At 32.9% G+C, this 120,198-nt stretch overlaps 7 protein-coding genes across 8 annotated transcripts; 6 read left to right on the top strand and 1 right to left on the bottom strand.

The window, feature by feature from the left end:
• The first annotated feature begins 6,122 nt into the window (after nt 1-6,122).
• LOC144856485 (uncharacterized) lies at nt 6,123-6,959 on the top strand. Its single transcript, XM_078714500.1, has 2 exons — nt 6,123-6,249; nt 6,650-6,959. The coding sequence occupies exons 1-2, from the start codon at nt 6,138-6,140 to the stop codon at nt 6,910-6,912; spliced, it is 375 nt and encodes a 124-aa protein (XP_078570626.1). The 5' UTR covers nt 6,123-6,137; the 3' UTR covers nt 6,913-6,959.
• A 10,598-nt stretch (nt 6,960-17,557) lies between these two features.
• Nucleotides 17,558-30,707, top strand: LOC144856478 (uncharacterized). The gene is made up of 3 exons (XM_078714492.1): nt 17,558-17,967; nt 27,873-28,008; nt 29,206-30,707. The coding sequence occupies exons 1-3, from the start codon at nt 17,605-17,607 to the stop codon at nt 29,271-29,273; spliced, it is 567 nt and encodes a 188-aa protein (XP_078570618.1). The 5' UTR covers nt 17,558-17,604; the 3' UTR covers nt 29,274-30,707.
• Nucleotides 30,708-37,519: 6,812 nt separating this feature from the next.
• On the bottom strand, nt 37,520-44,548 carry LOC144856446 (organic cation transporter protein-like). The gene is made up of 10 exons (XM_078714461.1): nt 44,070-44,548; nt 43,454-43,557; nt 42,555-42,709; nt 41,790-41,961; nt 41,442-41,598; nt 41,007-41,095; nt 40,385-40,593; nt 38,784-38,892; nt 38,095-38,301; nt 37,520-37,724 (listed from the first exon to the last, which is right to left on the bottom strand). Exons 1-10 carry the CDS (start codon nt 44,511-44,513, stop codon nt 37,694-37,696), a joined length of 1,677 nt encoding a protein of 558 aa, XP_078570587.1. The 5' UTR covers nt 44,514-44,548; the 3' UTR covers nt 37,520-37,693.
• A 7,607-nt stretch (nt 44,549-52,155) lies between these two features.
• Nucleotides 52,156-65,597, top strand: LOC144856425 (adhesion G-protein coupled receptor G6-like). Its single transcript, XM_078714432.1, has 14 exons — nt 52,156-52,269; nt 52,684-52,856; nt 55,676-55,833; nt 57,030-57,211; nt 57,800-57,847; nt 58,081-58,188; nt 58,315-58,406; nt 60,568-60,714; nt 60,899-61,441; nt 61,528-61,683; nt 62,336-62,448; nt 62,782-63,044; nt 63,806-63,875; nt 64,176-65,597. Exons 1-14 carry the CDS (start codon nt 52,191-52,193, stop codon nt 64,714-64,716), a joined length of 2,673 nt encoding a protein of 890 aa, XP_078570558.1. The 5' UTR covers nt 52,156-52,190; the 3' UTR covers nt 64,717-65,597.
• Nucleotides 65,598-67,620: 2,023 nt separating this feature from the next.
• Nucleotides 67,621-80,510, top strand: LOC144856429 (adhesion G-protein coupled receptor G6-like). Its single transcript, XM_078714438.1, has 14 exons — nt 67,621-67,695; nt 67,847-68,025; nt 70,164-70,321; nt 73,026-73,204; nt 73,821-73,868; nt 74,571-74,678; nt 74,957-75,048; nt 75,978-76,124; nt 76,374-76,913; nt 77,065-77,220; nt 77,896-78,008; nt 78,341-78,603; nt 79,453-79,522; nt 79,823-80,510. The coding sequence occupies exons 1-14, from the start codon at nt 67,674-67,676 to the stop codon at nt 80,325-80,327; spliced, it is 2,580 nt and encodes an 859-aa protein (XP_078570564.1). The 5' UTR covers nt 67,621-67,673; the 3' UTR covers nt 80,328-80,510.
• Nucleotides 80,511-80,657: 147 nt separating this feature from the next.
• On the top strand, nt 80,658-98,953 carry LOC144856421 (adhesion G-protein coupled receptor G6-like). The gene is made up of 15 exons (XM_078714429.1): nt 80,658-81,715; nt 87,068-87,361; nt 88,186-88,364; nt 90,883-91,040; nt 91,969-92,150; nt 92,553-92,600; nt 92,947-93,051; nt 93,173-93,279; nt 93,831-93,977; nt 94,274-94,816; nt 95,023-95,178; nt 95,772-95,896; nt 96,404-96,666; nt 96,991-97,060; nt 97,759-98,953. The coding sequence occupies exons 1-15, from the start codon at nt 81,628-81,630 to the stop codon at nt 98,237-98,239; spliced, it is 2,946 nt and encodes a 981-aa protein (XP_078570555.1). The 5' UTR covers nt 80,658-81,627; the 3' UTR covers nt 98,240-98,953.
• Nucleotides 98,954-100,135: 1,182 nt separating this feature from the next.
• On the top strand, nt 100,136-110,316 carry LOC144856426 (adhesion G-protein coupled receptor G6-like). Of its 2 annotated transcripts, XM_078714433.1 has the most exons (14): nt 100,136-100,396; nt 100,690-100,868; nt 102,119-102,276; nt 102,450-102,628; nt 102,772-102,819; nt 103,131-103,238; nt 103,782-103,891; nt 104,835-104,981; nt 105,071-105,619; nt 105,869-106,024; nt 106,666-106,787; nt 107,326-107,588; nt 107,913-107,982; nt 108,215-110,316. In XM_078714433.1, the coding sequence occupies exons 1-14, from the start codon at nt 100,312-100,314 to the stop codon at nt 108,693-108,695; spliced, it is 2,655 nt and encodes an 884-aa protein (XP_078570559.1). In that variant the 5' UTR covers nt 100,136-100,311; the 3' UTR covers nt 108,696-110,316. The 2 variants fall into 2 exon arrangements, with proteins under 2 accessions (XP_078570559.1, XP_078570560.1); XM_078714434.1 differs by lacking the exon at nt 102,772-102,819.
• The last annotated feature ends 9,882 nt before the right edge of the window (nt 110,317-120,198 follow it).

Here is a 120,198-nt window from a genome sequence, read left to right as displayed (position 1 = left end):
CTCCATCTTACGATGAATGCATCGTCCCCGTGTCTACCAGGATAACGTTAGATGAACGTGTTAATGATACACCTGTGTCACCTCCGTCATACGATGATGTCATGCAACATCTGCATATGTAACGTCATTTAACAATGACGTCATATGAATAAAACTTTTATTATGCCATAATTTAAAAAAATCGTTATTTATTACAGGGATTCGAAAGAATGCACTTTGCTGCAAAAAAGAGTAAAAATATGTATTTTTTATAAGTTAACGATTTCCTTGAGATCTCTCTTTTCTCGTTGATTACGCAAAGAGAGGCCTATACTGATATTGTACAGCAGTCATTCATACCATGCGATCTGCTACTAAATATTTTACAATGTTTGCTGTTTGGTTATTACCATAAACGCACATCATAACCGTAAATGAATTAGCATGCAAAATAAACTAATAAAGATGTTTCATGGCATTACTATTATAGTATATAAATATAACATCGTAGTCATAGCTAGTTACAACTACGTATTTAATTGACTGTAACCATTTAGGCTAGGCCTAGTGTGAAAAGCGTATGTTAAATAAATTAAGCATAAGACATAAGAACTATAATATCACACAGAAGAAGCGTAAGCTCTATTAAATTAATATTAAAAAATATATTATAAAATGAGAATCTTCCAGATTACGAAGTTTTGTAAAATGTGTCAAGTTGCCATTATATTGTTGACTACCATTTATGAGTTATTACAATCCTAAATTTGAAAACATTCTTCCCTGGAGAAACTCTTGTTAGACTGTACTCTTGTTTTAATAGAACACCAGTGGAACCTTGAATTTATAGCTTTTATTCGAACATTTTAGCTCACAGATTTCTAGTACTGCACTTAACATATACCTCCGTACATTATGTTCTCAAGCTCTTTTCGTTGAACTTGACAGAAAGTTACAATTTTTGTATTCGGATACTCAATCAATTTTTCAAGTATTGGTGTTAAATGGAGTTTCTATTTTCTTTTCAGATAGATAAGATTATTTTTATTTTTTTTCTGTGAAGATAGATATGTAGAAAAAAATGTTATAATGTATCAAGTGTTATGCTTTGCATAATAGTATTTTAGGCAAATTCTTAAATACGGTGACACACCCGAAGGATCGAGTATTACTATAATATAAAGTGATGAAGGGCTAGTGTTGCCCGAAAGCTCTGGTAACTTTTCTGGCTGTTTTACTTTATCGTTTTGATTTAGCTTTTCGCTTTTTTTTTGTATCTCCATTGAGATCCAGCCACTGATACCCGCAGCATTGTCATTTTTTCAGTAATTTGCCTTTGGATTTATAATATAAAGTGTATATACCAATAGTGTCATACTTTGGATAATAATATCTTGTTACCACAAAGCTATGCAAAGCTCTGTCTACACTATCAAATTTTATGTGACAAAAAATGTGATGGGCCTATATATGGACATGAAGTCATATTACTACCATATATAGGCATATCACTACCATATTTGGGCACATCAAACATTTTTTTGACAAACTAGTTAGATAGTGTAGACAGAGCTTTAAATAATGAACCATATGTCAGTGAGGCTGACGAAATTATTTTGAACTTGTAAATAAAGAAACATTGTGAAATACTATCATTGTAAATTAAACTAACATTTTGTTTGTGAATTGCCATATTATTCTTTGTATGGCTATTCTTATCTTATAACGGTACTTTTCATTTCTATTGCTGTGTATACGGAAAATCGTGTAGGACGAGTTAAAACAACAATAGGTGCATTATTATAATGACAATAATTGGGTAAAAGGTGGTTAGAAACGTATATATTATTGACAAGTGATAAATTGATTTATTTGTTGACAAACGAAGATAACAAATTGAGCTTTGGACCGTTGTCTTGTTCATGCACACGTTGTTAATTTTACGCTCTCATATAACAAACGGACGGACACAACGAAGAGATACTCTATACATTATTATTGCCGTTTATTGTACCAAATAAAAGCATAAATATTTAATTCTTGTATTTTGACTACAAAGGTGAGTAACGAAATCAAATATTTATGTTATATTGCTCTATATAAATACTATTATATAAACTTATATATGCCTAGGCCTACTTAACTACCATTATACTACAGATAGTAATAATAGTTAAAAAGGTCAATTATGTTAATATAGCTTTCATCTTCAGTATGAAATCAAAATAGTTCTCTGTGCAGTATCACTTAGGTTTACATACCTGTTATTTAATTTTTTTAAACACACTGTAGTTTCATCAACTACTGTGGGACTATTATTGGTTTAGTTTATCCGATATATTTACCGTTCAAATAGGCTTACGTGACTTCATAATTATATAATTGTACATTATAGATAGCCTTTCAGGAATTTTACGAATGAAAACATGTTATTTCTGTTTTAAGGTTACAACCTTTTTTTAATAACATTAACATTCCTTTTTAATTAGTTACTTGAAATGTTGATGCACATGATGTTGTTAATATATCTGTCACATAAAAAAATAGTTTTGTTATTTTGTTGTATGTTTGTATGATACTATTATATTATATTTTATACTTAGAACGTTGGATGACATAGACGTAAAATAAAACAACAATCATGTGAAAAGAAAGTTCTACTGGTATGAACTCTGACCTTGTTGACCTGCTCATTCTAATTGTCTTCTGGGTAATATTTTTGTACGTTTTGAGAGCACTGGACAAGTGTTTATCACACATTGAAGAACGAAATAGACAAAGGCACGAACGCTTAAATACAGGTAAAAATACATTTTACATTTACTTTGAATTATAGTAACTTCAGTGTATTTGTTTATTATAACAATGTATGGGTAAATGACTTTTGTAGTGGCACACTTTAATCTGTGATTTGAATGTGTGTCCAACATCCGCAATAAGTAAACACAACATTTACTAAAACCACGAAACAACAGGTTGAAATATATTATTATTATACATTCTTATTGGGCCCCTAAATAGACAGCAATGAAGCAGAGATATCCTAGTATCCCATGCTTAATTTAGCCCCACAGGCATTATTATTCTTACATTTATCTAAGAAGACTGTTTTTTATATCTTCGAGGAATATTTACTAGTGTTAAATTAATCACACAATCGTCCTATTTATTTTATTTATTTTTTATTAAACCTTATTTAAAGAGAGTAACCATAAACAGCATATGCTGACAACCAATGGGCCCTCAATTTCCATTTATAATTTCAAATTGTTTTATCGTTTCTTTTTTTTTCTAAGTAATGCACAATCTAAAATTAAAGGATATGCTACCTTTATTAAGAACTAGAAAACGGGAATATACTTTAAATCTGTCTTTCTGAAAAATACAGTTGTTGTTGTTGAATATGCCATTTTAATGTCGCAAAATCGTTATTCGTTTTGATAAAAAAATTGGATCGAAAAGCAAATGATTTACCTAAAGAACTATAATATTCAAAGCAAAACATGTTAAATTTCCTGGAAGTCAATGGGTTTTGGTTGAATTTAACCGTCTATGTTGTCTTTCTTTTTTCTAGGACATTATTGAAACTGCGAAATAGCCTATTCAAAGTCTTTTTTTTAAATTTATTAATCTTCATTTTTCATGTTTTCGGGGGACAATTCATCTTTAATAATAAAATTAATAATAAACATTTATTATTTATTTTCTTTGAATTTAGTTCGTGAAGTACATGTAAACTGTGTATTTCTCCAAGAAATCGAAGAAAACAACAGTATACCGCCATCTTACGACGATGCACAAATTATGTCGGATTCGATATCTCTTTACTCGTACTCCACTGTTAGCCAGATGCCAATCCACAACGATGCCCCACCGGAATACGACAGGGTCATCCAAGACTGTTTTAGCAGTGGGGATTTGTCTTGGAATATTGTGACCCAGGTCTGACATTTATACCTAGGCGGCTAGCTAACTCAGATCGTGTAATGACTGTAGGACATCATTAATATCTGAAAACTATTTTCAAAGAAAGTAGCACAAATGTACAATCGAAGTTTGCCTAAAAAGACTGGTATTTCTTTCTCAGGAATAAATAATATGTATATAGTAATTTAGAAACTTTTTATTAGTACAAAAGAACTATATACAATTTGTACTAACTCTATCGTATTTAAACAGATTCCTTAATTAATCGTAAATCATATGGCACTCCAAAAATGACATTTTCGTAGGAATGTTCTCATGAAGAAAATATACACAATGTACAGTTGTGGTTGTAGAACCTCTATTGAAAACATAGCGTCCCATAGTGGTGGAATGTTTTGTATTCTTCCTCGTTCGTTTCACACGAATGTGTCCCAATAATATAGGGTTGTTCCAAACAACGGTCTTTTACTGTAACTTGTAAATTGATGTGCTTATTATATGCAGTTTTTATTTTTTTCTTAATTAATGTTAAATATATATTTAGGTCCTTCAATTACACAATTAATTATACTAATTACTATAAGCATATTTGAAAATAAATAAAACAAATGATACAGAGTTATTATCAATTGTTATTATCAATAAATTATTACTTCATGTATTATATAAAAAAATAACATTTTAAGCCAACGCGTTTTATCCTATATAGTTGGTGTTTTCCGTATAATTTTTCCCGGAGCGTCAGCAGCGTCTCGAAATTCGCCTTTGTGTACGTTTCGATAATACAGGAAGGTCTGTATAATTGATCAAAGACAAACTATTGTGTCAAAACAAACAATAAATGAAGTAACTGTTATTTCAAATAATCATTAAAAATCACATTTTTATTGTTACTATGGAGTGCGACCGCAGCCAGAATTGTTGAGGTATACAGTATTACGAACAACGTTTTGAGGAATTTCTACAAATCGATCGATGTGCATTGTCATCATAGTTTCATAACAACGTTGGTTCGTCGAGTCTGCACATACAAAGTTCAGAAAGCAGACGATTAAACAATCAAAATCTTCTAGTCATACATATCTCTCTACGTTTTCATTTGCACGTTCGACAAATCCAACGTCACATCATGATTAAGCGAATAGGAGGCTCCAAAGTCCGTTTTCTAGTGTTAAACCTATCATTAATGCCTAGGCCTAAGTTGTTTCCTTCTCTTTAGACTCGTTCATCATCAGTTCACTTTCTGAGTAGGCCTAGAGTAAACCATTTGTACATAGTAGGCCTAGGCCTACACCAGAGCGAATGAATCTCCATACTTGAAATGGATTAATTCAAATTCTATACCCTAACAATCTTTCCCCGATATATCTTACACTGAACTGACCTTCGAACATAGATAATATGCTGTGGATAAAATGACGATAAACAAACAAGGTATATCAAGCCACGTTAACAATATAAGTAGTGAGTAAATATTATACAGATATTACCCATCAGATCCGGTATGCTTAGCCTACTCCGGATGTTCTCAGTTATGAGGATACATTTTTATCCGTTATAATCATTAATGTTGGTACACAGTAACATTGTTATCACAGGTGGAAAATGGCATAGACTGACACAGGTTAACAATCAAGGTATGGTACATCTATATTAAAGTAACTCGTATCTTATTTAACACTGGGTTATATTAACTACGGTATATACAAGGTTAGTTAACGTCGGTACCGGTATCAAATGTATTCCGGTCCCACTGAAATCCATAAAAACCTATAGGTTTAGGCATAGAGGCCTAACCCAACTCCAAATAGAATATTTTTTCCGTATATGATACATTATTTTCAACACTCCTTGCTCTTTTAGCTCAGTTAGGCCTAGAGAAAGTGAGGGTTTCTTCCCCTTTCGAAATTCTGACAAGATTCGGTACCCAAATGTATTTTAATTGTTATAATAGTAGGCCTAGTTACCACTCTACTGATATTCTGATACACAAATCAAACCAGAAATGGAATAGTGAATTCCAAGTTCAATATATCAATTTTTTGTTTGTTACCACAAAGAGAAAGTTTTCGATAAAAATAAAATCTTTTTATATACTAGGCCACCACAACATTATCTTATAAAACGATAAACACTATTACTTTTATTATTAAAGTAACAATTAAACTATTGAAGTAATATTATTTTATACATATAACAGTTTAATTCTTCAATACAGAAACACAGTTAGTATGGCGGACTTTGTCATTTACATATTTCCCGCCATTGGAATTATGGCACTGGTGATAAGCTGTTGCTGTTCGTATGCTTCTAAAGGGAGTTCAGACATTGACAGCGAATTAAGTAAGTATACATACAATCATCTCAACTTGGTTCCCACTAGAACGCAACGCAAGGACGTAAGCGCAACGCAAGCGAATTGACCAATGACAAGCAACAGTTCGAATAATTCATCGTTTGTGTTTGGTCAAATTTCCAGCAGTACTAGACTGCTTTGGATAGTTTGAATCTCTTAAGCTTGGTTCCCACTAGAAATCCATCGAAGGACGTAGAAGCAATGCAAGCAATTTGACCAATGACGAACCACCGTTCGAATAATCCATCGTTTGTAATTGGTCAAATCACTTATTGGTCAAATCACGTTGCGTTACCTCTCTAGTAACCACAGCACATAGTGAGTCAGTAGACTATCAGTTTTGTTCCGATTATTTTTTTCTTCATTTTTTTTATCCTCTTCTTGCAGGTGACAATGATTCTGACCTAGAAAACGGATTTACAGATTTTCATTTTCCACCACGAATAGCGTCACCAGACCCGTCTACGTTCATCGTTCCACCGTCTTATGATATTGCCATGACGTTACGACAAGACAGTGAACAATCTAAACCGACGACTCCGTTGTCTCCTCCACCAACCTACGAAATGGTAGTATTTGACCGTCTGATGGTAGGCCTACCAATGCTCACGCCTGAAGATCTAGGAGTAGTGACGTTTCCAGTAACGTAAAGGAACAATGTATTGGATTGAAGTATTTTTTTGTGGTATAGAGAACAAAGATGACTGATACATTATGCAAGATTTCAATTACCTGTATTTGAATGGATATTTCCATTTCTTTGCTAGCGATTCATTATGTATGCTACGATCTTCCGGCAGTGGATTGTACCAGCTTTATTATGCCGTCGACCTGTAAGAGTAACGTGCTAGAGAAAAATAAGTTAGCTTAATTCAGACGTTAATAACAGTGATGACGACACCTGTTACAAGCGTACCGGCGGCATTATTTTTTTACCTATGAGGTTAAGGCAGAAATCATGAATAATTCATTACCTTAATTATTTTCTATTATAAAGAATTGCAAGATAGCTGATCTACTTCCTAAATAATATACTAAGCCTAACCCTCTAAAGAATCTCTCTCAACTATTAAAAAAAAAACCATGTTCTTGAAAGACTTCGAACCGAGAGCTCCAGTGTAATAGGTTAAAGCTAAACCAAACATTTCTGTTCACACAAATTATTTAATCTCTCTGCATGCTTATATAGCGCCCTCTATAATGTCCCATATTATGTCACAATTATTCTAATGAATCATTCATGATTTCTGCCATAACATCATAGGGAAAAAATAATGCGTACCGGCGTACACTGATCCATCCATACCAACAGCGTGAGCACTGTTTACGCGCTTATGTAGTTGTTTATATTACGTAACTATTCTTACAAATTAATCATGTATTTATGTTTTTATCCATTGTGCAATAGTTGTTTACAAATAAAACGGTTAAAATAATTAGTACAAGTTTATCGGGATTCTGTTTTTCTGAGTGTATACTTATAGATTCATATAATAATGACGTCACCAACGCAGAAAACATATTATAAATGCAGCATTAGTTCCAGCTTGGTTATATAATTTCCCATCAGGAAATAAGGTAATAAATGTAGGCTAATTATTTCTAAAAATAATAATTTAAAGATATATTGTCCACCAAAAACATAAACAAATTTTGAATAGGCCATTTTGTAGTTTTGACTTATTATTATGACTTAAAAAAACGAAAAAATAATGTTTTCACTTATAAAAGATAAAACAATCTAAATTCAATTTGACTATTTTTTTCTTTAAATTACAGTTTTTCAGGTAAATATACATTTTTTTGATCAACATTTTTGTCAAAGTGAATAACTATTATGGAATATCAAAATAGTATACTGTATTCAACATCAACAAAAAATAGAAAAATAGATTCAGTTGGACAATATCTTTTATGTTTTTTAAACAATTGTAGGTGTCGAGTGAACCGTTTACCTATCTCATTCACCTGTTTATGTAACGTATTAGTATTGATGTCACGTGTCATTAGGTGGATGATATGGATCATATATTTTAAAACATCACTTGAAATGTCAGTATTACGTTTACTGAGACGCCTAATGAGAGACATCACGTTGCGGGGGTATAATTTCAGTTATAAAACCACTGAATCATATATTTCTAATTCATCATTTTTAGTTAATTTAACTAACAAACATAATAACAGCAAGTGAACGATTGCCTTGTTTCCATAGTTGTTTACGTCAGTGGTTTTACAGCTGGGCTTGTTTTTATATGCAAAAGAATAATGTTACGTTAATGTCTATGGTTTTACAGCTGGTCTTGTTTTTATATGCAAATGAATCATTTTACGTTAACGTAAGTGGTTTTACACCTGGGCTTGTTTTCATATGCAAATGAATACGTTTACGTTAACGTCAGTGGTTTTACACCTGGGCTGTTTTTATATGCAAATGAATAATTTTACGTTAATTTCAATGTTTTTACAGCTGGGCTTGCTTTTATATGCAAATGAATCATTCTAAGTTTGTGTTACAGGTGGGGTAGTTTCATATGCAAATGAGTTATGTTTATTTCGATGGAAAACGAGAGCTGTACTGGATTTTATTTGACAATAACATACTACATTTTTACATTCATTTGTGTATTTGTCGAACTATTGCACCCTAGATGATGTTGATCGATCCAGTCAAAGAGTTCAATTTGTAGTACATGTAAATTGATTTGGTAAGTAAAAAATCCTTTTTTTTGTACTGTATATGTATTATTTTTCGTAAACGAATTTTACAATTCCGTACATCGGGTGTTGGCTACTTGGTAGCAGTCTTCGTCGTTAAAAAAAACATTGCGCATGCGCATTAAGTATCTATCTTTTTTTCATTGCAAAACATCTTGTACTGTTTCTATTTTACTACGCGACGGATTTGTTTAAAATTACATTTTACATCATTATTCTGTTAGTGTTACAACACATTACTAAATATTAAATTTTTTGAAACTTTAATATTTAGACAAATGGGTTTCGCCTTGCCAAGATATGTAGTCGTAATAGTTCTTTGATCTTATGTCTGGCTGCGACAATAGTAAATGTAGCTAAATGCATCTATTTGTGACTACCGTTTTGATTTGTTGGTTTATAGTATATTATACTATAATGCACTGTCTAAAATACCCACAAGTTTTGCAACCGTGAAAGGATTGAAATACTTTCCTTTTTCTAATGTGTTTCCAATACTCGCTGTCAACTACACGGAACATTTTGTTGTATCACCAATTTAAAGTATATATCCGATTTAAAGTGGTTACCATTTGAAAAACATTATAAGTTAAAGAATAGTTGTGTAATTTATAAACAATGTAGGCCTACAACGTTACTTGGGTAGAGTAACACTAACAGTTGTGCAAAGTTGAATATGGACTGCAATTGGCGCCATAATTCAGGTCATGTTTGTTTTCAATGCAGTCATCCACTTATGTATCTCGACATGGCCTATGGTATGTAAATATCTATCATTGGGTCATGAGCCTAACCTTAAAGTTGCACATGTGACACATATGTGACACCGTATTACTGGACACAATGAATACAGTACTGATATACAGTAATAGATGAGGCAAACGAAGAAATGTGTCGTTAGAGTACATATTTTCTGTAAAATTTATCTGTACACATATATTATTGTGTTTTTTTGTAGTTTCCGTTATGCTACGTTTAATTAGCATTAATAGATTTATTGTGTAATTGCGGAATAGTATTATTCGTTCTAAAACTAAACTGAAGGTTTGGTCATCACACAGTTTGCTGATAAATTGGATAAAATAATTACTGCTATATATTTTAAATGGAGTCCTTACATTGATTTTACTGAATTTTTGCTTGTAGTTGTCGCCACATCCTTGATAGGAGAGCTCTCTGCAGATGTTCGTGGTGATAATTCAATTCGCGTATTACCATCAATTTGTTGTTTATATAGACAGATAATTACAACGTTTCTGTTCTTATCTCCACTGAAACGTATCGACAACGTTGAATATACAGTGTTGTGTGACAGTTATGTTCGGAGGCAGGTTGGTGAATCGATTTAAGATCTGCCAGCCTTTTAAGTTTTACAAGATTTACGGATACACCGCGTATCGATCGCAGGAAATTAGGCCGTGTACGCGCACCGGATGCGCAGACGATAATTAAAAGAAATCTTAAATATATACTCTACGCTGAGTTCTAGCCTTAACAGTGTGGTGAAACCAAGTGTAGTTCCGGCGTCTTCGATGAGTGATTTCTCTACATAATTAAAAGAACGAAAAATAAAACAAGAAAGAAATATTTCAATTTAATAAACTTCGTTGTGTTCCAGGTGGCTGTGAAATCATTAAATAGTCATTGAGTTGAAAGCTAAATTCGAAATAATTGATGTTATATTATGATGATTAAGATTTAAAACTTCGAAATGCAGGTCAAATATTATATAATTATTATTATTATAAATCTAAAGGCAAATTATTTAAAAATAGACAATGCTGTGGGTATCAGTAGCTGGATCTCAATGGAGATACAACATTATAATATGGTACGCAAGCTAAATCAAAACGATAAAGTAAAACAGCCAGAAAGTGCTACGCTTTTGGAAATCACTACTACTTCGCCTTATTATAAATGATTTGGATTCGCATTGACACATTTTAAGTTTAAAATAATTTAATTATTTCTTTTTCCATAAGACAGAATATATAAACTAACATATATAGTACAGGAACGTTTCCAACTCTATCAATTGAAACCCTGCGTTTTATAAGTGAATATTGACTCAAAATATGAACAATAATTTATTATAAAGACAGGAAAATTATATTATATTTTACATGTGACACACATGTGTCGCTTTATCTAGGCTTCTGCCTATGATGCTGTACTAGTTAATGAATTAGGCCTAATTAAGATACAGAATAGCCAGTTATTTTATTTTTTCAGTAATATAGAAATAACACAATTGCGTCGTACGAAATCGCGTTCAATTCAAGATAAATTTGTGAGGATCAGTAACAAATGGTAACTTGTCCTTTTTTATTATCCATTACTTTCAATTAAAAGTTACAATTTTTTTTTTTTTTTTAATTTCAGACTTTAATATTCTGATTATCATAACCCTGCCACTATTTCATCAAAAATACATTTTTGAATTTATCCTTTTTTTTATCATTTTCAATCGTCATTCATTTTGATTACTATAGGCATTCGGGCGTTTCCGGTACTCCTGGCATGGCCATTCATAAATGTTTAGATTTAGTTTATTGAGGTCATGTGATTATAGAAATGTCACTAGGTAGATAAAAGAAACATTTTGAAACAAGAAGCGACAAGAATGTCTTCAGTAATGTTTGTTTATAATATACATAAGACATAGATTCATTTTCCGACTGAAAATACTGGTATTCTTCCATAAAACTTAAAAAGATATTCACTTTTTATTCTATTACGTAGTCTAGATAAATTGCATGTTAAAGTCAAGGCCTGTTAACCAAAAATGTTTTATTTTTTGTTTTTACTTTACATTTTTTTTTAATCTAATGTAATTTTATTTTTATTTCATTGAAGTTATACTTTTGATAACAGATTGCAATGTCGAAGAAAGTATTTGCATCATCTTTTGTATTGAATAAACAAAAAATGTCATCAACATAACGACGGTAAAACATGACCAAAGCTTGTGAGAAGTTCTTTAACCATGTTTGTTCATGATGACCCATAAATAAATTGGCTAGAACAGGTGCAAGGGGCGATCCCATTGACACACCATTGAATATGAAATTGAGATTGCAATATGTAATTATTTTGTTTATTAAACATTATTATATTACAGTGGGTTCATATACAATCAGGATTAGAGTTTTAATATTCGTTTCCACATGTTAACAAATTCCCCATGGGTATAATTCGTATAAACGCTCACATTTTGGGACAAATCCAAAATGTTAACCCAGATTTAGTATAATATTAAAGATACGTTTGAATGTTAATTGCTCGAAGGAATAAGATAATTAAAAGAAAAAAGTCTGACCTTATACATATTATTATATTGTGTATGTACAAATTAATGTCTCGTAAAATATTGTTTCGACAGAACACGGACTTATACAAGGTTTTCTTTGAGAGACACTTCCTCATTGCATATTATTATATATTGATTACAAACATAAATAAAAAAAAACAAAAACTGATGTCAATCAATCAATCGTTCCATTTTTAAAGCGCCATTCCAACGATCATTGCTCAAAGCGCTGTAAAAAAAAAAATAAAAAAAGTGAGTTTTTACTACACGTATTTACAGATCAAGTTGAACCCGTTTGTTTCACCGTTTCTATAACCACTTGAACGCGTTTATACCATTACTATAATAAGTTAAACGCGTTTATACCGTTATTACAATAAGTTAAACGTGTTTATACTGTTATTATAATAAGTTAGACGCGTTTATACCGTTATTATAATAAGTTATACGTGTGTATACCATTATTATAATAAGTTAAACGCGTTTATACCGTTACTATAATAAGTTAAACGCGTTTATACGTTATTGTAATAAGTTAAACGCGTTTATACCGTTATAATAAGTTAAACGCGTTTGTACCGTTATTAAAATAACCGTTTTAATAAGTTAAACGCGTTTATACCGTTACTATAATAAGTTACCTATACGTGTTTATACCGTTATTATAATAATTTAAACGTGTTTATACCGTTATTATAATAAGTTAAACGTGGTTATACCGTTATTATAATATGGTAAACGCGTTTAAACGCGTTGGTATGACCACGTATACATACTGAAGATTATTCATTTTTTCTAATGTCTACTCAATTTTATTTTTCCAATTTAATTTAATTAAATCGACGGAAATTAATCCTTCTGTTTTGACTATTGTGTCACAAAATGACGTAGATGGCTAAATACTTGGAACAAACAATTTACCAGTGTTTGTATCAATATTTCAACTTGTTATTTTCTGAGCTTGATTTAATTTATTTTTTATTTCGAATTTGTTCTAAGTATCAAAATTGATGTTTAATAGGAAGTAGAAGAACGTTATCAATGAAAAATAGATCCTAAATTTGTGCAGGTTTATATCAGTATGTATGTCTCCGTTACATATCAGGATTGAACCCTGGAGCTAGATCAGGATATTAAACCCTGGAGCTAGATCAGTATTGAACCTGGAGCTAGATCATGATATTGAACCCTGGAGGAGCTAGATCAGGATTGAACCCTGGAGCTAGATCAGGATTGAACCATGGAGCTAGATTCAGGATTGAACCCTGGAGCTAAATCAGGATTGAACCCTGTGGCTAGATCAGGACTGAACCATTGAGCTAGATCAGGATTGAACACTGGAGCTAGATCAGGATTGAACACTGGAGCTAGATCAGGATTGAACCCTGGAGCTAGATCAGGATTGAACACTGGAGCTAGATCAGGATTGAACCCTGTGGCTAGATCAGGACTGAACCATTGAGCTAGATCAGGATTGAACACTGGAGCTAGATCAGGATTGAACACTGCAGCTAGATCAGGATTGAACCCTGGAGCTAGATCAGGATTGAACACTGGAGCTAGATCAGGATTGAACCCTGGAGCTAGATCAGGATTGAACCCTGGAGCTAGATCAGGATTAAACCCTGCAGCTAGATCAGGATTAAACCCTGGAGCTAGATCAGGATTAAACCCTGGAGCTAGATCAAGATTGAACCCTGGAGCTAAATCAAGATTGAACACTGCAGCTAGATCAGGATTGAACCCTGGAGCTAGATCAGGATTGAACCCTGGTGCTAGATCAGGATTGAACCCTGGAGTCAGATCAGGATTCAACCCTGGAGCTAGATCAGGATTGAACCTTGGAAGTAGATCAGGATTGAACCCAGGAGCTAGATCAGGATTGAACCCTGGAGCTAGATCAGGATTGAACCCTTTGGAGCTAGATCAGGATTGAACCCTGGAGCTAGATCAGGATTGAACCCTTGAGCTAGATCAGGATTGAACACTGGAGCTAGATCAGGATTGAACCCTGGAGCTAGATCAGGATTGAACCCTGGAGCTAGATCAGGATTGAACCCTTGACATTTGGATTGGAAGGCAAACACGTTAAGCAACACGATATACAGCTCTTCTCCATTTATCCACATTTTTTTGTTTACTAATTTCTTTTTAGTTTAATACGATAATTCACCATAGTGATTTATGTCTACTTTGAAAACGTTTCGTTTTTTTTAATATAGGCCTACAAACGAACAACTTTCATTGTAGTAAGCTTTTTGTTTTTAGTTCAGTTATTAATGAACGTTTCATTTTTATTTTAAAATTCATAAATCATAAATTCAAGAACATGTCTTATATGTATTTATGTATACAATGTCATGCAAGTTATTAATAATAATTTGTCTCGGATATAAAACATTTTTTATTCAGGTAATTTCTAACAGTAACATAGCATGAAAACGTAGATACTGTACTGTGGTAACTAATCCCTCGTTTAATAAATGGGGCAGTTACATTTTGATTGATTCTGTGGTTATGTAGGTATAGACCTATATATTTATCGTAATCATGTCTGTTGTTGTTGTGCACTATAGCATATAGTCTGAAGGGAAGAGAACGATAGAAGCTGGTATTTGAAATTGAGCGAGTCAGTTTCAATTACTTTGACAAAAAGTTAATGCATTTGAATAATCATGTCTTATGATAACTTGTGGAACCTTTTTAGCATTGTAATTTACGTCATATTTCGTCGATTTGGTCTGCGGGGGCCAAAGCTGAGAGAAAACGCTAATGATACAATTATACATATAATGCACATATATTTCCACCCATTCTATACATGTGGGTTGATTAACATAGAACAATACAAACATAATAATCGACAACAAAAGCCCACAAGACTAAAGATATGTTAAAAAGTTACCACGTGACGTAATTGTTCAAATGATTAAACTCAAATAATAATTTTCAAATAGCAACTTGTATATTTTCCTCCAGACGTAGGAGTACTGTATAATAATATATTGTAGGAACATTGCCATCAAACATACACGTCACACAAGAAACTTTATTTGTGAATGTTAGGCAAATACTTGAATATCTAATACAGTAGAACCCCTTATAGGAGACACCTTTGGTACCCGACAAAGTGTACCTATTTTAGGGTATCTTGATGTTCCGAAGTGTTAACATTAACGGGTACGTATCCTCTTAGGGTGTCCCCTTATTAGCGTTGACTGTAGTGTTGAAACATAGGCCTACAACTTCGTTTTATGGAAAAGTGCCCCCTTTATAAGATTATCCCATGAATAGGGGTTGGCTGTAGTGTTGAAACATAGGCCTACAACTTCGTTTTATGGAAAAGTTCCCCCCTTTATAAGAGTGTCCAATGAATAAGGGTTGGCAGTAGTGTAAACATGGGACCTACAATTTTGTTTTATGGAAAAGTGTCCCCTTAATAAGAGTGTCACATGAATAGGGGTTGGCAGTAGTGTAAACATAGGCCTACCATTTTGTTGTATGGAAAAGTGTCCCCTTAATACAGGTACCCCATGAATAGTTGGCTGTAGTATAAACATAGGGCCTACAACTTCGTTTCATCGAAAAATGTCCCTGAAGAAGGGGTATCCCAGAAAGGCCTCGTCGTAGAATGTTTACTTCAGTAAAATATAAAAAAAAACATATTAAACAACATAACTACGTTTTCAACAAGCCGATTTGAGGTTTTTCCCTTCATTAGAAACCAAGTGAGCGTACAAGGAGAAGCTAGGAGTGATACATTATCTCTGTTCTGTTTCATTACCGTGGAAAGGGAAATAGGTTAAATAGATAAAGTAGTCCCTAACCATAATGACATTGAAAAAGCAGCGTCTTGGCTAGATACTAAATGAGAAAGACGTTAATTTCTACGAACCATAATGCCATACGAATTTATCGCCAATTTTATTATTTTATACTAACATATCTCTTTTTATAATCAATATCTTATTGATAAATTATAATCACTTTTCACTTTTTTATAGACTTTTTTGGTAATTATGCTTAATTCAAATTATAACATTAAAAATAAGGTTATTCGTGCTGTTAGTTCTCTGGATAACTGATATCCTCTTTCAAACTTTACGGTATCAGTTAAATCCCTAAATACAGTGTCACATGTTGCATTTCTGTCACTAAACAAATTAAAATATACAGGCATATGTCAGAGAATCACAATGACTTTTTCCGTATTATAGCTAAACTTAATAATCTTACCATACCTATATTTTGTAAGTATTATTGCATTATAGTTACTGTAAAGCCCAACATTTTCGCGCGCCCTTTATTTTCGCGACTTTCGCGATTGAACAACGATCGCGAAAATAAAGGGCGCGCGAAAATCCTAACGCTATTGTGTACAGCCAATCAGGCATAGCCTAGGCTTAGTTGGCCAGGCCTAGCCTAAATATGGAAAAAATAAAATAGGCCCTCTAATTGTGTATTCTTTGAAACATTTACGAACCCTGATTATTACTTATATTGTTTGTTCAGGTGAAATTAAAACATTAAAATGAATTGCAACCGACCGACAATGCTAGCTAGGCCCTACTCGGCCTGCGCTGCATTAGACTTATAGATCACACTCTTCCCCGCTAGACCGTAATTCAATCTTCTTACTTATCGGTTAACTTATAATAACTAATTTATAAATATGATGATAATATGTCTATATATATATAGGCCTATATAAATAATACGGGTTAATTACGATGCACAATCCGGTTGACTGAAAAAAGAGAAGATGGAAGTGTTTATAATGACATCCTTACGTCGAGTCGTAGTTTAGGCCTACTCTAACTACCTGTCACCCATCCCACCCTCACTCCCATCTAAATGTACTTTAATATTGAATTCATAGTTTAGGTTGATTTTTATCTATAGATGATTATTCACATTACAGATTATAATCTAATATATAGCAGCCGCGCGGCAAACCTGGCTAAGTGCTCTCATTGTGTCCATATAAACACATTTTTAAATCAATTACCACTAAGGTTATTTTCATTTTTCAAAAATTAATCGTGCTTTTGTTACAGTTGATCCGAACATTCTACAAATGGGCGTGATGACTATGTTTAAGAACGTTTCATTATTGACTAATTTACCACGCCAGTGATTGTGGAAATCGGAAGAATTGTTATACCGTGTACGTACACTGATTGGTCAATCGTATTTGTGACGTGTATTCGGCTCACGTACGCTATCAATTTCCTTGCAAATAGTGTTTATATAGATGGTGCCTGTTAAATTTCAGACACATCTCTACTAGAATACTATTATACCGACCACGAAGATGTTTTTCTTAAACTTAGTTACGTTATTGTGTATCAGTATATCTTTAATGTTCGTTGTACAGTCGACGGATACAGACGACGCAAGGCAAAAATCAAACGCCGACACTCTAGATTATCACGCGCTTTTTCGAAAATTTATCGGTAGTAAGCCATTTCTGATACCAGACGAGCATTTTCAATTTCTGAATAGGCCTGACGGCAGACGACTCAAAGACATGACGTTCTCAGGTTTCTTCGACACCACACCAATGCCTCTAGCAGACTCAGAAGAACCTTTCGTAAAACAAGATAACACGAGGGGATTGGGTTCGTTAAACCAGATAGATTACAATCCATCAGATTGGAACAGTTTTGTTTTTCCGGTAAGGCAATAATCTATTTGTATACTTACTTACGGGTTATTTAGTTACCGTGCGTATTAGGCCTATATAAGCTACTTTGTACTTTTACTAGATTAGGCCTATTGAAAATGTTACTACGGTACGGTATTGTATGCCTACTTTGTGTTTAAATTGCCTAAATTTAGGAGCTAGGCCTACTCAGCCCAAACGCCCCTTTGGCTTAGTTGAGTGTCCACAAAAACAAAACAGATGTAACAAAGTCTATTGTTTTATGTGGAAAAAGAAAATGAATGAAATGAATGCATTTGAATAGGCTTTTTTTGTGATAGTTACAAATCTAAGACCCTGTTTACATTGGAACTCGTTCGCATGGTGTTTTCTTAGTGGAAATTTATTTTTTAGAACTTTTATTTTGTGTTTCTTTGTACTGTGTATTTAAAATGTTACTACGGTAGTCACTCGATGTTCAAATCACTGTTATTGTAGTATCGTAATATATAATATATTTAAGTTGTAACACTTTTATTTTAGATTTATTTGTGTTTCATTGTTATAGATGTTTATGGACACACATTCACAAGTGTAGGCGTGTCTCTGATACAAAAAGTGAATTCCAAATAGATTATACTTATTTTTGTAAAAAAATTGCAAATGTCTAGTTGTATTCATATAGATCTGAAACTACTTGCTTTATGATCATTACAAAATATATCTTAATGTTAATCTTTAAAAGTATTCTTTATTTTCTTCACAAAAAATGTATAAAACATAGGCCTAGGCCTAACTAATACAAACATTGGCAAGGGCTAAAGTTACACTACTAACGAACCAAGTTCATTTCAAGGTGCAATAAGTTTTAAGTTTATCTGTTTCAGTCAGTAGGCCCGAATGTACTAGATAATGTTGGCGCTTAAATTTTAGTAGAAATCGTCACATATACGTACAGTAGGCCTACTCAATATATTTTTTCTGCGATCATAAAGATTTTGAAAATGTTTTTCTTTAGGTAGGCCCTCGTAATTAATCAAATCATAGTCCTACGTTGAACTAAAACAATAATTCAATAACAATTTTACTGTTTTTTTTTATTGAAATAATTGTACATAGCCTAATATGTACAATCTTATATTATAAAATAAAAGTCCTTAAACAATCTTAAATGTACTTGCATAGAGTAGGAAACCTCCAGGTAAATGGCTAAACAGAAAATGTATACGTAAATATAATAACTAGGCCTGTAACATAAATTACGCGATATACTCGTACTGATGATAAGAAAGTGTGCATATAGCAATTAAATCAACAATCAAACTATACGTTTGTCGATAACAAGGTGAGAAAAAAACGATTCACCGGTGAAAAAAAGTAAATTGATTCTTTATGCCATCATACGTTTAATTGCCAATTTAAATTATGCGGTGTCAATCAACAAATCCGTAAAAAATATTTTATCAATATTAAAATTAATTTGAATTACTTATTTAAAAAGGACCTGAGATGTTCAGTTTCTACAAAAATCAAATCGAGAAACAATCTTTTAGTTAGCATTTGATATTCAACTGTAAAATTTACTTTACTTTATTCATTTAGCATCCGTTCAACAATACATTTAAAAGACATAAACAAAAAACAAAATTGGAATTTAAACATGTATAAAACCAACGTGAATGGATGTGAGGACAACCCGTAAAATCGACAAGTCAGTTTATTTCCAATGGGGTCCATGGTCGTCAGTTTAAATAAGGACATTTAATTTCTTGGAATTTGTATTTTACTAACGGTTAAAATACGTTAAAGATGTATTGTCCCCCTGAAAAATAATTTTTAAATTTGTTGTTATTAAATTGTTGTTGAATATGCCAGTTTAATGTCACATCATATAGTTATCCACTTTTACCAAAATTGAATCGAAACAAATTGATTTACCTGTAAAAGCTGTAATTTAAAGCAAGAAATGGTCAAATTGCGCAACATACCCCAACGCGGAATGCTGTGTATGCATGCGCAGATTAGAAAGTATAATTTGGTTTCATATGAAAATATATAATTAGGTCTATTATTAACATAAAGTACGCGCGATACTATATTGCTGATAAGAAAGTATGTGGTATCGCAACTAAATCAACGATCAAAACGTACGTAACGTACCCCAACGCAGAATTATTTGTAGGCATGCGCAGATTAGAAAGTATCATTTGCTTTCATATGTAAATATATGATTAGACCGATTAACATAAAGTACGCGCGATACTCTACTGCTGATGATAAGAAAGTATGTTGTATCGCAACTAAATCAACGATCAAAACGTACGTAACGTACCCCAACGCCGATTTCTTTGTAGGCATGCGCAGATTGATGTTGTTAGACTCTTGGTAATGGTATCGCGTCGATTAATTAGGCAGCAGATGCTATCAAATTTTACACAATTTTACACACCACACAAGTAAGAAAATGTGTTAAAACTCTGTGGGAAGTTTAATCTAGGTTAAGCTATCGCATATAAAATAGTCGTAAATCAATTAATTATGTCGGAACAAAATACACAAGTACACAACAATAACACTAAAAATGCAATAATCATGATTGGAACAATGTTTTTTTTAACATTAAAAAAAATGTATGTGTTTGTGTAATTGTTTACATATTATTATTTAATGTAATGTTGTTCGATTTATATAGCGCTTATACAATCAAAATATTGTCCCAAAGCGCTGAGAGAAAAAACAGAAAGAAATTACAAAGAAAAAAAAAGGGGTTTTAAGAGTGTTTAGAATGTGAATTAACTATATGTTTTAATCAATTTCCATTGAAAGATAGGTAAAATATAAAATAGACATACTCTCATTTACAAACTTAAAGTTAAGACCTGAAAAAGGAAGCGAATTACGTGAATACAGTTACTTGTAATTAATACATTCTAGAAATCATATTTTTTAATAAGCCAATTTCTTTGAAATTAATTTGTTTAAATCTTTGCAAAAGCGCATATGTCCTGCTTAATCGAAAGTTCAACTTTCGGCAAAATGATTTCTAATTCTGTAACTAGCGTAATATTTCGATGTTAATCCCTACAATACAATTACACAGTTCGGGGATTAGTATGGGATTAATTATGTTGTAAAGACAATTTAAATTTATATCATCTCACTTTCAGACGATAGTTTGTTCTAGTTTTATCCGACAGCAATAAAACATATTTAGATTGACTTACAGTAAACACAGAAAATAGTTTTGTATTCGTGATTCCAATTTAATCCAGTTTAATCTGGATTGAGCAAGTTTAATCCAGTTTGATTTAGTTTGATCCGCATATCAATGAGTTTGTATATATTGTAAATCTAGTGAGCGTTCTAACGTAATTCTATTTAATGAGAAACTTTATGAAATCAATTTCTATGAAACTGGTCACAAAAAAAACCAAAATAAAAAAAACAAATTGGAAGTTAAATTTTTACATTTTTAAAGTGTAGGCCCTAGATTAGATGATAGATGGCTACCAACGATGTTTGCCATTCATTTATAATGTTCCTAAATTGGGTTACGGTAGTTTTTAAAATTATTTCTTTTTCTTGTAGTATAGTAAGTAGTATATTGATAGTTCAAACACAAAAACTTAACTTATTCCCTTTTCCGAAAGCAGTACAACGTCATGGCCATTGAATATCAGTTTAATCCACTTTGTTAGCCTGGAAGGGTTACCCTCTTTTGAAAATAAAAAAAACCTCCCAAAAATTGAATCTGATATCACAGCTATACATTTAGATCACATAATATGGGGGCGTTTGGAAAAATTCTTAAAAACAAGTAAGTCGTTGAATATAACCATTAGATATCCGTTTCTGAAGAAAATATTACCAACTTCACGTGTTACGAAACTAGCCATGTTGTCATTAACATTACAATTTTTAAAATAGAAATGTAAGGAAATTATCACTTTTTTAATGTATTCACTTTGTTATAACCTGTCTTATGATAAATAATAATAAATAAATAAATACAGTTTACACTATCAAACTTTATGTGATGTGCCCATATATGGACATGGTGATTTCATATCACTACCATACTTGGGCATACCACTACCATATATGGGCACACGTTGGTGCATATAATGTAAATAACAATCCGGGTTTTGTTGTTATAATATATTCAATTATTGACATTGGGGACGTTGGATGCCTTATCGTATCAACTTCCATATTCATCAGTTTAAATCGTTTTGGAAAAATGATATTACAGACGTGACAAGCCTCAGGGTACCGTGATATTCCATTCGGCTAGGGATTAATTACTCCATATTGACTTTGAGAAAAATCAGGACAACTATAATGTACTTCAAATGAAATATAAAATACAACAATAATTGAAAGATTACGTAATGTTTATAATTAGAAATTATCTATCCAAGGACTCGCTATCACTACAAGTGGCAAAATTGAATAGTATGCGTTATACAACCATTTCCATTTGATTGGTAAATTACGTATGACCTACGTTCGGTATTATTTCTACTAAACGGAAAAGTAATAATTAATGGTGATATTTAATGGCACTATTGCACAATGGCACTATTGCACGTTCAGCTTTTAGTAAATATGTTTTTGAATGACCAGCTTCCCGCATAACATTTCATACACATTAGAAACAGCATATTCATATAACCGTTTACTGTTTTGGATTTTATGAGATTGACGAGCGGAACTCTTAACCATTAATTTTTGTATCATTCCAACTGAAGCCGGTTGATCAGGGAAAAAATGGAAATTTATCGCATTTTTTTTTGTGGAATTATTGGAAACCCAATTGAGAAAACGCAATTCAAATGCAGTCCATAATAGTATTCTGATTTATATTTAAAATGTTCATTAACCTAAAATTTCTCACGTTGATGGAAAAGTAAGAGACTTGAAATCAAATGGCACTTTTATTTGCAGTTCCGTACGTTATTCTGATAGTCTGATACAATTGTTTTGATAGAAATGTAAGAGAATGATTCCCTTTTCAATTAATGCACTAGCTATCATGCCTTCGTTTCAGTTTGTTATGAACTAATTAATAAATATATACGTTTTTAAAGTTATACTTTATCGTCAAATACAATTCCGATTTTTATTTAGTGTAAGGAAATATTTACTATTCCAATGACATAATGCTTTTTAAAAATTTCAGTTTGTTATAAACTGAATTTCAATCAATAAATACGTATCTGAGTTACGTATTTGTTACGTATTTGTTGTCTTAGAACATTACACTTTTTAAATAGAAATTGAAGGAAATTATCACTTTTTCAATTTATTCACTTATTATTATGATATGATAAATAATAATAAATAAATACAGTTACAGTAAGTCTTGTCTACACTATCAAACTGTATGTGGTGTGCCCATATATGGACATGGTGATTTCATATCACTACCATACTTGGGCATACTACTTTCATATATGGGCACATCACATTTTTTGTCATAAGTGTAGACAAAGCTTTAGCCTACGTAATATTGTCTGTAAAGCTTGGTTCCCACTAGGACGCAACGCAAGGACGTACACGCAACGCAAGCGAGTTGACCAATGACAAGCGACTCACAATACGTTGCGTTACGTCCTTATGTTGCGTCTCTAGTGGGAACCAAGCACTACAATTTCCATTTTGTATTTTTACACTTTTTCAATTCAGTTTAGGCCCTTCGTATTATAGATGATCTTGCGATATTCATAGTGTATTTGGTTTCCAATTGTTGGAGAAGAGTTATTTAAATTGTGGAAATACTGTCTTTATGAGAAGCATGCACCTCTCTCTGATCTCTGAAATTAAATCTAGCGTTCGTTGATATTTAATTCTTTAGGTTAAATCTTAGATTACAAAATAGAAAATCTGTTAATAATATGCAAATATCGTATACATTTAGTAGTATAAAAAACTATAATTTCCATTTTTGGGAATAAAAGCATTTTTTATAATACTCTTTCCCATCGGTTTTTTGAAAATAATTCCGTTTGCGAAAAGTTGTGATTCTTCAATTTCACGATCAAGTATATACTGAGAAGATATTACATATAATATTACTTTCTCAATGATCACCCTGTATCTATAGGTATGAGATTATTAGATTATTTATAAACCGACATTTGTGAAGATGAAAGGGGTGATTACATAGGCATTAGTATAATAGTTTAAACCCAATTAGATAAGCATGTCAAATTAAACGTGTGTGTTTAGTAATGACATGTTTAGCCGTTTAGCCCTGTGTAAACAATATCTAGTAAGGACACGTTTAACCGTTTTCTGAGTTAAAACTAACGTCGGTCGTGATAACATGAATGTATCAACGCACTGTATATAAACTCACATTTCCGCCATATAATATGTTCAGTCAGATGCTTGGTTCCCTTCAACGCAACTACCCCGTTTTCGACTCGCAAACATCAATCTACGCATGCGTAGACAGACTGTTTTTCAAGCTAGGTCGTCATGAAAAAAATATGGCTAATTGGCCTATGCAATAATATATTCCATCTGGAGCATACTTCTATGAACTTCTGGTTAATTAATTTAAAATAAAGACAGTTTGATGAACAAGTATTGAAGTCAATTTAGACTCAATTTGTAAATTATTTGTTACGTAAATGATTCCTGACTTAAACACCGGTCCTTTAGGCATTTAGTCCAATTTCTAAATGTTCCTTGCCAAGTTTAACGTCAATTCGACATAGCGTAACTATGTATGTTACTTCTCTTTGAAAACTCGTATGACGTTGACGTGTTTAACCAGGTATCCCAGCGAAAATTACACATAGCCTTTAAAGACTAATTAATTAAAGTTAATGAATATTGACAATTGTAATCGGCAGTCGTTGCTTTTATTACCGTTTGTTGATGTTGATGAATTTTGAATATAAATCATAGAATTAGTTTGAATGCCATAACATTATAAACATACACCTAATATAACATGGTACTATTTTTAGTGTGATACTTGGTGATATCTGTTTTATGCTTACGTACGCTATTTCCACCCTGCTGTATCTCCTTAACATTATGTTATCATTTGCCCAGTATCTGGGAAAGGCAATCTAACAACAGAATGCTGAGCTCCATTTGATCAATGGTTTTATGTTTGGTTGCGACACGATCAGTTTCACGCTCCTAAACAGAAACCGGAGAATAAAGTAGGCCTACTTGGTATACTTTAACCGCAAATAGTATAAATTTGTCGCAGCCAATCTTAAGATGAAAGATTGTTACACGTTCCTATCTTGGTTGTTAGATTGCCTTGATCCGGGCAACTTCTGTAAACTATACAGTGTAACATACAGTATCTATCACATGTGGCGCCAGTATTATGTTACGGTTGAGGTTGATTAAGCATATGACCTAAGACAGAGGTGTGGTAAATTACATAATTCGCTAATTATGATACTCGAAAAATATGTAAGATACAATAATTCTACTGCTATTTCATACAAAATGAAAATATTAAATTTTCCTCAATCATGTTTTGTTTAACAGATGAAGATTTACTGTATAGATACTCTAGTATAAGAAATGAAACGGAATCACTTAATAGTTGTTAGACTTTAATACTCATCATTTAACTAATAAGTTAAGTTAAATTAATGTACCTATTCCGAATGTATCGCCTTCAGGCCAAATCTTGCGATCTCCCACAATACTCACTCCATCTGATTCAATTACACGCTGGGAAGAAATGCCTGTGGTTGTTAGATGTAAGATTATTTGTCTTGCTTGCCACGGTCTTAGGGTCTTTATTACTTAAATCCCATGAGCATAATGGTTACCTGCAACATTGAGTAATCAATGAGGTTGTAACTTAATTTATGTTTAACAATATGACATTAAAACAATATTAACTTTAGCAAAACATTGATTATTCACTGAGTTATCTTAAACTTTAACGATTTGGAGATTAAACTTGCGTAGAACTTCCGAAAGTAACTTTCTTGATTATACATTGAAAACAGTATGAGTAAACACTATTTTTAGGTAGGAATTGAAATAGAGATAACTGAAAGACTAAATGTGAGTGTATGGATCGAACAATTGAATAAGGAATTAATTTTTCTGATCTGAACACAATCGTTTATATATATTATTTATTTTTAAGAATTTGCGCAACTTAAAACTATCATTTCAACATTGTGGTTACATTCTGGCCAACTGAATTAATGAACATATACTTTTACAAGATCTAAATATATATTCTTTCCTTTCATTTATAATTAAAAAAATAAATCGGATCTGCTATATTGATTTTCTAAAAGATATATTTTTCTTGGCAAAAGTTCTGATATGTGTTTTTTTGTTCTGATGATGAGAATAGTTTCTCGAAACATGTCACATTTTAAGGCAGTTTGCCTGTTCATTAAATGCCTCACTATAGTTATTTTAACTCGAAGTTCTATGGAATCATTCATGATTTATAATTTATATTTTATATTCAGTTTTTGTGTATATAACATTTTGCAATGTCCAACCTTTCAATCTATAAAATACTGTTAGTACAAATACAGTGCTGTAATTCATCATACTCTAGGTCTACACGTAATTAATGAAGCTTGAAACATCATCTACTCTTTTTAGAATTAACAACAATTGGTATTTGATTCGCAAATTGCCTGTTACATTAGGCCAACATTTGATTGATGTAATTTGGCGGGAAATTGTTAAATTATACTGTTGAGTATATGAATTATATTCCTAATTGCCGTTACCATATAAACCAATTTGAATTAAAGTTCAAAGTTCAAAATGTTTTAAGCTTTGTCTACACTATCAAACTAGCTTAATATGCCCAAAATATGGTAGTGATATGCCCAAATATGGAAGAAATATGACATTATCGTTGTTCTTATATGAATACTTCACATGATTTTGTCACATAAAGTTTGATAGTATGGACAGAGATTTAGATCATTAAACAGGATAACACATTTAGTCAGGTGACTTAATTATAATTATTTTAAGTTGAAATTATCTGAAAAATTAGGGTTAATATTTTCACATTTCACAATAGCTGATTTCGTCAGCTGACAATGAAGACATGTATATATGATGTTGTTTAGATAAATTAACTATTTAGTTTGCATTATGCTTGTTGAAACCATGGATACCACACGATGTAACCGTGTGGACGCGTTTGTTCGTCAAATAAAATCAGATCAGTTAAACATAACAACACACCAATATAAAGATCTCAGATAATGATTTAATTATGTTTTTCCAAGCGAAATGTCAATTTAAATGCTATATTCATAAGTTGTCTATAAGAATCGTGTACAAGTTAAAATAACAACTTCTAAGATATTCTTTTGACACGATTCTTTCTTTCGTCCTTTCTTTTTTTTATTTCAATAAACAATGGCCTCCGGCCCATTTCACATACAGGTTTTTCTTTTTTCATAAGCTTTATATAAGTAAGTTGCAAAAGACTTAATTCTGTGGGTTACAATCATATTTCTAAACATGTATACATTTAAATCAGACATATATCTTTCCTAATGGTTTTCATAAAAAGGACAGTATCACATGTGACGCTGTATCATAGAATTTGTCTATGATACTGAATAGATTGTAGATAAAATACCGAGAATCGGCTTTAATTTTAAATCATAAATATTAAAATATTACGGTACTAGTATAGTCTAGGTTCTAGACGAAGTGTTTACATAATATTAGTAAAATGATAAACATTTTGTCACATAAGGCGTTTCATACATATTACTTGAGCACGTACAAAAAAACATAAAAAGACAGTAATCTACAGACTTAGGGCTAGTCTAGGTACTAGTACCATACACGGATATGTAGGCTTTCATTGGTTGTTTGGAATATAGGCCTATATAGGGATTAAACAAAATAGATTTGTCAAAATTATAACTTATCACCATCATTGTTGTTTTTTTCAGGACGATATACAGTGTGTGCAGAGAATGCAAGGAACATCGTGTAGAAGTAACACTGATTGTCTTGGTTGCGGTACGCCGTTTGTTTGTTCATGGGTGGGAATTTGTAACGAAGCGTTTCCATTTAGGAAAAGAAGTGGTAAGTTAATAAGCCAGTAATGAAGCTCAGTGTACGCCTCTAAAGCTTGGTCTCCACTAGTGACGCAACGAAACGCAACCTACACAACGTAAGAAAATGCCCTTCCAATCATTGCGTTTGCCCCCGCCTGCGTGAAATCAAACCTACGATGTTTGCATCAGCACTATGTGCCATCGGTTCCCACTTGTAATTACGCAATACACTGCACCTTGCGTCGATACGTCGCTGCGTTGCGTTCTAGTTGGAAGCACGCTTTAACTAGGGCGTACGTGCAAATCACAAGCGACAGTTCGGATGATTCATCGTGTCGTGATTGGTCAAAGGCGTTTACGACCTTGCGTTGCTTTCGATAGGGAATACTGCTTTAACCTTAAGACGACGTAAACAAGACCTAAGATTGTTAATCATCCGAAATCTCGCTTGTGATTTGACAAATTACTTGTGCGTATATAATTGCGTTGCGTCATTGTATAAGCCAATCTTAAGTTTTAGTATAATATATACCTCATCAACACAAGCAATGAAATAATGAAATGAAATAAAGCTTGGTACATACTAGAACGCAACGCAATGACGTAAGAAGCAACACAAGCGAATTGACCAATCACAAGGAACGGTTCAAATAATCCTTTGCCTGGATTGGTCAATTCGCTTGCGAACCAAGCTTAAACTAGACTTTTGGATTAGATTGATTGATTCAATCTTTCGATAATAAATGTTGTTACATTTTAACATTACATGAATAATAATCAAGGCCTTTACTTGTATACATTGTTCATTCCAGACTGAAATATTGGAGAATAATAATTAAAATTATTAATAATAAAACCTATGATTACACACAGAGTTCAATATAATATTCCCCCAAAAAACCCCGCTGGATTTTGTTTATGTATTATGACTGAAGCGTGCTTCCTACTAGCGACGTAACGTAACGCAAACGACGTGACGTAAGAAAATGCCCTTCCAAGATGTTTGCAGCACTGCTGCGTCGTCGTTTCCCACTTGTGATTACGCAATACAGCACTTTGCGTCAATACGTCGTTGCGTTGCGTCCTAGTGGGAACCACGTTTTAGATCTACATCCTTTACGATCCTCGAAACGGTAGTCATGTGATGCCATTTCTACCAAACACGTTCAAGTATTTATAATAAGCTATATAATAGTTTCTTTTGTCTTTTCTCATTTTTCAACAGTTAAACAAACACGAGGAGGAGCGAAAAGTATTTTATGGAGCAGGATGAAGCCACGTAGTGTTAAATAATTTGAAATATAAGTGATGTTTAGGAAGAATATTGTGTCCTCTAAGGTGTTTGGTTTGGCAAATTTTATTTTGAAAACGTGATCACGTCACGTATGGGAAAAATATCGTCGAATTGGAAATTGTCAGTTCGCATTTATTAAATTATGTTTCATAATTGCTTCTATTTTGAGTAAATAATACTTTGCCTAACAAGACACTAATTTTATGACAGCACTTCTTGCTTATTTTTTTATCAACTTACAAGTTTTGTCAAAACGTTGAGACTATCATAATATCTACCGTTCTATCCGAGCGAGATAAAGTGGTCTTTCTTTTGTTTGGAAAGTGAAGAATTTGGGACCAGTGTCTGTGTTCAACAATCAATGAGATATTACAAAAATAAGTACCCAAGTTGTATTTGCGTATGTATATAATTGTGAATACCAATAAATACAGTAGAACCTCTATTAAGGGGACAGTTTTCTGTAAAACAAAGTTTAAATGTATGTTGTATCACAGTACGGCCGATCTCTATTCAGGGGACATCTCCATAAGGGGACACCTTCCCGTGAAGCAAACAAAAATATGTTTAATGTAACACTACGGCCAACCCTACAAAACATATCCATGTTAAGGGGAAACTTTTATTGGGGCCCAAATAGGGGTTCTACTGTATAAGTAAATAAAGTATATATTTGACGTCAGAAAGGCTTTTTATCATAATTTTGTCCGATTTGTTTGACGTAATGATTACAAAATATTATCCTATAATATTATATAGTAAGACCCAAGTCGATGGCTATGTTGAAATCAACAACAGTTCATCACGTGATTTATATGTAAATAAAAACATGCATACGGTGAATGTGTATATTGGTGAGTTTATTTCTTGAAGAAACGATAGAAGTTCAGCAAAGAATATTTTCCATTAGGCGAATTTATTTGCGTGAGTCGAAAGCACCAGCTTATGCGCATGCATATCAATATTTACACCATTTTTGCGTCGAATTCTGTTCTTCGAGTTGTTTTGCTTCAGTTCAATTTGTAGTTCGAGCAGTTTATACTCTTTACGAAGCGAACATTTCGCAACCAATCACAGCTCAGGAAATGAGTTGCCAGGCGACGTTCATGAGCACACACGTGAATCGAACTGCCCACCCAGCAGCAGACACGCGATGTAACAAGCTCTAGACATTCGCTCATTTGTAGGCCTAGTGGAAAAAGTGTGTCGCGATGTTTTCTCTCTGAAAACACTCGATTCGAGCGACTAAATTCGCCTAGTGGAAAACAAATTGAAAGGTCACCAGCTCAGCCTATTCTAAGGCTTATCAAATGTCAACGGTTATATCATTGTTATTAGTACGAATGAAATGTTCAGCGTGACTTGTTCAATTCAGTTTGAAATAATAATGTATTTAAAATGAAAGGTAATGAACGTCTAATGAATAAATTGAATTATAAGAAAATCGAATGGTGTCGAGTTACATGTTGGTAATATTTGCATAGTATGCGGAAAATTTGATTATGATCACTCAAACGCAAAAGTTTCCGCCTCTTTGTGTTTTTATTGTTCTTAATTTGGTTAATACTGACCAAAATTATTTACTTAAACAAGCAATCAATTTTCCCTTTTCGAATCCAACAACTGGTTTTGACCTATAAGAATAACCTTTGACATTAGTTGAACTAGCTGACATTATTCATTAATTTATTTTGTGAAAATCAAAAGAAGATGATGTTATTTTTGTATTAAATGTCAGGTATAGCCGTCACATCTATAAAGCTTGGTTCCCACTAGCGACGCAACGTAACGCAACCTACGCAACGTAAGAACATGCCCTTCCAATAGTTGTGTTTGCCCCCGCCTGCGTGAAATCAAACCTGTTTGTTGCGCGTCAACGTTAGCTGCCGTAGACTTTGACCTGGTTCACCCCGCGTACTATCAAGTACGCGCTGTACTATCAGTCGGAGAGCCGCGTTGGGAAATATGACCGTTATCGCTGAATTTTCGACTTCGCATGACGTCATAAATTTTAGAAGCCCTCTCTCGGCACAGAAGCATCAACGTTTCGCGCGAAAACGTTAGCATAAAGTATACGTCATTTAATAGCTGTTTATTAAACATTAGTAGGCGAAAAATTAACCATATATGGTAAGATCAGTTCCTTATATGTTTAAGATGTCGCAGGTCACTTAATTTTCTGAATAATTTGTTGGATTTGTTGTCAGCGACAATTTCTTTCCAAAGTTCGTGTGCGTCCGTCAAAACTGAAGTTTTCTAACAGGTGTTTGTTTACAAATTTTCCATTAGTGGGATTTGCATCCCATACAGTGAATTACCAAAAAACCGACGTATATGGATAGAGTAAGTATCAATAGTCTGTTTTACGTTAAAATTGGCTTGAAACCCTATTTAAGCTTCCTATAGCGAACATTTTAAAAAAGGTCCTCATGTCATATATTGTTACGTCTCGCGGCACTAGTTCCGTCGTGTGTGGTGCATGGTGTGTTGATTGTGGTTGTTGTAGGTGAGTATATGCACGACCTGGTGGATCGTTGTCGTATTATATCGGCCTAGGCCTAGTAACATGTTCTGTTAATAATTTAAATACTTTAGTTACAATTTAGTATTATTAAAGTATCGTTACAATCCTACTCTATATTGAAGATGCATTGGGAAGTTTTAACAAGGTAATTAAGCAAATCGCAGCCTGATACAGGTATAGGCCTACCTATTCTATAGTTAAATATTTATTTATAGTAAAATTATTGACAACTGAGGGGTACAATTTATTTATAATATTAATAATTATTACAATAAACAGACATAAGGAAATTTTGTATTTGCTGCTTTTTCATGGTAGGCCTATATCTGAAAATGTTTTCAGGTTGTTGAATAATTATACTGTATAACGATGCAATGTTTTGTTCATATCATAGTGACAATTATTTAAATAGTTTCATTCATTACATTTCAGCTATTCATTTTCATTTTAGGTTTTTTGTTGGTATCAAGACTCGACGATTTTCTGTCTCGTTCTTCAATATGAGGTTGGACGGTGGAAGCTGTAATGGTTTTCTCGATTTCAATATCATTGCTGCAGCTGATAGTTTTTCATTTTATTCGCTAATAATAATATAACATATACATTCATACGCATTCAAGTTTTAGAAGCGTTTCAGATCAGTCAATGATAAGATATAAATTAAGTTGCAATTGATTGATGATTGAGTCACACAGATACATACAATATAAACATATAAAACAATCATAAAATCAGTACAACCGTAAGACTCACGTAAGTTAATATGATATAGGCCTAGCTAGTTTGTTATGTTTGATGAACAAGGTGCTATTTAAATAAAAGCAAGTTTTTATATACAGTAGTAGTATTTACTATTTATATCAGTATTGTTTGAAAGATATTTGTATTAAAAACTGCTTTTTCACATTCTGTATACGTAAAAAAAAATTGGTGGCTTGTGTGAAATGCAAGTTGTATCTAATAAAGTAATATTTATATACAAGTGTGACATTTACTGCCAGATACTGAAATACTGAGTACCAACCAATCACTGTAACAATACTCAAGTAAATGATGGACTTATATTTTTATATCTTGGTTTCAGCTGGGCCCATAATTATCTTTTTTAAAAACATGACCATATAAAAATACACGTTTGAGTCTCTGAAACAAACATGCCCGATTTTATAAAACATTCCCCATATATAAATTGAAAATGGGTTATTTTTTTTTGTTTTTCCATTTATTGTTTTTTTAACAGTTTTTTATTTGTTCTGGGCCTAGTTTCTCCTTCAGGCTTCTTCTTGCTTGGTATATGAGCAGAGCTGGGATAGACCTACCACCAGCCTAGACTATAGAATACCCAGCTACTATTATTAACACTCACTAGGGTAAGCCTACCTATCTAATATTAGTATTATATCAGAATTACTCACTCAGCCTAGCTAGGCCTAGAAAATACTATTTTTAGGCCTAGCTAGGCTAGAAATCAAGTAAGTAATTATAGTAGGTAGCCTTTCCTAGCTCAGAAACCAAATAGAACAATAATCGGGGAGCAAATTGAAATCTTAGGCCTATGACGTAATACGCCTGCATGAAAACCGTATTGAACACAGACACGATTCGGTCCGGGACGATTCGTACCAGCTTCGTAAAACGTAAACAAAGTTTCAAAATGGCGATTTTTCGATCGAAACAGAACAGAAATGTAGTAGATTTGGTTTGATTAGTGGGAGTTGCATCCCAAGAAAGCTTAAAATTAGATTTTTATTTTAATAGATAGCTTAATAGTTTATCTTGAAAGGATTTTAAATTCGCTTTGAAACCTTATCTAGAAAATATGAAATTTAATGATTTTTTACCATCATTTAAAAAAAAATTAAATTAAAAAAGTTTATACATAAAATAATGATATTTCTTGAAACAAAAAATCTGTGGAATTTAGATCACAGTTTTTATTATTATTTACGCTTGTAGTTCAACTATTGAAATACGTTTATTGATTTCATTTAATATCAAAATTATACCATTTTCTAAGTGTACTAAAATAGCAAAAATTCCAACATTTTCCACGAAGCGCGCCCTCACAATGAATGAAATCAGTGATGCGTTACCAACGCGGCTTTCCGACTGTATGTTTTCCTGATGTGTTCTTTTGCCTATTGCGTTGTTGCGTGATTTCTAGTATGTTTGCAACACTGTTACGTCGTCGGTTCCCACTTGTGATTACGCAATGCAGCACTTTGCGTCGATACGTCGCTGCGTTACGTTGCGTTGCGTTCTAGTGGGAACGACGCTTAAATAAGTACCACATACCCTTCATGACAGTGAAGCCACATAATGTTACTTTGAAACGCACATTCTCGATGTACTAATTTCCTGTAAGAGAAATCCCTCTTAAATGTCGAATACAAGCTATAATATTTCACTGATACGGTAAACATTAATTCACTATTACCGTAGTTACACGCCATTTTGTTTTAGCTGAGTTACCCGGTAAGTTTCCTAGACCACCAATTATTACTAAATTTGATGGGCTAACCTAACCGGGTAATATAGGCCTACCTAAACCTGAGCGTGTCTAAGCTTAATTTTGAACAGACGAGTAGGCTGAGAGGTAGATAATTTAAGGGACTAGGTATACTGGAAAATTCAAAGAGTATGCCCATCCATTTGATTACATACGCTTACGTATTCTATAATTGATTAACTTAGTAAATGCAAGTTATCTGTGGTATGAAAATATTGTATTGAAACTGTAGCCAAAATAAACACTAATGATGAACAAATCGAAAGGTGGCGCTACAGTTTTCTTAGTTGTATTCTGTTAAACGAGCCGCGACTACAGTGACTTTTTAACCAGATTTTGTGAATTAAATGCTTTGGATTTTATTGTTATTTTCTACCATACTATTATAACATGGATTTATAGACTTAACTGTTTTAAGGATTTATCATACACTAAGGTAATTTGTCTTCGTTGTGTTTGTTTTTAGAATCTATAAGCTAGCCTATGCAAGTCATTGTTGGCGGGACATTCAACGTAAAACATCCACACGCCTGGGTTAGGAGGCCTGAATAGCCTTACAGTAGGCTACCGGATGTAAGCCGACGACTCGAGCGAGCTGTTTGTGTCTGTCACCTAAAGCTAAACTGTTCAATTGTTTACGAATAGGCCTTATTTAAATGTATTATTATCATTTATACTGTATAAGAATACATCTTATAAGGGCTAGTCTTATAACGTTTTTATTGCCTTTTCTATGTTCCTTTTATAAGGGAATACATGAATGAATAATCAATGACAGATAGAAAAGGCATAGCTATTTAGAATACTGTAGTAGAATAGTTTGATTTGACTAGGCCCAGTCTGATTATAGGACAATAATGTACACACAGCCTGATAGGGTTAAGCCCAGCTTAGTTTGGACCTTGGTTCTATAATGAACTACGGTTTCTATAATGACGTAATAGACCTACATGTTTGCGTTAACGATTGGCAATGTGGTACAAAAATACATAAGATTTTGATTTTATAATATAGATAATTTGCCACTATATCCTGGATTTAAAGCGCCTAATGTTGTACAAACTCTAAACGCTGTACACAATTAATACCCCGGTAATTTTTAGATCAAACACGTATGGAAACATACTCCCATAATGCAGCTAGTAATTATCGCAAAGTTGTGTCTTGACCTTACCAGGAACACCTTGGTGGAGAGAGGCAAACGTAAGTAAAGTGTCAAGAACACAAGCAATGCGACGAGCCTTAACGATCAGTAACCCAACGTCCAACACACTGCGCCACACGCCCTCATTAGTTTTCTAGTTTTACTCGAATACAATCTAAAGCACTTGCTACACTATCAAACTAGTTTGACAAAAAAAGTGTGATGTGCCCAAATATGGTAGTGATATGCCCAAAATACGGTAGTGATATGCCCAAATACGGTAGTGATATGACATCATGTCTATATATGGGCACATCACATTTTTTTTGTCACAAAGTTTACAGTTTAAAAACCCTATCAATGCCTGTTACTTGTCTTTTTTGTGGCCAGTATGGACACGCACTTAATTAACTGTTGTCTAATACAAAGATATTATGCTAGTAAGAATGCACTCTTCCCTGGCTATGTCATCTAATACTATTGCATTTTGATTTTCTCATCATTAGGAAACTGTAATATATTCTTACATTGCTACCGTACTAAAAACACCAAAGGGTTATGATATCATCTTAGATTTTCTAAGTACCTACATCATAATTGACAGTGACAAACAAACTGTTTTATCTTTAATATCTTTAATTTATCTTATTATCTGCATCTTGTTTAGTTAAACAGTTTTTAGCCGTCGGCGCATTGGCCTGTCTGTCCTATTATAAAGTGCTACTTATTATATGATATTTAAACATAATAAGGCCTACGCATATCAATAAGAGGTTCCAGGTACTTATTAGTAAGTTCTTCATAACATAACAATTCTACTGTACGTGAACTGTCTCATTAAATTCTTTCAAGATCTGTGATCTGTTTTTAGAATTATTGTAATTCAGATTTACAAATTGGCTATCAAAATATTATTTATGCAAAACGAAAAAAAATTTAAGTGTATATCGTAATAATGCAATCTTCATAGAGCGTGGTTTCCACTAGAACGCAACGCAGCGACGTATCGACGCAAAGTGCTGTATTGCGTAATCACAAGTGGGAACCGACAACGCAATAGTGCTGCAAACATCGCAGGTTTGATTTCACGCAGGCGGGGACAAACACAATTATTAGGGCATTTTCTTACGTTGCGTAGATTGCATTACGTTGCGTCGCTAGTGGGAACCACGCTTAATAAAAAGCGTTGTAATGTCCGTAGATAGTATAGGATTGTCGCTCACATTCATGTTAGGAAATTACAAAAAAAACATATATTTAAAATTTGGTGTCTCAGTACATATTGCCGCGGATTTCAATTGTAAGGCTTTAGCGTGGTTCCCACTAGCGACGTAACGCAACGTAGGAATACGCCCATCCGATAATTGTGTTTGTCCCCGCCTGCGTGAGATCAAACCGTCGATGTTCACAGCACTGTTGCGTCATCGGTTCCCACTTGTGATTTCGCAATACAGCACTTTGCGTCGTCAATACGTTGCTCTGCGTTGCAATGCGTCGCTAGTGGGAACCACGCTTAATGTACATTTGGTAGCGTCATTCCAACGAGGTGCTCATGGCGCTGTGGACCCGCTTTTAAACTGAATACTTTTTCGGTAGGCAGTAGTCAGTAGTGCTAATTCTAGCGATCTTTCATCTGTCCACAACAGTCATTGTATTGTGTGAACTACACCGGTGTTACCCCGTACAGTTTTCGTCTATAAATATATATTAGGTCAATATGCTTACGAGCATTTGTGTGTACACTGGACCTACGGTTTATCCGAGAAGATTGTCGGACTCTATAGAGCGAGTGAGCCTCCAACCATTGCCAATATAGATTGGCGACAGAGCGGTAAAAATAGTGGAGCCATTCAATAACCGAATTTGATACCTTTCAGTACTTTTTACCAAAGTGCTGATGTAAAATAAACACATTTTCCATCAACTATTTCCAGTTTAAACGTAAATATAAAAAAATCGAAACAAAAAAATAACATAATTCGAAGACTCGAGTCGAATAAGGTATTATGAGTAGCAGCGTATTAACACAAATGTATTGAGAAAAAAAAAGTACACTAGAAATATTACATGTCTGCTTTGCATGTATTTAATAATGTTTATCTCAATATTTCTGATTTTTACACATAAAGTTATTCGCTTTCTATCGAAGATACACTGGAAACTAAGGGCATTGTATTTTAGGTCAACTTTTTTTCTAAAACTTGGTCGTATTTCATTTACCTATTTTAGATAGAAAAACCAATCAAAGTCTTGTGTCTTGTACCTTTTCGGTCCTGTGAAAATAAATCAATAAGATTGAAATAATATTAAAATTCAAATAACATAATTGAAAACATTTAGATAAAATAAAAGGTATAATACATTTTGTGTAGGCCTACTTACGCTATTGATAGGAGCTTTTCATTTTTAACGTTTGACCTACATACCTATGTACAATAGATTCAACACATGATAGAATTCGATAAATTATTACAACCACTATTCTCGTTTGAAACCAGCTGTTTTAAGCTTTGTCTACACTATCAAACTAGTCTGACAAAAGAGTGTGATATGCTTAAATATATGGTAGTATGATATCATCATGTCCATGGCACATCACATGTTACATACAAATGTTGATAGTGTAAACAGAGCTTTACTTACCCAAGTTCTTCTCCTTCCTTTATAGTTTGAGGGAGATTTAATCCACTCGTTTCTGGCAAAAGTAGAGCAAGCATACCGGCAACAATCGACAAACTTCCAAATATCAGATAGGGAAGTTGCTCCCAAATGACGCCTAGATAGAGGGCCTGAGGTGCGATTATGCCCCCAATGCAGCCGAGCATTGAAGATAGTCCGACTGCCGTGCTTCTGATAAAATTAAATAAAATAAATTTAATCAATTTGGCATTTAAACAAAATGTAATTCACACTGTCTGATCTAGAAAGCTTAATATTACTTTAATTGTAAAAATAAAACTATTTTGACACTCATGGCGTGTCATAAATATCCTTAATCTGGAATCTTTGTGCCCGGTGGTGGCGCTACGTAAAAAGAATGTAGATTTCTGGCAAGTCTAAATGATAATGGTGTGATAAATCTAAACTGTGTGCACTATATTGACGGTATTAGGTATCCAAATGTCCAGAGCAGTGTCGACAAGAAGTAAAAACAAATATAAACATAGGAACTCCCAACAGTTTATTAGGTTCTTCTATACCTAATACAACCGCGTAGCCATGTTTCTGGTTGTGGTTTCCACATTCGATGAAAAAGAAGAAGTACGTTTTCAACATTCTTTTGGTTTCGACAAAAATTGTCTACTAATTAATTTTAAAATTGTTCTTCCTACCTGATAGGTGTCGGGTAAATCTCAGCACAAACAATGTAGATAATTGTGAAAGAGGCCGTGATCCCAAACTTTCCTATCATTCCAAATGTTACCATTAGAACTTCATTTGCTATCGAAAAATCACAGTAATTATTTTAGTTATACGACGATTAATACTAAAGCGTGGTTCCCACTAGCGACGCAACGCAACGCAACCGACGAAACGTAAGAAAATGCCTTTCCAATAATTGTGTTTTCCCCCGCCTGCATGAAATCAAGCCTGCTTGTTGCGCGTCAACGTTAGCATGCCGTAAACTTTGACCTGGTTCACCCCGCGTACTTTTGAGTAGGCCTACGCACTGTACTATGTTTTCCAGTGTTCTTTTGCCTTGCGTCGTTGCGTGAAATCAAACTGATTTGATTTCCCGTAGCGATGTTTGCCGCACTGTTGCGTCGTCGGTTCCCACTTGTGATTAGGCAATACAGCACTTCAATACGTCGCTACGTTGCGTTGCGTTCTACATAACAGTGAGAGCTGTCGATTGCGTCGCACCCGATTCTCGGTACTGTATCTAGATTTCTCAAGTATCATAGGAATAAAAAAAAATTGTCGACGAATCGAGTGAGGAAGCTCATTCAAATATACACAATACAATTCAAATCGAGAGCCACATTGTAGTTTTCTTAAAACATTATCTACATAATTAAAAAAAGTTTTAATTGTTCACCGTTAATTGCGCCCTCATACTTGAATACTAAATCGAAACTCTGGACGATATACTTATCTTCCATTTAAACATTTTTTCTCGAAATAGCCCATTGCTTAAATTTTTCTTGCGAAAGTTATATGTATCAATTGGTGTTCAAAATCACGAGCCTCACATTAAACAAAATTCTAAAAATCTTTAAAAAAGTTTCGGATAATATAACTACTAAATAGTACTTTCACCGTATAATAGAACCAATACTGAACGACACGTGATACAAATTGACAAGTCAAATGGCAATACAGATAATACAGATTGTCTGATGTATATAATTAATATAAAAAAATAATTTCTATGAAATACATATCGTCCTTTACCGGATGAGATCATTTGTATTATAAACTTCGACAGGGAAATGGAACTCATCTAGGCTAATTCTGATTTTTTTTTTTTTTTGTAGAGATGTCCCATTAATTAATCAAAACCATACAAAAGATCTAAATCCCATTTAAATTTTTTTTTTGTTAAATCTAAATTAGTACATATATGAATTGAATTGAATTGTAAAACGTACTTTTAAGAACTTTTGCCGAATAAATATTACTAAATATTATTATTATTATATCTCTCTTACAAAATGTACTTCCGTCGCGATACGAGATCACACTCGAATAATTCCGGCGGAAGTACAAAATAGGCGGCGCTGTTGGATTTCTAAAGCAATAGTATTAACAAAAATATTTCCAAAGGCGAACATTTTTTTCGTACACGAAACAAAAATTGAAAAGTATTATTCAACGACCATTAAATAGTGCGTACTATTGCATACCATGTGACCCACAATTGTCCAATAAAATGACAGGAACACATACAGTAATTTTTAAAAACAACATTTGTTATTAATTCAATACTCACATAAAAAGGAAGTACTGATGCAGCCTACTCCTGCTAAAATCATTGTTGCACACAGTATCAATCGGCGTCCCATACGTTCAATTGCGAGCCATGAAAGAATAAGAGCGGGAATTTCGACGAGACCAGACAACGCGTTGGCAATATAATCATTGGATCCCAAGGTTACAGCACTTAGTGACAATCCATAATAAACCATTGAATTTACAAACCTAAAATTAGATATTAAAGTGTGTAAACTTATAAAATTCACACACATAGTTATTACTAAAAATGTGATCTCGCTTCGTTCGCTCACCCTCTAGTAAGTGTACACGATGGCTTGTTTAATAATGGTTGTAGAAGGGAGATCTTGGCGGTCGGTAACTTGTTTCGACCCATTTTCGGAGGTGTGTTGCCATTTAAAATGTAATGTATAATGTGTAGCCCAAGCCGTTTATTGCACACGTTGGTTAAACTTATGAATGTATATTATTATTATAGGTTTCTGTATGTACCATAATATGTGACGCCGTATCATATGACCTAACCTTAATCCTAATAATACAGGCGCCATATGTTACACTGTATTACATATAGTGGACAAATTATGATATACCGTACAGATAATCGATTGGATTGTTACCAAATCAAAGTGACGATTATGAATCGCATCCGGAAGTTCCTCTTACGTAATAGGTCAAGTCCATTAAATGATAGGGTCTTCTCTTTTATCTGTAAAAAATGAAAACATAAATGATAAGAAAAAAAGAAATAAAAGTAAAGAAATTAAAAGCAATATTCCAAGCCTTATCTTGGCACGCACATTATTTTCGCTGACAGCAACATAAAAGCAGCGTAAGTGACAGATGTACTACTGTATTATGATATAGGTCCTATTCTCCATCGATGAAAGAATGTGATTCAATATACTTTGCATCTAAATAGAGTATAAAAACAAACATAACATATTTATATGGTCTTTCATGTTCCGGCACGGTTCAGTTCCGGCGCCGGCAAATCAAATCGAACGTACGTGTGAAAGACTCTTAAAAGAGTATAAAATCAATATATTCAATACCTCAGTCGATACATCTGTAACATCACTACTGCAAATGGTTTCACAGATATAGCTGTGCTCTTCAGAACGGCTTAATACACAAGCACGTTTTAATATTTTGCTTGCTCTCTTCATTTTGTGTATTGAGTGAAGCCAACGCGGTGATTCTGGAACAAGCCTATAATAATATTATATAAATTATTCTTACATTGGTGTTTTTTAAAACTCCGATCCTTTAAACGAAGTTACTCAATTTATGTTAGGCCTAAAATCACACTGAATTCAAAGTAAAATTTTGACATAAACGTAGGCCTATGCCATTTGTTTATCATGTTTTATATTTTTACAAGATTAGAATAGATGACTTGCATAAATATCAAAGTGCATACAAATGCGTCTGCAATAGTTATTGCCATTAGCAAGTACCGCCAGTATGGAATCAAATAGGCGAACACAGATGTAATCATGTATCCTATAGACCACTGGATGGACAAAAACATTGCCGCTAGACAACGTCTTGATGGACCAACGAACTCGCAACCTGAAATAGAATAAGTTTTTTCTCAAGAAAATATTTGGAGAACCACTTCAATGCAATGTTAAACACAAATTAGCAACTAGATTTGAACTCGTCACTATGGACGAGTTAGGTTATCCACCGACGCTAGAATATTGCGCATAGAAAAACGATTATGCCATTGTGACCTGAAGAAAATAAAATGTTAGTGTGCCCTCTATTTTGTGTCTAAGTATATACAGTATACACTATATACTGTATACATACTACATACAGTGCAGAATAGGTGGAAATAACGGAACCCGCCTTTTATTTCAATTTTTAACATGATGACGTCAACATAATGAAACGCGTAGATAGCAATTTTGGAAAGGAATTATCTGAGGAACAACATATTAACGTGTTGAAGTAATTTGGATACTTAGAATATGGATGCGCGCTATTTTAGACGAAATCAATATTGTTTGTATCATTGGAAGAATGTACTGTATGCGGGTGAAATAAAAAATATAGATAAATCATGGAACAAACCGTACAGTAGGAACCTTATTAAAATCCAACAAGTGTCTTCTTGATAGGTTATGGGTAAGTCGTAGTATAAAAAACATACTACTTGCCTATCACATATGTTGAAATGATTGCGCCTTGAAAAAACGCCGCTGATATGGTGGTTGCAACAACGTACATCCAATACCATTGTGATAATAAAGTTACGATGTTGCAAAATATGTATGTAGTCATACAGAGCACCAACGTTCGCTTTCGTCCAAGTCTAAAGAAAGAAAAGAATGAGTATCACTCCATATCCGCCGTCGCGTCATCTACAAATTTGATAGGTCTACCAATACCATAAATATCGAATCCCCACTGCGTTAATTAATAATAATTATTAATGAAAATAATGTATTTCGTAGTTGTATTATCTTCATCGTCGTTTTCATGGTTTTGTCGTCGTTTTCGTCGTCGTTTTCATGGTTTCGTCTTCGTTTTCGTCGTCGTTTTCGTGGTTTCGTCGTCGTTTTCGCCGTCGTTTCATGGTTTCGTCGCCGTTTTCGTTGTCATCAACCTTTATGCAGATGGTAGACGACGCAAAATCATGGATGATAAATAACATTCATGATTATAAACCATGTACAGTCTGGGTAATGAATGAACCAACCACCACCAACTAATCCAACATTCTGATACTAAAGCGTGGTTCCCACTTGCGACGCAACGTAACGCAACCCAGCGACGTATTGAGGCAAAGTGCTGTAATGCGTAATATCACAAGTGGGAACCGACGACACAACACAACAGTGCTGCAAACATTGCAGGTTCGATTTTACGCAGGCGGGGGCAAACACAATTAACAATTATTTTCTTATTACGTTTCGTAGATTGCGTTACGTTGCGTCGCTAGTGGGAACCACGCTTAATGCAGACCAGAACAATCTTTTTACTTTTTCTGTTTGGATCGAATATTGCATTACGTTACGTTACATTACGTTTTATACTTGTGTGTACAGATGGTTACCTGTCACTGATGCATCCAAATATCCCAGATCCAACCAATACACCAAGGTAGTGCAATGAAAGAGCCAACGGTACCAAATAAGCATCGTCACATACCAGTTCAAACTGAAACAAAGATTCACATTCCATAAGTACTGCATTGAAATGTACGATAAAGTCGTGCAGAATAACCTGTTTTAAAGCTCACTATGTCAGTCGGTTGGTCGTCGGTCGGTCGGTAAACACTAACTTGAGCAAGTTATATGGCCTTGTTAAAATATTGACGTTCGATTGGATTTTCAGGCGCCGGACCGGAACCGTGCCGGAACAGGTGTGAAAGACCATTAACACCGGCAATCGAACGTCAATGTTTCGTTTTTACGCGGCTACGCGCATATCGATTGGCGCATAGCCGCGTGGAACGTCGTGAAAACGAAACATTGATGTCCGATTCGCCGGACCGGAACCGTGCCGGAACAGGTGTGAAAGACCCTTTAATGGAGCATTTCAAGACGCTTGGTCTGTATTACAATAAACCCTTTTAACCCGGAGCTAACCAATGTGATTTTAATAAAGTACAGTATCACAAACCTCCTGTGTGAACCAATGTGATATTAATAAAGTACAGTACCACAAACCTCCTGTGTGATAGATGTTTTATACTGAGTATTGTCAAACTCGTATCCACTGATGCACGTATACGACGTCTCGTTGTTTAAAGTTGTATTTGAACCGAAATCATACTCGGTTAAATCATACCGGCTGCATTGGGTTTCGTTTAAAACTGTGCTTGGTTTATCCACTGGATGGTGTTCATTCTTCATTGCTGAACATCCTGCTTCATCTAAGTTCAATTCCAAACAACGTTCACCCAAATCGTCTATTTCACACCAAAAGTCTGTCTCGGGAAAGAGAAAGACAACGGCTAGAGAATTCCAACCCACGGACGTTATGCATAGACTGAGTACTAGAAAAGAAAGAAGGAAATACCGATTACAAGATCCGATGTGTTTAAAAATGTCGTCAAAATGAAGAATAGTAGGCCTATCCGTATTGTTGTTTTCGTCTTCTCCACATTCCATTTTGACTCCAGTGTTAGAATCAACTTTCTATTAACTTCACTGGCTTTATATGCAAGAATCGTCATTGTTATGCAGATTGAGTTTTACATGTAGTTAATATCAAGCGATTCAAATGACTGAGAGACAAGCGAGACAAATGACCAAAGTGGTTAAGGCAGGGGCGCCGTTTACCGTACCTAAATGCTTACCTTTAGTAAAGAGACCAAACATATCTGCATTTGTTCGTGCAGTTAATATTAAGCGAGAAAAATGACCAAAGTGGTTACGGCAGGGGCGCCGTTTACCGTACCTAAATGCTTACCTTTAGTAAAGAGACCAAAAATATCGGCATTTGTTCGAGGCCGATTCGTGCAGTTAATATCAAGCGAGAAAAATGACCAAAATGGTTAAGGCAGGGGCGCCGTTTACCGTACCTAAAGGCTTACCTTTAGTAAAGAGACCAAAAATATCGGCATTTGTTCGAGGCCGATTCGTGCAGTTAATATTAAGCGATTTATTTTATTTATAAACAATTTTCATGAAATCTATCACTTCTAGTTTATTTTTGTGGATAATGTTTTATTTGGCCAAATTAATTTTTTTTGGAAAGATGAATTTGTATTTGGTTTGATTTCCAAGTAATGCTTTTTCACTCCTAATATTAATTTTTATGGAAAGTATTTATAAACAATTTCAACTATTTTCCATAGATTAATAATTTTTATGCAATAGAAGAAAAAGTGTTCTGTATCATCAGTCGTATTACATACATAACAACTGTTATCGTTAGATCGACCAATTTCTAATACCTCCCAATATTTCTGACATTTTAGGGAGTAATAGATTTGTGTGAGTATATGCTTCCTAAAGGTTTTTGACGAGCATAACTCGACTAGATGTTTATTGAAGTATATCTGTGGGTCAAAGTTAACGTTCCCGTTGAAGGTGTTCTTCCGGATATTGAGAATACTATTGTGAATAGAATAGAGTAGAATTCGGTTTCTTAACACGTTGTATTATATCTTCATATCATAGTGTTCTATCGAAATTGTATATAATATCTAAATTGTATAAAATATCTAAATTGTATATAATATTATCTAAATTGTATATAATATTATCTAAATTGTATATAATATCTGAATTGTATATATATCTTTAAGCGTTATGATTCCTACTTCGATAAATCTGGTATCAAAAAAAGTTTTTCCATTATGAGTAATATTTTTATTGTTTCAAAATGGTTTCGTTTATAGGATTAATTGTTTTCTCTATGTCAAAACATTTATTATATTTGAACCATGAGCAAAGGTGGAACACTTTTAATCCACCTAATTCATATTCGCTGGTCGCTGTGCCTCTTTTAACCCCCTCGGATCTATTCCAAATAATTTTTTAAATATTTAGTTTAACTTTTTCTCGATCTCATCACGTAGGACAATGGTTGAAGCAATGTAAGTTAGTTTGGATGCTAACAAAGATTTAACTATTATGTTCCTGCCAATCATTTATAGGTTTCTACCTTTCCATGCTATAATCAAAGATTCATTTTTTTGCATTATTATTATTTTCCCAATTGCATAACATTTTTTCAAGTGGTAGACTTTGGCTAAATTTAATTCAAAGTACTGTAATATAATTGTTAAGTTTCACATTCCAATTAATTTTTCTAATTTCCGATACGTTGTCCGTCAGAGAATCTATCCACACCGCTTCACCTTTTCACTAGGAAGGGGCTAATGACCGTTCTACTTTTAAAGTTTTATCTTCCACTTCGAGGAAAATAGGCTATTGTCGGTTTATCCCGGTAAGCGGAAAACTGTCTAGACTATTATTAACCGTTTCTTTTTGTCATTAGTAAGTTCACAAGCCATAACAATTTGCTTGATATATTTCCTTCTTCCCAGAGTACAAAAACATTTGACGGGCATTATAATACTATTAGTAGCTATGTCAATGTAATTGAAACTAGGCCGGCTAAATCGTTATATTGGTATAATATATAGTTTGTAGACACTGTTTATACGTAAGGTGTATAAAAATAGCCAACATTTCTTTTTCGATTCGCTCAGTATACAATTGATGTGGGTACGGGTATTAGTAGAAAAATGAAGCTTTGGATTTGAGGACCTAGAACTTATAAGTTAGGGTCGGTCCTTTTTTGACCGAAAGTGTTGATCGATGATCCGCCGCAAGAATTATTAATATTACCATGTCTGGACGTTTCGCAACACGTGTTGAAACGAAACGACAAGGGAAATCCAACCCTACACCCGAAAGCGTCCATGGTTCGAATAGACCCGGAACCCGTTCATGGGTCGAATAGACTCGGAACCCGTTCATGGGTCGAATAGACCCGGAACCCGTTCATGGGTCGAATAGACCCGGAACCCGTTCATGGGTCGAATAGACCCGGAACCCGTTCATGGGTCGGATCGATTGAGAATGCATGTATGCACATTATTACCAGGGAAGAGTTAAGTTACTGGTATTACACAGTTGATGATATAGGTCAAAAATGAATCTATTCTGATGAAAATATTCGTATGAATTGAACTACAATGCTATGAAAAATACTCTGCCTCTGGCACAATAATGCGTTAATAAATGTCAAAAGTCAAACTAGTCAATGTTAGTTCGGTGTACTTTAATCAATCAAACTATTACAAAACAACATTCATTGTACAGTAAAGTTAACTTAGGTGTACATTCCTCGTATTGAAATATTATAAAGAATCATTGTCACGAGTGTGTGCGAATTAATGGGCTCGAATACGCCTTCACATTTTTAACACTTTAAAAAGGTTATTGACTGATCCCTATTTAATCAACCTGTAGGGCGCGCCGTCTATAAAGATTTTACTCCGCGTACAATGTTTAAGAGCCATTGTCTGTAAGAATCAAAGAAATATCAAAAATAGTGGCAGACTCAAAAAAATGGATATCTTTCAAATTTTGCACATGGCTATATATGTGTTGAGAGAAATCAAATATGAAGTATTTTTTATTTCACACATATATTTCCATGGCAACGGCCAAATTTGTGTTTTTGACAAATTTTGTCCTTTTTTAAGGTTTTTTAAAATGGATATTGGTACTACTTTGATGAACGATATTTTTGTTTTGTTCATTTAATTATAAAAAATAATTAGTGTATGCATAATAACAATGCATTGTGTACCTGTTTCATATTTTTTTTAAATTTTTGATTTCATACTTTGGGAGATACCATTTATTTAAAAAGGGGTGTTTTTCACTTTTTTTAAATTGTTAAATGCAACTAAACTTTACTTCACCATAACGCCCAAAGTGGTGTATTTTTTTAGCCGATTTATTAGAAATAGGTAGTTCTAATGTTTAATAATTGATTTCTAAAATAAAATACTGGGGTAATTTAAAAATCTACAAGCAGTGTTGCGAGAAACATAGGCATTTTTATAAAAAAAAAACATGGTATATTAGTAAAAACATTTTATTTTCTTTGATTATCTGATTTGAAACTCATTGGTCAGAAAAATTCTTAATGTTTTATATAGTTCTAGTTGTGTTGTGAGAAAAAAACCCGATATTTTTAATCATAGATTCAGTAATTCCCAGTTTTAATGTCATTTTATAGGTTATATCCTCTGGAAATTTGAATAAATTATCAGATCGTTGTGAATTTTAATCTTTGCAACAGATTACTCCTCTCTTATTTTGAAGCTCCTCTTTCATTTTTTACTTCTTTTATCTGCTAACCTAAGCAGATCCCACATGCCCATCCACCATCACTTTCGACTATAACATACCCCCCCCCCCCCCGCCCCTCCTACCCCGACAATAACCACAACAAGATAAACTGCAACACTTTGGTCGATCATCCACTATAGAGTGTCAAATGCATGCATTCAAGCACCACCCACACTGCCGCTACCATCGCCCCAACCAATAGACGGATTCATACTCCTCCATCCCATCCCTCCCCCTTTCTCCAAGCCCCCACCCACCCCAAGTTAAAAATTGCAATGTAAAAGATAAGACATAAAGTTAAGTTTTTAGACCCTCACCTCCAACCCCCTAACTATTTCAAACTCCTGGATCCACCACTTTCCCCTCCCCAAAATTGAACCAATCAAAAGTCAATGATATACTTAGATATGTTAATGCTACATAACAAATACTGAAGCCCTGATGTGAAATTTCATTTAATTTAAGGTCAGCATGTAACATATCACACTTTATATTAAATATTGGTTTTAAATTGAAATTCTATATTTTTTTTACTGTGATGGTTGGATTCAGTATTAATTATTAATTAATAATTATCTTATAATTATTTAATTTCCCTTAGTTATGCATAGCAACAGTTACTATGGTAACTAAAATTGAGATATTCTTTAGATTTTTCATACTTACTTTCATGCCTTATTTGCATTTTCAAATTACCGTTTCACAAGGTCATATTCGTAAGGACTTTCTTCTGTGATTATTTTTATTCATGAAAACCCCATATTTTATTTGTATGATAAATGACCTCCCGTAAGCGGCCACCCAAAAAATGTGATACTTATTGCATGGACCTATGAATTAGAGGTCCATGTTTCTTTATATATTAGCTCTATTTCGAAGCGGTTTTAAAAACATTAATGTGAAGAGATGAGAAAACTACACAGATTTTGACCGACCATTTTTCATATAAAAGCTTTTAAAATTTGTCTGAAAATGCTAAAAAACACTTGTACCCATCTGATTATAAATAGTAATACAATTATTACAAAATAATACAAAATTGAGAGGCTCGTTTCGTTAAGAATATCGTGTATAGCCATAATACGTGATTTTGGCCCTTTATCGGCAGAACCTCTCGTAAGGGGTCACCACCCGTAAGCGGCCACTTTTCCAGGTCCCGAGGGTGGCCACTTACGAGAGGTTCAACTGTATTTAAAAAAACAATTATCCTTAGTTACGCATAGAAACAGGTTCTAAGATAACATAAATAATACATTTTGACATAATTTGACCCAACAAATGACCCTTTCAGAAGGTCAGACATTTTCTGGGATTCAGTAGATAAGTAAATTTGGGAAAAAGTAGTAAAGCTATGTAATCAATTGTTTATAGTCATGAAACCCCATATTAAAAATATTGTACTTAGTTACGTATAGAAACAGTTGCTACAATACACTATAGGTAAAATGCTGATGTCATTTGACCTCAATATGTAAAATATAATTTTTTTTTCATGAAAACTCTATATTTTATTTAAAAAAAATTATCCTTAGTTACATAAACAGGTTTAAGATAACACTAAAGGTCAATTTTTTACCTTTATTCAGATTTGTCAAGACTTTCAGAAAGTTTTAAAGTAAATTTGGCAAAAAGTAGAAATGTAAAACTATGTAGAAAAAATGTTTTGTATTTATGAAAAACCCCTTATTTTTAAAAATAATATTTTTGCATAGAAACAGTTACTATGGTAATATGTTGACCTCATTTGACCTCAAAATTAATGAATTTACAAGGTCAAGTTTGTTATCACTTTAAGATTATTAGAATGCAGTAGAAGTAAAATTGAGAAAAATTACAAATGCAATAAATTCTTTGTATTCATAAAAACGCCATTTTTTACGTTTTTTTTAAAAAATTACTTTCATTAGTTACACATAGAAATGGTTGCTAAGGTAACACTATAGGTACAAAATGAAAATTGTTGAGAATTTTTATGAACTATCTTGTAAATTTTGATCAAACATTAATAGTTGTAGTAAAGTGGGGACCTGTCCTGTTTTGCATTCTGACCCCTTTTGACTTTAAATGACCTATTTACAAGTTCAGATATTTTGGGAGGTCTTTCTGTATTTCTTTACACAAAATAGATGTAAAAATTTATAAAAACCATTGACGCAATTATTTTAGTTTAACATTATTTTCCATCAACTAAATATTTCAATGCAAAATACTGTTTTTCTGGCAATTAATTGAAATAAACCTGGCAACACATTCTCCTATTTTATCTAAACTATTCGTATGACTCAAGTAGCATTATGACAAGCCACATATACATTTTATTATTGGATTAGCCATATTTAAATTGTGTTTCATGTGTTTTGTTTGTTGATATTTTGTTTGTATTTTTTTGTATTTTTCGTATTTTCCTGGCAACACAAAACCTATGTACGAAATTTACCCCAGTGTTTTTTTCGTGATTATTGTTGACAAACCTATTGACTATCAAATTACAAAACCTCATTGATATAAAAACACCACTTTGGAAGTTATAGGTACGTTTATGAGGTATACTTTTATAAAAAAAATATTTTTTAAAAACACCCCTTTTTAAAATAATGGTATCAACCAAACTCCATTTTGTAAATTTTTTTTTTCTACATTAAATGGAACTCAATACATGTTGTTTACACTGCTATAAACAAAAACTGTATACTGTAAGTATTTTTGGTTAAAATAAGTATACAAGTTTGTACTTTTTCACTATAGAAAATCTGTGAAAAATGGCAAAAACATCAAAATTTGGATAATTGACCGTTGTCATGGCAACGGAGGCTAAAAATTAAAATGAATGTTGTAGATATGCTTTTTATTGAAATGTCTATTCATGGTAAAAATTTGAGAGAAATCCATTTTTTTACATCTGCCACCAAATCTTTGATTTTTACAGACAATGGCTCTTAAGCACTGCTTTAACACTGCTTTTTGAACGGCATAGCTTCCTAGCCTAGTTGTCGTCACTGATTTACCTTTTTTAGAACATTGAGTGTGTTTTAAAACAAATAGGCCTAGGCCTAATGAATGTTTTGTATTCCTTTAAAGAGAACATTTCATTCACTAACAGATTACCTGGTTTTATTTAACTAGACCCCGCCTCGTTATTAAGAACATTCAATCTTTCAACACGTAAAATATTCTCATTATTCAACTCATAAACATTCACTACTTGATACGTAATTTATAACCAATATAATAGGAGAAATTCAGTTGTGCTCTTAAGTTAAAGGCGTTAAAAATAAATTTAATGATAAGTTCATAGTTCATTTCTCAGTGTTTTAGGCACTACCCAATTCCCTATTTTAAATTCTATATCAGCCATTGATATGTCTGGAAAGAATGGGTAATGCATTTAAGGAACTACTTTTACAGTAGATTTAAAATCCTGAACTCAATCTGATATATTTGGTTTTGTGGTTAGGGTATAGTAACCTGGTCTATAACCTGGATTATGGTATATTGCCTGAACATTGACATATCATTGTCATTCATTATTCAACCTTACTGTAGTACCCACTTTAAATCTATTTGGTTTTGTGGTTAGGGTAACCGGGTCCATTAACATGGTCTATAACCTGGATTATGGTCTATTGCCTGAAAATTGAAATATCATTGTCATTGTTATTCGTTATTCAACTTTAGTACCCACTTTAAATCTCACGCAATATTACAAAACACTCTTTGAAAAGCTGAAAATGTAACTTACACTCAATAAACAATTAAGAATGGGAACCGTGACACAATAACAACAATACATTATATAAGCTATTAGGTCCTATACATAAAATGATGACTATTGGCCAATGACATGGTGCCATTCATGTAGCATGTAGTCGACTAACTTTAAACAAAAAGCTGATTATCATTTAGAGATTGTAGTCTAGTGAAGATTTTTATTCATAATACTGGCAGACTAATTTTGTTTAAACATACAAAATGAAAGCTACTACTTATTTATTTTCATGGATAGTGTTTTATTTGGCAAATTTTACGGTGCGTGGCCAAAAAGTAAAAGGTAAGGGTAGGCCTACAGTAGCCTCTGCAGTATTTTTATTCAATCAAATAAAAGGTCCACTTTTATGGAGATACACATTTATTCGACCATTGTGGTCTAAACATTATGTATTTCTATACATTGAATGCATACATTATTCTGTAGCCTCACGCATGTTTTGAATTTCTGACGGCGTGTTTAATACTGATCTAGAACATTTTTAGAAATACCATAGGCGTATCATATCTATCATGACATATGCAGTGGTTCATCTATAGGTTTGTGGCAGGTTTGACTGGTAGGATACCGTCACACATCCGAGACGGAGTTTTAAATGATTTGATTTGTCTGTCTACTTTACATATAAGCATAACATAGCATATATTTATTCGTTATATAATTTCTTTCTCTGATGTACAAATAATTTGTTTACAGAATGGATTCCAGTGTTTAAGGGTGTGTCTGGAGCTGGAGAACCAGATCTGTACGATCTATGGACAGGGAGCACATCGCTTAATGAACTGAATGACTCTGTTCGTGCTCTTGACGCAAACATTAAAGCACACTTCAAAAGTCCATTGGTAGAAAGATGGTCTAAAGTTCGACAGGTAATCTTTGTAATCATAATTATTCGAATCTTTAATTTGAATATAATATATATTTTAACAATACATACATTATGGTGTTCCTTTTTAGATTTAGTAAATTCAATAGTTTATAAGCATAACAGGCATGTTGATATAAAGTTTGTGGTAGGCTACACCAACTTGACGTTTCGATCAATATACTTTTACTATTTATTTTAATCGAGTGAGAATGTAGAAAGTCAGGACACTGAAAATATAAGTGAAATTTTATGGGACTGGTGGTAAAGTATGGAACGCCTGAAGGCAGAGGAGGCGTTCCATAGTAAAGCTAAAACAATAGCAAGGTTCACAGTGGAAGGGATTGAAACAAAGACGACGCGTCTAGACAGGTTGTGAAATGTAAACTTGCCAAAAACTATGGCATGGTGTACTGTCGATGTAGATTCTTGTTGAACAAAGATAGCCAAATATTACTAATAACAAATCCAATACCTTGATGAAAGGTATTGTGTTTGTATATTTCAATAGCTTCTCTGGTGCGAAAACTGTTTTGTATAGTATTGTGGTAAGGAGGTTGAGTGTGACGTGTGACGTCACGGCCTGGAAAATTACATTTTTAAAACCAGTCAAAGAAACACAATTTCGGTGTAAATTTAATGTTGAATGACCAGTGATCTCTCCTCCCTCCGGTTGACTTGTCGATCAATAGATATAAGGAATGTTTCATTAATTACTGGATTTTTTGATACGCAATGAAGTTAATTTAGTGGTCTTTGATTGCACGCGTCGCGTATGAAGAGATTTCCGGTCAGTTAAGTTGCGTCTAGGTAAACTAATTCCTTAATTTGAAAATAACCATAGAAATTATAAACATTTCAATGAAGGTGAAGACAAAATCAATGTCTATTTGTCGATGAAGAAGTATATTAAATAGATTTTATCATCTACTAAAAAAGCTAAAGGAACTGATGGAATTCCTGCCAGACTCATAAAAATGACAATCAACTCAATTGTACTAATTGTGACGCCACGTAATGACACTAAAACCTCGCATTGGTGTGATATAAACATGCGTTTCGCAAATGAAAAAGTTGTTAGTAGAGAGCTTTACAAAACACATCGGTTTAGCTTCATGAACACACAGTAGTGGGTTAAGGCTAAATATCAGTGTCTTCGTGAAAACACAAAATACATTTCACGTGCGTAGTGCACGTTAATGTCACTTCATGGCGTCTGACGGTACAAGCTATTACGTTCTTAATCAATTCATCTCTATCAATCAGTGGCTTTCAAAGTATTAATGTCATTTCACTCTTCTCTGGTTGAAGCTATTGTAAAGCTACTACAAAGGGTGTGTAGTAGTAGTAGGCTTGCCACTTGGTTGCTTATTTCCGCATCACGTGTCGTTCCGTATTAGTTCAAAACAGTTTAATGGTTACATTTTAATTCTATTATACGGCAGCTTAAAAATATAACTTTGCTTTGTGTCAACGCGAGGTTGATTGTTGCGCATTCTAAATCAACTTCTGTGCACCGTGTTGAGCCGTGAATTTTGCAAAAAGTCACATGTTTGCAAACAATAATAATAATAATAATAATAATATTTATTTCCACAAATAATAAAGCAAAATACAGAGTAGCATAATACTGTAAATATACAACTGATAATGAACATAAATAATATAATGCAAGAATAGAAGTTAGTAAGTGGAAAAGGGACGCCACAGCAAGCAAGCTTTAATTTGGGCGCCCCTTTCAATAGTGAAACAACTTAAACTTTAACATTTTAAAATATTGATATTAATTATTATAAAAACAACAATTGATAATTCAGTTATATGCGATTACAAATTAAACAATTTTCATAACATAAACACCTATTTACATTGTTCCTGTATTCACAATAACATTTGTGCAAACATATTGCCTTCAAATGTGCTATCTGAAAGTAGCATTTTCAATGGCCTAGCACCGCTGACATTGACTAAAGATGAAAGTAGTGGACTTATGATGTACTCTGACAGTTTTCCCAGTTATAAAAATGATAATGTGCTACTTTGAACAGTGGGCTAGACCACCACAGAAAGAGTTTGAAAACGGAATCTCACATTATGCCTTTTTTATTTTATTATCTTTTATACAGAGATTAAAGTATCTCAGTATTATTTTTGTAGTTAAGTGTTTTTATGGTCATATTGATTTTGACATACACAATTATATTGATTTTAACCCTAGACACCCTGAAAAAGTTATTTTTAAACACAAATTTGCTTGAACCAATTGTCTAAAATTCTCGTTATTCAATCAGTTTCCACTTATTTGGCAAAATATCCCTGACCCCATCAAAGACCGATTATTATTTAGCTTCAGCCAATTTAAAAATTCTCTTCATTCAACTATAACTGAACTTTAAATTGTACATTTCTTTGTGTAATTACAATTATTTCTTATAGTTGTTGATTGCTCAATTTGTTTTTGCCTTTTTTGTTTTGAATTTTTACTATTTATGTCATATTGTAGTTTTCATATTTATGATCTTTTGATCTGTATTTTATATATTTTAAAGTTTATGTGTGTCTTCAATTTTTATGTGATTTATGTATGTGGTTTGGAGTATTGGAGAGCCACTTTGATAGTGCTTGCACTGTTGGCAATCCTCGGGGTACTCCATCCACACTTCGTTTGTATAGTGTTGGTTTCTTTCTGTCTGTATACCTGGAAATTGAATAAATAAATAAAAAAAAAAAAAAATTTACACACAATCAATATTTTCACATGTGATAGTAGGCCTACGTTTCTAAAAACAAACGTTTGTATAATATGTACATCTTCTACTAAAGGTTAAAATCAGTTTCTATGCAAATGGAGAAGAGGCGGCTTTTATCGAATTCGATGGTGCATCTACAGATAAAAACAGCTGGTTCGCCAAAAAGAGAGTGAGACGCAGTTCGTTTGGAGATTTAAAGCAAGCATCAACAAATTATTTCTCAATCAAAGGGTATGTTTTTACCTCCGCCAAGGAGGTTATATTTTCACCCCTGTATGTGTGCGTGTGTGTGTGTGTCTGTGAACAGCCTGGAGGCCACAGTTTTTATCCGATTCTCACCAAATTTGGCTACAATGATCTATGCCCCAAAAGCTCGGACAAGTTCGAATTTGAGGGGAAAAGGTCAAGGTCACAACTAACAAAAAAACTATTTTACTGCCTGGAGACCACAGTTTTTATCCGATTCTCACCAAACTTAGCCACAATGATCAATGACTCATCATATAATTGTGGTTAAATTTTGAAGGGTCATGGTCAAAGATCAAGGTCCACAAAAAAAAGAAATAAAAAAATAATAATAAAAAAAAACCTCAGCGGGACTTGAACCAGCGATCTCAACTGTGAGAGGCTGGATACATAACCATTACACCAAACTCTCATCCACAACGTTGTAGTGTGCAGTTAGCCTATTTACTTTAGAACCAATAAAAAAAATGTAAAAAAAAAACATTTTCAGGGGGCATTTTATGTAGGGAAATTTTACAGTAGGCGGAGGTTTGTACTCTCGGAGTACCCTCTAAAGTGTTGTTTGTTTTTTTTTCTTTCATTAACCTTCTTCCTTAAAGTACCTATTCTCGCTCTGTGGGCAAATGACCTTTATTTTGTCAATATTGTTTGTGAATTTTAACTATTTATCTATCCCAGAAGAAATTTTAATTAACCTAAAATACCAAACTACTATAGTAAACTTTTGAAATTTTCGATTACGTCATGCTCATAGTCAAGATCCCTATGTATTTTCGTGTGCAAATCATGGAGGGAAAGTGTAAACATTGTGGTTTATGAATATTTAAAGCATGCTGGTTATAACAATTCATGTTGTCAAATTTCTAAAAGTTATCTTTGACCCCGATATCTTTGCAACGCATTGAATAAATGACTCAAAACCTTTCTTTTATATTAAACTTTGACCTGAACTGGTAGTACACATTCCTATATCTCAAAAACTATTGGCAATGAAATGTATAACAAATCAAAGATCTTCAAAATTACTTGATTTTAAGTAGGCCTAAACACATCCATTTTTGCATTTTTGCTTGTAGTTTTACACTCAAATATCAAGTTATAACTTTATAATTATTTTTGTTGTTGACAATGTGGTATTGAAGAAAGAAAGATACAATACCAAAAATGCGCTTCTATTTCAGAGATTTAGACGCTCCTTTAAATAGACATTTCTTTTCTAACAAAAACTATGGCGGTTGTGATAATGACTTCGGATGGACTGTCGTGGTAACCCAAGATGGAGATTGTCCATGGGAAAGGAAACAAACTGATTACCCTTTGATCTTGTACTCACCCGTACCCGAGGGCGTACTTTGGCAATCTAGTAAGTACTTTGAAAATGTTTTAAGACACGTAAGATGCATTGTCCCCTAAAAACATGAAAAATAAAGATTAGTTAAATCAGACTTTTGATAGGTAATTTTGTAGTTTTAATAAAATAATAATTGGTTTTACTAATTATAACATGACAAAATACAATTAAATTATTAAATTCTATCAAAACCCAATTTGTCTATTTTTTGCTTACTTAGGCATAATGTTAATGCTAAGTCAAAAGTAATATATATTTCTCTTCTAAGTTTATAATAATAGATTACAATAATTTGGGAAGGGACAAAATCCAAAAAAAAGAGCAAAGCTTTTGTGAGAGGCAGGCCATAAAGCATTACGTCATAAAATAATACAGGAGGATGAAATATACAGGATTAAAAACATGCACCTTTTAGCCACGTACAAGCCTTCATAGCCTGCTCTTCAGACTTACGGTCTGATCGAAATTGGGTTACTGTATGTACTTTACTCGATGTTACATCGGAATTTCATACACTAAGATGATAACATACAATAAGATAGCAATTTATATTTTTTTCAAGTTAAATATACCAATAATTTATTTTATAATTATATACAGATAACCCAGGTATTGCAGATTTTATGGCCATTTTCTTAGAATTTACAGGTAATTCATTTCACAGTAATAATGATTTCCAACAAATGTATTAACATTGGATGAACTCTACGGTGGTGTACTTTTGAAATAAAACAAAAATATGTATAATTACACTGTTGTCATATTTAAACTTAGCATGTCTAAAAGTTGATATTATCAGTGCATTTTGATTGATTGATTAATCTAGTAGACCGACTAAATTCTTTGATATTCGTTAAATAATCGTTTAATTTTTCTTATAGATTCTTGCCCACATGAGGCTGTAATAGTAAATGGTGTGACTTACACATTCGAAGCATCTCCGGCAGATTTTTTGGCTCATTCTCTAGAGTTGTGTAGCTTTGATAACAGTAAGTTTAAATATAAATCCATTAGTCAATATTTTAGAGAGCTTTTATTTATTTTATTGTATCGTATACAAAATATATAAATCATAAAATCAGCGAAGATTATAATACTCTAAAATTACTCGACAGATCCACTGGCTCTACGCATGTGTAATGGAGGCGTCTGGGAAGGAATAATTGTGGAACCTTGCGCAAGCAATTCCATCAGTAATCTGGCAAAGGTAAGTATCTCTATCTTGTTGATATAAATGTGCAGTACACCACGTGTGTTAGTTCTGAAAAGAACTGGTTAGTTTCTCGACGCTTCGATCAATATGCTTTGATCGTCCTCAGGAGTGAGAAATGATTCTCACGATGGACGATCAAAGCATATTGTTTGTTACATATTGTTTGTAATGACCATCTTAAATAAATGTTTATTGAAACTTGAAACTTGATCGAAGCGTCGAGAAACTTAACAGTTCTTTTTAGAGCTAATATACGTGGTGTACCGCAAACTTAATATCAACATTTTATTTCGCCATGCAAACCTTCAAACAATATATCTTTATATTGATAAAGTGACATAATCAAGTCACTGGAGGCCAAAAATAATATTTTTGGTTAGTCTTACAATTGTGCACATTTATCGCTCAATAAGATTGTTATCTCGAGAACAATGTTGACTAGATGAATTTCTTTGTGACTAGATTCAATTGATTGAGACTGACCATAATGATTGTGTATGCAATATGTTTGATAATCAGGATTCATTTGATCATCGCGATTCATCTGACCACCACTATCCATCTGACCATCACTATTCATTTAACTATCACTATTCATTTGACCATCACTATTCATTTGACCATCACTTTCCATCTGACCATCGCAATGCATCTGACCATCGCGATTCATCTGACCATCCGATTAATTTGGCCATCACGATTTATCTGACGATCAATATTCATTTGACCATCACGATTCATCTGATCGTCACGACTCATTTGGCCATCACGTTTCATCTGACGACCAATGTTCATCTGACGACAAATGTTGACTAGATGAATTTCTTCGTGACTAGATTCAATTGATTGAGCCTGACCATAATGATTGTGTATGCAATATGTTTTGATAATCAATATTCATTTGACCATCACGATTCGTCTGACCATCACGATTCATTTGACCATCACGATTCATTTGACCATCACGATTCATTTGACCACGATTCATTTGACCATCATGATTCATTTGCCTATAACGATTCACTTGACCAACACGATTCATTTAACCAATATACCAGTATTTATTTATAACAAGGCCATATAGATGACTGCAGTCGCGTGCTCAAGTTAGTGTTTACCAACCGACCGACCAATCGACCGACCGACCGAAATTGCTGAACATGTTTAAAAATGTTGAACATGTTTAAAAACATTGATATTTTTTAAATTTACACGTGCGTAGCCTGTCATTTTTGACATGCTCGTATAACGTAATTTCGAGTTGAAAAGTGAATCAAATATGATGATATTATTAAAGAAAGTTTGTGAAACAGAAATCGGGCAAAAAGAGTCCACATTAATATTTAACGCGCAGTGCGCGTGCAAAAATGCGCACTCATGGCAATTTTTTAAATGCTTAAAATTTCCTGAAACGTATTCTTATTTTATCGAAAATACAGTTTGATAATTTTGAAAATTTTAAGCGCGCGTACGCATGTGTTACATGCGCTACGCACGTAATTGTATTGCCATATGATGATTTATGGCCTGAAATTATGAGTACCAAATTTTATTTAATTGTGATTCATGCTTGTGAAGATATGATTACAAGCGCGCGTACGCATGCGTTACTTGCGCTACGCACGTAATTGTATTGCCATATGATGATTTATGCCCTGAAATTTATGAGTACCAAATTTTATTTAATTGTGATTCATGCTTGTGAAGATATGATTACAAACGTGATTACGTTAAATCGTGCGTAGACCGCGTAATTTTTGATTGTGCACCTTGAAAACATAACCACATCGATTCCTGGCCATAAGGAATATACTGTGAAAAATTGACTTAGCTAGATGAAACTGATATCAAGACAAGGCCATATACAAGTTAGTGTTTACCGACCGACATAGTGAGCTGTAGAGTCGCGTTGCACGCGACTAAAAACATACAAACGGCAGCAATTTTTAAAGGCTGAAAACGTTTTTAACAAACACATATAAAAACACATACAATATTACAAGTTTAATAGATAGTTAACATTCATACAAAATAAATAAAATATTATATACAATTTTTTACATTTTTTTTACATTATTAGGCCTATGTTGAATTGTTAACAAAAAATGGATCCAGGTGAAAATTAATGAGGACAAAACATAATTTCATCTTTCAGGTAATAATAACTGAAGGAAATGCCGAAAAAGTTGGTATGTATCTATCAATCCTTACGAGTGAAGAAAATATGGACAGCAAAGTTAACATTGAAGATGTTGCCTTGATTCTAGAAGGAATAACTGGAGTTGGAGGAGGTAATCGAATGGTAAGGGAACTTTTTCAACTGTTTAAATGAATTTTTTGAGCAGATTATGAAATCGATAGGACATTTTAAAAACAGGAATCGGAGCAGGAAATGAGTCAAGGAAACTTAATTAATGATGATGACGATTTTAAATACTTTTAATACATTACACAATTAATAATGTGTAAGTATTTTATGTTTTCAGATTACTAACTTTACAGTGAACGTTGTGAGTAACATACAAAATGCTGACGATGACGTTTTTACAGCAGACAATAATAATATGAGCGCGACTTCCAGTATCGTGAAGTCTCTAGAAACTCAGATTGGATCTGTTCCGAACTTTAAAGGCGTTGAGAACAATTTAGCTGTGCAGACCACACATTATTCCCATGAGACACTTTCAAATGGTATCGGATTTGCTTCACTTCAGCCTGGCAATGCTACCGGTGGTCTTCAAAAAGAGAATATCGAAACTTTTGAAGACGTTGATGATTTTCTAATGGATATGATAGAAACATCAATAGCTTTGCCGCCTGAAATTGTTGAGTTAAGTCAGGATCAAACAGAATCAACGCAGATACAGGTTAGCTTTATTGTGTACCAGACATCCAAGTTATTTGCTTCGAATCGTCTAATATCCAATAAACAAAGGGCAGTTGGAAGTCGTGTCATTTCGGCTACTGTTGAAAATGTCAGAGTCGAGGGTTTGAATGAGCCAATCAGAGCCGCATTTTTACCGGTCGTGGTAAGTTAATTTATAATAATAAGTTAATAATTACAAGTACATTAAATTAATTTTTCATTCATTAATGTTTCTTTCTAATATAACAGGAAGATGTATCTGGTAACCCTGAATGTGTTTTTTGGGACTTTGAGTTAGAAAACGGGCAAGGTGATTGGTCAAAAGAAAGCTGCTACTTCAATAAAACATCAGACGGTCGTATCGTCTGCTTCTGCGATCATTTAACAAACTTCGCTGTCATATTGGTTTGTTATTATTTGTTGTCGATTTTAATTAGAATGAATTGGATAATATAAGAAATTCACAATCAAATAAGATATCCAGTCAGCATTACTGGTTGTTCTAAATCATAAATATTACACGATCTTCCTCTTTTTAAATGGCATAAACAGATACATTATAATGGGCGCTATGAAGTAAACATGGACTTAAGTAAATATTATTGACAATGCTTTTCTCTAAGAATATAGTTGACTGAAGAGTGAAAGCCAAGGTTACTGTTTTGTTGAAACGCTACAATTCAATCAAGGCAATCTAAATAACAGGATGCTTAGCGCCGGAGATCATCAAATGGTTTATCTGTGGCTGCGACAACACCAGACACCACGCTCCGCGGAAAATATGTGCATAATACAGTACTGCTGGTATTTGTCGCAGCCATACATAAGATCAAAGAACTGTTACGAATTCCTGTCCTGTTGTTAGATTGTATTGATTCAATTATGTCGTTTTTTTAAAATTTATTTGACATTATTAAAGCTAGTATACGGAACGCCAAGGGGCTTTGTAAGCGCACCGCAACCAATCACTACTCAATAGATGATGATTTATCGTGTTTTGATTGGTCAAATTACTTGCATTACGCTTACGTCATCAGTGTTTAACCTTTTTTGGCAGGATTACCATGGACAAACTGGTGAATATGATGTTCTTTCATTCATCAGCATCATCGGGTGTAGCATATCTATCGCTTGCTTGATTTTCACCATTATTACTTTTACTTGTTTCAGGTAAGGTGTATACATTCTAAAAAAACGAGAACATTCATTATCCAAAATGTTATAAATGTTTGCATGTCCGATCCAGGGCTGGAATTTTTTTGTTTTGTCTAGAAAAATGCTTAAGTTAAAAAGCCTTATATTAGTTTTTTTTTTAATATAAAAATGGTACTTTCAGTATTATCTTTAATGAACTTTGTAATTTATAAAAATTACAAAAAGCATAAATATTTCTATTCTATCGTATATTGATTCCAGTTGTTTTTTCTTTTTTTTTTTGGACTTTTCAACCCATATGATGGCCTAATTAGTATTATTGAATTTATCTAATCAATTATTTTTCAGGAACCTACGTGGAAAGCGCCCTCAGCGTATACTAGTAAACTTGTGTTTTTCTTTGCTCTTACTATACACTACATTTGTGATCGGTATTGGGTTAACATCGTGTCCCAATTGCTGCATCGTGGTAGCCATTCTTCTACATTACTTTGTTCTCACAACACTTTTCTGGATGCTTGTTGAAGCTGTTAATATGTATCTGAAGTTTGTTGTGATATTTTACGAGGAAACACGTTCTTTCATGTTGAAGTCAGCCGTACTTGGCTGGGGTAAGTCTCTTATTCAAATATTTATGAGAAAATAAATGTACATACATTTATAATGACTATACTAGGCTATACTGAACTTGAAAATTAGAGAAATAAAAAAATATTTCCAAAACTTTAAATCGTGAATGTGAAATCGATAATTTCTGATAAAATGCAATTTCTGCAAATCATTAAAAAAAAATCATGGTAAATATGTGTGAAAAAAATCATCCTGATCTTATACGAACGAAGGATTAGCCAATCATTTAAACACACATAATTTTAGCTGGGTTGTGTTATCTTCTTACGCTTACCTAATCCATGAAGTGAATAATTTTCATTTTAAACCAATCGGCGTGTCATAAATTGTATTTGTTTGTTGTGTCTTAATGCTGGTGTGACTAATTTTACTACAACCATATGTATGCGAATTTAGTGTAATTGTTATGTAACCAGCCTTTCAACTAAACATAGTTTCAGTTTACTAACAATAGAACAGCAACGCCAAACAAACGAATGAATTTGAAAATAAGTAGATTTTAAAAACTACTCGTATAAATATCAATAAGCGCGTCAATCTAAATAGCGCCCTCTCATATGTTAAACCTTGTGATATTTATACGATCTCAAGACTATCGATAATCAATGGCAAAATGTATAAGTATATATACATACTTGCTCTGTATTGTTGTTATCGTATTGATACATTTTTGTGACATAAATAAAAACCCTGTAGACTATTTTCGCTCATTTTTGTATATATATATATTATTGTTCAACAGTTCTTCCAGTATTACCGGTTACAATCGTTGCAGCTGTTAATTTTAAAGGAACATATTCAAATGAACATTAGTAAGTTTCTTATATTTCCCAGATTAATTTTTTAAATATACGAGCAACCATCTAAGCACCTTTAAACTGTATAGAATGAACGAAGTAAACTCTGAATGATGTTAATCTAGTAACAATCGCCTTTGATTATTACTTCAAATTTCTCCACAGCGGTTTCCGATAATGATTAAATTTCCAAGAGCTAGCGCTCCCTCAATCTCCTATTTGTTCCTGAACTATGAGGGAGACGCTGTTCCCCTTTGGCCACCTTCAATTTCCAAATGCTTTATAGTTTAATTAAAACTTCTTTTTTATTTTTAGTTGTTTTATGAAACCTGGACCCGCGTTATACGGTGGGATATTAGCCATCTCAGCCATCATCCTCGCGATTAATTTCGTCTTATACACACTGATCATTCGTAAACTGACCTGTCGACGAATAATGACCACAGCAAACACGGCTAACGATAAAGAACTGACTGTGCGGGTGAGAAACGCCATATCGATAATGATGCTGCTTGGTTTAACGTGGATCTTCGGATTCTTCGCCGTAGATTCTTCTGAGGGAAATCGAATCCTGTTTCAATCGTTGTTCTGTGTGTGTAATTCTTTGCAAGGATTCTTTATTTTCGGATTGTTTTGTGCTCGGCGTAAGGACGTCAGAGATGCGTGGGCGAAATGCTGCTGTAGTTGCAGAGGGTTCTTTACCAGATCAGCATCAAAACAACGCTATGCAAGCGTAGAGAAGACAACAGATGCTACAAATACCCAGACGAGCGGTGGTGGGCTTGGATTGGTTGTCCCCATTCCCTTAACTACTCTAAGTGGCTCGAACTTAAACGGCTCAAATAATGAAGTTTAAACGAAATACGTTCAGGAGTTGAAATAGAAGATTTTGAACGACCTATTCAATGAGGTTGAAACCCGCCATCTACTGATAATGCGTTCATCCGCCATAATACATTTAAATTCACTCCATTCAACACACAGTCATTGTTTTTATTATTACACACGCCTACTGTATTACATTTTTTTTTTGATTTTCAACACAAAACCTCACCGCTTGAATAGGATGTAAAATGTTAGACTAAGACTATAAGTTTTGTAGCGGAGAAGGCACACTCTGTAGGCTTAGTTCATTCGTTGGAAGATTGACTGCTCTTTATAACTCGGCTTCGCTTTGTTAAATAGAGCAGTCAATCTTTTAACTGAGGAAATGTTTACCAGTCAACTTCATTATTTTTAAACTTATGTGAAGTATTTCTAAACACAACAAGATTAAACATTGACAACAATCCATTGAAATAATTCCAGCAAGTTCAAGTCTTGCCTATTGTTTTTAAATAGCACAACATTTGATATCAATCTTAGAATGGCTCTTTCGATTTCAACTGCAAAGAAGTTCGAAAACAAAGTAGTGAATAAGTACCAAATGTACCATTTCTGCATGACTAGCCTTGTTCATTTTCCATGTAAAGATAATATCACAACAAAATGTAAAGAAAAAAGGTAATTTCATTTAATTATATAACACCTAAATAAATTCCTGTGATTTAATTGGACGAATGTGGGTCACATGGCGTGCAACAGTACGCACTATTAAACGATTTTAAATAAGAAATGATTGCATTTAATATTAGAAAATATTTCTGATAAAATTACCAAACATATGTGTGGAATAACTTTAGTTAAAACATTAATATTATATTAAAATTAAATGTTAGTATAGTTAGTAAAATAAAACAGTAGGCCTATAATTATGCATGTATTTTGTTATTTTATTCAATGTTCAGGCACAAAACAAACGGTGTAGTGTCCTGAGGATTGCCATAAGTGCTAAGCACTATCAAATTGGCTCTCCATATACTGCACGTGAATATATAGAAGTGAAACAATAGAAAATACAAAGATTTAAAAAATTGAACAATTGCGAAGATTACATGAGTGTCGATAGAATTTGGATTTTCTTTTCTATAATACAAACGTTTAAACGGTACGTTTGTAGTTAATCGTGTAGTGTAATTTGTATCCAGAATACTGTAAAGCCCAACATTTTCGCGGCCCATAATTTTCGCGATTTTACATTTTTAACTATTTCACGACCTTTTATTTTCGCGATTTGAGTTTCTTAGCTTATCGTTTTATTAAGTTAAATCTTAATTAACAGAGAGAAGAGAGTTTTGAAACGAAAGTTTAAGATGGACTCTAAACATTCCTATATTTAATTAATAATAATTCCGAAATTATAGTCCATGTTTCAAACAAAGTATGTGATATATTATGTAATTTGTTATTTCACTATTCACTAAGGACGAGGGGGGATTTCAATGATATTTCCAAAGTTTTCCTGTAATGCAGCTGATAACGCCCTGAACAACCGGAAACCACACCCAGAAACTACTAAAAGCGATGCGCGAAGATCGAGAAGCGGGGATTTCCCTTCCAGATCATCATATACTGTAGGCCTAATAATACCAGTTATATACCAATAGGACAGGTTTTATGCAAACGAATAAGCAATTAGCAATTATTTTTATATCAAAAAAATTAATATTTTGTAGTGTAATTTTTGTGTTTAATTATATAATTTGAAATAATCAAATGTTTAGAATAACTATTTGGTATCAAAAGAAAGCCAATAAAAATTGAATTTGACACTAAAACCATCTTTATGACAAGATATAAGAAAAAGAGTACAGTAACTCCGATCTGCATTGCGAACGTGCAGCGCATCAATATGACGTCATGAATGAGGTCAGGCATGCATCATGAATCTTCATGATATATGCACGCTCTCTATAGTTTCTGTCTTAACCTATAGGAAAAAAAATAATGCGTCCCGGATAGCGATTTTAACACATACTCCATGATGTTCAGTGAGGTCAAATTATCATTATCATGCAATATAGGCAATAGGCAAGTAACAATGGATACCGCGTAACACAATATCAACACTACATTAAGTGGTGAGTGGAATAATGAGTTGCCAACGCATTTTTCGCCCTTGGCACGCATTATAGATGCCAATATTTTTAGGTTTTTCCATAGCGCCCTCTATGGTTTAACGTTGTATTGTAGCGCCCTCTATAGTTTAATCAAACATCCCGATATTTCATTTTTAGTCGTGTGCATCGCGACTCTACAGCTCACTATGTTGTTCGGTTGGTCGGTAAACACTAACTCAAATTTTAACACGCGACTGCAGCCATGTATTATGGCCTTGTTCCAAGTTGGGAGGTAGTAGTACGTGGTAGGCCTACATTCCACTGATCTGTCAAAGATTAATCCAATGGATCGTGCTAGGTGATTTTAGAGAATGTGCAATAACTGCCTTTAGATTTGAAAACTGAACTCCATCTGAATAACCTGGTTTTGTGATTATGATCTGTATTGCCTTATGCATTGACATGATATCATTCTTTATTCTCACTCACTCTTTATTACCACTTTAAATCTCACGCAACATTACAAAAACTCTTTGTGAATTGTTATTTACCTTATTTGAAAAGCTAATTGAATTCAATAGGCAATTAACAATGGGTACCGTGACACAATAACAACAATACATTCTATAAGCTATTAGGTCCTATAATTAAAATGATGTCTATTGGCCAATGACATGGTTCCACATATGTAGCATGTAATCGACTAATATTATTTGACGACATAAAGCCGATATCAGTTAGTAGGCTTACGCATTTATGGATGTGGTATTAAGATTTTCATATTATAGCATAGGTAGATATACGGGACAAAATAATGAAATCTATCACTTCTAGTTATTTATTTTTGTGGATAGTGTTTTATTTGGCCAATGTCATGGTGCTCGGAAGCGGGGCAGGTAAGCTGTTTATTTTTCTAGTCTTGGAAGTATAGTAGTAATAGTAACTTTAACAGCAATGTCCGATATTGTTGGAGGTTTGCGAGATGTTTAAGACTTAACACTTTGACACAAACTGAGAGACAAGGTTAATGTAATATTGTTCTTACAGGATGGATTCCAGTGTTCAAAGGAGTATCTGGAGCTGGAGAACCAGATCTGTACGATCTATGGATAGGGAGCACATCGCTGAATGAATTGAATGACTCTGTTCGTTTTCTTGACGCAAACATCAAAGCACACTTCAAAAGTCCACTAATTGAAAGATGGTCTGAATTTCAAGTTCTACAGGTAATCTTTGTAACTGTATCATTCTGTCAGACTACTATAGTTTATTCTTTCATTCATTTAATTTATTTCAGATAGTGCATCCCTATATATAGGGATGCACTATCTACAAAACATACAAAACTAGAAAGCCACTCCAAGAGTGCATACCTCCGCCTACTGTAAAATTCTCCTACTTAAGATTTCTCCGGGAAACTATATATATATCTCATCTTTATCGTTTCAAATTAATTAAATTTCAGTATTCCACCGAGCGGTTTAGAATTAATTCTGTGCCTGTAATGTTTGGATGAGGAAATCTGTGAGAAAGAAATATGTTTGTGTAGTGTCTTAAAGATGTATTGTCCCCCTGAAAAATAATTTAAAAAAAAATTTTTTTTTTGAATATGCCATTTTAATGTCACATAATAGTTATTGACTTCGACCAAAAATTGGATCGAAAAAAAATTTATTTACCTGAAAAAAATGGAATTTAAAGCAAAAAATGGTCAAATTGGCTGCCAGCCAATGTATTTTTGGTTGAATTTACCCATTTATCATGTTATTTTATAAGTGAAAACATTATTTTTCTACGGAAGTAATTCACTTTATTAAAACTACAAAATAACCTATTCAAAGTCTGATTTAATTAATCTTCATTTTTCATGTTTTTGGGGGACAATACATCTTTATTGCTGTGTGTGATTTAGGTTAATTTCACTACAAGCATGTGTATGCGAATTTGGTGTAATAGTTATGTAACCAGCCTTTCAACTAACAATAGTTTCAGTTGACTTACAATAGAACAGCAACGCCAAAAACACGGATGAATTTTAAAATAAATATATTTTTTTTTAAAACCTGTAAATTAAATTATGTTTTAAAATTACAAATCATAAATTATAACTCTTACCTCTTAGTGTACAAAAATGAAGTTTTTTAGACAAGTAGTTCTCTAGCAAATGCAATTTTAGTTTACTTGTTACTTTAAGACTGCTCGCCGGCTTTTGAAAATCCTGTCCTATCTATTAACACTAGCAGGTCTGAAAATAATACTAAAAACTGGTCCGTGGTCCGGATTGCCTCCAAAACAATAGCATCTTATTCTTTATTATGACCATTTACACACAGCGGTTTCAGCTCAAGATAGATACAGACTTTAAGTGAGACAAGCAATGGGGTTTTCGGCTTATCGCTCGTCTGTGTAAATTGACTTTAACTAGGATTTAATCTAAAATTAAAACATTAACTACAACTAAACTAAACTTACATCAACTAAAACATTACAACTGTCATGAATTCTCTTGTTAAAACTATGAATGAAGTTCCTCCGATATACATAAAATGAGAGGCCGTTATTTGTAACAAGCATCATGCTTTCGCTATTATAACTAGGCAATTTCAGTAGCTTACGTACCCGTTATCAAACTCTGAATTACTTTTGGTAATTATTTATAGTATTACCACCCGTTGTAAATATTGTTAGGTTCCTTCCTATAGTATTTTAAGTAACCTAACGACCAAATCTCTAAAATTCACTTTTAAGTTCTGTTCAATTAATAGCAATATATTAAATGGAACATGGCCAGTGTACCGTTCCTAATATTATTCAACCGTATAATCTTCTATGTTATCTAAAATATCTTAGCTAAAATGCTTTATTACGTTTTATGTAAAAACCAATGATGCGATTATCTAGTCTAGTCACTTAAGGTCAATAAATAGTGTAATGAATAGTATTATTTATTGTTCTTTATGAAATTCAATCGTATCATATTCCATTCTAGCTAAAATGTATATCAACAATCTGTGGTATCGCATAGTAAAAAAATGAAAGCTATGCTAAAAGTAACTTCAACAAACGGCAACGGCAACCTTTTGAATCTGGCTCGTGGGAACTTTAAAAAACCCACTATATCTTATGGAAGAGTAGGTGGTTACCCCGGATGTACTGCTTCATTCAGCCATGTCGTTGTGGACATATTAGTGGGTGCCGTTTGGTGGCAGAACTCGACACGAAGATACCCATAATGGGGTCGAAAGTTGTGTATGTGTCGTCCACAGTCGCGGGTTATTCCCCACACCCATTTACTGTACGGAACATAATTTTTAAACAAATTGAAGCAAATTGTTATATTGTAAACGTATTTCTGCTATCACAGGTTAAAATTGTTTTTTATGAAAATGGAGAAGAGAAGGCGTTCATCGAATTTGATAGTGACGCTACAGATAAAGAGAGCTGGTTTGCCCAAGATCGAATAAGACAGAGTTCGTTTAATGATTTAAGTCATGAAGAAACCAAAATCTTTTCAATTAAAGGGTATGCTTTCAAATTCATCTATTTAGCAAAAACATGAATCTTACAGGATAAAAGGCGCCCTGTGTAATTAGTAGACCCTTTTAACAAAGAAGACCAATGTACAAGAGAAAAGAAAAGCAAAGCAATAGGCCTAAATAATTATATATATACAAATCTAAAGGCAACTTATTGACAAAATCAGTAGGTATCAATGGCTTGATCTCGACGGTACGAAGATACAAACAAAATAAGTAAAGAGCTAATTAAACGATAAAATATAACAGCAAAATAATTGCATTTTCTGAGCAGAAAACTCATTCTCTTGAATTTCGGACCATAAGTTGCAATATTTTGCTACTTTTACTGATTGATTCTTGAACAATATTGTTGGACTGTATTTATTTTTGTTGAATACTTATAATCTTAAAACCAATACGCACTATGGTTCCAAAACACTAAAGAACATAATATCTTGTAAATTGCAAAGTTCTCAAATACCAAACAAATAGACCATAATTATAAATATTTTGAAGAAAATGTTTTCGAAAGAAAAAGGATTTCAGTTATTTTTATATCTTAATTAAAATCCAATGAAACTGTTACATGTTCGGAATTGTTTTAATTTTTCCACTTTTTTCACTTTTTCCAACTATTTTTTTTCTCACTTTTTTCTTTTTTTTTTTCCATTTTTTGTTTCTTTTTTCTTCTTTTTCATTTCTTTTTTTTTATTTTTTCTCTTTGTTTCTTTTTTTTTTTTTTTTCGTTCCATGCATTCCATCATTATTATACATACAACTTAAAACAAAGAGAAAAAATGAAAAGAGGGAATCTCAGAAACAAAGCTTGTAAAATTAGAAATTAAAAATATGTAATATTTGATGACATTTGAAAAACAAATTCAGTTTCCCTTGATTGACAGTGATGAATGAAATTGGACACTTGTGCCTAATGTGCAGAAAGTCCCATGATACTATGTCTAAATATAATAATATAAATTATTTAACAATTATATGATAGTATTAATTTTGCACTAGTAATATTACTTTGGTATTAATTTGTATTCACAATCAAGGGAAAAATAGACGATCATAGTACACTCTCCCCACTAACAATAATTAAAATGTTGTCCTGTTACAGTATTTTGATCCTAATTTATTTTATCGACGTTTGTTTATTTAATGACATTGTAACGGTAGTCTCGCATACCAAGATAATTTCCTGAATTTTGTAACACTGGCACCCAAGGGATTATACAATTAATGTTAATTATTTTGATCTAATCAAGTCAACATGTTTTGCAGTCGACATTCAAAACGTTGAAGCCGAGAATAAATAACGATGATGATGATGGTACGGTGGCCTGTAAGTGTCACGGCAATTTACAAAAAAAAAACCACGGCAATTTGAAAAAAGCCACGGCATTTTAAAATTAAAACATCACAGAAAATTAAAAATAAAACATCACGGCAATTAAAAAAAATACCACGGTAACTTAAAAATGAATCACCACGGCAAATTAGAAATGAAACACCACGGCAAAGTACAGAATGCCACGACGGAAGTGAGTTACCACGGCGGAAGTGAAACCCTTGGAATCTTCGATTTTTTCCGATGGAAGTAATTATTTTGTGCATTTATGATGTTCTTTATATTATTTTTTTTATGATCATACATGTGGTATAGCGCAACCTATACCTAGCACTGCAGCAGTTACGTGATTGTTGCACTCTTCTTGAACTTTCTAGGCCTAGGCCCTATACAACAAGATAATGTTTTAATATTACAATAATTATAATACATTTTAAAGCATTTAACAAACTTTACAGTAAAGATCAATATTAAAACATTGTACTTTATTTTCTGTACCTGCTGCAATAGCAGAGTTAGCTAGGATCAGAACTATTTGAAAGAACATGTCATGCTTACCCGCTGTAAAAAATCGAAGATTTCAAAGGGTTCAAAGGGTTAACTTCCGCCGTGGTAACTCACTTCCGTCGTGGCATTCTGTACTTTGCTATGGTGTTTCATTTCTAATTTGCCGTGGTGTTTCATTTTTAAGTTGCCGTGGTATTTTTGTTAACTAGCCGTGATGTTTTATTTTTAATTTGCCGTGATGTTTATTTTAAATTTGCCGTGACACTTACAGGTCACCGTATGTTGATAATGATCGAGCCGGACCGCGAATATTTACACTAAAGCCTGTTTTCCAGTCGACATTCAGTTACGTTAAATTGCAATGTACTAGGCCTATGCCACAACCAATAGGCCTACTACTATTATTATCATGATTTAGGATGTACAGAATAGTAAAGATGCACCGACGTATGGGGCACCATATATGTGTGTAATACATTTTGCAATTAAACATACACACATTTTACATCTATACTCGCTTGTGTTTAACACACATACATCTTCGCTGTTTATGGCTCCCCATACCGACGAATGTTTCAATATACTTGTCTTCGAGGTTTTAACTATTTGAAAAACTAAACGTCGACTGGAAACAGATGATTTACTCGTCAGTTCATCAATGATTTAAACATATCGAGATCTTCGAAATTGTTGGATGTTAATTAATGGCATAAACATATCGCAGATAATAAGATAATGATTATTAACAATATTTTTGGAAATGAAAATGTGGTAGGCCTATTAAAGAAGAAGAAGAAGAAAAAAAACCACAAAACATTGTAACAATCAATCGTTGCCGCTTCTGTTTCAGAGATTCAGACAAAGTCAGACGACGTTTCTTTTCTAACAAAGAATACGGTAAATGCGAAACTGATTTCGGATGGACTGTTGTTGTATCACGATTTGGACATTGTGAGTGGGAAAGGAAACAGCCTGATTACCCTTTGATTTTGTATTCACCCGTAACCAAAGGTGTATTCTGGCATTCTAGTAAGTTGTGTTTAATTGTCTACGATAAAGGCCTCGTTACCAAGACGTGCCAAAAAAAAAGAAAGCCTGGACATTCTGGACATCAATTTTACCTCCCGTTACGCTTCATTGTTTGTCAGGTCCGAAAGGTCATGATTTGTCTACAAATCGTTGGCCTAAGACGACCTAGGCAAACTTTACGGCTTTCGCTCTGAGCGTGAAATCAATTATTGCAGGGCGCGACGATTGTACTCTGCTTAGTCCATGGGAGGTATTTTGTTATCCAAAGAGAAGCGTTCCAATATTGACATTCGGTTTGTATTCAGGAGGGCCATGCGTCATTAGAACTAGGTTATTATTATCTGCTCGCAGCACTCACTTGTACTTTGCAATTGCTAGTATTAATTGCATATACCATCCAATATAGGATACGTAGGTAAAATAATGAATTATGCAAACTGTGCATGCGCACTTTCTAATCTTGAAAGACATAGGTCTATAAATAGCCCGTTGCGGCAGTCGTTCCTGACAAAAATACAGGAATGTTCGATTCGCAAATTGAAAACAGGCTTAAGGGTTGAGAATGGGTTATATGCATCTTTCTATTGAAATAAAAAAATCTTTTCTTTATGCATAGATGATACAGGTATTGCAGATTTTATGGCCATTTTCTTAAAATGTTCAGGTAATGCACAGTACTTTACAATAATACAAATTGTAACATGGGATTAATTCCACAGAGTATATTTTGCCGTTTTAAATGAATAGTGAATTTGTATGGCTTTATTAGTATTTTATATTATTACTGTAATAGTTTATAATGAGTTCAATTGATTTGATTGACTACTAATATCCGACTATTCTCTGAATAATCGCCGACTAGTCTTCGACTAATTCTTCCACTAATCTTCGACTATTACAACTCATCTCCGAATAATATCCAGTTTTCCCCGACTATTCTCCGACAATGCTTCGACTAGTCCTCGACTAATCTCCGACTATTCTCCGATAAATTTCCAACTTCTATTCGACTAATCTCCGGCTTTACTCCGACTAATCGCCGATATTTAGTCGCGTGCAACGTAACTCTACAGCTCACTATGTCGGTCGGTTGGTCGGTAAACACTAACGAAAATTTGAGCACGGACTGCAGTCGTCTATTTTACAACCAATCTCCGACTATTCTCCGCCTATTCTTTGAGAAATCTCTAACTATTTTTCGACTAATCTCCGGCTCATCAGAATATTTTTTCGGTTTTTTCCAAACTATTCTCTAACTAGTCTCCGACTAATCCCCTTCTACAACATCAATGCGATTCTGTATTTTAAACTTGAAAACATGTTTTTATATATATTGTTTAAACAATCGTTTTATGTTGTTTTACAGACACATGTTCACATGATGTTGTATTATTAAATGGTGTTACGTATACATTTGAAGCATCACCATCGGTATTGTTGGCTCATTCTCTAGAGTTGTGTAGCTTTGATAACAGTAAGTTTAGATATAAACAATATTATTAAGTGATAGTATATGATTATTTTCTATAGTATATGGCGTCAAAATCATTAAAAAACATTGGTACTGCCAACATCAGTGATTATTTTGAAAATCTCATACAATTATATGTCTTATATTTTTTTTATTTTATAGAGTGGTGCTTTTTAATTTATTTCTTCTGTGTTTATAGGGGTTGAATGAGGTTGAAAGCATTTTGGTCGTATAAAAATTGTAAATAATTAATCAGCAAGGATAATATGTTAAATTTACAGGTCCACTGGCACTGCGCATGTGTAGTGGAGGCGTCTGGGAAGAAATAACAGTTGAAACATGCGCAAGCAATTCCATCAGTAATCTGGCAAAGGTAAAGTTCTAAATATCTCTATCATAAAGTTACATAATCAAGTAACTTTAGGTTAGAATTTTATTAGTCTTAAATTGTGCACATTAATCGCTCAATATGTTTGTTCTTTGAAGAACAATGTTGGGTAGATGAATTTCTTTGTGACTAGATTCAATGGATTGAGACTGACCATAGTGATTGTGTATTTTGATGTAACAATATATTTTGATAATCAGGATTAATTCCACCATCACGTTTCATCTGACGATCAATATTCATTTGACCATCACGATTCATCTGATCATCACGATTCATTTGACCATCACGATTCATCTGACCATCACGATGCGATTTATCTGACTATCCCAATTAATTTGACCACCACGATTTATATGACGATAGATATTCATTTGACTATCTCAATTCATCTGACGATCAATACTAATCTGACCATCACGATTCATCTGATCATCACGAATCTTCTGAACACCACGATTCATCTGAGAAACGCGATTCATCTGACCATCAATATTCATTGACTATCACGATTCATCTGATCACGATTCATCTCATCGTAACGATTCATTTGGACATCACGATTAATCTGACGAACAATGTTCATCTGACCATCACGATTCGTCTGACCATCACGATTCATTTGACCATCACGATTCATTTGACTATCACGATTCATTTGACCAATATACCAGTATTTATTTATTTATAAAACAAACAAAAGCAGCACTTTTTAAAGGCTAAAACGTTTTTAACAAACACATATAAAAACACATACGATATTACAAGTTTAATAGATAGTTAACATTCATACACAAATAAATACAATATTATATTTTTACATTTTTTTACATTATTAGGCCTATGTTAAATTGTTAACAAAAAATGGATCCAGGTGAAAATTAATGAGGACTAAACATAATTTCATCTTTCAGGTAAAAATAACTGAAGAAAATGCAGAAAAAATTGGTATGTATCTATCAATCCTTACGAGTGAAGAGAATATGGAGAGCAAAGTTAACATTGAAGACGTTGCCTTGATTCTAGAAGGAATAACTGGAGTTGGAACAGGAAATGAAAGAGTAAGATAACTTTTAACTGAACTTAACAGCTAATGAATTAAGACAACTACACTGGATTCATGTAATAGAATGGTCACTGTTTAACTGAATTGGCAGCAGAATGATCGATAGGACATTTTTAAACAGGAATCGGAGCAGGAAATTAGTAAAGACAACTTATGATGATGATGATGGTGATGAGGGAGATTTTAAATGATCTAATACCTTACCAACAAGAAGATTTGTAATTTGTAAGTATTTTTTTTACAGATTACTAACTTTACAGTGAACGTTGTGAGTAACATACAAAATGCTGATGATGACGTTTTTACAGCAGACAATAATAGTATGAGCGCGACTTCCAGTATCGTGAAGTCTCTAGAAACTCAGCTTGGATCTCTCTTAGATTTTGAAGACGTTGAAAAAAATGTAGCTGTGCAGACCAAACACTATTGCCCTGAGGCACTGAAAAATGGTATCGGGTTTGCTTCACTTCAGCCTGGCAATGCTACCGGTCTTCAAAAAGAGAATATCGAAATTTTTAAAGAAGTTGACGATTTTCTAATGAATATGATAGAAACATCAATAGCTTTGCCGCCTGAAATTGTTGATTTAAGTCTGAATCAAACCGGACCAAAACAGATACAGGTTAGCTTTATTGTGTACCAGACATCCAAGTTATTTGCTTCGAATCGTCTGATATCCAATAAACAAAGGGCAGTTGGAAGTCGTGTCATATCTGCTACTGTTGAAAATGTCAGAGTCGCGGTTTTGAATGAGCCAGTCAGAGCCGCATTTTTACCGGTCGTGGTAAGTTAATTTATAATTATTACATTTTTTAAATTGTGTAAAACAAGGTTTAACCACAACTTTCTGTATTGTTTATTTATGTACGAATACGTTACGGTACGAAATACATTACGGTACGAAATACACTGATTGTTTCGTTCGTATATCACAGGAACATGTATCTGGTAACCCTGAATGTGTTTTCTGGAACTTTGAGTTAGAAAATGGGCAAGGTGATTGGTCAAAAGAAAGCTGCTACTTCAATAAAACATCAGACGGTCGTATCGTCTGCTTCTGCGATCATTTAACAAACTTCGCTGTCATATTGGTTTGTAATTATTTGTTTTCGCTTTTAATTAGAATGAATTGGATAATATTCACAATCAAATAAGATATCCGGTCAGCATTACTGGTTATTCTAAATCATAAATATTGCATGATCTTACTCTTTCTAAAGTTTGGCATAAACAGATAAATTACAAATGGCGCTATGACTACTTTCAGAAGTAAACATGGACTTAAGTAAATACAGTATTATTGACAATGCTTTTCTCCAAGAACATAGTTGACTGAATAATGAAAGCCAAGGTTACTGTTTTGTTGAAACGCCACAATTCAATCAAGGCAATCTAAATAACAGGATGCTTAGCGCCGGAGATCAAATGGTTTATCTGTGGCTGCGACAAGTCCACGCCCCTTAACAGACACCGCGCGCCGCGGAAAATATGTGAATAATACAGTACTGCTGGTATTTGTCGCAGCCATACATAAGATCAAAGAACTGTTACGAGTTCCTGTCCTGTTGTTAGATTGCATTGATTCAATTATGTCGTTTTTGTTTTATTTATTTGACATTATTAAAGCTTGGTTCCCACTAGTATACGGAACGCCAAGAGGCTTTGTAAGCGCACCGCAACCAATCACTACTCGATAGATGATAATTCATCGTGTCAAATTACTTGCATTACGCTTACGTCATCAGTGTTTACCCTTTTTTTGGCAGGATTACCATGGACAAACTGGTGAATATGATGTTCTTTCATTCATCAGCATCATCGGGTGTAGCGTATCTATCGCTTGCTTGATTTTCACCATCATTACTTTTACTTGTTTCAGGTAAGGTGTATACATTCTAAAAAAAGGAGAACATTCATTATCCAAAATTTTATAAATGTTTGCATGTCCGACCCAGGGCTGGAATTTTTTTGTTTTGTCTAGAAAAGTTCTTAAGTTAAAAAGCCTTATATTAGTTTTTTTTTTAAATATAAAAATGGTACTTTCAGTATTATCTTTAATGAACTTTGTAATTTATAAAAATTACAAAAAGCATAAATATTTCTATTCTATCATATATTGATACCAGTTGTTTTTTCTTTTTTTGTGGACGTTTCAACCCATATTTTGGCCTAACTAGTATTATTGAATTTATCTAATCAATTATTTTTTAGGAACTTACGTGGAAAGCGCCCTCAGCGTATACTGGTAAACTTGTGTTTTTCTTTGCTCTTACTATACACTACATTTGTGATCGGTATTGGGTTAACATCGTGTCCCAATTGCTGCATCGTGGTAGCCATTCTTCTACATTACTTTGTTCTCACAACACTTTTCTGGATGCTTGTTGAAGCTGTTAATATGTATCTGAAGTTTGTTGTGATATTTTACGAGGAAACACGTTCTTTCATGTTGAAGTCAGCTGTACTTGGCTGGGGTAAGTCTCTTATTCAAATATTTATGAGAAAACAAATGTACATACATTTATAATGACTATACTAGGCTATACTGAACTTGAAAATTAGAGAAATAAAAAAACATTTCCAAAACTTTAAATCGTGAATGTGAAATCGATAATTTATGATAAAATGCAATTTCTGCAAATCATTAAAAAAAAAATCATGGTAAATTTGTGTTAAAAAAATCATCCTGATCTTATACGAACGAAGGATTAACCAATCATTGAAACATACATAATTTTAGGGTTGTGTTATCTTCTTACGCTTACCTAATCCATGAAGTGAATAATTTTCATTTTAAACCAATCTGCGTGTCATAGCTTTCGCCGAATAAATTATCGGTATCTTAAAATCATAGAAACTATTACTAACAATAACTAGAACGGCACTTCGAGAGTGCATACCTCCGCCTACTGTAAAATTGTGTCTTAATGCTGGTGTGACTAATTTTACTACAACCATATGTATGCGAATTTAGTGTAATTGTTATGTAACCAGCCTTTCAACTAAAAATAGTTTCAGTTTACTAACAATAGAACAGCAACGCCAAAACAAACGAATGAATTTGAAAAGAAGTAGATTTTAAAAACTACTCGTATCAATATCAATAACCGCGTCAATCTAAATAGCGCCCTCTCATATGTTAAACCTTGTGATATTTATACGATCTCAAGACTATCGATAATCAATGGCAAAATGTATAAGTATATATACATACTTGCTCTGTATTGTTGTTATCGTATTGATACATTTTTGTGACATAAATAAAAACCCTGTAGACTATTTTCGCTCATTTTTGTATATATATATATATTATTGTTCAACAGTTCTTCCAGTATTACCGGTTACAATCGTTGCAGCTGTTAATTTTAAAGGAACATATTCAAATGAACATTAGTAAGTTTCTAATATTTCCCAGATTAATTTTTTAAATATACGAGCAACCATCTAAGCACCTTTAAACTGTATAGAATGAACGAAGTAAACTCTGAATGACGTTTATCTAGTAACAATCGCCTTTGATTATTACTTCAAATTTCTCCACAGCGGTTTCCGATAATGATTAAATTTCCAAGAGCTAGCGCGCCCTCAATCTCCTATTTGTTCCTGAACTATGAGGGAGACGCTGTTCCCCTATGGCCACCTTCAATTTCCAAATGCTTTATAGTTTAATTAAAACTTCTTTTTTATTTTTAGTTGTTTTATGAAACCTGGACCCGCGTTATACGGTGGGATATTAGCCATCTCAGCCATCATCCTCGCGATTAATTTCGTCTTATACACACTGATCATTCGTAAACTGACCTGTCGACGAATAATGACCACAGCAAACACGGCTAACGATAAAGAACTGACTGTGCGGGTGAGAAACGCCATAGCGATAATGATGCTGCTTGGTTTAACGTGGATCTTCGGATTCTTCGCCGTGGAATCTTCTGAGGGAAATCGAATCCTGTTTCAATCGTTGTTCTGTGTGTGTAATTCTTTGCAAGGATTCTTTATTTTCGGATTGTTTTGTGCTCGGCGTAAGGACGTCAGAGATGCGTGGGCGAAATGCTGCTGTAATTGCAGAGGGTTCTTTACCAGATCAGCATCAAAACAACGCTATACAAGCGTAGACAAGACAACAGATGCTACAAATACCCAGACGAGCGGTGGTGGGCTTGGATTGATTGTCCCCATTCCCTTAACTACTCGCTAAGTGGCACGAACTTAAACTGCTCAAATAATGAAGTTTAAACGAAATATGTTCAGGAGTTGAAATAGAAGATGTGTGGAATAACTTTAGTTAGAACATTAATATTATATTAAAACCAAATGTTCGTATAGTTAGTAAACAGTAGGCTTGTAATTATGCATGTAGATTAAATGAGTGTCGATAGAATTTGGATTTTCTTTTCTATAATACAAACGTTTACGTTTGTAGTTAATCGTGTAGTGTAATTTGCATCCAGAATACTGTAAAGCCCAACATTTTCGCGGCCCGTAATTTTCGCGATTTTACATTTTTAACTATTTCACGACCTTTTATTTTCGAGATTTTAGTTTCTTAGCTTATCGTTTTATTAAGTTAAATCTTAATTAACAGAGAGTAGAGAGTTTTGAAACGAAAGTTTAAGATGTTTAATTAATAATAATTCCGAAATTATCGTGCATGCTTCAAACAAACTTTGTCTGGTTTATTATGTAATTTGTCACCAAGGATTTCAATGATATTTCCAAATTTTTCCTGTAATGCTAATAACGCCCTGAACAACCCGAAACCACACCCAAACGAGATCGAGAGGCAAGGTGGATTTTCTCTTCCAGATCATCATATAGGCTATTGTAATGATACCATTTTATTTCTTGGAACTGAGTTCTGTGGATAATTGAATGGTACGCATACTCTCACATCAACACGTTTAAGCACGAATGTCATTATAGTAAGTCATCTTGCGCACGCACGTAGCTGACGAGTAAGCCCGCGTACCGGTAACGCAATGATGATTCTTACACAAACTTTGCATACTCACGTTTTAAATTCTAGTCACGTTCATTATACTATAATGTTTGTTTTTTTATAGTGACTATGTGGTGATATAATTACCTCAATGTTTGTCATTAAAAAAGTACAAAACAATTTTTAACGACATTTGGTTGATGACGAATACTACAGTGTAAATGCTTCCGTTTTCTGGACAGGTAACTCGCAAGTATTAAACGGTTCACTGATTCCTATAAATAAAACACCGATAATTGGTTATCATATGGTTCTTTTATACCACGACGACACGAAGGTAGTTTGTATCTCAGTGTTAAACCCAACTATAGAACGCCAAGTTATAGTATACAACGGCATTGCAGTAATCAGCGTTTGACAGACATCTGACTGGTATTGTTTAAAACACAAGCGGACGTTATTAAGTCTCATTGTTATATCGCTTCCACCCAAAATACGATTGCCATATTTACGACCACTTACACACTGACAGTTTAAATATAGCGTCGAGCTGATCGAAATGAGGAAAGGAGGTCTTAATTGTCCCCGTTCGTGGCTGCTATTTTATGTTTTAATCTTCGGAGTACAGAGTCAAGAAGAAGAAATAGGTAGGCGTGCATTGTAATTGATATAACAACTCGGGTGTATATGTAATAACATATTCGTAACATATAATGGTTTTAGCCTACGGTAGTGTAGCAACAGGTGCAGGTCAGAAAATACTGAAAGGGCCAGGAAGGGAATAGATAATAATACTAATAAATAATCGTAGCCTAGAATATAATAACCGTATAGTTTACTCGTTGGGATATAGTTTGTTATCTTAAATGTTCATTTACATACGTTGTAAACCTTTTTTCAACACGTTCTGTACGCACGCGCCATTTAAATGACTACGCGCGCAATAGTGATGATATGGGAGCGGTTGGAATTTGTTTTCCTTGTGGAATTAATTTGCTTTTCATAAGTTTATTTCCGTACAAAACCTTAGACTACCCTTACATGTATATAACTATCATTTTATTTATAACTGAAGACATATCTTTTTTATGTTTGGAAATAGACGTTTCCATTACGAATTTAATTTTTGAATAATAGTATATATAACAATTCATTAATTTATTTTGTCAAAATTAATTCCAACAATAAGTATAAGAACGAGAATAAAAACAATACAGAATAAAATGTAATGGTAATTAAATATATCATTAAACATTAAAAACAGAAAAAGAAAACATGAGTTCAAACATTACAGATCACATTTATTTAAAATGTATACAGTAGCAACATGTTTTTATAATGGTAATGTTTTTAGTATTTGGTTAATTCCATATTAATTTATAATTAATATTCAAGTTAGTTTAGCCAGGGAAGAGTTAAATTTACCTCTTCACTAGTTTAGCCATATTCTTACCATGGGCGTATAATAAATGTACTTAGTGCTATGCCTGTAGCTCGCATTGTTGTCTGAGCATGGACTTGTCCATGGTCTGAGTAATATGTATTACGTAATACTGTACTGTAATAGCTATACTTACTCGGCCACTGTATTGTGTTATGAGATGTTTGGCTTATTTTATAGATAAGGAATGAAGGCATGCGTTAAACAAAACAGAGCGTTCCGATCAAAGCTTGTTGTTTCTTTAGAAATCCAAGGAAGGGCACAGCGTTTAGTTTGTTTGAAAATGATCGGGAACATTCTCGCTTGAACACATTTTCTAGATGAATAGTTTTAATAAAATTATTGTGCTAAATGACGTATTTAAGCGAAGCGTTCTCCTATGATGATAAAGACTTATAGTTATACCATGGACCTATATAGGTCCATGGTTATACTTTCAGTACACCAGTCCTCACAAACTTTTCAGAGATATAGTATTGAAATATTCTTTATGCATCTTCAAAAATACAAAAAAAAAAAAAAAAAATCAAGAAAAAAGCAATAATAGGATAAAAAGAAAAGAAAGATGAACTTAATAGATTGTGTTCCCTAAAATTATAAATTATAACTATGATAAGAATCTTATTACGGAGTAAGAAAAAAAGAGAAAACTTAACTAGTTGTCCTGGATTGGTATGCCTACTGTATCGAAGCTTAGTAGGAAGCTTTATAATAAAGCTTCAAACAATGATTCAAAGTTAGATAGACCTACGTCTATATAGTTTTGGCTTGACATTCGACCTTTGAACTTACAAGGTATTTGTTGCAATTAAAAAAAGTAATCAAATAGTAACTGACTATATTTAAATGACTAAAATTAATTTAAATAAAAACGTTACGTGTTGTAAGATTTTCTACCTTAAAAACTTAAGACCTTAAAACCGTAAAACACTATTACAAATTTTTTTGATTTATGACTATTTATAGAGGCTTAACAATGTTAGTGAAAACGGAACAATATTTAAGGTAGGTTTAATAGTTGATTCTATTATTTTTACAATAAAGACAATTCAAATGTGTACAAAAATTTTGGCTACATCCTCCATGACTGCTTTGTGTTCTGTTGTCTATAGAACATTTCAGTAAATTTAGTTTCAACTTAATGTATCTATCTACTAATCTTACAATGATAAAGCGAAATGAATGTTTAGGGTTGTTTGTTTATTTGTTTTTACTACACACATTGTATAATAAGTGACGACAGTAAATGAAATCCTAAATATATAAAACAGTAATTATAGTTACTGGTACAGTTAGAATTAGTCCTACATTCAAACAAATTAACAGAAAAAAAAAGAAACACAATGCAATTAAATTAGTTAATTAATTTTAATTAAGGTCCTAACTAGTGGCAAAATATTGATGGAAAAAAGTTCTAGCCAGGCCTTCATTATAGTTGTTAAATATTTGTACACGTTATGCAGACCATTAGTGTATTAATATTTCCCAGAAGTATACTGTCTAGATATTGTATTATGAATAAAACAGGAGTCAAAGGTCAACTCCATAACCAACTAATTATGATCTATTTAATCAGAGAAAAACATAACTTTTTTTTATGAATACAACAATTATGAAGACTTGGATTTTGGTGCAATTTGTTAATTGTCATAGGCCTATATTGTTGCAATGAGATAGCAGGTCGGTATGCCTCGCTCTATGGCGCGCCAAGCTGGTATTTATTATTATAATTGACAGCTTGGCGCGCCATATCGGCCTGTGTTTTAGTTTGAAAGTACACCTTTCGAATACCATTTCCTGAAAATTAGACTAATGTAATCGGATAATGATATTTAAAATAATATTAATAAAAGGACATTTATTGCATTCTACTTCCTTATGTTTATAACATAAAAAAAGTGTATTATTACGGTACCCCTGTATCATACATATTATTATTTCTATGGCCTATATAATCGAGTAACATTTACAGATGTATTGTCCCCCAAAAACATAAAAAGTGAAGATTAATTAAATCAGACTTTGAATATGTTATTTTGTAGTTTTAATAAAGTTAATCACTTTCATAGAAAAAAAAAATGGAAAAACAATGTTTTCACTTATAAAATGACAAAATAAATTAAACCAAAAACCCATTGGCTGGAAGCCAATTTGATCAATTTTGGCTTTAAATTACAGTTTTTTTCAGTTACAATACATTTTTTTAATCAAATTTTTGTTATTACATTAAAATGGCATATTTAACAAAAACATTTGTAAGAATTTTTTTCAGGGGGACAATACATCTTTAAAGTTGTTTTCTAAGCTGAAAATTTCTTTCATTGTTTAGGCATCTTTCACATCATTTAAGACCATAAACTATTAATGTCAAATTTTCCATCAACGGTTATTTTTATTCCATTTATATTGAGGATCTATACTAGAAGAATAATTATTCTTGTCACGTATAAGACCCTATCAAACTAAAATAATATAATTAACAAGTAAACAGATAAAGTAATTGAGACAATAAATCAATCAATAAAAAATAAAAACAAACACACCGTTTTTCATGTATCATTGTATATATATATATCTAAAAAACACATAAATAGATAAGCCAGGTTGAATTTAGGGGATTTTATTTTCAAACACTTGTGTTTTTCCTGGAATCACCCTAGTTAAAGACCTGGTGATCTTCCGTATTAGTCCAATTATGTTCACAGAATGGAATCTGATATGACGCATTAACTACATCACTGGATGTTTGTGTTATTAGTAGGAACACAGCTCAGTGTTTAGATCCGTTTCCTTAGAGTTATGTATAATGTAGCATCATGTATTTTCTTTATCTGAAGAAATTCGCAATTCATTTCCTAAGAATCCAGATACACCTACTCATCTTAATGTGTTTGTTGTTATCGGAAGTAATATAATACAAATTAATAAAGGGAAAGTGATCATCTAACGTTTTGAATGACTACCAATATATTTGGTTTACTATTTTCTAAGTATAGGCCACACCTATTAAAAAAAAACAATCACAGCAATATTTTTTTACAGACTATGTGAAGCATACAGTAGGCCTAAAGTTACGCGATTGTGAAAACGCCCACCCAACCTCCCTTTTCGGAGTAAACACATTTTATTTATCTATAATGATAATCTACATAACATAGCAATAGTAAAGAGTAGGCCTATAAAAAGTAGAATTTCAGAGACACATCAGGGTTTTGTTAATGTATAGGGCCGATTGTCGGTATGGTGCTGTGTTTATAGGTGTCCAGTATCAGGAAAATTATTTAATGTTTATAATAATAATATCAGTGACATCACACTTGACACTTTGAACTGTATCGTTTTTATAATATAGGAAATAAACTTTCATGAACACAGCCACCACATGTGTATTTATGTTACAGAGTTTTCCTATTGTAATGATAACATAGGCCTAATGTCATTTAGTAAAACAGTCCTTAAATTACATTTTTAAACACTGTATTAACACTGTTAACACATTACTACAGCACACAATATGAACTTCTTCAATGACTCTGGTTCACGAACAACAAGTACAATCAACAACTTTTAAACGAACGACAAGTACAATCAACAACTGTTAAACGAACAACAAGTACAATCAACAACTTTTAAACGAACGACAAGTACAATCAACAACTGTTAAACGAACAACAAGTACAATCAACAACTGTTAAACGAACAACAAGTACAATCAACAACTTTTAAACGAACAACAAGTACAATCAACAACTTTTAAACGAACAACAAGTACAATCAACAACTTTTAAACGAACAACAAGTACAATCAACAACTTTTAAACGAACAACAAGTACAATCAACAACTTTTAAACGAACAACAATTACAATCAACAGTTCCCAATCTATTATCATGTTTATCACTATTTTGTTTAAATAATCAATTTGCGGTAGAGTAAATTATTTCCATATTGTCTTCAAATACTTGACGTTTAAATCATTGTTCAATTAACTCAAGCCATTTCAAAGTAACAATAACGTAACTTATAATTCAAGCAATACAACAAGCAGTACGTAATGATCAATTATTTTATACATACTCGTTGATTTTTTATTGCTATTAATACATGCTTAAATATGCCTACTAAAATGGCTGACGTCATCACCCAATGGAAAGCATTGGGTTAATGCCCTAGTTCAGACTGCCGTTTAAGCATAGAGGAAATAGTTATGATAGGACCCAGGTTAATTCATGGTTTGAGTAATACGAAATATATAATTATATTCTGTACAATACTTATACAAAATATACATAGATATACATATTCAATTGTTGAAGTTATTATTGTATTGAGTAGAAAATACAGTTTAATTCTGAGATACGCGCGAGCACAATGCAAAAACGTAGGTTAAGATAGGCCTACAGTACCTTATCTATCTCAGATGAAACGTAGATTTGATAATATTAGTATTGTTTATCACTAATCGTGTACATTAGCCTACATTATGAATATATTAGTATAGTTAGTTTGCTATTTATACGTATAACACATCATTTATTACTATTTATACTAAAACAAGTTGATGGTTATAACGTCAAAAGAACATGCGAAAGAAACACTATGCATCTTTCCTGTGACGATGGTGGTACCTTGGACATCGAAAGTGCACTATACGGACGAACCATGCGACAACCTTGTCCACATTCTAGCCGGGATAGGCCGTGTAACGGAGTCGACGGGCTCGAAATAGTGCGCGCAGCCTGCCAAGACGAACACGCATGCTCTGTTAACGCAAGAAATGATGTGTTTGGTGACCCCTGTGTGGGAGTATACAAATATCTTGAAGTGTCATACAGGTGTGTAAGACGTAAAGGTGAGCTTTAAAAAACCGGAAAGTAATGCTATGACGTCACATTTGCCATCAGTTTGTAATCTGCTAAATTTTATTATATATATATATACATAGATGTTGGTGGTGGGTAGAATTTTAACAATTGTAACTCAATTAAATATTTCATAGTAGTCGTACATTTTTAAAAATAATATTTTAAATTTTTTTAAATTTTTGTCAAACATTGCCTCTAAGTGCGAACTTTGTTCCTGTGAGAGTTTTTTTAAACAAAATAATAAATAAATAAAAAACATAAATCATCAGGATTACTAACAATCATATATTAGCCTATGTCTAATGCTATTATTATTTTGTTTTTACTTATCTTGCTTTTAATCATTATACTCGTAATAGATCTGTTTTCGACTTTAATTTAGTTAAATACTTTCAAACTAATTATTATACAATTTATTTTCTCTTTACAATTGACAGCTTTGCGACGCTTACTGATAGTTTTTTTTATGTAGATTAAATATTCCATTTTAAAATAATAACCGAATCAAAATGTTATAGGCCTATCAAATTTTAGAACATACACGTCAGGTAATGCATAGAAAAAAATATTTGGTACTATGACAATTGTTGAATAAACAAACTGTGAATAAGACCTTATTGCAAAAGCCTAATGCATCTTGCATTAACACGTTTTAAAATGCTTAAAATAATCATGAAATGGCCTTTTTCACACTCGACTCGTGATATAGGACAACTGTAATTAAAAATAGATTATGCAAGGATCGAAATAAACGATTTTCGCTGTTTTGGTTTGGTTAATTACTGACGTAAACCAATATTGTTTCTTACAGGATGGATTCTAGTGTTTAAGGGTGTGTCTGGAGCTGGAGGGCCACATCTGTACGATCTATGGATAGGGAATACATCGCTGAATGAATTGAATGACTCTGTTCGTGCCCTTGACGCAAACGTCAAAGCACATTTCAAAAGTCCATTAATAGAAAGGTGGTCTGAATTTCAAGTTCGACAGGTAATTGCTATTCATATTCTTAACAGCAATCTGACTTCTCGTCACGCTTCATTGTCAGATCAGAAAGGTCATGGTTTGTCTAAAAAAATTGGCCTAAGACGGCCTAAGTAAGTTTGCGGCTTTCGCTCTCTACGGGTGAAATCATTTATTGCAGGCGATGATTTTACAGTACGTAGTCTGACTACGATATTTAAAGCTACGCTAGATCTGCTGGGAGACACTTAATCGCACTTTGCAGATTCTAATCTTTACAATAAACAATATTCAATATGATTTTGGATACTGTAATATATTATTTGCTTAGATATTCAACTTAAAAATACACACGTTTTCTGTTTGGGTTTGGTTGATTGCTGACGTCGTAAACTAGGCCTACTTTATAACAACGTAATTTGCGAAGTCATCAATAGTTAATTGTTCTATTTATAAAAATAATATGTTAGTTATATAAAAGGTTTATAAATAACTAGGTGGTTGAACAATTCGTCTCTATTGCTAGGCCCGAGGCTATTTATATAGTTGTATCCGACTTTATTGATACAGAAGTTAGCGAAGCATGAAAGTGACTTTTTAAGCTGCGTCATTTGTTGTATTTTGACCATGGTGGTAAACGGTACATTTCAATAGCCTATTGATTGTACTGTCATGATCGTGGGTATTGTTGTGCTTTACAAGTGTGGCTAATCGAAGCCAGAGTGGCATTTTACTTGGTCTGACATTTAGATGTCAATGAATGTTACATTGTTTTCTGAGCTTTTGAAGTATGCCTTATTATTTAGACATACAAATTATGTGATTGTTAAATTAATTTGATTTGATTAAAGGATTGATGTCATAGAATGTAGGCTAAATGGTGATTATAATGATCATAAAGTACACCAACTAGTAGGTCTAATCTGGCATTGCCTTATATAAAGAACAAGGTAAGGTTTTATATAAGGCAAGGCAAGATTAGAGCTATTTAACTATCTCTGGAATATCTAAAAAGAAGCCAATGCATGTGTAAAATACCAGGAATATGGAAAACATTTACTACTCAATGCATGGAAGTCACATTTTAACTATGATTTTCGCACATGGAAGTCATTTATATAGTTATTCCCAGGTAAAAGATAAGGACGCATTAATTTCTCAGACATTGTGGTCATCCAGGGCATAATATAAAACAACTATTCCAAAGCATGACCTTTGAACTATAAGTCTCATGGAAGATTTCATCGCTATTCCCATGATAGATCAGGAAGCATGTTTTATTTCTCAAGCATGGAAGTCGTAGTAACATTATTCCCAGGTATAGATAAAGAGGAATATTACCGAGATCGAGACGAGATATGTTGACTTATATATACATAAATCTAAAGGCAAATTTCTAAAAAATAACAATGCTGTTGGTATCAGTGGCTGGATCTCCATGGAGATACAAACGAAAAGTAAAACAGCCAGAATAGTTAGCAGAGCTTTCGGGAAACACTAGCCCTTCATCAGTGCACATTTGGCATAGAACATTAATTCTAAACCGCCCAGTGATATACTGAAATTTAATTAATTAACGTGAAACAATAAGATGAGGAAATTTGTGAGAATGAGAAACCGAGATTCGAACCCGGAACTTCTGATGGATATGCAGATGTTCTTACCATTAGACCACTGGAGCTTTCATGGTATAGTTCAATATATACATACACACATATGTACCGTTAAAATTATTTATATCCAATGACATTGGATAATATTGCGTATTGCATCGTTCTTTTTTTCCGCTCTTTAGAATTCAATTATATTCATCTAAACGAAGGTTAAAATCAAACAAATGATGCGATTACCGACAATTCAATGTAATATAAAAAAAAAGAACTTTGTTGAAACTGTTGCAAAGTTGAGCGGCGGCTAAACTAACAATTCTAATCCACTTACTTCTTAAGCCCCTTCATTCAATGTGTATTTACAAATTAAAAAGATGACGGATAAATGATGTAGTACACCAAACTACAAGAGAAAAATTGAAGAACAAAATCAATATTTAAACATAATGTTATTAGTAAGCATTATACCCGTTTACCCGTTAATATATATTTTCAAGTTTTCAACAAAGAATAATTGCTAACACCATGAAGTGGCTCTAACACATGTCACTGTCAAATTAGAGTTTCCACGTAACATTAACTTTATATTAATTAAGATTGTACTTTTTTCAACAGTTTAAATGTTCTAGAACTAAACTAAATATACATGGCTGCAGTCGCGTGCGCAAATTTGAGTTAGTGTTTACCGACCAACCGAATGACTGACATAGTGAGCTGTAGAGTCGCGTTTGCACGCTAATAAAACATATAGACCTAAATAATGTTAAGATTAATTTGTGGTTCGGTGTTTTGGGGAAGCTGGTAAGCTATTTATTTAATCGCGTCTTTTTATCTTATTTTTTTGCACAGCGCTGTTTTTATTGAACACATTTCCTGGCGTCAATAATATAATCTTGCGCGCATCATCTTTTATAGGCCTATATGTTTTTTTACAGGTTAAGATTCGATTCTATAAAAATGGAGAAGAAATGGCGTTCATCGACTTCTCTGGAGAATCTACAGATAAAGAGAGCTGGTTTGCCAAAGAAAGAGTAAGAGAAAGTTCGTTCGAAAATATAAAACGAGAGAATACCAATTATTTTTCGATTAAAGGGTATGTTATGATACTTTTTTACTTGTTTTCTACCGTTCAATAGGCCTACACACATACACACTTGCCTATAACACCGGAATGCATTATGTAGCCAATTCTATATAATCGAGTATAGCAAAGAGTACCAACATATCCCTTCTGTAGTGTTCTTAAGAAAAGAGTTTTTGACTAAAAGAAGTCTTTCATTTTATTAACACAATAGTAGGCTATTATTTATGAATATCAGACATTTTATATAGATACTTTTAATTCGGTTAGTAACACCAAATAATACTTCTTCCGATTTCGGAGATTTAGAGGGCTACCGGTATCACCAGTACTACCATACCATTGATTGCGTTTTGTTCGTCTGTGTTTGTTTTCCGTATGATGGTATCGAAATAAATCAAATCAAATCAAAATTTAAAAAAAAAACATAGGTACAAACGGTATAAAATGCCCTTATGTAAGTAGTATTAATGTAGATCACAGGTTAGTACTAAAGACGGAGAACGATTCGAATTTAAAAAAGGAAAGATAACCATTATCTTTTATAACATTTTTTGAATTTAAGAATTATATTTTATATAAATATTATTTTATGAAGTAAATATTATTTTATGAAGTAAATTTTACTTCAAGTTAAACCACACAGAGAGACTGATTATCAAACAAGGATTATCGACATTCTCCAAACTTGTGTTGAGTCAAGTAATGACGTCAACATTCGTGTACTTACAAATTTTAAAGAATTCGACTTGATGTGACAAAAAATGTGATGTGACCATGGACAGGATGATGTAATATCACTACCATATTTAAGCATATCACTACCATATTTAAGCATAACACAACCATATTTGGGCATATTACACTTTTTTTAAAACTAATTTTATAGTGTAGACAGAGCCTTAGGTTTTAGCTAAACTAATTACTGCTTCTATTGCAGACATTCTGACAGTGATGTACGTCGTCAATTCTTTACTAACAAAAATTATGGAGGCTGTGGAAACGACTACGGATGGACTGTTGTTGTATCGCAAGATGGAAATTGTAGTTGGGAACGTAAACAAACTGATTACCCCTTGATTATGTATTCAACCAAACCAAACGGTGTACTTTGGCAATCTGGTAAGTAATATCTGCTATTTAAAAATGTATTGTCCCCCTGAAAACAAAAATAAAATATTTTTGTTGAATATGCCATTTTAATGTAACACAATAGTCATCCTCTTTGACCAAAAGTTTGACCGAAAACATTATGCAAATTGGCTGCCAGGGCTTTGGTTGAATTTAACCATTTATTTTGTCATTTTTTTAAAGTGAACACATTATTTTATTGTTCGGTTTTTTTCTATGAAAGTGATTAACTGTATTAAAACTACAAAATAACCTATCTAAAGAACGTTGGTCTCAACGAGTAAACACCAAGATTGAAATCAACGGGTACTTATTATTAGGCATAGGCCTACCTTATTGAAATACATTTACTTAAGTTTTTCTTATTTAAAATGAACATTCTTTAATACACAGATGATCCGGGTATCGCAGATTTTATGGCAATTTTCTTAGAATTTACAGGTAAATTTATTTCATTCAAAACTTTACGAATATTTATGTATCTCAATAAGTAATTAATAACTTGTTTAACATAATTTAATTCACAATAAACAATTGCTTATTCTTATATGTATTATATTTTTATGGTTAACATTATTGTGTATTATAGACATAGGCCTATACGATTATTATTAAAATTTAGATTTAATTATGATTTTTATTTATAACTAATTCTTAGCCTACATATTTGTAACAATCCATCCATCCATTAGTGATCAATCTTCTAACTTTTAAAAAATATTCCAAACATTATAAATGTGTGTTTGTTCAACATTGTCACTTTTTCTTCGTTTTCACTGTTTTATAGATACTTGTCAACACGAGGTTGTATTAATTAATGGCGTGACGTACACATTCGAAACGTCTCCATCGGAATTTTTGGCTCATTCGCTCGAGTTGTGTAGCTTTGAAAGTAAGGTTTAAAATTAAATTAGTGCTTATTCACAATCGTAATTGTTATGATTTACAAATATCAAATTATAATTTTTGATTCATATAATCGACAAAGCTAATATTATATTTCTACTTGATAGCTCCACTGGCAGTGCGCATGTGCAATGTTGACCCCCGTGGAGGAGGTGTCTGGGGAGAAGTAATGGTCCAGCCATGCTCAACCTACACCATCAGTGATCTGGCAAAGGTAAACATTGTATTTATACATCTTTGATCAAATTGGAATAATAAAATGTGGTCGTTTTATTATACTAAGTTTAAGTTTAATTTATTTCACACAACATAGTATATATAGATTCTGTAATGATAAATATTAAAATAATAGTAATACATTTGATTGTTCGGGGAGATTTAAATAATTAATATTGATTTTAAGTCTGAACCTCCAGGTAAAGCAAACAATAAACATGATAATGATTGAGATAAACAAGAAGAAAAATAATACATGAACTTTAAGAAAGTTCTTCTAAGTGCAATAAAGACAAAACAAACATAAAGACAAACTGATGTATAACTATGAATTAATAATTGTTTAAGTAGACAAAAAAATCACACAATAGATTGTTTTTGAGTAACATTTTAACAAACTATTTATGAACTCTTTTTTGTAGTGAATAGATTGAGAAACCGTTGAAACAGGTTTTTTTTTCATAAGCAAGCTTTGGTTCGTGACGTTCCATTTCCCCAATCTGATGAACAAGACGGTTACTGTAACTTGTATTTAATTTGATCTTATAGGTTGACATAACTGAAGAAAATGCTGAAGAAGTTGCTATGCAACTATCGACCCTTACGAGTGAAGAGAATATGGACAACGAAATTAACATCGATGACGTTGCCTTGATTCTAGACGGATTAACTGGAGTTGGTGCAGGAAATGAAATGGTAAGATAACTAACTATTTTAACTGTATTCGAAGCAGGTAATGAAATGGTGAGACAACTTGTAACTGTTTTAACTGTATTGGAAAAAAGTAATGGAATAACAAGATTACATGGTTTGTACTGTACCTCTCGAAAGAGGATGCCTCTCATTTTGACTATATTTTTCGATAACTTACGTTAACGTTTACATATAAGCATTTTTTGAAATGAAAATAATTTTGAAAAATTGCTGAACCAAAATATTGTAAACATTTCAAACAACTTTTTTGTTAATGTTTAAAAATTCAATTTTTTTAGATAACTGGTTTAACGGTAAACGTTGTGAGCAACATTCAATATGCTGATGATGATGTTTTCACTGCAGACAATAACAGCATGAGCGCGGCTTCCAGTATCGTTAAGTCTCTAGAAACTCAGATTGGATCTGTCTCAAACTTTAAAGGTGTTGAGAACAATTTAGCTGTGCAAACTAAACAATATCCCCCTGAGGCACTGCAAAATGGAATCGGATTTGCTTCTCTTGAGCCTGAAAATGCTGAATCGGGTCTACAAGAAGACAATATTGAAACTTTTGAAGATGTAGAAGATTTTCTAATGGATATGATAGAAACATCAATAGCTTTGCCTCCTGAAATTGTTGAGTTAAGTCAGGATCAAACCGGATCAAACCAGATACAGGTTAGCTTTATTGTGTACCAGACATCCAAGTTATTTGCATCGAATCGTCTAATGTCCAATAAAGATAGAGCAATTGGAAGTCGTGTCATTTCGGCTACTGTTGAAAAGGTCACAGTCGAGGGTTTGAATGAGCCAATCAGGGCCGCTTATTTACCAGTTTTGGTAAGTTACAACCTTGCATGTTATTTATTTTTAAAAGGAGGTGTCCATGTGTAGACACTGTAAATTATAGCTCAAATTATAATATGTTTTTTTTAATTTAAAAGAAAAATAACTAAAAATTGTTTTTTATAAATAACATTTTAAAAAGACACCATACACACCTTCTCCATTTTGTGTTTAAGCTTTTAACTTTTCCAATATCACAGGAAGATGTATCTGGTAACCCTGAATGTGTTTTTTGGGACTTTGAGTTAGAAAACGGGCAAGGTGATTGGTCAAACGAAAGCTGCTACTTCAATAAAACATCAGACGGTCGTATCGTCTGCTTCTGTGATCATTTAACAAACTTTGCTGTTATCATGGTTTGTAATTGTTATACTTTAATTTGAATATAATAAAGATGAAGGAAAATATTACTTTAAACTTGATTTTACATGATTGATAATGTCTTTCTAGCTAGAATGCTCCTTGTACTATTATGTTTAAGCTTCAATAGACTTTCAAAATTTGTGTTGTCTAACGATCTTCCTGGACCTTCTTGGACTCAACCCCACCAATTACAGTGGCCTGGCTTTGAGAGTAGGGGTAGATTTATCATGTTGTTGTCATTGTTTAATTCAAGATAAAATCAATTTTTTATTTTTTATTATTAATTTTATTTAGGTTGTTGTTTATGCAATTTTGTGCTTGTTGTTATTTTCTATAAATGGGTGGTATTACGTTAAAACCTATTTTGACTTTTGTATCTTTATGTAAACATTTTAAACTAGTTTGACAACAAAATTGAGATGTACACAAATATGGTATGACATCATCATGTTCATTATGGGTACATCACATTTTTCTGTCACAAAACGTGTTATAGTGTAGTCAGGTCTTTACAGCGTTTTCCGTAGATAATCCACAATCTTTGTGTATGTTTTACAAATATTATATTCTCTGTTTTCGTTGGCAGGATTATTCTGGACAAGCAGGTCCGACCACAACATTTCAAGACGCTCTCACATACATTAGCATCATTGGTTGCGTCATCTCTATAGTTTGTTTGGTGATCACGATTATTACATTTACATACTTTAGGTAAGATCGATTAAATATTCATCATAAAAAGCATTGTCATTAACAACATACCCTAATATATAACTATAAACTTTGCCCATGTTGTTGTTATGCTCATACATGGTAGTGATATGCCCATATCTGGTAGTGATTTGCCCAAATATGGTAGTGATATTACATCATCGTGTCCATATTTGGGCACATCACATTTTTGTCACATAAAGTTTGATAGTGTAGACAGAGCTTAAAAGCAATTGTATTCACAAGTATAATTGTGAACAAAGGATCGTGATCTCATTTATAATTTTAATTATAAATATTTAACGGATCGTCCACTGAACTAGAATTTACAATTATAGTCACATTTATTGTAAGCAACGAGCGTCATTACAATTAGCATAACACCATCAACACAATGTCTACAACTTGTACTATTAAACCGGGTAAACACAATGACGATTAAGTTTATATTTCGTGATTAACACCAAAAGTTATTGATAATAACTGCATTATATTTACATTTTTTAGGCACCTGCGTGGAAAACGTCCCCAGCGTATACTAGTAAACTTGTGTTTTTCTCTGCTATTCCTATACACTACATTTGTGATCGGCATTGAGTTAACATCGTGTCCCAATTGCTGCATCGTGGTAGCCATTCTTCTACATTACTTTGTTCTCACAACACTTTTCTGGATGCTTGTCGAAGCCGTAAACATGTATCTGAAGTTTGTTTTAGTATTTTACGACGAAGTACGTTTTTTCATGTTGAAGTCAGTTTTAGTTGGCTGGGGTAAGTTGACACCGAGTCCTATTTTGTTACTGTATATTCGTCGATGGCATTTATATAACTTAAAATGTATTACATTAATATAAACAAAAGGGTATTTAGTTTGACTTGTTAACTACACAATTTGTATAATGTTCAATAGACGCCGCCAAACATTATTGCGCAGTTTAGCTTAGTTTCCATGTCACTAGGACGCAACGCAATGACGTGAGCTCAACGCAAGCGAATTGACCAATGAAAAGCGATAGATTATTCGAACTATCGCTTGTTATTGGTTAAACATGTAGTAGCAACCCGTCGTAAGGGTATTATTTTTATTTCCAACAGTTCTTCCTATCATACCAGTTACAATCATTGCGGTTTTGGATTATGAAGACACATATTCTAATGACGAGTAGTAAGTTTCTCTTTTTGTTTAGTATTTGATTTTTCAAAGCAGGCAAGAGCAACTGAAATTATATTCGCGCGGATGGTTTTTAGAGAGCCGGATGTGCATTGGGTTTGTTTATTTGGGATTAGAAAGTTTGCGCCCGAGACTGTACAGTTTGCGCCCGAGACTGTACAGTTTGCGCCCGAGACTGTACAGTTTGCGCCCGATACTGTACAATTTTCGCCCAAGACGGTACAGTTTGCACCCGAGAATGTACAGTTTGCACCCGAGAATGTACAGTTTGCGCTCAAAACTGGTATCAATGCTCAAAAGTGGTATTACGACAATCTAGTATGTTTTCGTACAGTTGATTTCCAACTTCAGTTCATCGTACAATGTACAGTTTGCACCCGAGAATGTACAGTTTGCGCTCAAAACTGGTATCAATGCTCAAAAGTGGTATTACGACAATCTAGTATGTTTTCGTACAGTTGATTTCCAACTTCAGTTCATCGGGTTCATTCCCCGTCGGATTGCATATACTTGGGCTAGCTAATATTGAAAAGGGAAAATGCGCATGTGCACTGATCGCTATTAAAATTAACCAGGCTAATTAACATATTTTCGTTAAGCAAATGTGTTGCATACAGCGTTACACAGTGGTGGTTTTGCTGATAATTTGTAATTGTATATAATTTGAAAATGTGTTTCTTTCCTTTTTCCAGTTGTTTTATGAAACCGGGATATCCATTATACTTTGGATTATTAGTAATCTCAGCTATTATTCTTGTTATAAACTTCGCCATATACGTACAGATCATTCGTAGGCTGACCTGTCGACGAAGAGTAACAAAAATAAAGACGGACAAAGAAAAAATGAACGAACTCGCTGTACGCGTACAAAACGCCATTGCGATAATGATGCTGCTTGGCTTAACGTGGATCTTCGGATTCTTCGCCATAGATTCATCCGAGGCGGTTCGTGATTTGTTTCAATTGTTATTCTGTGTGTGCAATTCATTACAAGGATTTTTTATCTTCTTGTTATTTTGTGTTCGTCGCAAGGATGTCAGAAATTCTTGGGCGTACAGTTGCTGCGGCATCGGTGAAAAGCCTGGAATATTCATGACTACTACGTCACGACAACGCTATGCAACTGAGAAGACGACTGTTTCAGGGAACTCAGTCAACCAAAGTAAAGCGTGAATTGGCAGGGCGCCACCATTTAAATGTATTTGATTGCAAAATAGTTTTCGATTGTTTGGGAATTCTTTGATAGGATTTATTTTGTACAAGCACTTTAGTTCGTGACCAAAAATAGGTCAAGTATTATGTTAATAATAGCACCATTCATCATTAGTCGCGTCGTTAATGCTTAGTTTAATAAAAAAAAAAATTATATATTTGATGAATGTACTATATTTCTGACGGGCTTTTTTGTTGTTCCCGTGGTGTCAGAAGTTTCGTGTCTGAGGCCATGATGCTACTGTATTTTGGACCGAGAGTTAAAGGTGATCATTAACAATAAATAGGATACCGTACAGCCGCAAGTTGAGAAGCCTATACCTTTAGTGTTAAGACTGTTTCCAATGTGCGAATTTGTTCTCATGAATTAAAACTTTAGCTTATACACATGCGTTTTTATGTTTCCATCTTCCAAATCCCTCTGTGTGACAAATTTTAGTTTCTTGGCATTTTTGCTTCTGTAAAATTAGTAAGATCGATTTTTTTTGCGCAACCAATCCGAGCTCAGAAAATGACGCATGGTCACTCATGCGAATCGAAAAACAGCAGAAGCGATAGAAATGAAAATTGCAGCTATCGATCTTATAGTGGATCGAAAGGGTAGCGCGATTTTTGTTCTTGGATTCGCGCGAACAAATTCGCTAGTGGAAAACCGACTTTAAGTATAGAACATTATACCCTACTTTACTACAACGTTACGTTAAGTTTAAGTTATCATTATACTGTACGTTACTACAACGTAACGTTAAGCTTGGTTCCCATTTGGACGAAAAGTAATGACGTAAGTCGTAACGTAAGCGAATTGACCAATCACAAACGACAGTTCGAATAATCCATCGCTTTGATTGGTCAGTTCGCATGGGTTGCGGCGCACGTCTTTGCGTTGCGTCCTAGTGGGAACCAAGCTTAAATAACGTGTGTGAGATTCGTTGCAGTGATTCACGATGTTCGTATTATATTAAGGATTTCGATTGACCAAGTTGCTTTTGCTGCCTACGAAAACACAAATCCACAAATCCAATAGACTCTACTCGTTACCTTTGTAACAACTGTATTATTTGAATTAGGCAAAACGCATATTGTAATAAAAAGAATAGTTTAGTTTAGCTTAACTTTTTTTAATACAAAAATTCTCAACGAATTATTACACCGACTCTAAGTTTGTATGAGAAGTACGCACGGTTTATACGTAGTATACGTAGACGTAAACAGTTAATGTCGGTACACAATGATAATGCATTGAAGAGCTTGTTGTATTTGCTTGATAAATTTTAAAGTAAGTTTCAGAATGTGTAAGAGATAAAGTATTTAAATATATTAAGAGTTTAGGTGAAAGACTACTACCTGTTTTTCGGATTTTATTTGGGTGTAAGTATTATTACTACGGAAATAGTATATCTACCAAACCCATATCACGGAATAATTACGATTTTTATTTCATCGAAAATAATAGTTTAACAAGTTCTCTGTACTCTTTGCGATTCGAACAAGCGCACAACTATTTATAACTTTAGAAATGAGTTATTATTCGTTCGTTACCATCCATAAACGACTAAACATCGTGGTTGTTATAAACAAACCTTATTATTTTCGCATACTCAGACAAAAATGTTTTCATGTTGAATGAGGAAGTAGTACCGTAAGTCTTTATTTTGTATCATGAAACAGACAATTAATATGACAATTTTGGCAACAATTCAAGAGGTATTTTTTTGGATGGTGAGTGTAACGCGCAACTGTAAAACGGTTGAATGATTTCAACAATCAAACCACCGCTAATTGGTTAATACTTTCCTTTTGTTAAAATAGAGCTAGTTTTGTCGCACAACCGTCGGGCCTTTAAAATGACTAGCGCAAGCAAAGTATTATGTGGTAAACGCTTTGGACAATGATAAGTAAGTAAGATAGACAAACAGCTTAAACACATGCGTAAATCCCATAATTTTAACTTCTTCAATTCAAAATAAGATTCCTCTATTTTTACAATTTACACACTGATATTGTATTTGTGTGAATATATCAAGCGGATCAAAATGAAGGAACATCTTAGTCCCTGTTCGTGGATACTGTTACTTGTTTCAGTGTTCCTTGTGCACGGTCAACAACAAGAAGATACAGGTAAGCATAGTAAATAATTATAATAATCAGTTTCAATTTCAATACAGTCTTATAACGTTTACGGTATTTTAGAAATACTAGTGTATAAGTAAGATATTCTTAAACTCAATATTACGGTGGAGGATAGCCTATTACCAAATCAATTGTTTTATAACACACCTGAATGCATCTGAAACCAAGCTGTAGTAAGACCTGACTATGCAAATTTTATAAATCATAAATTTAATAGATAGAATTATGTACATAAATCGATTGATTATTGATTTATTTGCTATGGTTATTTTCATCTACAGGATGGATTCCAGTGTTTAAGGGTGTGTCTGGAGCTGGAGAACCAGATCTGTACGATCTATGGATAGGGAGCACATCGCTGAATGAATTGAATGACTCTGTTCGTGCTCTTGACGCAAACATCAAAGCACACTTCAAAAGTCCATTGGTAGAAAGATGGTCTGAATTGCAAATTGAACAGGTACAGTATGCTTTAAGCTCTGTCTACTCTAAATTAGTTTGACAAAAACAGTGTGAAGTGACCAAATATGGTAGTGATATGCTTAAATATGGAAGTAAAATGATATTCAACATGATATCCATATGGACACATCACATTTTTTTGCTTCAATCCTCAAATCAATTTTCTAATTGCTTTGCAAAATAGAATGTTGTCAAGTATTAGGCCTAGGCCTATAGTAATTAGGCCTTGAAACAACTTGCGTTGTTTCAAGTTATCATTCTGAATTGTATTCTGTTAACATAGGCCGTAATATCAACATACGCCTTCTGTAGAAACATTTTAGAAAGTACTTCACTCAGTTTCTGAGTTCTTTTATGTTTAACTATTACATAATATATGTTATGAATGATTATAACATTTATCTGAAACCAAAAAGAAATCTCATAAGAAATAATGTTTTAATTTTTTCAGTCATCATCTATTTAAAATAATAATGTTGTGCATACAACTGAAAAAAAAATATTTTTGTCTATTGCTAGGCCCAAGGTTATTAATAGTTTTAGCGAACTTTCTCCTATTGTCACAAATAACATCAACATTTACTTTTAAGCTGAATCATAGTAAATTTCACAATGGTAATAATTGTAATGGCATATTATTTGTCTGTCGATTCTTTTGTAAACATTTGTTTTGGCTAGTCAGTAGGACCACCCAGGTGGTTTATTACCTAAGAAGTTACACGCTGTCAACAACATAATCATTTTACATTTCGCATTCTCGTTGTTTGAGATTTTAGGTCGTTATCTGATCGTTTCAAATCAGGCTTTGTGAATCTGACATCGTAAAACTAACATAAAATATTTTCATAATAAACTCATTCAATTATTTTATAGGATTGGTTTAACAAATAGTATTGTAATTATGTTAACTGTACAGGACCCCCGAAGTAGAAAAGTAGAGTTGTTTCTCTCTTCCTAGGCCAGAACAGTAAGCTTCAATTGTTACCCATTTCACCAGGCCATTCAAACAAATATTTTACTATTATTATTCAAACACTTATTAATTGCTAGTTAAAAAACAATATCTCGAAATTATTTAACCAGTTTGAGCTAGACCAGAATTGAACTTAAAGTATGTTTTTGTATATTTTGAAATTTTGCGTGTGTGGGTTTTATTTTATTTATAATTCTTTTCCGTATAATATCAAACATGCAAAATACAACAACATTGTATGCACACCGTTTATGTTTGTTTCTGTTTTACGCCAGGTTAAAATAAGTTTTTATAAAAATGGAGAAGAGGCGGCTTTTATCGAATTCGATGGTGAATCTTCAGATAAAACAAACTGGTTTACCAAAGATCGAGTAAGACAAAGTTCGTTTGGAGATTTGCGCAATAAAACAACCAACATTTTTTCAATTCAAGGGTATGTTCTACTTAATAAAATAAAATTTGAAAATATAATATTAATAATAGATAAATCACACAGGACTATTGTAATTTGGGGGTGGGGCGGGGTGATATGAAAAAAAAAATTTTAGGCTCGGCGACTTTTTTTATTGCTATTATTATGTGCTTTACAAATTGTTTGTAATTCAGAGATCATAGAAGTATTGTTCGTCGACATTTCTTTGTAAACAAAGCATATGGAGGTTGTCATAGTGATTATGGATGGAGTGTAGTGGTAACTCTGGGGTATTGTCAGTGGGGACGAAAACAAAGAGATTACCCTTTGATTATGTATTCACCAACACAAAATGATGTACTTTGGTCATCCAGTAAGTATGCTGATGTTTAATTGCCAACGGAAAACTTCATGTTTGGGCATATCACCACCATATGTGGTTACATCAAACTAGTTTGATAGTGTTGACAGAGCTTTATGCCAATCATTCAATATTTTCATGATTATTATGCACAGGTAATCCAGGTATTGCAGACTTCGTGGCTATTTTCTTGAAACTTAAAGGTAATTAAAATACAATGAACCTATAATATATGGGAACAAAATATGTGATGTGCCCATATATGGACATGATGATGTCATATCACTACCATATTTGGGTATATCACTACCATATTTGGGCACATAACACTTCTTTTGTCAAACTAGTGTAGACAGAGCTTAATGAGATGGATTAACTTTTACTGAAAACTCCTGAAACAAATGTCTTTGTTGCATTTTAATGTACAGTAACTATTACGTATTAGTTTTATTATTATCATCGTCATTGTGAGCTTGTTTAAATAATCGTGCAATTTCCCCTCTCTTTTCTATAGATACTTGCCCACATGATGTTGTATCAGTAAATAATGTAACGTATACGTTTGAGGAATCTAAATTAGATTTGTTGGCTCATTCGCTCGAGTTATGTAGCTTCAATAACAGTAAGTTTAAACCTAAATTAGAGAGTAGGCCTAGTGTACAGTAGGCACCTTAACGATTATAACGATTACATGATTGGGAGTAGTAATTTCATTGTCATATTAAATAATTGTCAAATATACGTTTTATAGTAATATAAAATGTATAGTAATATACATTTATTTTATTAATTTAGGCAAAATAGCGACTTAATATTAGATAACGTTTATATCTTGAATGTGGGTATTACAGATTCGATATATGACATGATATAAATTATATGATATAAACACTTGCCAAACTATAGTTGTATCGGTTTTTATTTGTAAATAATTATTTAAATGTGCTTGTATAGTGTGTTGTGGTAGTCTAGGTTCCAGACCGAAACTTTTAAAACGACAAATGTGTTGGCGTTCCATACGTACAATACATGAGCTTGTATTTCAAAATCGAAACGCGCCGACTGGTGTACACACATAAAAAGACAATGAATACAGACTTAGGGCACGTTTAGTGCTGTGGTAATATTTGTTGATTAATAGCCCACATCTACATTTTCTCAACAGCTCCCCGGGCAGTGCGCATGTGTAAAATTGATCCACTTGGAGGAGGCGTCTGGGGAGAGATAATGGTTCAGTCATGCGCAAATTTTACATCTACCAGTGATCTGGCCAAGGTAATAATAATGATTCATTTCGCTATAAATTCGTTAATCGGAATGATTTGATTGACATTATTTAGTTATTTTAGAGGAAAGTTTTGTTTTAAACTAGAATATTGCATAATGGCTCAATAATAATTAGAATAGGTGATTCTGCCTAATATAAATGTCAGTAAAAAAAAACACGTTTTGGCACACTGGACGTGCCATACATATACATACATACATTATACTTGAGCTAGTTTTGGAGAACGTAAAACTAAACTATGACAAGTCAAAACAAGACCATATACATGGCTGCAGTCACGTGCTCATGTTAGTGTTTACCGACCAACCGACCGACCGACCAACCAACCGACCGACCGACATAGTGGGCTGTAATTTAAATGTTTATATTGGTAAGAATAAGAATCATCAGATTACGTTACATTCATTTAGAACCGTACATTTAGCTTTGTCAAATCTTTGAGCGTCCGGACACATTTAGCAAGTGTTCATTAATAATGAACAAGATTGTCGATTCGTTATCTTTTTTTCCTCTTTTGTGGCGTTAACCACTATTTTATTCATTTCATTCTCAAATGATCAACACAATGATTTTACACTTCATCCAAATATATATTTCCTTGTTATTCTGATTTTTTTTTTCAGTCATTTTCTTGTACTTTCGTTTATCTTTTATACGATTTGATCGAAACAATTCGGTCAGTTATATATATATATATATATATATATACTTTATACTTTTATATGTATTATCTATTTTTTCATAATTTTCTTTTATTTTAACTATTCCTCTCTACAAAAAAAAAAAAAGAATTGGTCTATGTCTCTGTACAAAACACACAAGTGCATATATTCGAGTACATAATTGCACACATACATACATATCCACGACAAAGGTATATATAAAAAAAAAATATATAAAATGCAATACATCGATTCGTTATCTTTATAGGTAAACGTAACTGTGGAAAACGCTGAAATAGTTGCTATGCAACTATCGACCCTTACAAGTAAAAAAGAGGATGTGGACAACGTTAACATCGATGACGTTGCCTTAATTCTAGAAGGATTAACTGGTGTTGGAGCAGGAAATGAATTGGTAAGACAACTTGATAGAACACATCTGAGCTTACCGCTATTGACGCATCTTGTAGACATATACTTACTGTAATATAATTATGTTTTCAGATTACCGACTTAACAGTGGACGTTGTGAGTAACATACAAAATGCCGAGGAAGACTTTTTTACAGCAGACAATGAAAGCATGAGCGCGGCTTCCAGTATCATTAAATCTCTAGAAACTCAGCTTGGATCTCTCTCAAACTTTGAAGACGTTGAAAAAAATTTAGCTGTGCAGACTAAACAATATCTTCCTGAAGCACTCCGAAATGGTATTGGATTTGCTTCCCTTCAGCCTGATTTTTCTACTTCTGAATCCGGTCTTCAAGAAGGGAATATTGAAACATTTGAAGACGTTGAAGATTTTTTGATGAATATGACAGAAACATCAATAGCATTGCCCTCTGAAATAGTTAATTTAAGTCAGAATCAAACCGGATCAAACAAGATACAAGTTAGCTTCATTTTGTACCAGACGTCTAAGTTATTTACTTCCAATCGTCTGATGTCCAATAAAAACAGAGCAATTGGAAGTCGTGTAATTTCTTCTACTGTTGAAAAAGTCAGAGTTGAGGGTTTAAATGATCCAATCAGAGCCGCATATTTACCAATTGTGGTAAGTTACAGACTTATTTCTATTAAGAAATAGAGGTGTAATGTTAACTTTGCGTATAGTGTGAGACACTTCAATTCTCTGACACAGTTTTGATGTAGTTTAGATCATATTTCCTCCATGTTTAGATTAAGGCGATGTCCTACGATAATTTGCGTAGTTTAAATCGAATGCTCATTGCTCTTGTTTGAAATCAAACAAACCTTTTGTAATTACTATCTCCAATAAACTTTATTTTTTCTTATTTCTAAGGAAAATGTATCTGGGAACCCTGAATGTGTTTTTTGGGACTTCGAGTTAGAAAACGGGCATGGTGATTGGTCAAACGAAAGCTGCTACTTCAATAAAACATCAGACGGTCGTATCGTCTGCTTCTGCGATCATTTAACAAACTTTGCTGTTATTATGGTTTGTTATTTTTATTTAAATTAATATTAAAACCCATTGGATCTTTAAGACTTACTTTAAATAATTTGATATTGATATTTAACACTTAACATTAATAATTCATTTCTCTTGTAGTTTTTTGTAATACCATCTAATTATACAACGATGGTGAAGAGTGGGTACTAACATGTCATTTGTTTTTGTTCAAACTGTGTTTACGGTGGAATTTGAAAAACTCACACTTTAGTACACGATTTACTATTGATTGTAGGCCTATAGTTGATTTTTTTTAAATAAAAGAAATGTAAGAATTTATGAATATGCCTAAGTGATATTTATCCGAAATTTCCTAGCTTAAAAAATATATCACTTAATTAAATAATATAATAAAATATTTCTTTATTATTATGTTGTTTTTAATTTTAAACTCCTATTGAAAAAATTAATATTGTTATTTGGCATTTTGTATGTAAATATCTTAAGTTCTGTCTACACTATCAAACTAGTTTGATCGTGTCCTTATATGTGCCATGATATTTTCTTTTTTGGTAAAATAATGTTTGATAGTGTAGACAGAGCTTTATGTTCTATTTCTATATTCTTGATAATTAATTTTTGTCAGAAAACAGCGTGGCAATAACAAAAATAGCAATTTGTTTCAGGATTATCTTGGACAAGAGGATGATCAACCATTCCGAGATATTCTTACATACATTAGCATCATTGGGTGCGTCATCTCCATAGTTTGTTTGGTGATCACGATTATTACATTTATTTACTTCAGGTAAAGTTAAGTCACATTCTCCATAATATCATAATAGTCATCGTCTACATCATCGTGAACTTCCTCGTCTTTATCATCTTCAGCGTCATCGTCATCTTTATTGTCTACATCATCTTCATAATCATCGTCATCTTCATCTTTATCCTCATCTCCATCTTTATCGTCATCGTCTTTATGATCTTCATCATTGTAATCATCGTCATCATCATCATCATCATCAACATCTCCATTGTCATCCTCATCATCATGATTATTCTTATTGATCTTCGTCATCATCATCATCATCATCATCATCATCATCATCATCATCATTATCATTATCATTATCATCATCATAAATCTTCTTCTTGACCTTCTTCATCACCATCATCTTCACCTTCATTATCATCTTCATCATATTCAACATCATCATCATCAATTCTATCGACATCATTTTCTGACACACGTTCTTTCCATTATACTAGTTAGAATACAAAATATTAAACTTGTGCATTAGGTTATGCTCAACATTCAATACAGTGTTTTTAATATTTTACAGAAAACTGCGTAAAAAACGTCCACAGCGCATACTAATAAACTTGTGTATTTCACTGTTATTTCTATACACTACATTTGTGATCGGCATTGAGTTAACATCGTGTCCCAATTGCTGCATCGTGGTAGCCATTCTTCTACATTACTTTGTTCTCACAACACTTTTCTGGATGCTTGTCGAAGCCGTGAACATGTATCTGAAGTTTGTTTTAGTATTTTACGATGGAGTACGTTTTTTCATGTTGAAGTCGGTCTTCGTTGGATGGGGTGAGTTTTACTGGATCTTATTATTCCTAGAATTCGATGGCATCTATGAATAGAAATACATGAATTATATTACACAGTTAGACATTGGACGTGTTTAATAGTAAAAACAGAAAGTTTTGAAACAATACAGTCAATAGTCGTAACATATGTACTGTATGCTTTCTGATGGAAGGCTAACAACGTAAAATGAAATTAAATATATACTTGGGGCAAGTCTAACTAACATTCATCTTTGAGAAATTATTACAAATATGAAATTAGGTAGATTATTTCTTTTCTAAAAATGTAGGCCTAATGTAGTGTATTTCTTTTTATTTTAAACAGTTCTTCCTATCATACCAGTTACAATCATTGCAGTTAGGGATTACGACAAAACATATTCAAATAAAGAATAGTAAGACATTTTGTTATTTAAAAAAATATATAATAATGCAATTGAAAAAAAGTGTTGAGTATAACACATTGAGGGTATAATGACGAAGAAAAACATTTTTTCAGCAATGACACCACATCGATTAGTTTATTCTCTGTTAAAGTCAGAGGATAAGTAGATTACATACGCGATATTTGCATGATCTGGTAATTTTCTAAGTCATATCTGGATTGATTTCTTATTTTATTTCTAGCTGTTTCATGAAACCCGGACACCCATTCTTTTATGGATTATTAGTGATTTCAGCGGTTGTTCTTGTCATTAACTTCGCCATATATATAAAAGTCATTTGTAGGCTGACCTGTCAACGAAAAAGAGTTACGAAAATAAAAACTGATAAAGATAACGAACTCGCTGTACGCGTACAGAATGCAATAGCGATAATGATGCTGCTTGGCTTAACGTGGATCTTTGGCTTTTTCGCGATAGGTTCTTCTAATACTGTTCGTGATTTGTTCCAATTGTTGTTCTGCTTGTGCAATTCGTTGCAAGGATTCTTCATATTCTTATTATTTTGTGTTCGTTGCAAGGATGTCCGAGATGTGTGGGCTTACAGCTGCTGTGGTTTCGGTAAAATGCCTGCATTATACACAACAACGACGTCACGACAACGCTATGTAACCGATAAAGTCACAACTGTGTCAGCTCACTCAGCCAACCAAAACAAAGCGTGAAATGACAGGTGCCACCTATACATAAACACAAATATTTTTTGTAGTTGCGAACATTCTCGAAAACTCTTGGCTAATGTTTTTTTTGTCAAATACGTAGATACGCGGTTTCCGGGTAAGGCTTATTATATTGCAGAACTGCTTGTTTTAGAATTGTTTGTTTCGGAAATAAATTTAATCAGTATGTACAGTATTTTGTTTTTCAAACCAAACCCATTTTCAGAACTAGCTACATTTAATAACAGCACGCAATACTATCCTTTGTTTTTTTGTTAACCAAAGGTAATTTATTCAACAATCATTTCAATATTATTTTGCCAATAGAAAAAAGATATATTTGCAATGATCACAATACAGTAGTACAATCATTCTATACAAAAACAACACTATCCTTGTTGACAAACATTTCTTTTCAACATTTCAAACGAAACAAGACTGTATCCGATTGCTTTTAGACCAAACCTATTCCTAGGACTACATCAACCGGCAGAAGTTATGCTATCGACAATAAGCAGTGTGTATTAGACTTTTCAGACCAAAGCTATTCTTATAACTACGCCTGAAATCATAATACCGGTATTACAATTTTCCAACTAAAACCATTTTAGTAAACTGTAACAAATGACGTAATAATAGCTATATAACCTGTAAATGTGTGTAGGCATCTCGAAGCATCAGACCAAAGCAATATTACCCAGTAAACCTGGATTGTTGTCAATCTAATTATGATGATGCTCCAAACCCTTAAACTATGTACTAATCAAGAATTGCAAGTGTGTGTATGTTATTATGAGAAACCTTATTAAATGTACATGTCCACGTGTATATAATGAAGTCAGTTTCTCCAAGTTGTGCTGTTACATAACTCATAATGTTTCTGCTCGTGTTCATTTTGCTAAACATTGACTTACTTCAGTGACATGTTCATATGAACACTTAAATTCGCCATCCCTTATAATTGGAAACAAAATGTTTATGCAACACTATGACATACATGCATAGTTTTATTACAGATAATTAAAACGAAAATGTGAAACAAAAAATAATTGAGTAATATAATAATTAGCAATAATTTGAATAAAATGTATACATGAAAAAGAGAGACTATTTTAACTAGTATAAGCGTAATAACCATATTAACAAAAATCGCCGTTTGCGTTTGATTGCATTTCATTATTAAATAATAGTTGGGTTTTTTTTATAGTATGTAGTTGTTTTAACTTTATCTTTTTAAATGTGTTTATATAAATGTTCTCATCCCGAAACAGTTGTTGGAATAAACAACAAGTGAAGCAATGTCTAGAGTGTATTTCCCGTTGTTTATGAAGCTTGGTTCTCATAGACTCAACAAAGGACGTAGACGTTACGTGGAAACCAAGTATTGAGGAACTTCAGCGTGAAAACAAAAACTTTAATTGTCTATTTACTCGCTATATTTAGTTAAACTTTTTTCATTAGGAAGTTATTCAACCACTTCATAAGGAAATAAGTAAAGTGTGAAAAGGTCAAAGAATTGCTGTAACCACTAAAACACGTAAATATTGTCTGTTTACTGTACTTGTACAAGGAAGATGAATAATAGTTTTAGAAAGACATTAAAATTATTTGAATATAAAAAACTTAACCTGAAGAAAATGAAAATAATTATTTTTGTGTTCTGTCTTCAAATATATCATCTGTTTTGGATTATAAATTAAAAATAGAAATAGGTGTGCAAAATATAAGACACTGCGAATTAAACAAAAATGTTCGTTTAAAAACAAAAAATAAACGAATCATTTTTTTTTTTTTTTTTTTTTTTTATTATGAACAATATCCAAGTCAGTGATTTTATTCTGTTGTATTTCATTTATTCAAGTTAACATTTATTTAGTAGCCAAAACAGTATGGACCTTACACAAAATGGAATTTTTCTGCAGTTGTAAGTATAATAGCTTTACAAATGAAAAAGTAAAATGTACATTTGGTACGCTTATTTTTTGTAACATCAACATTTTAGAGAAACATTTTTTGTTTATCAAGAGCTAGTAACTCTGCCTTACTTAAATTAAGCGAACGGTTTTAAAACAGTATCTTTGTAAAATACGAATACAACATTACTATATTTTGTGTTAGATTTTTAAATCGTCTTGCTTCGTCAATTGGCACTCGTCGCAATCTGTAGTTTGTCCTAATATATGGCACGTCAGGAAGGACATAACTATGCCAAGTTGACACTCTTCGCAATTTGTAGTTTGTCCTAATATATGGCACGCCAGGACGGACATAACTATGCCAAGTTGACAATCGTCGCAATTTGTAGTTTGTCCTAATCGGCCAACAACAGCATCAGCTGGGGTTTAGAAAATCCCATGCAAAGGATACAACTAGCGTATGTACGGTAGGTTTAGAGATGAGAGTAAGCGTGTCATGTATGTTGTCAGCACTGCTACACTATATATATATACCGGTATGCCATCCAGTCATACAGTCATGGTACACCTCTTCATAATTTCAACTACTGTATTATAGACAATGCTAACTCATAGTTTCCTTTAGAATTATAATCTGGTAACATTTTTTTCTAAATTATTTATTTTTTGTATGTTTCAATATTTTTGTCATCATATAATATATCTTGGTACCTTTATTTTGACAAGAAAATACATTTGCAGCCAAAAGTTGAATTGCTGCTTTTTTTTACAATATCTTTCAATAAGATTACAATTATTTCAATTAAAGTGACGTCAAAAAATTAAAATTTAGATGTAAAAAAAAACCTTCGTTAAAAGATATAAAATATCTATGTATATAAAATGACATCAAAAGAATAAAGATAACAATATTTTTACAAAACATCATAGGTCATATACTGTTCGATTATTTTAATAATATTGTGAGGTGTGGTGTAGTGGAATCCGATTGGTATTACTAACGTATTCATTAAATAGACAAACAAATAGACAAATATTTGCATAATTTAATTATTCGAATTCGAATCAAAGTGTTTTTAAAACAACAGAGGTTAAATCACCTGAATAAGAAATGTAAGCATTGCTTAAGATGCATTTACATACTCTTGTTTTGATTCTTTCTAAATTATTGCTATTATCTTCGGTTAAAACCTGAATTCAAACGGGGGCAATCATATTCCAAGCATAGAGGCAAGCAACTTTTATATAAAACCATATTATTTTTAAGGTTTTGTCGGAATTTTACTCCTAGGAGTTTAAAGATGTATTGTCCCTTTGACTAATTCCAAAAAAATAAAAAATAACAGATTTCGAAAAAAGGTGGGTAATTTTGAAGTATCATAATAGTTATTAACTATCACCAAAAAATTGTCGAAAAAAAAATCATTTAACTGAAATACAGACGTTTTTTTTGTTAAAAAAATAACTTTGACTTCCAGTCAAAGTTTTCGATCAAAACATATCCCATAATGAAACGCGCTTGTTTGGCTACTCTGTATGCATAATCATAAAACTTCCTCGCGATCTGTGTGAAAACACCTTCTCAATCGTGACGAGTTGTAAAAAATCCTAATTAGCATCATGCATAATGCGTACTCGTGGTTTGAAATGTTTGTTTACTTTCGCTCGCGACGATTTTCCAGACAAATGTAATCAAACTAATTTACCTGTTATTTACGTAAACTTGTTGCTTTTGGCTTGAATTTTCGACTTAAAGTGAATAACTTTAATATTACTTTGATATGGCCAATTTAAATTTAGAATATTTTGACCTTCATTTTTTTGTGTTTCAAGGGACAATACATCTTTAACATGATAATCATAATAATTATATATTTAGTTATTTTGATTTTCTCCAGTCAGTAAAGTGTGAATAACATGAACTTTTATTTTCTATGTTTAAATATAAACGTTAGTGATTTTTTTCCTGTGAATATATTACTTTGTGATTAGGCCTATTATTTTGCATCGTTGAGATTGTAGTAAACAGAACAGATATTATTTGTTTGAATTTATAATTGAAAATAAGGAAAAGGAAAAAAAAAACAAAAACCAAACAAAAACAAATCAATAGGCTTAGTAATAACCAAAAAAAAGGACATTACATTATTTTTTAAATATATACGTTATTTAAATTACTGTAGGCCTAATGACCATATTATAACATCGCCGCTTATATTTGAATGTGTTTCATTCTTGTTTGTTTTGTTGTTTTTTTCAATTTGTTTATTTATAGTTATTTTTCTGAAATGTGTTAATATAATAATTTATTATTTATCGACTCTGTTTGACTGGCAAAAATATTAATAGAAATGAAACAATACCTATATAGAGTTTAGTATGTTAAGTTCATCATATTATAAGGAACTATAACAACACACACCTTGTTTTGTCTCTTACTTGCTATAAATATTTACCTAAAACCAATTTATAAGGAAACGACAAAGGTTTGGAAAATTCAAAGAATTGCTGTAACAAATAAAACACGTGATAGCTTTGGTTCAATATCCTTACGAGGAAGAAAATGTTATGATACTTTGCTTTTAGAAAATAAAAATATATTTCATCATATAAATGTTATATGATGGTTAATTTCCGCATATAAATAGCAGAAAATTGTCGTACTGTAGTTCATTGTTGAACAGGGCATGTAAGATTTACTTCCTTCGTTGATATAGTGATAGGCCTACATAATGGAAAACGCAAAACAACTGGTATTTCTATTTGTATGCATTGTACATTGCACAGGTAAGACAGTTTCTTATTCTATTATTCGTTGCATGTGCGATATGTAATCCGTGTCTCCTCTTTATTTATTTTTTGGGATGGTACAGTAACATGTATAACGTATTTATTCGAATAAACGCCCCGCACAGAAAACGTCACCCGCCCTTCACACATATAACATCGTTGGGAATTAACGACCCCTTGAATAAACGGCCCATCATCCCCTCCACTCTGATAAACGCCTCACGGCCGTTCATTTATTTCCTCGAATAAACTCGCCGCCACATGCACTTATACATAATGATTATTTATAGTAGAATTCATTGATTGACATGATCTACAATTTACCAACATTTTTTATTTGATTATATAATTTCTTTATATTAATTGTGTTGTAACTGTTGATACCCAGTGGTGGGGGATATTTATTTAATTATACATGTTACCATATATTACACACACACACAAAAACAAAAAACAAAAAAACTAAATAAAAAATAAATACAACACAATTAATATCAAGAAGTGACAAAATCTCTTAAAAACTGTATCAACAATTTTGATAAATGGTAGCCTACATCATGGAAGTCAATGAATTCTATTACTAATATACAGACGTGTTACAGTACAGTATTGTGTGTATATGCATGTGGAAAAGAAATAATCGACCCTTGTCTTGTGTTTAAAGTCGGGCGTTTATTCGAGAAAAAAATACGGTAATATGACCGAGACTAAGAAATCTTACACAGATTCGTTTCTGGTTGTCAAATTTAAGACTGTTGATATAACTGTTGAGTTGGATGATTTGTCTTGGGTTTTATTTATCGTGTATGAGAAAGTATTTAAAATAAGGATTTTACCTTTTTTTTAAATAAACCAGTGAACATTTTTTCTCAATAATTAATATTTTAAAAATGATTAGAATGCTAATGTATAATTGTGTCATTATTTTTTTTAGAAAGTTCATTCAATTAAAAGTGTTTGTTTTACAGGCGATATTATGTTTGTGGTCAATAGATATAACCCTCCTGGAATTTACATGACAGATATAAGTTCCAGTGACAGCAAGTTAAGATTTACTGCAGTAATGCACAATTTTAATTTATACGCACCCTTGGCTGTTGATTATGATGTTAGCACATCAACATTATACTGGTCTGACGTCAAGAAGGTTACTATTGAACGTTATTCATTTGTCACTAACCAAAGTGAAGTTCTTGTATCAGTTTGTAAGTAAAACAAATATTAGTCTCATTTTTATTTCTGTTTTTTTTTATTAAGGATAACAACGTAGTTGTCATTCAATTGTTGGAATTTTGTTATCTTATGACAGTCCAAATAGGCATACTTTTAATAATTGTTTAATGGTTAGGCCTAAACTTCTTATTATTTTGACAATTTTGCTCATTCACAATGCCTTCGGCCTAAATAATAAATATAAATATATAAAATTAGAGTGCGTTTAAAAATTCAGTTAAACAACATCCTAAATATTGTTCTATTTTTAAAATAATCAGTATCCATTTTGGTGCATACTAAGGCAGGTCGTGTCGTTGGAATGTGTATAGCTTACGTTTTAACACTTTGTATGCCTACATAAGCACAAACAATAATTAAATACGTCTGATTTTTCTAAAACTGACATATTTTGGAAAGAACTTAGGCCAAAACTGAATCAATCTGCACATGATATTATTCTATCAAAAATAATGTGATATGAAATAGTATGAGCTTGCGCACCCAGCGCTTAATTCTGGATCTGCCTCTGCCAAATAATGTCTATGGTGTTGTTATTCTATACTGTTAGTAAGGTATTTTTCAAATGTTCATACCCTCAAACAATACAATAAAGGTTATACATTTATGAATTTATATTAGATATAGGTCTTCTGAACGTTTCTATAATATGTATACATTTTATACATTATGGATATTATAATCCATATTAATACATTATACATAACCCTTTTATGCGATTTGAGAGGTTGAACATATAACATTGAGAAAACTAGACATAAACGTCTATAAAGATCTGCAATTTTTTTGCCAATCCCTTTCAGCTAACATGTTATTTACTTGAGATTTATTTTTCAATAATATCTAAATCAAAAAAGTATATATTCTACACATATGGGATAAAACATTGAATATCTACAATACAATTTACTACGGTCTGTAATACCGTATTTAATCAGGTGCGGTTTTATGGCGCGTTTATTCGAGGGGAAAATCGCCCAGGCGTTTATTTGAAGGGGTGGGGCGCATTTATTTATTTATGATTTGATAGGTTATATTATGTTTAAACGACTATTTTTTTTACATTTATGTAAGTAAGATTCCACAGTATGTTATTACAACATTATAGTTGTTTCATTACTCATCATTATTTAAGATTCGTTTGGTTTAGCCGTTGATGGAACTGGAAAGAAACTTTATTGGACAGATCCTGACAAAAACCGAATTGAAGTAATAAATCTGGATGGAACAAATAGACAAATTCTGATTGACACAGGATTAAACGCCCCACATGCAATTGAGTTAGACAAAACTAATGGGTATGTCACTATCTATATTTGTCTACAGTACAGCATGTCTTGTTTCAATCCCAATTAACTTCTAACTTTTGATTGGGAAAAATATTAACATGCAATAAAACAACTTGTACCTTTTAAAATACGCAATGAGGAAATTATAGAGATTATGAAATGAATGACTTAACTTAGGTTTTAGTCATTTCATAAGATATCAATGCTAGCCCTGCTCTTAATAGTTGATCTACATTTCAATGGGTTGTGAACCACTACATTACTTTAACAGACATTGTACCTACTTAGATACCTGTACTGGACTGATAGAAGAAACGATAAGATAGAGCGAGTGAAGTTAAATGACTTGAGTACCAGAACCGCCTTAGTAACAACTGGACTTAAGGCTCCACGTGGACTTGTTTTAGCAGTTCCAGGTAAGTTTATGAGCCATAATGTATATGAATTGGACATACTAATACTAGTAAATAAAACTGTTGGTTACTATGTTCAATGTTGTTAATTGAGGACGTATCCCGAGATTCTGAAAAAATCAGACCAATATGCGTGTATTAAAGTTATGTAGGTCGGCAGTCACTGTTTGAATAACTTTAATATTACTTTGATATGGCCAATTTAAATTTAGAATATTTTGTCCTTCATTTTTTGTGTTTCAAGGGACAATACATCTTTAAGTTAGATTTATTGATTTATTTTTTTTATTTTTATGAATTTTAGAACTTTTTTAGTCGCGTGGACGGTCGGTCTGTCGGTCTGTTTGTCGGTCCGGTATCACTATGCGTTTTATCGCTTTTCTGTACTTTTTGAACTGTTTTGATGTACAGAAAAGTTTTAAAGTACATTACTTTTTAAAAGTTCATTTTTTTCTGAGAGCACGCGACTTATGGCTGTTGGCCATGTTAAATAATAATTTAGGATGATGATGATGATGTTAGACACTTTAAGTCGAGAATTCGAGCCAAAAACAATAAGTTTACGTATTTAACAGGTAAATGAATTTGATTACATTTCGTCTGGAAAATCGTCGCGAGTGAAAGTAAACAAAGATTTCAAACCACGAGCATGCATTATGCATGATGCTAATTAGGATTGTTTACACGGTTGAGAAGGTGTTTTAACACAGATCGCGAGGAAGTTTTGATTATGCATACAGAGTAGACAAGCAAGCGCGTTGCATTATGAGATATGTTCTGTTCGAAAACTTTGACTGGAAGTCAAAGTTATTTTTAGAAAAAAAAAACCGTCTGTATTTCAGTTAAACGATTTTTTTATTCGACTAATTTTTGGTGAAAGTTAATAACTATTATGATACTTCAAAATGACCCACTTTTTTCGAAATATTTATTTTTTTGGAATAGATACTTGTAAAAAAAACCAAAGATCATTGTACCCTACTGTTGTAGATATTGTTTTTATGTTAAATCATTATTGTTTCATTGAATATTTAAAGATGTATTTCCCCCCAAAAACATGAAAAATGAAGATTAATTAAAATCAGACTTTGAATAGGTTATTTTGTAGTTTTAGTGAATCACTTCCGTAGAAAAAAAACCGAAACAAATAATGTTTTCACTTGTAAAATGACAAAATAAATGGCAGCCAATTTGACCATTTTTTGCTTTAAATTCGATTTTTTTCAGGTAAATAAATTTGTTTTCGATCCAATTTCAATAAGTCAATAACTATTATGTGACATTAAAATGGCATATTCAACAACAAAAAATTTTTCAGGGGGACAATACATCTTTAAACAAAAAATAAAAAATATTTTATGAATTTTTCCCCTTTATAATTATTTTCATTTCATTACATTTTATAATAAATGACAATGAGGTTTTAATTGTGTATATATGAGATATGTATGGATAAAAAAAGTTTCACTTATGTAGCAGTTCAGTTTTGTTTACCATGGTTAATTACAATTTTATTTATATTTTTAAAATAGAAATGAATAGAGGTCATCGTCGCAATACATGATGTCGGTATTCAACTTTACCAATATTACCATTATTTAAATTTACTTATATTTCTCTTTCTCGTTTTTAATATAAGATGGAAAAATGTATTGGTGCGATAGGGGAAGTAGGGTAATTGAGGAAGCTAACCTTAACGGAACTAACAGAAGAACAATTATAAATGACCGGGACCCGTCTAGAATTAATATTTATGGAAACTACATATACTGGTCAGATTGGGAAGATGGTGCCATATATCGAGTTGATAGAACAAATGGAGTATCATCAAAGGAAATTAGCGATAGTCGAATTATTAATACAAGAGACTTATACATTTTAAAAGGTAGATATTCTATTTTGTATTTAAATGAAGTTACTCCTAATAAACTATAATTGTAGATTTTTTTCTCTAATGGATGGATGGATGTGGGTGCAAATGAGCACTAAGTAACATTCCATAAAAGTAGCCTTTTTTCAAATGTGTTAAGGTTGGTCGCACATTGAGTAGTAACAAATGTTTAGACAACAACGATTTGTAAGACGAACCAGGACGCAATTCTTTCGTTTTGAAAACTGGGTTAAGGTCGAATCATGTAGGTATACAATTATTATCATATATACATCCATGTTGAAATCTGTTGGTGCTTCAAATGTATAGCGCCATCTAGTACGGTACATACGCGCCACATTTTGTCAAATGAGTCGATGGAAGTAACCAGTGAATTTAAGCATGGCATAACTCTTCAGTTATTCCATGGTAAGAAAGTTTCTTTTTTTTTACACGGAGTTGGTGACATGCGTTTTACATAGTGTCTACATATTCCAGAATTAAGCATAATTGATATATAGAAGCAATATTAGCACCGCTTTACATACAACGAAAGGAGTACTTATATGTTATTCGTACTGTCGTTTTGGGATCATTTGTATGTTAGCCCTACTATTTATTTTTTATTTATTATTGCAGATTATGTACCGTAATTTATTGCAGAGTTGTTTATTTCGTCATGGGTATTTAATTCATTTATAGCGGGGTTATGTACATTGTGACAAGACTCTATAGAAATTGTAGCCGGGATATATTTGTTACAATTCTTACCTTAATTTTACCGCATTATTTTATTACCTAATTTTCTTATAGATTTAAATGAATGTTCTTCTGATCAATGTTCAACAAATGGGGTGTGTTATGATCCAATTTCTACCCACTCGTGTGAATGTGATACTGGGTTCATACGTGAAGTTGGTAAAGGTAGAGGTTGTACTGGTAAGTTTTTTAAGAAACCAAAGTTATAGCGTGTGCCCATGAGATTTTTGACTCCGTTGAAACAAGGCAATCTAACAACAGGATGTTGAAGTCTGGAAATATGTGGCTGCGACACGATCAATTCCACGCACCTTTAACCTCCGAGCCGCGGAGACAATATACATAGTACGGTACTGCTGGTATTTGTCGAAGCCAGACATATCAAAGGCAGTAAAGGCAAGGGGATCTCAGTGTCCTGTTGTTAGTTGACTTGCCTCAGCACCAAGGCCCTGCCACAGCCTTGTGGTCGTTTCCAGATGCATTGATTTCGCTGCCTCATGATGTGTGGTGGAAATGGGGACGTATAATTATGAAAACCCCAAACACAGTAGCTCGCATAGCTTGAACTCTATTTCACCAGACCAGCGTGGGACTCGAACACACGACATTCGTGTTAACGACGCTCACTCGACTGAGCTAACCGGTCACCTTATTTATAAAAAGGTTAATTTTCCCATTCAATGTCATATTTATACCGTAACATGTTAACTTATTATGAAATTATAATGTCGGTAAAGGATATGTCTACGAACTGCTTTACCTATATTACAGTGGCCGATATATATTCTATAAAAGTATCAACTACTTGCATTACCAAATACTGTCTTCAAATAAAAGAAAACAAATGTATACGAATTCGTTTATTCATCAGTATCAATACCAATTTCTTTTACCATTTCAAGTTCATTAAAGATAAATAACAAATGCTTGTATGGATGAAGGCTCGTTTACCGGTAAAATCAAATTAATAATTAGTGAAAATAATTAAATGTGCAATAAAATGATGAAATGGGGTTGTCTCAGAAAACCAGCAAGAGACCCCAGATAAGATATTTAAATAAGTAGCCGCTTATATTAGGCGTAAAGTTTTCACAGCGTCCGGTAAATACATCAAATGTGTACAATTCACTGTATGATACAATCATGGTGCATGAGGTTTTAACAACAATCGGGTTGTAGCGTTGCTTTTAAATAGAAATCTGTACTTTATATTATTTCATAATGTTACCTGTAATCTTA

This window comes from Antedon bifida, chromosome 11, assembly GCF_963402885.1.
Source record: "Antedon bifida chromosome 11, ecAntBifi1.1, whole genome shotgun sequence".
In the NCBI taxonomy this organism is placed as follows: domain Eukaryota; kingdom Metazoa; phylum Echinodermata; class Crinoidea; order Comatulida; family Antedonidae; genus Antedon; species Antedon bifida.
Note: the sequence above shows the minus strand (reverse complement) of the source record. Positions and strands in the feature narration are given on the sequence as shown.

What these genes read in the sequence shown, in the direction of transcription:
- LOC144856446 (XM_078714461.1), bottom strand. Translation starts at nt 44,513, where the DNA reads ATGGAATGTGGAGAAGACGAAAACAACAATACGGATAGGCCTACTATT. An exon ending in TTTGGATGCATCAGTGACAG is followed by an intron (nt 42,710 to 43,453) that starts GTAACCATCTGT and finishes TTCTTTCTTTAG; the next exon opens with ACTTGGACGAAAGCGAACGT. An exon ending in AAGGAAGGAGAAGAACTTGG is followed by an intron (nt 37,725 to 38,094) that starts GTAAGTAAAGCT and finishes TTATTTTCACAG; the next exon opens with GACCGAAAAGGTACAAGACA.
- LOC144856485 (XM_078714500.1), top strand. Translation starts at nt 6,138, where the DNA reads ATGGCGGACTTTGTCATTTACATATTTCCCGCCATTGGAATTATGGCA. An exon ending in AGACATTGACAGCGAATTAA is followed by an intron (nt 6,250 to 6,649) that starts GTAAGTATACAT and finishes CTCTTCTTGCAG; the next exon opens with GTGACAATGATTCTGACCTA.
- LOC144856426 (XM_078714433.1), top strand. Translation starts at nt 100,312, where the DNA reads ATGAAGGAACATCTTAGTCCCTGTTCGTGGATACTGTTACTTGTTTCA. An exon ending in TCAACAACAAGAAGATACAG is followed by an intron (nt 100,397 to 100,689) that starts GTAAGCATAGTA and finishes TTTCATCTACAG; the next exon opens with GATGGATTCCAGTGTTTAAG. An exon ending in AACATTTTTTCAATTCAAGG is followed by an intron (nt 102,277 to 102,449) that starts GTATGTTCTACT and finishes TTTGTAATTCAG; the next exon opens with AGATCATAGAAGTATTGTTC.
- LOC144856421 (XM_078714429.1), top strand. Translation starts at nt 81,628, where the DNA reads ATGAGGAAAGGAGGTCTTAATTGTCCCCGTTCGTGGCTGCTATTTTAT. An exon ending in AATTTTCTTAGAATTTACAG is followed by an intron (nt 92,601 to 92,946) that starts GTAAATTTATTT and finishes ACTGTTTTATAG; the next exon opens with ATACTTGTCAACACGAGGTT. An exon ending in ATTACATTTACATACTTTAG is followed by an intron (nt 95,897 to 96,403) that starts GTAAGATCGATT and finishes TACATTTTTTAG; the next exon opens with GCACCTGCGTGGAAAACGTC.
- LOC144856429 (XM_078714438.1), top strand. Translation starts at nt 67,674, where the DNA reads ATGGTGCTCGGAAGCGGGGCAG. An exon ending in CCATCAGTAATCTGGCAAAG is followed by an intron (nt 75,049 to 75,977) that starts GTAAAGTTCTAA and finishes TTCATCTTTCAG; the next exon opens with GTAAAAATAACTGAAGAAAA. An exon ending in ACATATTCAAATGAACATTA is followed by an intron (nt 79,523 to 79,822) that starts GTAAGTTTCTAA and finishes TTTTATTTTTAG; the next exon opens with TTGTTTTATGAAACCTGGAC.
- LOC144856478 (XM_078714492.1), top strand. Translation starts at nt 17,605, where the DNA reads ATGTTTTTCTTAAACTTAGTTACGTTATTGTGTATCAGTATATCTTTA. An exon ending in GGAACAGTTTTGTTTTTCCG is followed by an intron (nt 17,968 to 27,872) that starts GTAAGGCAATAA and finishes TGTTTTTTTCAG; the next exon opens with GACGATATACAGTGTGTGCA. An exon ending in TCCATTTAGGAAAAGAAGTG is followed by an intron (nt 28,009 to 29,205) that starts GTAAGTTAATAA and finishes ATTTTTCAACAG; the next exon opens with TTAAACAAACACGAGGAGGA.
- LOC144856425 (XM_078714432.1), top strand. Translation starts at nt 52,191, where the DNA reads ATGAAAGCTACTACTTATTTATTTTCATGGATAGTGTTTTATTTGGCA. An exon ending in TTGGAGGAGGTAATCGAATG is followed by an intron (nt 60,715 to 60,898) that starts GTAAGGGAACTT and finishes TTATGTTTTCAG; the next exon opens with ATTACTAACTTTACAGTGAA. An exon ending in ACATATTCAAATGAACATTA is followed by an intron (nt 63,876 to 64,175) that starts GTAAGTTTCTTA and finishes TTTTATTTTTAG; the next exon opens with TTGTTTTATGAAACCTGGAC.